The 144,179-nt window shown below is 39.9% G+C and overlaps 3 protein-coding genes, 2 long non-coding RNA genes and 1 pseudogene across 6 annotated transcripts; 4 read left to right on the top strand and 2 right to left on the bottom strand.

The window, feature by feature from the left end:
- The first annotated feature begins 14,722 nt into the window (after positions 1-14,722).
- Positions 14,723-31,516, top strand: rnf126.S (ring finger protein 126 S homeolog). Of its 2 annotated transcripts, none has more exons than XM_018236158.2 (9): positions 14,723-14,915; positions 20,141-20,196; positions 21,837-21,897; positions 21,988-22,226; positions 26,909-26,977; positions 28,553-28,622; positions 28,960-29,053; positions 30,135-30,250; positions 30,926-31,516. In XM_018236158.2, exons 1-9 carry the CDS (start codon positions 14,841-14,843, stop codon positions 31,079-31,081), a joined length of 936 nt encoding a protein of 311 aa, XP_018091647.1. In that variant the 5' UTR covers positions 14,723-14,840; the 3' UTR covers positions 31,082-31,516.
- Positions 31,517-34,653: 3,137 nt separating this feature from the next.
- On the bottom strand, positions 34,654-36,646 carry LOC108706900. Its single transcript, XR_005964982.1, has 3 exons — positions 36,564-36,646; positions 35,485-35,592; positions 34,654-35,272 (listed from the first exon to the last, which is right to left on the bottom strand). It is a non-coding gene; the product is annotated as an uncharacterized LOC108706900 (long non-coding RNA).
- Positions 36,647-44,309: 7,663 nt separating this feature from the next.
- LOC108704770 lies at positions 44,310-57,849 on the top strand (annotated as a pseudogene).
- An 861-nt stretch (positions 57,850-58,710) lies between these two features.
- LOC121393103 (DNA-directed RNA polymerase, mitochondrial-like) lies at positions 58,711-61,524 on the top strand. The gene is made up of 3 exons (XM_041578393.1): positions 58,711-59,736; positions 61,166-61,252; positions 61,342-61,524. The coding sequence occupies exons 1-3, from the start codon at positions 59,689-59,691 to the stop codon at positions 61,522-61,524; spliced, it is 318 nt and encodes a 105-aa protein (XP_041434327.1). The 5' UTR covers positions 58,711-59,688.
- A 1,051-nt stretch (positions 61,525-62,575) lies between these two features.
- LOC121393107 lies at positions 62,576-67,438 on the top strand. The gene is made up of 4 exons (XR_005964981.1): positions 62,576-63,378; positions 65,001-65,046; positions 65,891-65,984; positions 67,133-67,438. It is a non-coding gene; the product is annotated as an uncharacterized LOC121393107 (long non-coding RNA).
- A 293-nt stretch (positions 67,439-67,731) lies between these two features.
- LOC108706899 (potassium/sodium hyperpolarization-activated cyclic nucleotide-gated channel 2) lies at positions 67,732-117,478 on the bottom strand. Its single transcript, XM_018243695.2, has 8 exons — positions 116,869-117,478; positions 101,817-102,240; positions 91,180-91,341; positions 89,375-89,593; positions 87,513-87,659; positions 86,878-87,118; positions 71,861-72,025; positions 67,732-70,372 (listed from the first exon to the last, which is right to left on the bottom strand). The coding sequence occupies exons 1-8, from the start codon at positions 117,318-117,320 to the stop codon at positions 69,474-69,476; spliced, it is 2,709 nt and encodes a 902-aa protein (XP_018099184.1). The 5' UTR covers positions 117,321-117,478; the 3' UTR covers positions 67,732-69,473.
- Between the last annotated feature and the right edge of the window lie 26,701 nt (positions 117,479-144,179).

The raw sequence follows: 144,179 nt of genomic DNA, 5'->3' as shown, positions 1-144,179 counted from the left end.
TCATTTTATCACAGAGCAGTTGACCAAACTTAACGAATAAGATAAAAATAATCCTGTAGACTCCCTATGGCTAAGACGCGACACAATTAAATTGACCTCTTAAATCTATAGACAAATCAGAACGACTTTAGATGTGGATAACTCCAAATTTAATTTTACGAAATGGACAACTATAATCCCACAAGCGGAAAACAAAGATATTCTTCAATTTCATACACGAACCATGAAAAACCTGCCAGCTAGCACATATCAAAAGATGACTATGACAAATATTACATCACACCTATCTAACACCACTAAAAAGATTCCATATTGGTACTGCCATCTCAGACAGATGCCTAAAATGTGGAGAAGCTAGAGCAGACTTAATTCACTGCTTATGGTCGAGCCCACACATTCCACAATTCTGGGAGGAAATCGCCAGTTATTGGAAAATTGTATCTGGGAAAACGCTTATCACAGCTGTTTGGGCCATATTCAGCAAATTTCCGTCCGATACAAACATTTCCAAACCAGAAAAAGCCCTAGCTGAACGCTTAGCAGCAGCAGCAGCAGCAGCAGCAGCTAGAAAAGCCATACTTCATAAATGGTTATCTCAATCCCCACCACCTATACCTTTAGTTCTACAAAAGTTACAATATATCTTTCACATGGACTGGGTGGAAACCCTGACAGATAAAGAGAAGAACACAGAAAAATTCATTGACACCTGGTTAACATACATAAATACGTTACCATCTACCACGAGACAACTAACCATACAAACATTTCAGCATACCACATGGTATGAAACAGAATTATTACGTGGAACCGAACCTGTCCAGGAGGCTGAACAACCTGAACTTATGAGTCAACAAACTACAATAGAACCTCCCAGGAGTCATTACCTCAACAATCTGCTAATGTGCCAATCAATGCACCCATAACTGATCTAGTGATGCTACCTACAAAACACTAGGCCGATAAGGTTGTTTAAAACAGTTTTCTCTGGACTTAGAGATACTCTCGTATTACATGATGGCCACCTTGGTAATTGTCACGGTCGGCACCCTAAACCAGAACTAATGCCAAGCTCCCTGGTCTCGGCTCGGCTTCACCAGTAGTGTGACCGCCTTTGGCTTCGGGAGGAGCCCTCAGCGTACTCAGATGCCACCTGGACTTTTCGAGAGGAGCAAGGCGAGGAGTTCTGGAAAGCAAAGGGGCATGACAGTTAAAAGTTAGTTAGGCCGAAGGTCGCGGTACAACAGGATAAGGCAGAATCGTAGTCAGGCAGGCTGGGTCGAGGCAGGCAGAAAACTAGGATCGTCAGGCAGGCAAAGGGTCAAACCGGGTAATCAATCAGAATAGGATCAGGCAGAAGGAGTAGTCGACATACAGGCAGGGTCGGCGTACAGATATCAGGATGGTCAAAAACAGGCAGGGTCACAACAGGAGATCAATAACAAACAGGAATCAGATGCACAAGGCTCAAAAGGCACCAGGAAAACTAGTCCTATCACGGGCAAAGTATCCAAGGTAATGGCCCTTTAAATACACAGAGTGCTTCGCGACATTGCGCCTATAGGACGTCAGCGCGCCTGCGCCTATAAAAATAGCAGAGGCGCTACGCACGCCTCCTTAGTTCACGGCGTATCATGGAGAGAAGACCGGCCTAGCGGGTATCCCCGCCGATAGCACAGCGGGCGTCCCCACCAGCCCGCTAGACCACCAGGGTATGTAGTTATTATTACAGTCATATTCAGAAATGTTACTTATCATTTGTGATTTCATAACTATTTGACTTATCACTTGACAGTTATTTTGTTATTTTTAATTTACTTTATTTTTATTTCATTTTTCATTTATGTGTAAACCATAAAGAAATAAAAACATTTTGGAAAATAAAAAAAAAGTTTATTTATAGGTGACAAAAACATATTTTTAGCTCACATTTGCATTATTTTGCTATTTTATGCTAAATGAATGAGGCAATGTTAGCATTTTGAGTAAATATATATATTATAGATCTTTATTTAAAGGAGGCACTCTGGCAAATGTTAACTTTCAGTACCAGTACACAGCCCCTTCACTCATTATGGTCATAACTACAGTGCTGCCCAGCAGTGATGGCCCCACATTTAGCTGTGTCATATCCATCTTACTGATCAGTGAGAAGCAAATACATACTGGAAGCTAAACTTAGACACTAGCAGTGATTCACGCTCTATTGCCAGGCGAATTTACGCTCTGGCGAATGGAAATTACTCCACAAATTCACTAAGATGTTGATTTTACTGAACGTTACCTCTTTCGCCAGACTTGCCTTCGCCAGCCCAGAGCAGGCAAAGTGCACTGAAGTGCATAGATCTTCCTCATTCTTCGGTTACTTACATCATATTTTTTAGTGGAAAAAGTCCAAAAAATGCTGGCGTCTTTTCCTTTTTTCAGAGTGATAGCCTGCAAAAGTCCTTAAAATTTTTTAACATATGGAACATTAACTATACAGTGGGCTCATTATAACAACTCTGTTTTATTTATTACTGTTCCCTGGACTTGTGTAATGTAATGTATTTGATGCAACATATACGTCCTTCAACTTTAAATTTCCCAATGTATGCAAATTAACCTGAGCGAAGTCCTCTAATGAAGTTGCGCTAGGCAGAATTGAACACTAGCGCATCTTCGCTTTGATTTGCTTGCATTACAGAAGTAACGCTAGCAAAAATTCACCAGCGCCCTGGACGCAACTTTGCATTTTAGTAAATTAGCGTTGTCTGAGTGAATTTTTGCTTGGCGTCGTGTTGCAATAGCTGTGAAGCCCTCGATGGCGAATTTTGCCACTGAGTAAATTTACCCCATTGGATCCCAACACCCTACTACTCTGGAAATTTAAGCAGCTACTACAGCGGGAGTTAACAGCCACTGCGAAAAAGATCACAGTGAACTCACTCGACAAATACATGGGGGCGCGCACAGACTTAGAGGAAAGTAAAATAGACTATATGGTCATAGTACTAGATGAATGAGAAAAACTCTGGCACTCGAGGCAAGTGAAATGCAGGGTTTCCCCTTGCTTTTATTTCTTGTGCAGACGTGCAACGTTTCGGGGTGACCCCCTTTATCAAGCATAGCAAGGGGAAACCCTGCATTTCACTTGCCTCGAGTTCCAGAGTTTTTCTCATTCTACTATATATTGGGGGTTGCCGTACTCTCTACCCTGTGCACCAGGCGTTCTCTGTGAAGATATCAGAGTGTGCTCTGCTTCACCTTGTTCATAGTACTAGATGCCCATTCAGAAATTACAGCAGCAACTACATGACGCATTCCTCATGATCGATAATAGCGATAACAGATTGTGGTGCAACAGTGTCAGGAATTTACAGACCTGTTTATGGATCTACTACTACTAGCGGGAGCTTAATGCATGGCTCAAGTCTTGGTGTAGGAAGGAAGGGATTGGGTTCTTAGAACACTGGGCTGATTTTTCCTTGGGGTACAACCTATACAGTCATGACGCAGTGGCAGAACTACCGGGGGAGCAGGGGGTGCGAGCGGGCCAGGGCCCGCACCCCCTCAGGGCCCCCCCGACAGCCTGTGCGCCACTGACAAATGCACCTGTATGGAGGGGGCGGGGACCGGCTGTGCATCACGCACCAGGGCCCGCCCCCCTCTAGTGACGCTACTGTCGTGACGGATTGCACCTCAATGGAAGGGGGTTCACTGTGCTAGGGGAAAGAAAGAAGCTAAGCGGCTGGAGGAGTGTTTAAACTAGGCAAGGGAGGGGTGAGATAAAGAATTATTGGGAAGCTAGGGTAGACGGGGCAGTGGGATTAGTAAATGGTCATGGGGGAGGAGTGAGGGGGGGTATACAGTATACCAGCTAAGGAGGTCCCTCTGTTACAAGGAAAACAGACGAATACTAACTGAAGATATAATTCTCCACTAAGTAAAGCAAATTTAAAAAGAAAAAGTAGTGACCTCCGCTGTATGCTGGCAAATGCACGGAGTTTTCAGGTAAAATGGGAGATCTAGAATTAATTGCATGCTCTAAAAATGATAATATAATTGGTATCACTGAGACCTGGTGGGAAACGTGTGACTGGACCGTGAATTTAAATGGTTACACCCTTTTTAGGAGGGACAGAGAGATTTAAAAGGGTGGAGGAGTGTTTTGTATGTAAAGCCTGAATTAAAGCCATGCACTAAATAAATAACCATTGCTGGCACCGGTAAAGGTGTGGAATCCCTCTGGGTAGAGATTTTGACTGGGCAAAAGGTTACAAAGAAAATGATCATTGCTGTATGCTATAAACCACCTTGTATAAGTGACGAGTATGAAGCCCAGAACTGGCTAAAAGGTAGACTACAAAGAGTGGTGGTAAATGGAACATTTTCTAATTGGACCAGTGTTGTTAGTGGAGTACCACAGGGCTCTGTACTAGGTAATTTGCTTTTCAACTTGTTTATTAATGACCTGGAAGTGGGCATTGAAAGGTTCCATGCAGGATGTTGCCACTTTGCAGAGGGATTTGACTAAGTTGGAAAACTGGGCAGCAAACTGGAAAATGAGGTTCAATGTTGATAAGGTTAATAAAGGTTATGCAGTTTGTCAAAAAATATATAAATGCAAGTTATCCACTAAATGGCAGTGTGTTGGGAGTTACCTTAACTGAGAAGGATCTAGGTTTTTTTGTAGATAAGTTATCTAATTCTGGGCAGTGTCATTCTGTGGCCACTAAAGCAAATAACGTGCTGTCTTGTATAAAAAAAGAGCATTAACTCCATCCATTAAAATGGATGAAAACATAATTATGCCTATTTATAGGTCCCTGGTAAGGCCTCACCTGGAGTATGCAGTGCAGTTTTGGACTGCAGAGATATAAATGAGCTTGGAAAAAAGACACATGCGAGGGGAAATGATTACACTTTACAAGAATATACAAGGACATTATAGACAAATAGCAGGGGACCTTTTTACCCATAAAGAGGATCACCGTACCAGAGGCCACCCATTCAGACTTTAATTTGAAGCAATGTAGGTGGTTCTTCACAGTGAGGACAGTGAGGTTGTGGAATGCACTGCTGGATGATGTTGTGACGGCTGAATCTGTTAATGCTTTTTTTTTTGCACAATTAGGTCAAGTGAAAATCCAAAATGTCTCTTGGTCGGACCATTCTCCCATAACTCTTCAACTATTTGTATGTAGTCCAGTCAATAGAGGGTTCCAATGGAAACTTAATGACACACTATTAATGATTCTGGATATTGAGAAAGAAATAGACACAACTCTGACACAATATTTCAGTGGAAAATGGTGACACTGTATCTCACCAACCTTTTGGAGGCCCATAAGGCAGTTATTAGGGGCAGGTTTAGCTGGGAGCCCAACATAAGAAGCAACGTAACTTGTTAATTGATACCCTGACTCAGAAGTTGGATAAACTAATAGCCCAGCAGTCTAACAATTCTACGATATACTTAAGAAACTATATAGACCGAGTCCATTTAGACCTTGACTTAGCCCTTACTCATGAAGCAGTGGTCACAGCAATAACTTTATACCAACGCAAACAAATATAGCAAAATGTTTGCAAAACGATTGAAAAGTACACCTAACCCTACACCAGTACATCCCCTTAAACAAGCAAATGGAGGCCTAACAAACAACCCTCTAAAAATACCCCAGAAATTCGCTGAACTTTAGAAATCACTATACATGTTCATCCCAACGCTACCTCTGGCGCAATATGAAAAGCTCTTCCAAAATCTGCAACTCCTTAAACTTACAGAAACTCAAACTAAGACCATAGACAAGCAAATAACCACTGAGGAAGTCACTATAGCCATTAAAAATGTGAAATCTGGCAAGGTGCCAGGAACTGACGAGTTCTCATCCACCTACTATAAAAAATATACTAAGATATTAGCCCGTATCTGACAAACCTATTTAACTCATTCCTACAAGGTGCTCAATTTTTAAGCATTTCTCTATTGGCATAACTCTCAACAATCCATAAACTAGCCACGGATTTAACTAACCTCTACTAAACTCTACTAAACTCTACATAAATGGGGATTGGGCCCAAAGTTCCTAACCTGGGTGAAAGCACTATACCAGTGCCCTTCTGCTTACATTACCATAGTGGCTATAAATCAACAACGTTTAATCTACAACGTGCACCCACATTATTAGATTTGGCTATATAACCACTGGCAGCACTAATCAGACTCAAACATTTATGGGCTCAGGCTAAACAATACCCACCATAAAATCTCTCTATTTGCAGACATTGTCACACTGCTGGTATCATAACCGCTAACTTCCTTACGGAATATGTATAACTTATTAGGAAATTTCTGTGCAGTCTCAGGTCTATCTATAAACCACGATAAATCTGAAATACTTAACCTTACCCTCTCTCTGGAGACTGTGAACTTTAAATGGCAGACAGACCACATTTTAGTACTGGGGTAAACATCTCAGCACAATACTCTAATCTATATAGGTACAACCACCCCAAATTTTATGCTTCACTAACTAAGTTAATTGAAGAATGGAATAGATACCAAATTTCCTGGATAGGTTATGTGAACTCTGTAAAAATGACCCTACTGCCTAAGATTTTATTTGCTTTTAGAACTTGTCTTAGTTAACCTGTCAGACCTAAAAGTGTCCCAACATAGAATAATCAAGTACATATGAAACAACAACCCTCCAGGGTGAAAAAGAGAATGATTTATGCCTCGAAGACCCAAAGGGGGCCTCTAGGCCTTCCTAACTTAGCACAATATTATTATGCTGCTCAACTAACTGCCATCCCCATCCTTCATTCTGGTCAGGCAGGCCCTCAGTGGATACCCTTTGAAAATCACTTCTGTGCCCCCTTTACAGCAGAATCCTTGGTCTGTTCCTCTCCTATGAATCAACAATCAGCTACCAGTCCATGCCTTGATGCCACCCTAAAAATCTGGGATCGAATAAAATACTCCACTGGGTTGTTGACCCCTTGGGCCCCAGCAAATACCACTATTACTGAATCCAGATTTCCAGATCCACATCAATGTCAGAAGGGATTCCTTGACGGCCCTACGAAAATGTGCAGGTTTTACAAAATTACAACATAAGCTCCTCATTATAATCCTTTTAGCAGCACGGCAAACCATTGCCAAGGCAGGGAAGTCAAACTATATTATTCCCAGCCTTTAAACACAAAATAGACTGGATCATGACAAAAAAAAAGTTTTTTTTGACTAACATGTACGCCAAATTCCTACAAATCTTGCAACCATGGCTGGATTACAGACTGCATGATCCCACAACCAGATGGCTGCTATCTATTTGACCCACTGTGAGGTTTCCTCCTCTCTTTTCTTTAGAGTAGTTCTACTTGGTCACATTAACTGCTTCATCTCCCTGGAATCAGTCTATGCTTTAAACTTTGTGTGATAAATGGTGTACCCAGATTGTATTTTATTTTACTGTATTTCATCGTCCAGAATCAGATTACAAATGCTTTGTTTATTATGATGATTCATCGTTTCAGTATGTCATATAAAACCAGGGATCCCTAATCTTTTTTACCTGTGAGCCACATTCAAAAGTACAAAAAAAGTCAGAGAACAACACAAACATGAAAAAAGTCCCTGGGGTGCCAAATAAGGGCTGTGACTGACTATTGGTAGCCCCTATGTGTACTGGCAGCCTGCAGGAGGCACTGTTTGGCAATACAGCTGGTTTTTATGCTACCAAAATTTGCCTCCAAACCAGAAATTCAAAATAATCACCTGCTTTGAAGCCACTGGGAGCAGCATCTAAGGGGTTGGTGAGCAACATGTTAGTCCCGAGCCACTGGTTGGGGACCACTGTATTAAACTGAAGACTTTACATAAATGGTAAAGGCCTCAACATCGTCAGAAATATAATATAAAAAAATAATTTTTTTTTTAAAAAAAAGACAAATTCACAGAAGTGGAGATATGTTCATGTACACACAACTTTCAGATGAAGAAGAGGGAAAGATTCCAGAGATAAGTGTGAGAGCCAAAACACAGAGGTCATCAGAATGTTAAAGCACGTAAAAAGGCCAAGAAATGCCTTTTTGACTTGGGGAATGACCAAACACATACACTCTGCATCAACACTTAAATGATTTTGAACTTAAAATGTAACCTTAACGTCCTTGTTTGTTTTGGACCTTTTTAGTATACAACAAGGATTACATAATTATGAAATAACAGTTAACTGTGCCGTTAAATGTAGTAGCCACATTATGAGCACACCCCATTTCTTTGCAGTAGTAACAGGAAGCAGTGGGATATTGTTCAAGCATTACAAAACTCCAGAATATTTCCACACATTGGATTATAGTGCATTCATACTAGAGATCACAAAATTACTTGTAGCTTATTAGTGATAAACCAGTAACTCATGGGTAGTGAGGAAATATATAATGTGCCTCTTTATGAGTTAATGGTTTATGAATCCAACTTGTACACAGATCAGTAAATTTAAACTTAGTGTCCTGTAAGTAGGTTTGAAATATGGTTGTCAGCTAGACCTATCAGACAATAGGAGGGAGCAAATGATCTGCTCATGCACCATATTCGGGTCCACTGGGTACCAGAACTTTTAAGGCCCCTGCCCTGCAGCTCCCCTTCACATCTTGTATTTCTGATCATTTCCTGAATGAATGGAACAATGTAAAGTGTTCCATGCATGTATATGGCCACATATGTAGTCTGTCCGCACCACCCCTAGGCTATTTGGTTACATACTGGGCAGGATTGGGCAGTATATGTCCACCTTAGGCTTAACAGCAGTGTAGATTTTGGTAGACCACTGTGCGCTAATGTCTCTGTCCACCCTGGTCCCAGACCATATTTTACTCCCAGACATGGATGTGACTTCCAGGCAGGAAAGCTATTGGCATCAACAAATCATTTGTGACAAATTTGCACATGATAATGTACCTCTTCTGTGATTTATAGTGATATAAGGATCCTCTGGACATTTTAAGGGTGGTTTTACACAGGCCATTGACAACATCTGAATACTTGAAAAGTACATAACTACCTAAATTAGTAAAAACCGAAATTCGCATATTAAACCAGCATCTGATAGTTTAATTCCCATGAGGTTAAAAAGAAAACCCTCCTTTACAGATGTATTCAAGGCATCCCTGCTGATTTTGTGTACCGTACATTAAATAAATGTGCTCAATTTTATTTTATTTTTGGTTGGATTTTTGCTTCCTAGTATCCCAGATGTAATTTCTGGCTATATTAAAGGGTTATAATCAGCTTTGCGATTCTGGGAAAAGGCATGCAAGTATTTTTCAGTTTGAGAGAATATCTAAAGATTTACTTTTCTTGTAGACAGCAGTTTTCTTTACACACCCACATACATTGTTATTTTTAAATTAACTGTTCATAACCATTACTAACACTTTGATTAATAATTACATATAATTGACAAGATTATTATATATAAAATTGGCATTGCATTTTTCTTGGCATGTTTTTGGTGTTTTAGATGGAGCTAGCACTGTATTTATACTGCCATGTGTTCTGGGGGCACTCCATTGGAGGGAGCACTTGATTTAACTTGTCATTTGTTCTGGGGTATTATATGTGAAATTGGTAATGGTTTTGTCAGCATTATACATAGAATAGGCACTATATTTATCCTGGCATGTGCTCTGTTATAATTGAATTTGGTACAGTATTTCATACCTCCCAACTGTCCCGTTTTTCTCGGGACAGTCCTAGTTTTGACAGCTTGCAGTCCTGGATTTGTTACTGAAATATCCCTACGTTCTCTTTGATCTCCTTTACTGAACAGCCAATAAAAGATACAAAGGGGCAGATTCTCTAAAGGGCGAAGTGACTAACACTAGCGAAAATTCGCCAGTGTGACGTCATTTCGGAACTTTGCTGATTCCCTAACGGGAGCAGGCTTCACTTCGCTAGCGAAGGAGAGAGACGCTAGCGTTGCTTCGAACTCAAATTTTCATCGCTGGCGAATTTTCGGCCGGTTAGGGAATTTGCCCCAAAGTTTTTAACTTTATTGGCCCTAAATAGATACTCAGATACTTTTGTAACAGTTTAAGATAAGGAGGTCTCTTGGGAGAATTCACATCTTAAAGGGCAATTCACCTTCATTAGGAAAACTGTAATAACACCACAGAAATGTGTTCAAACTTTCAGAACCTGCCAAGTTTGTAAAATGAACATGATAATTAGGGAGTGGTCAAAAAAAATTGCAGAGCAGCAAATCTTTTTGTCCCTCTTTCTGTTTCCAAAATGTTAGTAGGTATGGTATTTATCTTGTCATCAGGGGCGATCCGCCAATGAGGCGTGCTGAGGCGTTTGCCTCAGGCGGCAGAGCCAGCTAGGTTTCCAGGGGCGGCAAAAAGCCGCTCTTGGTGCCTTTATGAGACAAATTTCCGTTTTTTAAACCAGAAATTCAACTTTACTAGGACGAGAGAGCGTAATTGGGCTCTCCGCACTAGCGTTGCTGCCTCCCCCCCATGGAAATGTAATTGGGCTGGGGGGCGGCATTACTGGAGCTGCCTCAGACGGCAATGTGAACAGGAACGGCGCTGCTTGTCATGTGTTATTAGGTATTATACAGGAAACACAACATTATCCAGATATGCGTTTTGAAGGCTATATACATGAATTTATAACTGCATTCATCCTGCAATGTGTTCTGAGGAACTATACATGGAATTGGCACTGAGATACTGAAAACTGGTTATTTAAATTGAGTTTAATTTAAAAAACTGGTTTGATGTGCACAATTTCGCTAGTAGGCAAAAATATGGTTTCTAAGGCAGTTTAAGGCTACCATTCACATCCACTGAATTCAGTCTGGCTTTTGTCACGATAGATATCACAATAGAAATGTATACCTCAGTTGTTTACTCTGCTACACATCAATACATAAAATGTACAAGAAAGAATACGATATATTTCACATAATTATAGTGCCCTCTACAGAGCACTTAAAAGAACTGCTGTTTTGAAAATACATCTGGTAGGTGTATAACTTCTTTGTTTCATACACTATACAGGATGGATTTCAGAGAAAGAAATTTTCTTGAAAACAACAGAGAAAGAAGAGTCAAAAGATTAAACAACCTTGACCATTCACAGTTTTTAAACAAATACTCAATAATACAGCAAGCACAAGCTTCAGTTATGGTAGCTGACTACTGCAAGTTTGCTTACATATGGTGCTCTATGGCAAACTGTGGGGCTTATCCTCAGGAGAGAACAGAGAAGTTAAAGGGAGGACCACTTGATAAAGAAGCCAGACAGGGTAAACATTTTGGGTGGCTCCATTTTAACTTTTAGTATGTTACATAATATCATATTCTTAGCAACATTGTAAGTGTTCTTCAATTTTTATTTGTTATAGTTTTTTATTTATTTATCTTTCTGTTCTGCATCTTTCCAGCTTTCAAAAGAGGGTCACAGTTTTATTGTTATTGTTACTTTTGGTTACTTGTTTACTTTTGGTTACTTGGCTAATGTAAACTGGACCCTACCAACCAGATAACTGCTAAAATGCCAAACTGTAAAAGCTGCTGAACAAAAGTAAAAAAAAAATGAAGAACAAATGCTAATTTTCTCAGAATATCAAGGTCTACATCATACCATAAAAATGAAGTACCCCTTTAAGGGAATGCCCAACCAAATGTTTGGGTCTGAAGATTCTGTGAGATGTAATGCAGTGAATGGCTATCACAAGGGAAATTTGCTTTCTTATTAGAAGAAGCGTTTCTAAGATCTTGAAAAGTCATATAACAGCTATGGTTGTTCTTGAATGCAATAGCAATTGCTGACAGAGTACTATCGAATGTTCAATATACATCTGTGTTCAACATGTGTGCAAAAGGGGTTGTGCGTCTGCAACTAAAAAAGTAGTTTCATTTTACACTTGATCCCACATACTTGGTTCTTCATAGCGATTGTCGGAGGAGGAGACAATATTAAATTATACTGCCTATTTAATGACTCATTAGGGCTTACTTGCAAATAGATACTAAATAGCAGAAGCGCAATTGAAAATACCACCAATAGTACTGCTAAAACAACACTCGAGTGGTTTAAGGGGAAACATTTAAATGTGTTGGAATGGCCTAGTCAAAGTCCAAACCTCAATCCAATCGAGACTTGAAGATTGCTGTTCACAAGCGGAAACCATCTGGAGCAGTTTTGCCTCGAGGAATGGGAAAAATCCCAGTGGCAAGATGTAGCAAGCTCATACAGACTTATCTAAAGCAACTTGCAGCTTTAATTGCCGCAAAAGGTGGCTCTACAAAGTACTGACTTTAGGGGGGGTGAACAGTAAATTGTCATTTTAATGTAGTATGGAAGAACTTAAGACATGTCCAAATGAAAAAATTATAATAAAAATGTTTTCGTCAATCTGTCTGTTTTAGTAAATTTGGGGTAAATGTTAAATTTTTGTACTAGGGCTGCTCCTGCCATAAAGTGCCAGCCTCTCTTAACTTTAAGAGCTAAATTTCAATTTCTTAAAGGAAAACTATACCCTCAAACAATGTAGGCTCTATAAAAATATATTGCATAAAACTGCTCATATGTAAAATGCTGCTTCATGTAAATAAACCATTTTCATAAAAATATACTTTTTTTATTAATATGTGCCATTGGGTAATAATGAAAACTGACATTTTAAAAAATAAGGGCAGCCCCCTGGGATTGTATGATTCACAGTGCACACAAACATACCAACAAACTATACGTTAGGTCATATGAGCCAATTAACAGACAGTTCTTTTTTTTTGCTTCCACACTTCTTCCTCTTACAGCTGTAGTATTTCTAGTAAGGTGATCTCTAAGGCAGCACAGAGACCATCATGAAATGGGCAAGATATGTAAAAGGGCAATATTTACCTATCTATCTATCTATCTATCTATCTAGTATGAAAAGATTCTTTAATATGCCACTTAATTTGATATATCTGTTGCTTAAGTATTTGTTTTGGGGGTATAGTATTCCTTTAAGCACTGGAAGGCATAGCCAACAATTATTAAACTGGGGAGTTACACTTTCTCCTTCATTACAAATCATGTATTCAGGGCCGGACTGTAACCTCCAAAGTCTAGCCCTGGCGCATGCTGCGGCGCAGAAGTGGGTATATATGGGGAGCAGGTCTGGGCTAGCGGGGGCCCATGAGGACTGGGCGCACTGGGTTTTTTCCTGGTGTCCCGCCAGCCAACAGGAACATAAAGGCTGGGCCAACTGGTTTTTTTTCCCATTGTCCCGCCAGCCGACAGGAACAGTATAACATCTAATTATTAATTCAAAGGAAAGAAAAAGAATGACCCATACAGGTGCGCCCCCTCCACACTTTCTAAGTCAGAGGTTCCCACCGTGTGAACGTATTTAAAACATTACCTTTAATCATAACTAATTAAAAATATGCCCAAAAATTAACAAGGTTAAAATAATGGTTAGGAGAGGAAGCTAATTCGACTCAAGGTCACTAGCTGATGGAAGGATTTGTAGGATTGTACATGAATAACTTAACCTCAGTTAGTAAATCCTTCAGTTAACCAGTGCTGCTGGGCTGACAATATGGTTATGGGTACAGCACAAAATATAGGAACAGGACCACCAAACTAATGTATAAGTTTAGTGCTTAGATCGGAGCAAAGAACAAAAGACAGTGGGTTTCAACCTGCCTGGTAAATCTAAGAAGCAGTATGCAATTTAGCTCAAACTGCTAAATGAGATGGCCTTACAAACGTCTGAGATCTAACCCACACCGCTCCTTTGATAGCCGCAATCAGTTGCGCATACCGTTTGCCAAAGGTTGCTACGTCCTGCCTGAGATTCTTTCCACCCAGTTCTACCAATAAGGCGCAGAACCCAACCGCTCCCGCCCTTCCACCACAGCAATTAACCAGGTAAATTATTGTCGCCCTGTCTAATAAGTTAAAAAAAAGAGAGAAAGTGCCTCTAGTAACATCTAGTTATACCACTGAGACTATGCTTTTCTGTGATGAATTGTTCCACTGTAGAAAAACTAGTAACTGTTGTATAGAAAAGGTTTTTTTTTAGGTAAGTTGTACCTTGTTAAATATAAAGCGCCTCTAGTGACATCTAGTTATGAGACTATGCTTTTCTGTGATTAAGGTTGCCACCTGGCCAGTAAAAATTATGGTGGATCCCAATGTTATTAATAGGTAAAAAAGATAAATATATAGGAAGGCCGGTATTTTTTTCCAAAAAAGGTGGCAACCCTATCTGTGATGTATTGTTCCACTGTAGAAAAACTAGTTACTGCTGTATAGAAAAGTTTGTTTGTTTTTTTGCTTTTTTTAATTAAGTTGTACCTTGTTAAATATAAACACAAAAAAAAAAAAGAAAAACTAATTCTGTATATCAAAAATGTGAGGTTACATAGCTGAAGGTGAAAAAGGACAGACATATCAGTCAAGCTCAACCATTTCTACAAGTGAAATCTCCAAAATTCTCTGTTGATCCAGAACATATAAAAAAAAAGCTATGTAAAAAAGTGTAGGAGGCTCCAGGCGAACACAGGTTCCCTCCCATAACTGTACAAGGGATTTGACATCCCTGTATATACATTTGTTTTGAATCCTCTAACAATAACGCGGTCACAGGACATGTTTTTTTTCTGACAAATAATCCTCAGCCTCAGTTGTCAGAGAGCAACTTCTAGCACGTTCTCATTGCCTGTAGTAGGGCCGTGACCGAGTCACACTCTGCGCTAACAACGCTGCGCGATTTGACTCCTCTCTCTTTCCTTCGCTTGGTCGCAGCGTGCTGACGTCACGGACGTCGTCTCCAGGGCAGCGCAAAATGGCGGAGGCTTTACCGGAGGCCGGGAGGTATTTCTGTCACAGCTGTACGGCCGAGATTACTCCGCGGCTCCCGGTGAGTGAATGACATTTCGAGTCGCTGGACGGGCAAACAGAGGTTTCTGTATAGAGACCAAAGCAAATTGCACCAGACCGGAGACACTACTCCACTCTCTCATCATATAGCTGGGCAGCTTGGGCTTAGAACTGAATGTAGGGAATCTCCATATGACTTGAGGAAAGGTGTGTTGCAGAACAGACATTTTAGCAATTCATTCACTATTATACAGTGCACTCGCAAGCTCACCGCCTGCCATAAATACCTGGGTTTCAAAGCCAATTATGTTCGTTTGAAGCCATTATAGTATATTAGAAAGTTGCTTTTATTAGGCACAGTGTTATTTTGGGGTTTACATTCCCTCTAAATGGCTAATAATGTTCAATTTTTTTTCTTTCTGTGGTAAAGTAACAGTATATAGTGTGTTGTATCTAAGTGGAGCTTTGTTTATGTAGTGAATTAAGTACCCCTTATTGTAAAATATAGGGATATTATAAGTTACAGAGGTGTTCCATGACCATATAAAATTATACAGGCCATGGAACTCCAAGGTTACTTCTCATATATAACAAGGGGTACTTTAGTTATTATAATACACTAGTTTTAGTGAGTCATGTGACAGAAATGACATCACTAAGAGCTGTATCTTAGGATAAAATTTACAGGATAATCATGGCTGTTGTGTATTATATAGTGAATAAAGTACCCCCTCTTGTAAAATATAAGGCCAAGTGTTTTTATACAGGTCATGGAACTCCGAGGTGACTTCTAATATCCTCATATTTTGCAACTGGTGGTACTTTATTTATTATAATACACAAGTTTCAGTGAGTCATCTGACAGAAATGACATCAGAAGTCACCGTTTATAGCTGATGACATCAGAACTCACCGTTTTTAAGGATATCATTTACAAGATATTCATGGCTTTTGTGTATTATATTGTAGTATTTTACGTAAACATTTTATAAACTGGAGTATCTTGTTTTGGGTTGCTTGTGGACATAGCTTTCTAGGTTAAGCAGTTTTAAAACTTCCACTCCTTTGAAAACAAATATGCACAGAAGACGGAATATCTTTGGGAAAATTTGATGAACATTAAATCCTTATCTATATAGTTTTGTCTTATTCCATGTGTATGTAGGAATGTAACTCCTGCCGTGTTCTTTATAATGCCAACACATTGTTACATTACCAAGTACTGAGGTCACAGTGCCAGACTACCTGCAATTGGAAATCTAGCTTTGTGTACTGTGTTTGGTTTTGCGTGTTTCACAGTGGACACATCAAACTTGTGGGATTTTTTAGCTGCACACTGTTCCTGCTGGCTTATACTGTTTTCTGGCTTTGCCCCACCTCTAAAATTATATTATTACACCTATGTAATGAGTTTTACATAAAGTGAGTTTCAGTTCAAAATCTAAATAAATATATCCTAAAACTTGGCTTTATTAGTCATGTAAAACTAACACTGAAGGCCTTCCACATAAAGTAGAAAGCAAGGCAACAATAACTGGGGGTGCACTGTGCCAAAATTAGGCCCCCAGTGACTGAACTCATTGACTGAGCGATTCTCTACCTGCTTCTTGTTTCATCATGCAGGTGTGCATTAGAATTAGAAGCCAGAAAAAAAAGTCAGCCTTTTCACTTTACTGTTCCATGGTGCCCAATGAAAAGAATCCTGGGCCCAGGCAGTTTTCTGCTAAAAGGAACACGGGCTTGGGGTATCTGGTATCAGTCATTGCCAGGGCCGGATTTACATAGCCGGCGCCCCTAGGCCCATTGCCATTCACCGGCCTTGTCCCTTCCCCTTTATTCATGCAAATTTACCGGAGCAATGGGGATTGGCGCACGGGAAATTTAAAAAGCGATTGTATCTCCTGCGCATCCCCAGTGTTTTTTAACCAATTTGGGTGTGGTTGGGCAGCATGCCACCCCTAAAATCCTGCCAGCCTTGGTGGCCTTTCCACAAATCCAGGCCTGGTCATTGCAGTCACTTGTGGATGCCTACCTGGCACCCCAAGTGATTGTGACTTTACTCCTCCTTTAAGATCACATAGTTGCTTCCACAAACTTTATGTGGCTTTCTGAGACTAACATTATTATTCCAACCCATTATTATTTTTTTAAATTCCATTTCCTTTCTCCTCTTCCTCCCTTGTTTGCCCAGCAAATATGTTACATTTAAGCCCTTTAAAAAGAACTGTGCAGAAGAATGCATGTTGAGGTTTTCATTAAAGGGGATGAGAACCCCAAAATATAATTCTGCCAAACAAAAGAAATGCAAGGCTGACTTCTGCTACAATTTTTTCAGGGGACATATATTTGTGTGAAATTTAGGTACATTTAAGGTTGGCCAGTTTCACCTTTACAGTTTTTCTGGCCTTTCTTGAGTTGCACATGGGAAAGACCACATGTTATTCAATGCGAGTTTGAAAGGAATGCCAGGTCTGGTTCTAGTATTGGAGTGCTGAGTTTATTCAAGTGTTCATTGGCTGTAGCCATGGGGTATGTGTATGGGATGCACAAAGTCCCATTAAGCCCCTTGAAATATGTGCAGGCATGCTTAATTACATGTGGGATATAACCTTGAAATATCATTGTTATACTCTTATTGTGGCCTCTAAGGGTTTGTTAGCCTTACAACACTGTTTTTAAGTTGAGTTGTTTTCAGTTAGTTCAATAAAGACTTTCTTCAGTTACTTTTTATTTTCTATTTGTGACCATTTTTCTAATATTGAAGTTGAAAGTTTTTCTGAAGCAGCTCGTGGGGAGCACACGAGGGAGGAAACATTAAACTTAAAATTTTTTTTAAAAAAATGAAATGCAGTTGAAAAAAGTATGTATTTCCGGTGAACAATATGAAAACAGTTGAACTGAAAAGGAGTGTTTGGAAGTTAAACAACCCCTTTAACAGTGATATTTGGGTGGCTTTTCCCTCCAGTAGTGAATTGCTAATGGAATCAGCATGGCCTTATTACCCTCCTCCTATTTCTATGTCTGTCCTTACATGTTACATGCCACTTCTATTTCTGTAGAGTTCAGTAAATATCAGTAAGGAGTATGATCTACATGGAACACCCTGAGTATCGGTACTAATTGGAACATACGATAAAGTGTCTCAGGAAAAGTGCTGAGTACTGTATGTCACACAGTGTACCATATGATGTCTCAGGCCTTTATAGAGCAATTCCTACCAAAAGCTATTTTTCCTTCATGTTTCAATTTAAGTATCACTTTAATCTGCACTAGGTAATTGCTACCACAGTGTGTTACAATGTTTATGATATGGCTACATTTTGGATTCATTGCCTGTGGTCATTCTGTGCCACATTTAAAGTCTTTCAACAACTTTGGACTTTGATTGTTATGAACTATGGGCTAAGGAAAACAGAAATATGGACTCTGTGAACTTTGACCCTGGGGGCGGGGTGAGAGGCGGGACTGTACTTCTCTTTCACTATATTCGTTAGTATACATCAAAAAATAAACACCAAGAAAAATAAAACTTTAAAATAGCAAAGCCTTTATTAAGAAATAACTTACTGAAACTCCACTTCCTGTCCTCTACAGAAAATGCAACACGTCGACCATCCATTGTGCGGCACTTGATTTCTCCTCCTTGGCTCTGTCTCATGTTGTATTGACAGCATGTGAAGTGGCTACTGCATCAGGGAGCGTGGTTTCCATGACTGCGGATTGCTGGCTCACCGGCGCGTCTGTAGAGTCCCTGCGGCGGGGGAGCTGTTCAGAGTGAAGCTGGGCCACATTGTGGATGTTTGCAGTTGCAGGCAGCAGGCCGATCAGAGTTCCCATTCACTGGCACGTAGCCATTCTCGCCATGCGCTGCTTTACATGCTAGAGAGTGCTCCTTACCGACACAAATTCCCCCAGCACCACCTACAGTATCTCAGCTACTTGCACTGGCGCAAGATTAGCCCCGCAGCCCTGCTCTTACCTCCTGCTCACAAATGCCAGCCGGAGGGGCGATAATCACAGAGGTCTCCTGCTCTCCTGTCATTGTGGAGAGGATGAGCACCGACACCCGTCCCCAAACCCTGGCTTCCTTTCCCTGCCCCGGGCTGTTCCTGCTGTTTCTACCCAACACAACGTCAGTTTGGAAGTGAGAGAAAGTGATCCTCCCAGGCTGGGAATAAGCTCGCCTTTCCCCACTCACTTCTTTCTGACTTTGCGCTCTGTCCTTAGCGCTCAACCTGACATCGCCGCTCCAGCAGCTGCTGCAACTCTGGGACGTGACCCCGGGGCTTTGGCTGGGTCGGCAGCGGGAGAAGGCTTGGACAATTGTCACTGCATCGTTTTCTCATACTTGGAAGCGCTGCCATTTGTATGCAACTAAACTGCACCGAGTGTACCTGTTCAGGGCAGATGCAGAAATATTTTTTTGTGAGCAGGAGGTAAGAGCTGGGCTGCGGGGTTAATCTTGCGGCGGTGCAAGTAGCTGATGCTGGGGGAATTCGGGTTGGTTAGAAGCGCTCTCTAGAACGGAAAGCAGCGCATGGCGAGAGTGGCTACGTGCCAGTGACTGGGAACTCCAATCGGCCTGCTGCCTGCAACTGCAAACATCCATGATGTGGCCCAGCTCCACTCTGAACAGCTCCCCCACCGCAGGGACTCTACAGACGCACCGATGAGCCAGCAATCTGCAGTCATGGAAACCACGCTCCCTGATGCAGCAGCCGCTTCACATGCTGTCAATACAACATGAGACAGAGCCAAGGAGGAGAAATCCAGCGCCGCACAATGGATGGTCGCCGTGTCACCTTTTTTGTAGAGGACAGGAAGTGGATTTCAGTAAGTTATTTCTTAATAAAGGCTTTGCTATTTTAAAGTTTTATTTGTCTTAGTGTTTATTTTTTTATGTATACTTACGAATTTTTAAAAAAATTATTTGATGTTACTGTTCCTTTAACAGTACATGTATCCCTTAAAACAAAATAAATGAATGTATATTGCAAAATTTATTAGAATAACCCCCTCATCCATTTACGTTCAGTTATTTTAAAGGTTTACGTATCCTGTAAGAAAAATCATACAGAAAGAATAAACTAAAAAACATTTTCTATATGTTCCATAGGTATAGACTCTTTTCTGTATATTCCACAATTTTCCTCCTGCATGCTGTTTATTTATTTCTAAATCCCTTAATCACAAACTTTTAGTTGTTTTACGTTGTACTAATGTCCTATATAGGATTCTAACCCCTTCCCATGATTGTCTCCTCAGGAATATACCTGCCCTAGATGTGATTCAGGATTCATAGAGGAGCTCCCTGAAACAAGGTAAATCAATCTGGGTTTTAGACAGTCTAGAAAAATATGAGCTAATTAATGTGCACTGGTTTTCAAACACTTCATTAATTTCTACGAGTGTGCTGATCCATTACTATTGTGTGTGTATATGTATGTGTGTGTATATATATATATATATATATATATATATATATATATATATATATATATATATATATATATATATATATATATATATATATATATATATATATATATATATATATATATATATATATATATATATATATATATATATATATATACACATACAAATTCCTTAGGTTTAAGCACTCCCATGCGAATATCCATCAGACCCAGGTGCTATTCCTCGCCAGTTGTATAGAATTGTTTGACTATAGGAATGCACACTGGGATTTAAATAAAATCTTCCTTATTTATTCCAACATTAAAAAAGAAACAGGTCTATATATATATATATATATATATATATATATATATATATATATATATATATATATATATATATATATATATATATATATATATATATATATATATAATTTTTTTTTTTTTTTTAACATTTTTCAGGGCACCAGAAAAAAATGTAAATTTAAAATATCTATATTAAATTTAAAATATGAATTTGATTCACATTGTCACTAGATGGTTCAGCAAGTGGTTATGACATATATTTATTTTTATTACATCGGTTGAAACCACCTGAGCACAAGTTAATATGAATTACATTTGGGTTATGAGTTTTTATCATGTCTTGATTTTAATTAATTGGAATATTGAGGTTGTTCACATCTATACATAGGGTTGCCACCTGTCCGGTTTTGACCCGGACTGGCCGGTATTTTGAAGGGCTGCCCGTGTCAAAACTTCCCCATGATTGAAACGGCGATCGGCCTTGTCATAGCCACGCCCCTCGATGCCACGGCACACCCCTCTGCATCACACCCCTATACGTCACGGCCCGACCCCCGCCGCGTCACGGCCCCATCTCCTGCCCGATCTTTACTGGGGAAAAGGTGGCAACCCTATCTGTACAGTACGACTTTAATGGTGTTTTATATTAAGAGATGTTTGTGTATTAAATTACAAAATCAACACACGTATGAATATGTGGGTGGTAGTTCTATGAGAACACGCAGGTTATACGTCATAATGGGTTCGCGCCAAACAATGTTTTTAAGTTGGTGTTCTAGTGATTATTTGTACTTTGATAAAGGCTGATGTCACAGCCGAAACATTAGGATTCTTTATAATAAAAGCTAATATTTTATCGTAAGATTTGTGAGTGCGATCATTACCAACGATTTGCATTTGAATTACTATATGGACTGCACCCAGGCGCCATTGTACACCCAACATGTAGATGAGAGGTAAATGCTGATTTGCCCAATAGAGTGTACTGTACATTATAGACCTAGTTTGTTTGGTTGCTTTGAGATAGGACTGCAGTAGCAACTGTTGCTAGTGTTGGTTGTAAACAGTGTTTTTTTTCCCAGATTTAAAATAGATCTATTTACATATGAACTTCTTTTGCTTCAGTTGAGAAATTGGCTACAAATGCTTGATGGATCCTCCTGGACTAATAATTGAGTTTTACTCTCCTTTCTGTTTGTGGTAACAAATCTATTATTGTATGTTTTTTCTAGTAGAAATTCAGAAAGCAATAGCAGCAACAATTCCGGAACAGATCAAAACAGACCTTCATTTGAGGTAAGTGGCATTCTGGATGGGTGAGGTTTCCTACTTTACTGTGCCTGTACCTTTCCTAAAAAATTGGTTTCTTCCTGCTTCTTCCTTCAGAACATAGAGTCTGCTCAGTTCACACTTCCTTCTGGGTATGGCCAGGTCACATTTGGAATCTTTAATGAAGGCCTGGACTTTCCCATGTTTGGTACTAGTGGTCCTGTTGAAGAGACACGTGATGGAGAAAGCAGGCGGGAGCATCAGTCACGACAGAGATATGGTGCTAGACAGCCCCGTGCCAGGATGAGCACAAGAAGGGGTGCAGGAAGGAATGAGGGAGTACCTACATTAGAAGGGTAAGAAAAATATAATAATAAGGCAGAGTGATAAAACTTCGATTTTGGATTACAGTTGAATATGTTTCCTTCAGTAAAGTGTACAGATATATTCCTGCATCCCTGTCTATCATCCAGCAGTATTTTTTTTTTATTAAGGAAGGTATTGCCTTGTCCTGGCAAAATTCTCTCTCAATTGACCTTTTGAAACTGAAACTGTTTAGTTTCGAAAGGTCTATGTTGTTTCTTTGACAGTTGGTTAAGAGTTTACCTCTTAGTCTGTCCCATTCCTATCTGATGTAAACATAAACACTGGAAATAGCAGTACTGTTATTACTGTATAAGTAGAATTTATAGGCTTCTTCCATGTGCATCTATGGAAGTCTGCTAAGATATTTTCTACTGTGCATGCACTCACTCAAGGAAGTACAGGGAATGCCGGGAAACTGGAAGAACATGGTAGAGCAAGTCCTAGACTTAAACTGCCTCTGACTGGTGTTTTTTTATTTTTTAAAGAAGGGAAGCGCTGGCCCAGGTTAAGAAATGGCTAGCATCACTGGGGTGATTGTATGCCCCCCAATTCTTCTTTTCATTCTCCATTAAAGCAGGGGGGACATATATGCAAACCCACTATTGTAGCAACATAACCACAAAGTAGGATTTCAGCTCTGATAAGAAAACAGGTAAGTTTTTTAGGAAAATGCAATTCCAGTGACCGTAACGTAACTAGGGGGGGGGGGCCGGGCCCTGGTGCGGGACGCGCAGCCAGGCCTCCCCCTCCATACGTGATTTGCCTATCGGAATCAGAGGTGCGCAAGCTGCCGGGGTGCGGGCCCTGGCCCAAACGCACCCGGTGCTCCCGTGGTAGTTCTGCCACTGTCCAGTGACTGGTATGGTGAAGGAGAATGGTATAACAGAAGGTCATAGATGCTGGAGTAAAGGATAAACATATGTAGAGATAAGGGCTCTTACAGATAAATCTCATAGTGCCATGGGAAAAACATTTTATTTCAAAATGAATCTGTTAATAGTGCTGCTCCAGCAGAATTCTGCACTGAAATCCATTTCTCAAAAGAGCAAACAGATTTTTTTATATTGAATTTTGAAATCTGACATGGGGCTAGACATATTTACAATTTCCCAGCTCCCAGCTGCCCCAAGTCATGTGACTTGTGCTCTGATAAACTTCAATCACTCTTTACTGCTGTACTGCAAGTTGGAGTGATAACACCCCCCTCCCTTTTCCCCCTGAGCAGCCAAACAAAAGAACAATGGGAAGGTAACCAGATAACTGCTCCCTAACACAAGATAACAGCTGCCTGGTAGATCTAAGAACAACACTCAATAGTAAAAACCCATGTCTCACTGAGACACATTCAGTTACATTGAGAAGGAAAAACAGCAGCCTGCCAGAAAGCATTTCTCTCCTAAAGTGCAGGCACAAGTCACATGATCAGGGGCAGCTGGGAAATTGACAAAATGTCTAGCCCCATGTCAGATTTCAAAATTGAATATAAAAAAATCTGTTTGCTCTTTTGAGAAATGGATTTTAGTGCAGAAGTCTGCTGGAGTAGCACTATTAACTGATGGGTTTTGAAAAAAATATGTTTTTCGATGACAGGATCCCTTTAAAGTGAAGCATGGACTGTATAGGTGTTGTAAGCAACGTTGTTGGGTGGTATGCACTGTGCCTGGGATCTTTGCCAGGCTTGGGCAAAAGTACAATATAGCTTTGTGCATAGAAGGTGGCAGGACCTGGCATTGTATAATATTTAAGTATCTTTCATAGTTTAAGAACTATTACTTTGTGGAATTGTTTGTGCATTTCAACAGGGAGGCTCTTTACCCAAGGGGCACACTTCTATGGCCTCAGTAACCTCTAATATTGAGATATCCTTGTCTACAAGGATGGCCTGATCTCTTGATAGGGTAGGTAAATTGCATTAGTGAGCTGAGGGTTTCTTCCTAATGGTGGCAGTAGATGTTACAATCTTTTCCTGCAACCATTGGAGCTAAATAGTCAGATATACAAGTAGAAACAATAAAATTCTACCTGTATCTGACGATTCAGCAGGCCAATGTTCAGTCGCCCAATCAAAATTTTCCAACCTGCCCGTTGGACAAGCTGACCGAAATCCTTGGCTTCTACTAATATCAGTCCGCTTGTCTGCTGTCAGCTTTGTTTTATTTGTGCGCCTATGGCTACCTTTACTCTCGAGTTCTAGCTCGGTATGGTAGGGAAGTTTTCAGTGTGTTTTCAGGGTGTTGTGCAAATCAGCCTCTAAAGCCTCAGGAAGTTCAACTTAGGCATTGTTTAGAGAGAAGTAATCATTGTTAATTATTTCAAACCAGACAGGATTAAAGGACCATGGTCTTCTATTTTGAGACATTTGTAGCATTATGACCTCTGCATCAAGTTTCATTACATGAACAAGGAAAACTTTGTAGTATCAGGCATTGTGTGATGTGTACGAATAGTGATACAAAAACTAGAAATAGATGGCACTTCTGGGCTTGTTTTATTGTAGCAGGTAGCTGTACAAAACCATCTATTTCTAGTTTTTGTGTGCATTACAGTGGGGACACTGAAGACTGAGCACCTGACAGAGGGAGAAGGTAGCGGTGAGCTTGAGAGTTCTCCATTTTTGTGTGGTTTTTTTACTAAGAATAGTGATACATATGGGTGAACAGTATGAGCCAATTAAGCTGGAGAAGTATACTGATGCATGGTAATAGTGATATGAAGAGGTATACTAATGCGTGATAATGGTGATATGGAGAGGTATACTGATGCGTGATAATAGTGATATGGAGAGGTATACTGATGCGTGATAATAGAGCTACGACCTGAGAAACATTCAAACTTTTAACCAGTTTAGGGTTAGTCCACACAGGGCGTTTTGGGGAGATTTGGTCGCCTAGTGACTAATCGTCTCATTTTTTCGGCGACCAATCTCCCCAAATGCCTTCCCTGACTCTGTGCCAGCTAAAATGAAAAACCGTTGCGGCTAATCACACGCGGCGATTCGTTTTCTGAAGTCGCCCGAAGTTTTCCACTTTGGGCGACTTCGGAAAATGAACCGCTGCGTTTGATTAGCGCGGACAGTTTTTCATTTTTGCCGGCGCAGAGTCAGGGAAGGCGTTTGGGGAGATTGGTCGCCGCAAAAACGAGGCGATTAGTCGTCAGGCGACCAAATGTCCCCAAAATGCCCTGTGTGGCCTGACCCTTAAACCCAGTCCCCTTACATAGTTGTAGAGGTTCCCACCTTTTCTGCCTGGTGCTAACGTAGGCAGAGTTTGTCCCTTAAACAGTGAACTATTTAACATAATAGTGGAGTGTGTTAAATCCGCTCAGAGCCGTGCCTGCCTTTAACCAATGGTTAAGAAAAGTATAATGGGCATGAGCTGCTGGTCCCATTACAATAGAATAGGTGTGAGCTGGATCAATATGATATATTAATATAGTAATGTGTTATGGGGAGGTAAATAACAGATCATTGCCACAAGGAGCCATAGTTATAATTAGGGGTACCTTTTAAGGTGGAGATTGGTATTAGGCACATCAGCTTTAGGCCCCTAGAGGTTTAGTGACATTGGGTCCTGTACTAGTGTATTAGCATTTCATTTTCATGCAACAGCAAGAGAGCTTTTTGAGAACCATACAATACAATATGGGAGCAAAATAGTAGCTAGCAACATTTAAACAAGTTTGCTAACAAATATGTGTTTCCGGAGAGGGTGCAAAGTTCAGTAATGGAGACACAGATCTACCACATGGTTATCCTGAAAGGTGAGAGGTAGCAATAAACGGAAGTGGACTTTACTTACGTCTAAAGAGCCATATTGTCCAGCCATATAGAAGCTTCTTGTGGAGAGGATAAAAAGTGGATGTTGCCATTTCCTTAAAATACTAATTTAGCTGAGTATTATTATTTTCTTGTCCCCTGGGGCATTTCTTGACATCCTGGAAACAAGATTTTTGGCATTGTATTTCCAGAGAGAAGGTTAATTGCATTTTGTTCCATGGCATCTGAAGCAAGGACTCTCTATCTTTGGCATTTAGCAGCCTGGCTACCAGTGGCCTCAGTGGTACACCTGGAATTGGGGTGGGCAACTGCTCTATGGTAAGGGCAGCAGATAAAAGGGTAGCATTGAAGGAGTATTTTAGCCAGTGCTCAAAGAACTTCTATGGATTAATTGGCTGCTTCTTTTTCTGGAAAGCCCATAAATCTTATCTTGTTGAGGGGAAGACTAATTATCAAGGTCGCAACACTCTTACGAGCAGTACAAGAGTGGTGGTCCAGAAAGATTCCGGGTCTCAAACAAGACAATTAGGAGGATGCAATAGATAATATTTACATGTGTCTTATTTTGCTTAAGGATAGGCTAATACAATACAAGACCCTACACCATCTCTCTGTAACTCCCATCCAACTTAAGCAAATGGGTCGAATTCCTGAAGACTTCTACCCTAGGTGCCAGGAACCAGCAGCTGCCTTGTTTAATTTGATGTGGGAATGCCTGCAAATCCTTAACTTATAAAATACCTAGTTTTGTTTTGCATGTTTAAAAACAATAACATTTACCTAAAATAAAAAATGCAACAGTGTGGTGAAACCACTTTTTGCCAGCTGTTCCCATTTTCTTTTCAGTCATGGCCATGCAGTGGCACTATATGTATCCCCTTTTTTTATTTCCAACAGGATTATTCAGCAGTTGGTTAATGGGATCATCGCACCTACAGCAATGTCAAACCTGGGGGTGGGACCATGGTGAGTCTGTGTCTGTACTGTAAATATGGGCAGTTGGGGGTTGCATTTAACTAGTTGCATTTAGGTGTGGAAGCTTTGCCAAGAATATGTGATGTGTGCATATATGTTTCAGAAGTTTACAGGTTATCTGATACATGTAAAGTAGTGACTGTTCTCAAAGCGTTTCAGGCAGGGCATGTACAAACTCAAATTCATAATCTGCACATGTTTTGTTTGATGTACAAAATTTGTTGCTTTAATAAAAAAATGTTAAGGGATCATTTACAGTAAATGAATAGTGTCTTCTCACTGGAGGTAAATCCTAACCTATGTTAAAGGTATAGTAACCCCAAAAAATTAAAGTATTTTAAAACAAAGCTATACCGACAGGTTCCTATAAAAATCATAGGAACTTGTCAGTATTAAGTATGTGTTGCACCCACAACAGTTACCCTCAAAGTCTCCCCCCAGCCCTGCGAACCTTGGTGTAGCAGATCGGCTGACACCACTAACAGATCTTCTGTATTGCTTCAGTGATGCTGGGCTTGGGGAGAGTAATCCTTCCATAGGCTGAAGTCCTGTTTTCATTTGTAATTAGCCTATTGAAGGATCGCGCTGCCCCCAGCCCAGCATCACTGAAACAGCACCTAAAATCTTTTAGCAGTGTCACTGAAACAGCACCTAAAATCTTTTAGCAGTGTCGGAGGGTCTGTGCATGCGGGTTTGCGGGGCTTGGAGAGGCTTTGAGGGGAACTATTGCGGGTGCAGCACATACTTGATACTGGTATCACTTTAATGACAATATAATGTACTGTTGCCCTATACTGGTAAAATGTGTGTGTTTGCTATAGAATTTCTGAAGAATCCCATTGTGTACTACAGAGCTTATCCATTATCACCTTTGTATCCTGTGCCTTTTCTTCTTTTTCCAGCTTGAATGGCTGCCTCCATGGCTACACAGTAGCTTGTTTATATAAACTATAGTAGCACTTCTGAAGCAAACACACCTATTTTACCTGTGCAGCTCAACAGTATATTATATTTTCATTACTTAAAACACTTTAATTTTTTTTTAATGTTACTGTTCCTTTAAGGTCATTGAGCAACATAAAAAAGGGATAGAAGCTGGGTGCCCCATACGTCCTCAGATTCAGTAAAGACCCTAGTAAGATGTAAGCTTTTAACTAGGAAAATAGTTATTGGTTAGTTTCTTTTAACATTTAATCAATGGGGAGGGGGCCATAGACTTCTGTTTTTTAATAAAAGTAACCATGGCAGCTCCCATTCAATGTACAGTGCAAATTGTACAACTTTTTATCTCAGCAGCTAGATGTCCATCCACAGCAATCCCTTTATTCTTTGTTACAATGCTGGAAAAACAGTATTTTGTGCTGATGGTTCATTTTGTTGTAGAGCTTCCTAATTTGTCTCTTGGTTGAATATCAAGTTGGGCAGGCAGGTTATAAACCACTGTTAACACTTCCTATATGTCCCCTTTTTGCTCAATACTTAATAGTAGGAAGAGAAAGACATGGAAACTTGATTGAGTGGCCTACTGCTCTAACTAATGTTTCCCTTCTCTTCCTCTCTGAACAGGGGTGTTCTGCATTCCAACCCCATGGATTATGCATGGGGTGCAAATGGCCTAGATACAATAATCACACAGGTAACCAACTTTTTCATCATATGTTGCATGCAACTATTAAATGCAATCCATAAACTAATTTTTGTAATATGTGAAGAGGTCCATATACATTTACCCAAAGGGAGAAATGGACTTGCTGCAAGCATAATTAATACTTTACTGGGGTATAACAAACCCTAGTTAGCTCTGAAACCTTAATGTTTGAATAAAGTTGCTCATTCAATAAGTCCCCAGGTAGCAGTAGTTTTATGTGCATATGTGCTAATTACCTATCTTCCTTTACACAATCCTTTTGGCCATTTTAGTATTTTAGTCAGACCAACATAAATCCTTTTCTCTGGTTTCCTTCTACCTCCAGTTACTCAACCAATTTGAAAACACAGGCCCTCCACCTGCGGACACTGATAAAATTCAAGCCCTTCCTACCATCCAGATAACAGAAGAGCATGTGGGTAAGTGGGAAGCGTACTTACTGCTGTCCTGTACAGTGACAGCCATGAGCTTCATCCAGCAAAACTGGAATCAGATGTATCCCAGGACAAAGTATGTATCTGCACTGGGAAAGGAAATTAATGAAGCCACTTGTCGTTGGTTGATAAATTCTAAATCCATTCCACATTGTTGTAATAGAGTGTAGTCTTATAGTAATAGAATGTGCTTTTGCTTAAAGGGGAAGGAAACCTAGTTGGCGTAAAAACCCTCCCTCCCCCCCCCCGGCCTACCCGTCCCGCTGGGCAAATGCCCCTAACTTGTTACTTACCCTTCTGTGCAGGTCCTGTCCAGGGAATTCACAGACGACATCTTCTTCCACGCGATGTTCTTCCTGCTTTGAACGGCGTTTTGACGCATGCGCAGTAGGAGCATTTCGCCAGTACGGATCTACTGCGCATGCACCAAAAGTCGCAGTAGATCGTACCGGCGAAATGCTCCTACTGCGCATGCGCCGGTCAAAGCAGGAAGAAGATCGCGTGGAAGAAGATGTCGTCTGGGAACTCCCTGGATTGGACCTGCGCAGAAGGGTAAGTAACAAGTTAGGGGCATTTGCCCAGCGGGACGGGTAGGCCTAGGGGGAGGAGGGAGGGTGGGCAACACACGGGAGGGGGGAGGGTTTTTGCGCCAACTAGGTTTCCTTCCCCTTTAAAGGCATTCAGCTCCGGATTAGGGTATACCTAATGAGCACTGGTCATTTTATGCTTAGGGATTAATTATATTTTCCCATTCACTGTATACCTGTGGAAGACTGTAGGCTCAGCTACATTTAGGGGCATATTTATACATTTATTTATATAACACTGGAGACAGACATCACCAGTGATGTTGTCCATAGCAACCAAGCAGATCTCAGATTTGAACAGTCACCTACAAGAAAAAAACAAAAGCAAATTGGCTGCTGTGGGCAACATCACTGTTGCTGTTTATCTCCCAATGTTAATAAGTACTCCCATTGGTATATCATAGTATAGCTGTAGATCTTGTGGATGAAGCTTTTTTTTCTGTTCGGGATGCCTGACATTTTTTTTTTAATTTGCATAGGTTTTGGTCTGGAGTGTCCCGTGTGTAAAGAGGATTATACAGTTGGTGAAAGTGTGCGGCAACTTCCTTGCAATCACTTATTTCACAATGACTGCATCATCCCTTGGTTAGAACAGGTCAGTTTGTTGACATTACTAACTTGTTTTTTTTTTTTCTCACATGCTTAGCTCATGTAACAATCCAGAGCAATTATGTCCATGTGGTGATAATGTAATAGGACAGAAGTGTCAAGAATGATTTGCTTTCAATGAAACCAGCAACCTTCGCTTAAACCATAGAAGAACGCTTTAGACTATTATTAGTATTCACCAAATGTTGCCATCAGCATTATGCATTCAGACAGGCAGTGTTCTTTCATCTGACAAATCCAGACTTTTCCTTTAGACTAAAGTGATAAATGGCATTTCCACTGCTTCAGAGTCCATTAGTGTATAACCTTTACACCTTACACAGTTGTTTCCAGAGACCATTTGAAACTTGGCAGTTTCAAATGTTTTCAAATATAAAGGTGGTTATCATGACTGAGGGTTCGGTTATGCTTTTCATGTTCAGATCAGGAGCATGTACGCTTGATAAATGTTGTACTATAAATGTTAAAATGGTGAAAATACAGATATTAGCCACAGTGACTGCACCGCATACGTTTGAACCACATTAGCAATTGATGTTGGAAGGAGGGTACTTTTTACTAGAGACAACTGTAATTTTGCTCTTGTGTTCTAGGTAGTTGGGACAATGCCATGTTGATTATTGTCTGATTGTGTGTGTTGTTTCCATTTTTTCCCCTTTAGCATGATACATGTCCTGTTTGCCGAAAAAGTCTTAGCGGCCAGAACACAGCAACAAATCCCCCTGGACTAACGGACATGACTTTCTCCTCCTCTTCAACCTCATCTTCCTCCTCCACCTCCCCTACTGATGAAAATAATACTGCCAACAATTCTTGAGCCCTGGTGATGAACTATTGGATCAACTGCATACTGCTCCCTTATTATGTGGCCCCTGTACTGTTCTCTCACCTTTACAGCAGAAGCTTTACATTTGGGGCCTCACTTCAGGACACTTAATGGACCTAGGGTATGAGTCTCCTCCTGCTGGTGGGAGGCAAATGAAAACTAAACGTATTCCTTTTTCCCCCTTTAGGCTTTGCAAACTATATAGGTGGAAAGAGACTGAAAAGGTGCAAGCTGAGCCTTTTTTTCTTTTTGATAGGAGGAGGATATTTCCCAACTTTTAAAAAAACAAAACAAAAAAAAAGCAGAAAACCGTTTGTGAGGTGACTCATTTATTAATATTTTTTTTAATGTTTTGACATTTTAAATCTTTAAATTAAAAGTTTATGGCTGAGTCTGCTCCTGGAGCGAGCAGCTACTGCACAATAACCGTTAACAGAGCCGGTTTTATTGCTTTACAAGGGTATTGTGTGGAATATCCAACCTGCTCTGGCTGTGGTGAAAGCTGAGAGATGTAGTTAAGTTAACTGAATGGCAAACATATATATGTCCTTGATAAAGTATGCCTGTGCAATTTATCTCTCCTAGATATTAGAGAAGTGAAGGAGAAAGAAGATTTTGCATCAATAGTTGAGGATCCATCTCTTTACTACAGTTTCTCTTTAAAGGAGAAGGAAAGGCTGAAACTAAGTAAGCTTTATCAGAAAGGTCTACATAAATACATCAGTAAATCCTCAGTAATTCTGCTCTGAGTCCTCTGTCAAAAGAAACAGCATTTCTTTCCTTCTATTGTGTACACATGGACTTCTGTATCAGACTTCCTGTTTTCAGCATAAACCTCCAGGGCTAGGGCTTGAGCATGCTCAGTTTGCTCCTCTCTCCCTCCTATTTACCCCTCCCTCCTCCTCTCCCTGCTGTAATCTGAGCCCAGAGCTATGAGTGAGCAGGGAGAGACGCAGGTAGGAAGTTATTTCACAACAATCTAATATGGCAGCTGCTATCCTAAACAAACAGAGAGAGCTTCTAGAGCTGGTTACTCAGGTATGGTAAAGCACACTGCAGAATAAATATAGTGTTACAGCTTGCACTATTGTCGCTTATCTATTGGCAACAAACTGCTTCGGTAGCTTTCCTTCTCCTTTAAAGACAAATGTTTCATGACTGGTTTTAATCACTTTAGTTTAATTAATCTTCTTTTTCTTGAGCCTAGAATAATTATTTGGGTACCTTTCCTGATGGCAGCAGAGTTGGTTTTCCAGTGTCCATCACCTGGGAGGTCTATCGGTGACCTGTAAGGTTACATACACTTGTGTTCAGAATAATGGCAGTGTGTTTTAAAAGTGAATAATTTTATAAAAGCTTTTATTTCCATGCATGCAAATGTATTGGGAACACTGCACATTCTATTTCAAATCAAAACATGAAGAAAAATGTATCAGATTTGTGTTACAGAAATTGAAGAAAAGGGAATATTAGGCTGTTCCAAAAAATAGCAGTGTCTGCATTCTTCTCTACAAACTCAAACACTCACTGTATAAACTGACAAATGTTTCACAATTTTGCTTTCCTTTGAATCACTGAACTACTATTTAGTTGTATAACCAGTGTTTCTGAGAACTGCTGCACATCTGTGTTACATGGAGTCCACCAACTTCTGGCACCTGTTACATTCCACAATTCTTCTGCATTTCTTGGTTTTGCCTCAGAAACAGCATTTTTTATGTCACCCACAAGTTTTCTATTGGAAGGTCTGAGAATTGGGTTGCCAACTCCATAATGTCAATCTTGTTGGACTGAAGCCAAGATGTTGCTCGTTTACTGGTGTATTTGGGTCGTTGTCCTGTTGAAACTTCCATTTCAAGGGCATTTCTTCTTCATCATAAGGCAACATGGCCTCCAAGTATTTTGATGTATTGAGACTGATCCATGATCCCTGGTATGTGATAAATAGGCCCAACACCACAGGGGATTCTTGTCCATAGCTTGGCTTTACACCGGAGTCTTCTAATTGTAACAGTACTCACAGATATCTTTACACCTTCTTTGATCTTCCTGGAGCTGATCATTTCTGAGTCTTTTGCCATTTTACAGAATGCTTGGGACCTAGGGTTTTCCGGGATAATGGATCTTTCCATAATTTGGATCTTCATTCCTTAAGTCTACTAGAAAATTATATAAACATTCGTTAAACCCAATAGGCTGGTTTTGCTTCCAATAAGGATTAATTATATGTTAGTTTGGATCAAGTACAAGGTACTGTTTTATTATTACAAAGAAAAAGGAAATAATTTTTTAAAATTCCGATTATTTGGATAAAATGGAGTCTATGGGAGCCTTTCCGTATTTCGGCACTTTCTGGATAACAGATCCCATACCTGTAGTAATTAGGAATTATACTCGGTATAACAGTTTTTGGCATAATAAAAGAACATGTTATTCTAAGCAACATTTTAATGTACATTAATAGAATTCAGTGGCTTTAAAGTTACTTGTAACTTAAATGAAAGAAGTATTTATTAAGCTGTTTCTGACGTTTTGCACAATATAGCAGAAGTAAGTTGTCCTTCAGGTCAGTTAATCAGCTGTCTAGACAAGGCTGAGTGCATAAGTAGCATTGCATAAATAAACATATACATACAAAAATATACAATCCATAGCTAGAAGTGCAGGGAGTATGAATAGCCAGAAAGCTGCTACGCATGTATATGGTGACTTTGCTTAGAATTCATTTTTCTTTTATTATGCAAAAAACAAAGGGGAACTTCACAAAAACATAACAAGCTTTTTGAAAAGTAAACATAATTTCAAGCAACTTTGCATTATACATCAATTAAAAAATATGCAGACTTTTCATGATTTTTAATGGTTTGGAACAGTTCCCTAAGCCTAGCCCCTGCTTTTCTACTACTTTTTACCACTACTTTGCTGAGCTGCCTGACTACTGTTAATCAACAGTATAAGAAAATTCTCACTACCGCACTCCTGTGTATTAACTCCTCTGCTTCCAGTGGTGCTGGGTCTTCGTGAACCCGGCAAGGTCCCTTATAGACGAATAAAGAAAATTACGGATCCGCACACACTTTATCTTCAAGCAGATGGGGGTTAACCCAAGTTTATTGTGCCACCACTAAGATCAACGTTTCGGGGGGGTTTACCCACGGGGGGGTTACCCACCCTTCATCAGGAACCCCCCCGAAACGATGATCTTAGTGGTGGCACAATAAACTTGGGTTAACCCCCATCTGCTTGAAGATAAAGTGTGTGCGGATCCGTAATTTTCTTTACTGTTAATCAACAGCCATCTGTCCTCAGCCTGCATCCTCCAAACCCCACAATTCCCTGCACACATGATTTCAATAAGGAAAGGAACATCCCAGTGCAATGCATTGTGGGTTATGTAGTTCCTGCATACTGTCTGTAAGCTGTGGAGGATTTGTTACAATTTGTAACATCAGTGTTTAGTCCCTCCTTCCCTGCCAGGATTTCAAATGATGCAGAAAGAGAAGAACTGTTAACCAGCTGGATTTCAGCATAGAAAATGGCATTTATTCATACTTTTTGAAGAAGCCAATAACTGTGATGGGTTTATTAGGGGTTTCTGTGTTATGTGGGCCTCTTTATCAGATTTTGGTTTAGAAGCCAGAGTTCCCCTTTAAATATTTTTTCAAGGTCAGTAAGAGTAGCCATGTTCCATCCAGGCTCCTATTTGCTTTCGCAATTCCACAGAGAAACCTTTTTTTTACAATTTCAGATTTACTGTAAACCTATTGCCTGAAACCTTGGACACATCTAAAACACTACAAATACAAGGATCGAAATAAGTAAACATATGTTTCCACACTTTATGTGTAATTTACAGTTTGTTGGATATATGATCAAAATTGGCATTCATGAACAGAAAATGCTGCACTTTCAGCATGGCCTGCAGCCTCGGCACATAAACATGATTCATGTGGGTAATCTGTATTTTTGCAGGATTATCCAGGTGTATTTCAGCAACTTGATTGACGTATCATCCAATACATTCCCTTTGCATTGGCTTTCTGTAGGATCACATGGGAAAAGGTAAAAAGTGTGTTTAGTCCTTCCTCCTTTTTTTACCCGTCCATTTCCTCTCAATGCCACATACATAAGCCGCTTCCATCTCTCAGAAGAGTATGATTTATGGTTTGGACCATAATCTTCCTGTTGAAGCAAACCTTTTATTAGGAATTTCAAAACAGCTGGTTGATTATTGTTATTCTTTACTTAATCATCCATAATCTACACGAACCAGATACTTTCACACTGAATATTTAGAAATGTGTTCCTTTGATGTAAAGGAGATGGAAAGGTTCAATGATTCGGGGGTGCCTAGGCACCCTTCCCCCCCCCCCCCCGTGATTAAAATCACTTACCTGATACCCGATGCTGGTGCTCTTGTTAGCAGAAACCTGTCCCAGCCCTGTGTACTTTGGGAGTGATTGTCTTCCACTTCTTCACTCTTCAATGGCCACAGCAAGCACCTGCACAAGGAATTAAGAATCAGGAGAAGTATTCTGGTGCAGTTTCCTGCTAATAGGCTCAGGTAAGTGATCATACTATCACTGGTAGGTGCCTAACATTTGGCACCTGCCAGTGTTTTAACCTTTTCCTTTAAAGTGCATTTTTGGTTCTAAACAGTCTTTTGGGTTCCCAGTCTGCCTAATCAAATGAATAAATACTGCTTTTATAGGGGCTCCCTCTCTTATTTTGCATGGTGGCATTACTGGTGTTTTAAATACTAACGGTTGCAATGCTAATGGAGTAGTGGCAAAAGCAAGACAGCATGTGTGTGAACACCTATTTTTCTTGCTCCTCCTACAGGTTGTGTGCATGCAACGTCCATAAACGTAGTCCAAAATACAAATAACAGTTATGAGCAAATGGAGCTTCCTTTATTAATGCACTACCAGGATGCTGAGCTCATTTATGACTTGCAAGTACAGTTGTGCTCCCTCAAAAATAATTGCAGTCGTACAAATTGACAGCATGAAGGGTGTTTTGAATGCCATGATTCTACCGGAGAGATAAATGTGGCATGTGCCCCAACATGAATATTCCCTTGATGAAGCATTATACTGTAGCTGTGAATCTGAATTTTAAAGGTTACTGTTTATTTTAAACTCATACTTGATACATAACCGTGGCCTACACAATCCAGTCTATTGATGATTTAGACCCTCGGGTAAGCTGCCAATATTGTGCTCCAATTAACCTTTACATCATGAAATACTCTGTACTATAGTTAGATGCTCTCTATTTTGTTCAAAATAACCCCCATTTTGGCAGGAACCAAGATAATATGCTACTTCTCTTTTATTCATGATGCTGTGATAGTGATCTACAGATTTAATATGTGTAAGTTCTCTATAGTTCCAAATATTAAATCCACCTCCCTGCCTGTAACATTCATTCCAATGAGTTTAGTTGCCAGTTTACCTCCCCATATACCTACCTTACCATGGCTAAATACAGACCACTGCCAGCTAAATGTATTGCCACCACTTCCACACTCACTGAGTAAACTTAGAATATACCTGGAAGAAAGAGGGATGTAGATCAAAATGTATTTATTTCAGAGTAAAGAATGGAAATAAGAACATTTTAGAGTATTCTAGCAAGCTACTGAAATCACATATAAAAAAGGGACTTTATCTCTGTAGCCTGGCCTTTTGCTGAGGTAAACAAGGCAAATACTTTCTAATGCAATTGCTACTCATACAGCTCAGCTTGGAGTTCTGAAGTTGCTTATTTACCAACCTAATGCAGCTGTTGAGTACTTATGTACAATGCCACGGTAAGGTAATTTGCTTTATGCCCTGAAAGAGGTTTTTTATTGTAAATACTCTACAAGGTACAGCAATCTGATTACAGTTAAGTTACTCACAAAGTAATTTACAATACAGTGACATGTGAAAGGCCCACTTGTACATTTAATTAGACCAAATAACTGGGTCACAGGGGGACGCACAAGAAGTGCATTTCCTCTGTATGCCAAAGGGACTCACTCATTATGCAGCAGGCTGTTCAGTCCTGAGCTAATGCCTCTAATTAGATCACGTATACCAAGATCTTCACAACCAATAAATAAAAGTTTAAAGGGATACTGTCATGGGAAAAAAACATTTTTTCAAAATGAATCAGTTAATAGTGCTGCTCCAGCAGAATTCTGCACTGAAATCCATTTCTCAAAAGAGCAAACAGATTTTTTTATATTCATTTTTGAAATCTGACATGGGGCTAGACATTTTGTCAATTTCCCAGCTGCCCCTGGTCATGTGACTTGTGCCTGCACTTCAGGAGAGAAATGCTTTCTGGCAGGCTGCTGTTTTTCCTTCTCAATGTAACTGAATGTGTCTCAGTGGGACATGGGTTTTTACTATTGAGTGTTGTTCTTAGATCTACCAAGCAGCTGTTATCTTGTGTTAGGGAGCTGTTATCTGGTTACCATCCCATTGTTCTTTTATTTGGCTGCTGGGGGGTAAAAGGGAGGGGGTGATAATCACTCCAACTTGCAGTACAGCAGTAAAGAGTGATTGAAGTTTATCAGAGCACAAGTCACATGACATGGGGCAGCTGGGAAATTGACAAAATGTCTAGCCCCATGTCAGATTTCAAAATTGAATATAAAAAAATCTGTTTGCTCTTTTGAGAAATGGATTTCAGTGCAGAATTCTGCTGGAGCAGCACTATTAACTGATTCATTTTGAAAATTTTTTTTTTTCCCATGACAGTATCCCTTTAATGTCCAATTAGTGAAATGCAGTCTCCTGTATCATCCAGGAGTCTTAAATCAGAAATAGAAGTAGTTGAACTACATGGAAGCACACATCAAATAAAAACTATAAAGTGTAGTATTTTATACAGAAATATATAAATAAGGGATCAGCACACTCCTTTTTTTAATATTATTATTATTAACATGTATTTATGTAGCGCCAACATATTGCGTAGCACTGTAAAGTAAATGTGATTATACAACTACATCACATGAATTACATACATAGAATATATGGAGTAACAAACATCACAATCAATACAGGTACAAAAAGGTGAGGAAGGCCCTATGCATAGGCATACAGTCTAAAGGGAAGGGAGTAATACACAAGGTGTGGAAGTGGGCAAGATCGAATTAAGTGGGTGAGAAATGTGGTATTGTATGTGGTGTTGCGTTTGGTAGTTAAGCAGAGTGAGGGTAGGCTTCTCGAAAGAAGTGCGTTTTCAGAGATTTCTTGAAAGCAGAAAGGTTGGGAGAAAGTCAGACAGACCGTGGGAGAGAGTTCCAGAGGAGGGGTGCAGCCCTTGCAAAGTCTTGAATGCGAGCATGTGAGGAGGTAATGAGAGAAGAGTTGAGTAGCAGGTCAGTAGAGGAGCGTAGTAAGCGAGTGGGTGAGTATATAGAGATGAGTTCAGAGATGTAGGGTGGGGCAGAGTTATGAAGTGCTTTGAAATTCAGTGTCATTAATTTGAATTTGATTCTGAAAGGTAATGGAAGCCAGTGCAGGGATTGACAGAATGGCGAGGCAGAGGAGGATGGGTTGCTGAGGTGTATGAGCCTCGCAGCAGTTTTCATTATGGACTGGAGAGGTGGCAGTCTCTGGAGGGGGAGGCCAATTAAAAGAGAGTTACAGTAGTCTAGACACGATATGATAAGAGAGTGAATAAGAATTTTGGCAGCGTCTTGGGTGATAAATGATCGTATTTTGGATATGTTCCTTAGGTGGAAGTGACATGATTTAATAAGTGACTGGATATGAGGAGTGAGTGACAGGGCAGAATCTATTCTAGGATAACCCCAAGGCACCGGGCCTGGGGAGAGGGGGTGATAGTGGAATTGTTAACTATGATGGATACTTCGGGGATGCTACTGGTGTTAGTTGGAGGAAAGAGAACCATTTCAGTTTTAGAGAGGTTTAATTTAAGGTAGCGTTGCGACATCCAGGTAGAGATAGCGGATAGGCAGGAGGAGACGCGAGTTAGGAGTTCTGGGTTGAGATCAGGAGATGAGAGATAGATCTGAGTATCGTCAGCATAGAGGTGGTAGTGGAAACCATACGAATTTATTAATTTGCCAAGGGAGGAAGTATAGAGAAAGAATAGTAATGGTCCCAGGACAGAGCCTTGAGGAACTCCAACAGAAAGAGGTAGGGGAGAAGATGATACTCCATTGTAGGAGACACTGAAGGAACGATTGGTGATGTAAGAAGAGAACCAGGACAGGGCTGTGTCACGAAGGCCAATTGACTGGAGGAGGAGAGGGTGGTCTACAGTGTCAAATGCGGCTGAGAGATCAAGCAGTATTAGTAATGAGAAGTGATTGTTGGCTTTAGCGGTTAAAAGGTCATTAGTTAGTCGAGTCAGGGCAGTTTCCGTGGAGTGTTGTGGCTTAAAACCAGATTGTAGGGGGTCCAGCAGGTTATGAGGTTAGTCGGTTGTAGACTAGGCGCTCAAGTAGTTTAGAGATGAAAGGTAGCAGAGAGATAGGTCGGAGGTTGTCAAGATTGGAGGGATCAAGAGAGGGTTTTTTCAGAAGTGACAAGAGCATGTTTTAGTTGAGAAGGAAACAGTCCAGTTGAGAGCGAAAGATTAAATAGGTGAGTTAAGGCTTTGATTAGACAGGGAGTGGTATTGCGGAGAAGTTTTGAGGGAATTGGATCAAGCGGGCAGGTGGTAATGTGAGAAGAGGCCAGAAGCTTTTGAGACTTCCTCATCAGTGACAGGGGTGAAGGAGCACAGGAGAGACTGGAGAGTGTGGAGGGAGGGTGGTGGAAGTCTAGGGGGGTTGAGTAGTGTAATGTCCCTTCTGAAAGTGCTCAGCAATATCTTGAGCAGAGACAGATGTGCATGGAGGGGGTGGAGAAGGGGAAAGGAGAGTGTTAAAGGTGGAGAAAAGTTGTGCGGGTTTTTTAGAAAGGGAGTTAATGAGTGAAGTAAAGTATGTTTGTTTGGCTTGGAAGAGGCTGGTGTTAAAGGAGCGCAGGGCAGATTTGTAGCTCCAAAAGTCTGATTCTGAACGGGATTTGCGCCAGCGACGCTCAAGTGCACGTGAGTGTCTTTGGAGCACTTTTGTATGAGCAGTATGCCAAGGTTGAAGTGGTTTGGGTCTAGAACGTTTAGTTTTTATAGGAGCAAGCTCATTTAGGGCAGTGGTGAGAGTACTATAGTAGACAGAGGTAGCCACATTAGGACATGAGATGGCTGAGATATTAGAGTGAAGAGAGTCAAAGGAAGAGGAGAGTTGCAAGTCACGGTAAGTACGTGTTTGGGGAATAGCAGGGGGGAGGAGGGAGTTAGTGAGAGTTGAAATGTGAGCATATTGTGATCAGAGAGGGGAAATGGTGAGTTAGTAAAATTGGTGGTTGAACAGAGTCTGGTAAATATGAGATCCAGAGCATTACCATTGGAGTGAGAGGGGGAGTCTGAGCACAAAGATAAGCCTAGGGAGGAGGTTAGTGAAAGAAGTTTAGAGACAGAAGAGTTGTTAATGTTGTTAACGGGTATATTAAAGTCACCTAATATGATGGATGGGATGTTAGATGAAATTTCGAAAGTAAGGAAGCCAGGCAGCAAAGTTTTCCAGAAATTGTGCAGTTGGTCCTGGTGGTCGTTATATAACAACAATGCAGAGTGAAACAGGAGAAAAGAGCCTAATGCAGTGAGCCTCAAATGAGGAGAATGATAAAGAAGTAACAGGTGGAAGAACTTTAAAAGTACAGCGGGGAGAGAGAAGCAAACCTACCCCACCTTACCAGGTCTGGGAGTATGAGTAAGGTGTAGGCCCCCATAGGACAGGGCAGCAGGTGAGGCGGTGTCAGTAGGAGAAAGCCAGGTTTCAGTAAGTGCGAGTAGGTTAAAGGAATTTGCAATGAAATGGTCATGTATAGCGGTGAGTTTGTTGCAGACAGATCTGGCATTCCAGAGAGCACATGAAAGATTAACTGGGTTTTTGGGTATAGGAGTAAGTGTTCTGTACTGTTTGAATTTGCTCTGGAGAGAAGGAGCTTGTGGCCATGTTATAACTGGGATGGGGTAAGGGCCAGGGTTTGTGGAAATGTCCCCAGCTGCCAGCAATAGGAAGGAAAGACAGACTAAGTGTGAGTGGGATTTATAAGTCCTTAGTTTGTATGAAAAAGAGGAGTTTTGTGGAATAGCTAAACAGAGTACTTTATAAACTTCATGTGTGGAGAGGGAAGGAGAGGAGAGAAGAGAGGCTGAGATTTGTATAGAACATGAAAAACCTGATGAAAGATGTATGTTTTTTTAAAGCTTGCATTCCTACATATTAGTTAACTAATAAATGCTATCTTTAGATATAAGGAATTATGTACCCCTGTTGTACAATGGGGATATTAAACGTCACCAACATGTTCCATAGCAATATAAAGGCACCAAGCCTCAGATCAAATGCTCTTATAAAGGTCGTGGAACTCAGAAGTGACTTTCAATAGCCTTATCTTTGACAGTACGGCATATACTGTAATATTTTTTATAATACACAAGTTTTAATAAATCATGTGACACAAGTGACATTACTAAGCACCGTTATTCTATCTACTGGCATCACTTTTACAGTTACAAGGATGTATTTAAGGCTATTCATGACTGTATTATAGTACATAGTCTGTATTGTGTACTGTACCCAAGAATACAAAATAGTGCCTGTCAATAGCATTTGAATTTGGTAGTGTTAACCCAAAGAAAGCAAGTTGCAGTCAAACTCTTTTACTCTTGTATTAAATGATAGTATAACATATGAATTATGATTGATATGGATATACCATCTACTCTATGATGTCGACATATTTTATTTTTAATAACACATTTAAGTTGATAAATGGCAACATAACAAAGATGAACCAGGTATACAAATGGGGCCAACAAAAATATAATTAATTCCTGCCAACCCCACCACTCAGCTTGGCTTAGATGAAGATGACCTACTGCCAATTCTATAGATTTTTATAGCCAAAGTTGCACTTTTAAAAAATGAAGTTGGTGTGCTGTGCCACCTTGATAAACGAGCCCCACTACATCCTTTTTCTCATTACATGCTAGTATATTGTCATAGATACAGCACACACTATACCCAATTTATACTGTTACACATGCAAACGCTTGGTGTACCCATGGTGTATACTATGCTATACATATTCTCAAACATAGAAAAAAACAAGGACATATTGGTATCTCATGCAACAATACAGAGAAGGAAACATCCCCTAGCTTTCAGCAACTTAATATACATATTACTTTGCTGATGTAACCCTTTCGACACCCCTTTGTCGATGTAACACTCCACGTGTGCCGCTTAGCTGATGGCACGGGACAAACCTGAGCCACTCCACAGTGGTATGGGGAGAGACTGGGTACCTGGTACTTACTAGCGCAGTGCCTCCACCTAGTGGGATCCGGGAATGCACCTACGGGTGGCCCCACTAAGAATACAGTAATAACACACACAGTATTGTTTAAACGGAATAATGGTTTATCATAAAATAAATGGACAACTAGTACATGCAGCACTCCTAACCAGTGGCAATAGGGCCTCACTAACTAACTGGCTAGCACAAAGCTGTCTAATTACCTAAAAAGGCGAAGTCCTTTAATGTCCTTTCAATAACAGTATCTTTGTATCTTCAGCGCTCTTTGTGGTACTGTCCCTTTAAACAGGATACTCACACAAATCCTCTTCAGATACTATAGAGCTCTCTTCAAGTGAGTCCAGCACATTCAGTCATACAGTGCGATTACCAGCCCCTTTCAATGCTCAGATAGGAATCTCCTGCTGGTTGTTCCTCCAGTCTGTATTCCTTTCACACTCTCTATCTATCCTGGCACAGTATGTGGCTTCCCTGTGCCAGCCCGATCCAAATGAATGCTTTTTGGTGCAGCCTCTCAGCTCTCTGGGCCCACCAGCAGCTCTGTGGCCTCTTTTTCTGTTCATCATGCAGCTCTCTATGCCAGGCTTTCTTCTTTTGCCAGTCTCTGTGACTTCCTTTACCTGCCAGTCACTCACTAGCTGCTGTGTCACTTCCTACTGCACTGAACAGCTGGTTTCTAGGTAACAGCTTACAGCACACAGACACGGGCTCTGTGCTTCTACCCTTACAGGGAAAAGAGCAAAGGGTTTGCACAAATTCCCTACACTGATATCTCACCTGTTTGGGGCATCATACAGTTCCTGCAGCAAAATACTGGAAAACTTACTGGGAAGTGGAAGCCACAGTGACCAAGTGAAGGATGAATAGATGGACCTGACATGCCATATTCCTCCTACAAAAAATGTTAATTATATCACAGCCCAAGTCAGCAGGCACTAGTGCTGGGCAATACAGGCTGAGCGCCCCAGGCAACCCTGCCAGCCACGTCGCGCCACCAGTGCATCTGTGCGCAAGTGAGGACGCGTGTGCATCGTATAATGATTCAAATATCACATTATTCAATTGGTTTTTTGGGCTTTTCCACACAAACATTAATTCATGGATGTGTTTCCTATCAGGGTATTTGCTTTCCCCTGCCTCCCTGTGTTTTCCATTAGTTTGTACTTACTGTGGTGCAGGCAATTGCTAAAAGCAGATGGAACACAAGTTACAATCTAGCAGCTAGGTGGACATGACATGGGCATGAACTCCAGTTTATCTTTCCCTCTGGGAAAGCAAAGCTGTGCAAATGGTAACCTACCAGCACAGCAAGAGGGATCGGCACCCTCCAAATTCACCAGGACAAAAGAAAAAATTACAGACACATAGGGCTGGAACTAGTGGTAGACAGAAGAGGCACCTGCCTAGGGCGCAACAATAAGGGGGCGCTTGACAGGTACCTATTATCTTTGCTCACTATAGCTCTCCCCTCTATACCCTCTCCTTCACCCGCCCCACCGTCCTCCCCCCTGCTTCCCCTTACCCTCCCCTTCTTTACTGCCGATCTGCGTGTGTTTGGGCGCGCACAATGAGTAGCGGGATGGCTGGCCTACAAAGTGCTTAGGAAGAAAGCTCTTACAAAGTTACCTGCATTTAACGAACCAGTAACGATAGCAAGTTAAAATATTTTATATTTAATCTATTTCTTTACAACAAATGTTTTATATGAGAGATTTCCAGTCTATACTTCTGTAGAGTCATTGACCTTTTTAAGTCCTGTATTAGAACTAAATTAGTTGTTTTCTACAAATCTACTGCCTGCCATAAGAATCACTTCAGACATGAGGCAAGGTAAGAGTATTTAAAATCTATTTTTTTTAATGGAAATTTGTCTCTTCTAGTGCAGAGAGCACTTTTTTTCCTAACCAGAGCAGGCCAACAGCACATCATGTTTAAATGCATAATAAAATTTCCAGGTCTAATTTGTTGCTACAACTGCAACATATGTAAAGTCAAAACCAGGTACATTTAGAGGGTGAAAATTTTCCAGGGGCAGAGAAACAAACATATTAGATTCCCCCTGGAATTTAGGGATAGCAGTAATCTTGCTGTGATTACAAGTTCTTCTATTAACGAGCGCTGAGGGAATATTTTAACAAGTGCGCACTGCCAGTAGTTTTCCCTACTACTTCACTGTTTGATTGCTTGCGAATCGTAGTTCATCCACTGTCATATGTCATTCACTTGTCAAACAATTGGACTCCATTTCCCAAAATGCTTTGCCCGGAAAAACAAATGCGATTCCAGCAAGGTTGCAATGGTGGCACGCTAGGCTGGACACGGGAGATTTTGACATTGGAGCGACCCAACTGTCCCATTTTTAGAGGGACAGTGCCTCTTTTGACAGCTCAACCCACAGTCCCTGATTTGTACTGGAAAGACCCGTTTTTCCTTTGCACTGAACAGCCAGAAAAAGAAACAATGTTTCTAACTTAATTAATAGCCAATTAACTTTTCTATTGGGTTTCACTTTTTTATATAGTTTTTGAATTGTTTCCTTCCTCTTCTGCCTCTTCCCAGCTTCCCAGTGGTGGGCACTGACCTTAGCAGACAAAACCTATTGCACTGTGAGGCAACAATTGTATTGTTATTGTTACTTTTTTTCTGTTCCTCTCTAATTCATATTCTAATCTCTCATTGAAACCACTGCCTGCTTGCTTGGATAAATTGAACCCTAGCAACTAAACAGCTACAAACTATCTTATAATAATTAATTAAAAGGTAGATTACCTCTGTAAGGGCAGTCAGTGTATTCTTAATAGGCTTTTCTTATTTGCTTTGACTTAATTTATTTTGCTACAAACTTCAGGCCAGATTATGGTGCAACTTGATTCCTGTCAGAAAAGAATGTTGGCATCACTTCTTGCTGCTGCTCCTGACCTATGCTTCATTCATAATAATAGTGGATGAGGATGGGATGTCACCATCACAGCAAATAACAAACTTAAGTACTTCAACTACTTCAACTACTTCAAGTACTCTCTCCTCTTCTAAGAGTTACAAAGTCCCATTGACCTGACCATGTTCCAGTGGGGTAGCATATATACAACTCTACCCATCTTATGAAATGTATTTATTAATTAAGGCCAGAGTCAAAACTTTTTGAGAATGTCCTCATGTAGCTCCATTTCACTTAATTATATATATATATATATATATAAACATAGGAATATTGGCACTCACGAAAAACAAGGTCCATTGGCGCCTGGGTGCCCGTTTCGAAAAAATACAAATAGTATAACCAAAGAAAACCGCACTGCACAGGACTTATATCAATTGAATAAAAAAAAAAATTTATTGGCACATACTGACATTTTAAGATGTAGAGAGGGGGGTGAAGGTCCGCGCTTGCTGGGTGTCTAAGGGGTTAAGCTGCACCAGAAAAAAGAGTGTATCCACGTATCCACATGAGAATAATTTATAAAGCAGAGGTAGGTGCGCTTTGCTGGATTAACTGGTATTTGCCTAGAAAAGAGAAGAGAGGGACCCGATGGTGTATTATCCTCTTTTATAAAAGGGGTAGCGTGTGCTACGGAACTACACACAGGGGATCGATGGATTAATTCGCAAAGAAGACTGCTCTTGGCTTCAGTCAGGCTGATCGTCGTGGTAGCCTATCGGAAGAGAAACTTACATAGCGCAGAAAAGCCGGTTTACTGGTGCGGGGGGAACAATTTATGTACGCTTACCGGACATTGGTGTTATTTTTAGCACTAGCACTACTTTGCGAATTAATCCATCGATCCCCTGTGAGTAGTTCCGTAGCACACGCTACCCCTTTTATAAAAGAGGATAATACACCATCGGGTCCCTCTCTTCTCTTTTCTAGGCAAATACCAGTTAATCCAGCAAAGCGCACCTACCTCTGCTTTATAAACATACTGACGTTTTGGCTGCTGCTGCAGCCTTTTTCAATGCACAAAAAATGAATACATCCACCAAGATAAATACACAATGTTGGCGCAAACCTCCAGTGACATCACCAACGTGACCTGACGTATAAAAGGTGTTAACCCCCGACCAATAATTAAAACACCCGTGATAAAACTAATCGTGTACCCATTATGGAGCTCATTCAACTCCCATCCACTAGTACACGTGACTCATGTGTATGTGACCTCCTGTGTCATGCAATGGATTATAGATCATATCCAGTGTCTTAAATTAACATCGTCTCAAAGATTTTGAATTAATTAAATTCAATATCCCAGTGCTGTGAGCTCCGTGTTTCAGTGTATAGTGCTGTGACACATCCTTCCCAATAGCGCAACAAAATAACACTTCTATATCCAACAACAATGTAACTAAATATCCACCTGTGTCAATGTATACAACAAATCAGCAGCATATATATATATATATATATATATATATATATATATATATGTGTGTGTGTGTGTATATAGAAGAATAACACCCTCCTCCCGTGCCGTGACTCTATGCCCCTTTTAATACAGCTTAAGACCTTATTTGCCCTTGATGCTGCTGACTGACATTGCTTGCTACAGCCAAGTTTATTATCTACAAGGACTCCAAGGTCCTTTCCCATAATGGATTTGCCTAGTGCAGTCCCATTAAGGGTATAATTGACTTGCATATTCTTTACATTTATTGATATTGAATCCCATCTGCCACTTAGCTGCCCAGATTGCCAGTTTTTTATGATCCCATTGCAAGGATGCCGCAAACTGGATGGAATTAATTGGGCTGGATAGTTTTGTGTGATCTGCAAACACTGATACATTGCTTACAGTACCCTTCACTAAGTCATTAATGAACAAGTTAAATAAAACCACCCTCTGTACTCAATCCTGTAGTCAATTTACTATCCATGTGCAAACTTCTTCAATTTGCCCAACAGTCCTAAGTATTTGTTACAATTTCTGTTAATGAGAGAAATGGGGTTGTATGAGTTACACAGGCTTGGTTCTAGCTACCTCTACTAGAGTTGGAGGGGGTCATTTCCTGGTCAATAACAGATACCACTCAGGGGTAGACCATTTGGTTTGGACAGGATTTTTTTTTCAACAGAACTAGGTAATTGCTTAGCCCAAAAAAGTAAAGTTACAACTGTTGTATGATGGAGACTATGGAGTAGATGTTCGAATAGTTTGACCCACATTCTTTTGTCATTCTTGAAATTGAGTGGGGAGAAAAGGAAGGAAAATGGTTAGCATATCTGCCCAAATCAGATAGCCCCAATTCTAGAGTCTAGTTTAGAGGCATGCAACAGTTTATTCTCTTGTAATCCATACCAGTTTGCCCCCTACCAAGTTGTGGTGTGTATCAGTATACCATAGCAAAAGGGAGAGTTGTGATCACCTAACATAAGTTGGGATGCTGGAAAATGGATTTGGCCACTGCTCCTGTATAAACTATAGCTAAATGGAAAGTTGTGCTCCTTACTAAACAAATTATTAAAGTGGACCTGACACCTACACATAAAAAGCTGCATAATGAAAGACCTTTGCAAATTAAACATGGAACACAAATTATTTTTTGCATTAAAAAATCCATACCAGTTATAAAGGTGTTTAAATAGCTGAGCAGTTAATCAAATATTGTCTGCCCGCCTCTATGCCTGAGGTATAAAGGTGAGGCAGTCAATTACTTTCACTTTCCATTCAGCAATTCACTGCACTCCTAACATTTCCCCTTCTCTACTTAGGCTCTATAATTGTGTAGGGCACTGTGCATGGGAATTAGGTCCCTCGTTTTGGTGCATACACAAGATTTTAAGGTGATACACAATTTGTCTTAGTAATTTTAAACAAAATTTAAATAAGAAATATAGTGTAAGTAAAGTTCATTTTGCTCACCTAACATGACAGTAAAGTATTTGGAATTATTTCTTAGGGTGACAGGTCCCCTTTAAATGGGGGTCCAATGAGGCTGTGACCTCATACACACAAAGACAAGATATCCCCTGCACTTTACATCTCAATATATTTAGGACATTAAAGCATTTTGTGCATATAGCTTCTGTCTGGTGATCACTGAGATATTTAATAAAAGCCAAACATTTGGGATTCACCTTGGAAAGTGAATTGCAGCTAAAATTTAGTCACTACTAACATTGCCTAAAGAAATACTAAAATGCTCAATGAATCAGATAAAACTAACTGGTAGGACTGGCCAGAAAAGGCATGACTAGCCCAGTTGTCCAGCTTTAATATTTTGCAGCATATATGTTCTCCCCTGTATTATGCTTCTTCACCAACTGGATCTGGTACTGACTGTCATTTCTAGCTTCTATCCTGTCTATGATTTTTTTATTTTGTAATTACTCTAGTCTCCTTTCAAGTAACATTTTTGAAATATTTCATAGTCATTGAAATTTTGTTGTTCCACTAGTACAGTCATATGAAAAGGTTTGGGAACTCCTCTTAATTCTTTGGAGTTTTGTTTATCATTGGCTGAGCTTTCAAAGTAGCAACATCCTTTTAATATATAACATGCCTTATGGAAACAGTAGTATTTCAACAGTGACATAAAGTTTATTGGATTAACAGAAAATATGCAATATGCATCATAACAAAATTAGACAGGTGCATAAATTTGGGCACCCCAACAGAGATATCACAACAATACTTAGTTGAGCCTCCTTTTGCAAATGTAACAGCCTCCAGGCGCCTCCTGTAGCCTTTGATGTGTGTCTGGATTCATCCATACAAAATCTCTCCAGTTCAGTTAAATTTGATGGCTGCTGAGCATGGACAGCCTGCTTCAAATCATCCCATAGATTTTCGATGATATTCAAGTCGGGGGACTGTGACGGCCATTCCAGAATATTGTACTTCTCCCTCTGCATAAATGCCTTTGTAGATTTCCAAGTGTGTTTAGGGTCATTGTCTTGTTGGAATATCCAACCCCTGCGTAACTTCAACTTTGTGACTGATGCTTGAACATTATCCTAAAGAATTTGTTGATATCGGGTTGAATTCATCCGACTCTCGACTTTAACAAGGGCCCCATTCCCTGAACTAGCCACACAGCCCCACAGCATGATGGAACCTCCACCAAATTTGACAGTAGGTAGCAGGTGTTTTTCTCGGAATGCGGTGTTCTTCTTCCGTCATGCAAAGGGCTTTTTGGTCAATTTTTGTCTCATCAGTCCAAAGCACTTTGTTCCAAAATGACTGTGGCTTGTCTAAATGAGCTTTTGCATACAACAAGCGACTCTGTTTGTGGTGTGAGTGCAGAAAGGGCTTCTTTCTCATCACCCTGCCATACAGATGTTCTTTGTGCAAATTGAGCTGAATTGTATAACGTTGTACAGATACACCATCTGCAGCAAGATGTTCTTGTAGGTCTTTGGAGGTGATCTTTGGGTTGTCTGTAACCATTCTCATAATCCTCCGCATATGCCGCTCCTGTATTTTTCTTGGCCTGCCAGACCTGGGTTTTACAGCAACTGTGCCTGTGGCCTTCCATTTCCTGATTACATTCCTTACTGTTGAAACTGACAGTTTAAACCTCTGACTTAGCTTTTTGTAGCCTTCCCCTAAACCATGATACTGAACAATCTTTGTTTTCAGATCTTTTGAGAGTTGCTTTGAGGATCCCATGCTGTCACTCTTCAGAGGAGAGTCAAACAGAGCACAACTTGCAATTGGCCACCTTAAATACCCTTTCTCATGATTGGACACACCTGCCTATGAAGTTCAAGGCTTTACGAGCTAATCCAGCCAATTTGTTGTTGCCAGTAATCAGTATTGAGCAGTTCCATGCATTCAAATTAGCAAAATTACAAGGGTACCCAAAGTTTTGGCCAGTTTTTCATATTTGACTTAATTTCATACAACTGAATACTGCTTCAGTAAAAATCTTTGTTTAGAAAACACCCCAGTACTCAGATGTTCCTGGGAAATGAAATACATACCACTGTTATCTTTTTTATTGAAAGTGAAGTAAATTATTATGCAGGCTGAGAGGGGTTCAGACACTTTTTCATAATATGTCAAAGCCTGAAGTTTTTGGCCTATATAGTGAACAAATGTTTACTATATAGGCCAAAAACTTCAGGCTTTGACATATTAAAGAAGTCCCATATTTCCAAGAAAAGAACTGTTTGTGATAATGTTTGATGTGTAGCTTAATGGCAGAAGAGTACTCTTTACTCAGCAGTAACTTCCACCACCCAATCTTAAACCTGTTATATTGGTCCATTTGGCCTTGTTGGGGTTTGCCTATTCAGTTAAGTCCCCAAAAAAGGAGTGACAGTTTTCTGAAGTGTTATATCTAATTCTTTAGGAGTGAATGTGATGTTGCGATCATATTAAACTTATAATTTCGATTTTTAGTGAAATAAAGTGTCTTTCCCCTTTTTGTTGAGTTCTAGAGACAACAGTACAACAGCTGGAGGCAGAGGAGAACCTTCCAGTTCTGGACCACAAGAAAAAAAAAGACATCTACTCTGTGTGAGGAGAAAAAAAGATTACCTCAAGCACCCAAGCGCTGGATGGAAAAGTTACAAAATGAGAAGTTGGTATGGCATCAGAGACAAGGCTGTCTGGAAAAGAATGGGATCATACTCAAATCCACATCTGATATATCTCTGGAAAAGATAAACTCAGTCAAACAAAAGGAAACCCTGGCCTGAACTTAAAATGAACTCCATCAATCCCAAAGAAATGTCTTATGTACCTGCAGTTGAAAAGCTGACAAAGCTAAATCCAAAAGCCCAAAGAAAGAACAGTCAAGGAAAAATGTTAGAAGGACAGTGAATGAGGCTGTCCTCTGGAAAGGACAAAGAGAACACTTGTTAGAGGATAAGAAGGGAAACTGCTATGGTGGACACCAACTACGCATTTTATGTTACTTGGAGATCTGTGTGTTTCTGAAAGACTTAGAAAGAGCACAGATGTGTCTGAAATTCTATCACCACAGGAGTTCACGGAGGAGCTTGCTTAACATTGCTATGTATAACCTGCTGATGAAAGCTTGGGCTAAAAGGTAAAGTGGTTTATTCTCTCAAGAATTGTTGACATTCCACACACTCAGTAAGAAAAATATGTAGCAGGTTAGCTGGTAGTGTACATATATTTAAGCCATTGCGGGTATGTGGATAAATGTAAGTATGTATTTTGGCAGACTGCTCAAGTATGTTATTAAGTATTTTTTAAGTTGCCATTTAATTCAAAAAACAGTAATTAGAAATTAATGTTTCTAAAACAGCAGTTGACTGCAAATATGTTCTTTCATAATGCTAATCAAATACAGACAAGGTAACAACAGTGAAAACGTAAAGGAACAGTAACACAAAAGTGGTTTAAAGGAATGACAATATAATGTACTGTTGCCCTGCACTGGTACTGGTGTGTTTACCAGGTCAACCGTATTTTATAGTTTCATTATTTTAAAAGACAAATTTTTTTTGTGATACTGTTCCTTTCATTTATAGAAAGTATATATCCCAAGTCTAGAGTTGTATATAAGATAAAACAACAGGTGTGTGCTTGTTAACATTTATAGAACAAAAGTGAAATGTGATCCTTTTTTCCCATAAATAATATGGAGCACTGTGTGTGTATGAGCATTATCTATTATCTTTTTCGAGAGGGGAACCTTTGATTGCATTTTTATTTTTTGACTTGAGTTGCACATGTTTCTCAGGGTAATTTTCATTATAAAAAGGTTTCTTCGTGCCTAACCATGATGGTATTTAGATGTGAATAATGTATGTATATATGTATGTATAACTTTATTTGTAAAGCGCTGTTAAGGAGCCGCAGCACTGTACAGTGCATAAAAGTATATCTATCTATATATATATATATATATATATATATATATATATATATATACCGTATATATATATATATATATATATATATATATATATATATATATATATAAGTTTATACATATATATAAGTATACACAGGGAAGACAAATCACATAATAAATATATACAGAATCATATCAGGACAAAGAGCTTAAGTGCTATGTGGTAAGAGACGAGATATAGTGGGAAGGAGGTCCCTGCCCCGTAGAGCTTACAGTCTAAGTGAATGGGAGGCTAACATACAGACACAAATTGGAGATGAAAAAGTGCACAAGGTAAGGCATAGTCAGTAGGCACAGGACTAGGCTAATGTTCTAGTGGTCCAAAAGGTAGGCCCATAGTTATTTCTTGAAGAGATTAAAAAAGGATTCCTTAAGGTGGAATTCAGAGATGGAATTCCAGAGGTAAGGAACAGCAAGATAGAAGGGTTTGAGACGAGAGCTGGCAGTGGATATGGATGGTGTGAAGAGAAGGTGGCTCTGAGAAGAGCGGAGAAGACAACCAGGAACATATAGTGAGACAAGAGAAGAAATCATGTGATTCTCTTATTGTAGGGCTCTGTGACTAACATTGGGCATTTGTTTGTGATGCTGGAGGAAGCAGGGCTCAAGCTAAATCTTGGGTCTTACGCAGCAGCACTGTAGTGCATGGGTCGACGTAATACAGCCATCAAATCCATTGAAATGTAAGAATCAATCTATTCTTAAACCCTCAGTTCTGCTTTTTTTTTCATTATTTTGCGGTAGGAAAAGTTTCTGATGGTCTATTGATGCACATGGTCTTTATATGATATGTCTGGTATACAGTTACCCCAATGCAAATGCTAGGAATGCAAATTGTAGCACCTTAGTGCTCATCAACATACACGTGTCTGAGATCTTCAGTGCACTTGACTTGGTGCATTGAATAGTCTTCAACTATAACATCCCTCCATACCAGATATAAATGCAGATACTATAGTGGCAAAACACCCACCATCTTCCATTAAGAAATTATTGCTGTTAGAAGTATGTTCTACTCCCCTTTATGTAATTAAAGGAATTCTAAAGTGCAGTAACCTTTAGGGCTGGTTAATATTACATCACTTCAGTAATTAACAGTTATTTATTATGTTGTTTGTATTTGTGCCACAGGGCATTTTTTTAACTGCAGGTGGCGATCAAGTTCCATCTCTTTTAACAGGAATACTTTATATCAGGCATGTAAAATATATCAGTTGTACTTCATTTGAAAGTGTACTCCGATGCTATGGGGCCTATTTACTAACATTCACATTTTTTTCACAAATCTCTAAAGTGATGTTCTTAAAAACTCAAAAATTTTGAGATTTATTAACCACAAAAAACTCTAATACAAAAATTCACTGAGTGAAAGTTGTCGAGGTCCTATAGAAGTCAGTGGGAGCTGCGCTTATCCTATTGGACCTTTTCTAACCAATTCAGGCTTTTAGACGTTTTCTCATTTTACCCTGGTAATTGCCAGAAAAACTTGAATTTATTGAGGTCTTCATATTTTATTTTCAGATAGTTCAGAGTTTATTTTTTTCATTTGTGTGCGTTTTAAATTAAAATCTTTTAATTATTATCACGACATTCGTGGTTTTAGAGAATGTGAGTTTAGTCATGCTTTCAAAAACCACTAAAATGAGAATGTTGATAAATAGGCCTCCACATTTATCTTTTTGAGATATCAATAGTCTCAAAAATACACAGGTTCTTTATGTTTAATTACAAACTAAGCTTCACTTGCTGGAGAGATGTATAGATTCTTCCATTACAGTATTTCCACTTTGCAGTTGTCTTTAAAAAATAAAAAAAAAATTCTGGTCTTTAATATGGCAAGCAATTCAGAACCTCGATGAACAATGTTTATCAGAAAGCTTGTATTTTCTCAGTTGCTGTATAAGCCTTTTGTATATTTGCATATGTTGATTTTGCAACTTCTTTTCTTTAAAACAAGGACTCTTTCTTTGCTGCTGCCCCCCCCCCACCCCTGGAAATTCGCTCTTAAAGTACCAGGAGCAGCATTTTTGCTGCCCCTGGTACTAGCGGGGCGCTGCCGCCTGAGGCGACAGCCTCAACTCGCCTCATTGGCGAAGCACCCCTGCCTATACATTACCATTTTTTTACCCCACCCCCTTCATCCATCATCCCTCAGTGAGCGCATATATAACTCCATTTAGCCTTCAGCAAGGGCTTACATTTGGGAACAATCACTACACTGGGTACATTGAAATATAAAAGATAAAGTTCTGTGTCTTTAGGTGCATGAGTCAGATGGAAGAGAATGGGCTGTTAATTGATCAGTTGTTCCAGGAATTTCCATATCAGGACTGGAGGATGAGAGATATTATTTTGAAGGCTGTGCATAAAGTCCACCAAACTACCAGCTTCCCTTCCAACCAAAAATTGTGTGCACTTCTCCACTGGTCAAAGACTTTTATAGCAAAGTGAGTATAAATAAGCTTTGACTTTCTATTCTCCAACACTGATCTGTTACACAGAGTTTTACATAAAATCCTCGGTCATTGACATCAATCCCTAATCCAGTTTATTCCCTACCACATACATGTAGGTCAGTTTTTGGGTTGTTAGAGGAAAAAGACAAAAACTGGGAGAGAATTTCATGGACAGCTTGCCAATAAATTATTAAAAACTTTTCTTAGGTAAGGTTTCTTTAGATTATTATTTACATTCGAGCTGAACCTTATAGGAAATGTATATATGTTTTAGGCTGATGGCACAACCCACCCCTGCTGCCTCCGATTCACTTTCAAAGGAATTCCATGAACTAATATTTAGTGACAGTTTTGGGGCTGAAAAGCTTCAATACTGTTGATGTTGTTAGTCAAGTGATGTTGTTAGTCAACGCTTAGCATTGTTGTATGTATAAAATTAGCTTAGTCGGGAACCGTGTTCCTATCTTATTTTTCTGATTGAATGGAGAATACTAGCAGTAAGCCCAACCAGCTGTAGACATTTAGGGCATAGATTATCTCCAGTCATATTATTGGGCCTATCTGCACTGAGACAACAATCCATAGCATGCAGGCACCCAAAGCCTAATAACTAAGGTTGTTTCAGTGCAGACAAGTTTAATTATATGATTGCAGATAGTTGATGCCCCAAGTGTTTACAGCTGGTTGAGGTTACTGCTAGTGCTCTCTATTCAATCAGAAAAAATTCTAGTTTTCTTTGCCATTTATGTCTGTTTGGAGGCTACCCATTCATTTTTCCTTTAATTCTCATACTTACATTTTACTCCTGCAGTCTCTTACAAGTATTCTTCCCACTGGTGAATCGTTTCTTGTAATGTCTCGTGACATGGGCACTAAAATCAACAATCGATACTCCACACACAAGAAACTAATGGCCATGTGAATTAAATCAAGGTTCTGTAAAGAGATTATTGCCAGCTACTGGCCAAAAACGGAAAGGTATGTTGGACAACACTTAACCTGATGTGTTACTTTGGCACCTGCACATTGCATATTATATCATCATATCATGTCCCTTCCACCCAGGTTTCTGGATTTTAGCGTCGAGAAATGTGGGAGCTGCTTGAGCAGAAAAAGTATGGAGGACCTTCCTTGATGAATGCAGATACAATCTGGCGCAACTCCTTGTTAGTGCAGTTGGGGACTCACCTGGTGGATCTTATGGTACAAGAGATAAAGGTTCCAAATGACCTGCTGAGTTCTCGGGATGACTCAAAACTGATCCCAGTTCTTTACCACATGTATAGCTTTCGCAGCACCAAACAGGTTGGCATCTTATGTCCGTTTTTATGTATTAAAAGAGAACTAAAGCCTAACTAAAAAAGTAGCTATAAATGTTGTACATTATATTTTGGTCTTCTGTACCAGCCCAAGGCAGCCACAGACCTTTATCAGTAAAGATCTGTATCTCCAAAGATTTCTCAGTAGCTCCCCATCTTCTTTTCCACTGATTCACTGCACATGCTCTGTGCTGCTGTCACTTACTGAGCTTAGGGACCCACTCACAATATACAGTACACATTGAATATAAATGTCACAATATAAGGCTGATTAGTAATTAATACAGATAATTACTACATGGCAGCACAAAAACCAGTGCAATTAGCATCAGAATGTAATAATCAGCCCTGTAGCATCATCTTATATTACAGACCAACCTAATTTTCTGCTTGATAATTTGCAATGACCCCTAAGCTTAGCTTCTCAACAGCTGCTCAGAGCCCACTGAACATTTGAGTGTCGCAGGCACTTTCCAAGATGGTGACCCCCTGTAAAATGTTTGAAGTCCTGGATCATTGCTGCTATTGCGAAGCTGGAATTTTAGTTTGGTGCAATAAGTTCAATATATAAAATATGGCATTTTTAGCCATTGAAAAGCATTGTCTGTAGTATTTGGAAAGCTTGCATGTTGTAGTTCAGTAACAGATGGAGTCTGACAGGTTACATGCCATAAAATGGACCTGCAAAGCATTTCTTCTTTTATTCCTAAAAGGGATTTTTTTTGGATTAATTTCCTTGACCATCTGTACAAAGTCTCTATTTCTTTTCTTTTTTCCAATCACATTTTAAGCTTTTTCCACTCTCCTCCTTATCATTATTGATGCCCTATACTTTCTTATACAGATGAGCCTCATCAAACCACATCCAATCTTCAGCCAAATCCAGTCAGATGCAGGTGAATGTATGTTGCCTTTCTTTTGAGTCGTTTGTGATGCCCATGCTGTGTCCACCTGTACCTTGGATGTCACCACGATTTGGGGCTAATCTGCTCAGCCCTGCCAAGCTAATGTGCTGCATGGAGGGAGAAGTGCAGCATCAATTGCTATTGGAGAAAAGCCCCCCAGGACAACTTTACCCAGTGTTGGACTTGGACTCTCTTAACCAGCTTGGTATGTGTGACTGGCGCATCAACCAGCCAATTCTGGATATCATTGTCTCTATTTTTAATGACAAGGGCAATGAGAAGTTGGATATTTCACCACCTTTATCAGAAGCCCCTAAGCTGCCAGAGCAGCCTCACGGAGATGTGAACTCAAAGGACATGCTGATGCACCAACGAGAGCTGGCGTGGTGCTGAAAGAAATCATCAGAGATGCATAGCCTTAGGATGAATGTTCTTTATAAACTCTCTATTGCCGGTCATCTGTGTGACAAAATATTTTGGTTTCCACATAACATGGATTTCTGCGGGCGCTCTTATCCATGCCCTCCTTATTTCAACCATCTAGGGAGTGATGTGACATGGGCACTGTTGCTGTTTGCAGAAGGTAGACCCCTGGGTCCTAAAGGCCTAGAGTGACATCTCATCAATATTATGGGGCTCAAAAAGAGAAACTCCTTAAAGGAAAGGAAGGAGTATGCAGATGCAATTATGGATGATATACTCAACTCTGCTGACAATCCACTCACAGTAAGTGTGGATTTCCATGCCTCTATGAATATCAGAACTCACCAAGCAGAAGCTAACATTTCACTTTGCTTCTTTAAATAATTAACAAATCACAATGTCGCCAGGTTCCAATGCCAGAATGTTAAGGTGGCCATAGACGCAAAGATCCGCTCATTTGGCGACATCGCCAAACGAGCGGATCTTTCCCCGATATGCCATTAACGAGCATGGCTATATCGGGGGGTAATCTGATTGTTCGGCCGTATGGCCAAACGATCCGATTACGATGTGCAATGGGCTCCGGCGGGATCGGTCAGGTCAAAATCAAACCTGACCGATCGACCAAACGACCGATCTCCGTCGGACGAAAGCTGTCGGCACTCTCCACACACGATCCGAAAATCGAACGAAACCACCAGGATCTAATAAGTTGTTTTTATGAGCTTTTAATAAAGGAACAATACTGTATTACTGTCCTGCATTATGGATTTTAAGTATTATTCCCACTTATTAACTGCAAACCAATTGTTCTTCTTCCAAACACTTTTTTCAGTTCAGTTGTTCAGATTGTTTACCAGAAACAGACATTTCAATTACTTGACATTTTAATTTTTTTTACCGTTTTCCCAAACTTTAAAGTTTAAAGTTTAATGTTCGTGTCTCTAGTGTTTCAGTCTGGCAGCTCAGTGATCCAGGAACATCTGAATTTTTACAATTTGCTACATTTAGTTGATACAATTCGTTGATACATTTCTCAGCAGCATCTCTGGAGTATTAGCAACTATTGTATCAATTCTAACAGCTGCCTGTAATGAAACTCAGGGATTCTGCTCAGCAGGGACAAAGATAAGAAATGTATCAACGAATGTATCAATTTAGAAGTTATAGAGTCGGCGACCCCCCTATACACTTCAATATTAGAAGAACGGTTACACATAGAAAATAGAAAGTAGCTGGAAAAAGTCTTTATTTCTGTTGAACCTGAAATATTATTTCTGAAACCAACTAAATTGTAAAAAATGTTGGTGAACAAGCCGTTTAATGTAGTTGCATTTTTCTTATTGTTTCACTATGTAATCCTTAGCCTTGTTTCTATTCCATACTGATTTTACCATTATTGCTGTGCAGGGCAAGAGGTGGTGCATGGAAGCAGATGAACCCTGGCAAGCCCTTGTCTGCTGCATGGAATTTGCAAAGGCTTCAGACCCTACAAAATAAATCTCTCATTTTCCAGTTCATCAGGTATGGCTACTAAGAGGGGCAAACGGTGCTGGGTCTCATTCAGCTGGCTCAGCATTGGCTTATTCTTCTTTAGATCTGCTGTACTATAGGGACATATACCAAGTGTACTGAAAGCTACACATTGTTAGTGTTCCTTAAAACTATGCAAAGTAATATTGGCAGAGCTGAGAACTTAAGACTGAGGCCTCCAGCAGGGTACAGATATTTATGTTTCTTTTTTTAGTGCTATGCTATGCATTTTTATAAGAGCCTTGACTGAAATGCTCTTGGCATGTGTATATTGGTAGCTTAGGTAACAGGTGGAATGACGCAGGGAGCTCATGGTGTTATGGAGTTAGATTTTTTTATAGTTTAAAATAGAAGGGGAAACTAGTGACAAAGGGTATGTGTCCATATACACAAAACCATTGCCCCGTTATTATCATCTGTCTACATAAAAGAACTTCCTGGATCATTTGAGAAGGAACTTTATTCAAGGAAGAATGTTTCCCCAGGGTGTAAATTATTTTTTAAGATTCTGAGAATTCTAATTTGCTTAATATTAGATGTACTTCTCCCCAGGAAGCAATTTTGATACAGATTGCTTTCAACATACATATAATAGTAAAAATATTGATTTGTTGTGGCATTAGGGTCACATCTGCCACTTAACCTACCTTTTTAACATAGGATGGTTCCTGCAATGGACTGCAACATTATGCTGCCTTGGGTCCAGATGAAATAGGAGCTAAGGCAGTGAATTTGATGCCCTGTGATATCCCCCAAGATGTGTACAGTGGTGTTGCTCAGCAGGTGAGTTCCCGGCTATTAAACTTTAAATCTACAACTACAATGATATTTAGCTTATTTTCCAAAGGACTGTTTGATGGTGGGTGATTAAGACAGAATATAAAATATGCTTAATGAATTACTTCTGCCAAGGAAAAGAAACATGCATTTTTTTCATGGAGTTTTACCTGCAACTTACTAGCTGCTTTCAAAGTAAAACTTCCAAACTTGGCTGTTTGGGAGTTTTACTTTGAAAGCAGCTTATAAATTGAAGGCAGGGCAGCCATCAGGGGGGACAGGGGGGAGAGTTGTAGGGGGCCCTGAGGGTAAGGGGGGCCCGGCCACGCCGTACTTACTTGATTAGCCGGGCCCCCCATCTTTCTGAGAGCTGCTGACTTCGGGAAGGCATGGACGTTTAAGGGGCCCTGGCCACCAATTTTCTCATAATATGGGGGGGGGTATTCACAAAATCTCTCTGTCTTAAATATATTGATAATGGGTTGAGTGCAGAGGACTCTTGTATTTGTCTACCCCCTCCTAATGGTTTTAAAAATTAGTGGTGAGCACAACTTTCCCTTGTTTGTTATAATGATACAGTGAAGCCACACCTGTCCATTGGCATTGAGTTAAATGTTCAAGCTGTTTCAAGGACTTTTACCTTTTGCACACTGTCAGTTTGTTTTGGATATAAACTGATCCCTATATCTCACCTCACCCTGAGTCTGATCTGGTTATGTTGTCACATAGAATTTCTTGGCTTGTAGCTTCTTTCTCTGTATTCAGCATTCTGGACAGCTCAATAATGGAAACTTTAAGCAGTTGTAAAATGTGTGGAAAATATTGGGCTTTAACGCCCAAAAGTGCACCCAAACGAAAATAAACAGGCAGATTACAAAACAGTGGCTGGTAGTATGGCATAGGAGTGATGTTGGGATTAGTGGTTTTTAAAGGAACAGTAACGTCAAAAAATAAAAGTGTTTTAAAGTAATGAAAATACAATGCAGTGTTGCCCTGCACTGTTTAAACTGGTGTGTTTGCTTAAGAAACGCTACTATTGTTTATATAAATAAGCTGCTGTCTAGCAATGGGGGCAGCCATTCAAAGGAGAAAAGGCTCAGGTTACACAGCAGATAAAAGATAAGCTCTGTCTGTCTAATGGTGTTATCTGTTATGCATTAGTTAACCTGTGCCATATAGCCGTTTTTCAATTTCCGCCATTGCTACACAGCAGCTTTTTTTATATGAACTATTGTAGTGTTTCTGAAGCAAACAGATCAGTTTTACCAGTGCAGGGCAACACTACATGATAATATTTTCATTACTTTAAAACACTTACATTTTTTGGTGTTACTGTTCCTTTAAGGAGGAATTTACCTCCTTTCCATTTCATTGAAAGGCAATGGATGCCTCTAGTGAGCTCCTTCTGTCACAGTGTTCATTTTCCCTCTAACAGGAGTATGTGTGGGAGGCCTCACATTACCTGGTTCAGCAAGTGTTCAGCAGTCTGAAGGAAATGTTCTCAGGAACTAGAGAAATGCAGGTGAGTTTGTAACTTCAGGATCCTCACTTTAACCTGCCTTTTCCTTACTGTCCCCTATTTAATATAACTCTACTTTCTACTCTTCTCAGCTTTGGCTGACAGAGAGCGCTCGCATGATCTCCAAGTCTGGAAACACTGTGGAGTGGCAGACACCCTTAGGTCTACCGATCATGCAGCCATACCACTGCGCCAAGCCTTTCTTTGTAAGTAATGCGCTGCTAAACACTATGGGGCAAATTTATTTATGTTCGGATATCGACTGTCGAAGTTAAATCCTTCGACTTCGAATATCGAAGTCGAAGGATTTAACGCAATTCGTTGGATCGAACAAAAAATCTATTCGATTTGAAGGATCTTAATCCATCAATCGAACGATTTTTCTTCGACCCAAAAAAGATTGCAAAGCCTATGGGGACCTTCCCTATAGGCTAACATTGACTTCGGTAGGTTTTAGGTGGCGAACTTGGGGGTCGAAGTTCAAGGTAGCCCATTCGATGGTCAAAGTAGCCAAAAAAAAAATCGAAATTCAAAGTTTTTTTTTTTCTATTCCTTCACTCGAGCTAAGTAAATGGGCCCCTATGTGTGCATCTACCAGTTTGCCCTTACTTAGAATAAAGTACTAAATTACAATTTAGGGGCATATTTACTAACATTGGAGATAAATATCTGGGGGGATTTATGGAGAAGTTGCCTATGGCAACCAATCAGCAATTAGATTTAAATAGCCACATATAAGTTAGGAAAGAAAAGCAAAGATCGGATTGGTTGCTATGGGCAACATCTCCAGAAATCTCTCCAGATATTTATCTCCAATATTAGTAAACATGCCCATTAATCTGGTATGTTCCTGCAGAGAATTATTCTGCCCTGCCTGCTTGTTGTCACTTTTTCTTGTCTTTATCTTACAAATAACAAATCCCTGCAAATCTATAGATGCACATTTTGGCCAAAAAAATACTTTGAAGGGGTTGTTAACCTTTGAGTTAACTTTAAGTATGATGTAGAGAGTGATATTCTGAGAATATTTGTGGTTGGTTTTCATTTTTTTTTCATCTGTGGTTTTTGAATCAGTTAGCATTTTATTCAAATTGGGTCCAAATCACCCTAGCAACCATGCACTGATTTGAATAACAGACTGGAATATGAATAGGAGAGGCCTGAAAATTAGCAATAGCAATACATGTAGCCTTTCAGAGCATTTGTTTTTTAGATGGGGTCAGTGACCCCCATTTGAAGCTGAAGAGATTCAGAAGAAAAAAAAGGCAAATAATGAAATAAATGTAAAAAAATAAATAACGAAGACCAATTGAAAAGTTGCTTAGAACTGGCCACTTTATAACATACTAAATCTTAACTTAAAGGTGAACCACCCATTTTAATAGTTGTTCCTTGCATCTGCCAGTCTTATTTTCCTTCAGTTCTTTATGTCCCTTATCTTTTATTTCATCGTGTTTAAGGAATCTTTTCCTTTTCAGTTTCACAGCAACTTGCAGGTGGTTAACTTGCAGAGCAGCCACAATGTCAATGAGTAAGTGTTCTATGTGTGCATTTGGTGTCTCCTTCAACACCTAGGTCCAAAAATCATTTAGGGGCAAACTTTCGAAAATTCTAATGTCTGTGAGGTAATAAGAAAAAAAAATGTAAAAATTCGGTTTTTTTATCCGGTTTTTGAGGCATAAATTCGATCGATTTGAGTTTTTTCGGGACATGAACTCGATCGTTACGTTTTTTTTTCCCTGTCATTTTTCATGCACGTTTTTGACATTTCGATACTGTATTTCCATAGACACGCAAACGTTTGAAATTCGAGTTTACCCGAGGTTCAAAAACCCTCACATAACTCACAAATTAGATTCTTGATAAATATGCCCCCTAAAGTGCTTCACCTTCACTTTCCCTTCCTCCCAGTGTCCTTCCTTAGTTTTCCATTCACTTTCCAGCCACAGTTCATTTCCAGCTGTCTTCTTTTTCTGTAGACGTCCAGACACCATGAAACAGAAAAATGCCTTTTCTGCCAAATTTCATCCATTCGTTGGACTCCACACACATGATGCTTACTGCATTGATACTGCATGATGCTTACTGCATTGATACTGCATGATGCTTACTGCATTGCACTGTTACAGGTAAATTCTTTTAGTAATGCCCTTTCTCATGCCTCGTACTTCTTATAGCATCAAAATGTGTAAAACCACAGTGGATCACTAAATAGTAGAGATGAACCGAATACAGGATTTGGTTTGGGATTTGGCCAGGATGTGGCCTTTTTTAGCAGGATTCAGATTTACCGAAAGCCTTCTGCCCGGCTGAACCGAATCCTAATTTGCATATGCAAAGTAGGGGCAGGGAAGGGAAATCGAAAAACAAGGAAGTAAAAAATGTCTTCCTCTTCCCACTCCTAATTCGCCAAATCTTTTGAGAAGGAATTGGGGGTTCGGCCAAATCCAAAATAGTGAATTTGGTGCATCCCTACTAAATAGTCAGCAAGAAGCACATGTGATATACCAAGTAAGATAGACAGAAGCATGCAATCACTACATCTGTGACATACTTATAATATGGAAAGCTGTTTACAGTTAGCAATGAAACAGAAAAATATTTACTCAGAATCCTAGAGGGACCAACATTTTAGATTTTTGCATCTGGGATATAACACGTTTTGTGAATCTCCTGATTTTAGAAAAGAGCCTTATTTATGGTGTTGACTTTTTTCATTACATATGGTCATGTTGTCTCATTAAGATCTTTTGGGATAGTATTCAGGAATTTATAAGAAGGGTAACTAATCTTAAAATGTAATTGACCCCTCAATTTGCACTCCTTGACCCTATTGGCTATCTTCGGGAATCAGATAAAGATTCGCTTCCTGGTGTTTTTGATGATGTATTTTCTGTTTCTTGGTTGTTTAAAGATTAAATACACTGTTCCTAGTTTTGGAAAATGTTCATTATATTTACAGTCTATGTTTACAAGACGCTGTTGGATATAGAATAGGAGACCTTCAGTTAAGAAAACAAAGTGGTCTGTTTATTTAGAGACATTAGAAGTAACAAAAAAAAAGCTATTTATTTTTGACTTCATGGGGGAAAAAAGTTGAGATTCAATAAGGTATTGTTACCTGTAAAGATTGTATATGAAATTCTTTTGTGTATCTAAAATTATAGTTGATACAAATTTTTTTTTTTTTGGCCACATGGTAGTTATGTTAGTTATTTTATTTCATTTTTAATTACTACTAATAGTTACTAGTATTTATTAGTCTTGCTTTGAATTCTTTATTTCATTACTCATTCCAAAATCTTTTCAATTTACCGCATGAAATTGTTTATTGCTGGATTATTATAAAAATTCAATAAAAAGGAATTGAAAAGAAAGAAAGCAATGGCACTTGATAAAGGTCCACATAGTGTAGTCACTGCAATATAAACACTGCTGTTTTAACCAATGCTACATTTGCCTGTCAAACTTTTGTTTGTTTTCCATTTGGACCATACTCATATGTTCACTATTTACTATATGGAAAAGTTGTAGTGGTCAATATGTAGCTTAGTTTCCATTTGTCCCATTACAGTAACATTACATAAGACTGTACACATTTAAGTTGGTATCTTTAAATACCACCACTATTAATAATGATCATGTCTCCAATCTGATACTCAGATTTAGGCTTTTATATTTACTGGTGACATCAGGTATTCTGCCTTTACATTTAGAAAGTAAACTTACTTGTAACCATTGTTTCCAGCAGTCTCTGCTTCTGGACCCACCCAGACACTGTTGATGTCATGAACAAGGTAGGATTGTTATGCCCTGCCTGCTTGTTAGCTGATTATTGGCTTCATTAGCTACATCTACATATGAGGAACACAGAATGCACGTTTCCGTAAACTATATGTATGATAATAGTTCCAGAAAGAGGGTGATTGGGAAGGATAAACCATTAAAAATCACTTTGTTTGTCACTTCCTTTACGTTTCACATCTGTTTGCCAGACACTGCCATTAGTTTTGGTTTGTACTGTACACAAAAAAGCAGTTGGGTGAAATGGAATGAAATCATTCCTGCATTCATTGTTCAAGCTGTGGTGCAAGTTGTTGAGGCCCAAGTTTTATTCCAGGAGAAATGGGTTATTATACTTATCTATATAGCAAAGCCTAAAATATATCCCTTGCAAAGGTAATTGAAACAACGTTCCACAGATTTCTTGGCTAGGTATTAAACTAAAATTCCAAAAAAACTCCTGCTAAATATATCAGTCGGAATTTTATGTAAAAGGAAAAGCTGTTGTTTTTCTGTATTGTGGAATGTTGCTTTAATGTATCCAGGTTTATACCCAGTGCTTGTGATAAAAGCGGATCACTGCAACTAATTATTAAACCGACCATTTTTTTTTTTAAATAAATGTTGAATTTGGCCCTCACATTTGTAAGTAACCTAGCACTGTACATACTGACTAATCCTGTTTAAGGCAATGCTTTGCATCTGTTTCAGCCTGCTTTCAAAATATTGACAAATGTATCCAAATACACTTATGAAAAATAAAAGTTGTATGTGAATGTTTTTTTCCCTTTTTTGAAATATACAAGTTATATGTGAATGTTTCTCAAGATTTCACTTGTTATTGTGATTGTTCTTTAGGTTTGTCGGGAGCAGTTTGTTGCCCTGCACAGTCAGCCAATCTTACAACACCTCTATCACAGTTCTTATTGCAGAAATACTGCCATACCATCAGGTAAAGGATTCATTGGGTGATGTTACTACTGATTTTAAGTGCCTCTTTCCCACTGGATTTCTTCCAGCGCCGACATCAAGGCTAAATGGTCTCCAGAAAACCTCCAAATGGCACAACACTTCAGCAATGTGTCAGAGACTGATAAAGACGCAAAGCCATAGACGCAAAGATCCGATCGTACGAATCGAGGATTCGTATGATTTTCGGACCGTGTGTGGAGAGCCCATTTTTTCGTCATGCGGAGATTCAATAGAACAGGTTAAAAGATTTCTGACAGCTGCCGATAATATCTCTGCATGTATTGCCGATCGTACTATTTTCAGTAAGAGACTGTCACCAGCTTTGTCGGAAATAACATTCGTACAATTGCTGTCAGGGGCAGAACATTGGCTGATCTGTTCTTTTACTACTTTATTTGATCTTAATGGTTAGTGCAGGAGTAGGCAACCTGAGGCTCCGGAGCCTCATGCGGCTCTTCATCCTGCTTGCTGCGGCTCAGTCTTGTCAGGTCGGCTATACAGCCCTCGCACCTGCTGGCAGCTGCTTGAGTGTGTGACCGGGGTAAGTTAACGGTTAGCTTACCGCAGTCGCACACTTAGGAAGCCGCCAGCAGGTGCGAGGGCTGTATAGACGTCCCAGAAGTGACAGGGAAGACCGAGCCGCAGCAAGATGATTCATCATGGTCCTTACCGCGGTCACAAACTCAAGACAATAGAGGGAAGATCAGCATTGAACTTCAGAAACAAAATTTACATTTAATAGGGCTTATTCAGTGTTTCATTTATTTCAAAGTAGGCCTACACATACACACTGCCCTTCTGTTTGTTGTATTCTGTTGTTGTAACAGTTAATATTGTAAAAAAAGGTTAAAACTTTTAAAAGTTTAACTGTTTTATTTTTTGTGGCTCCAGACTATTTTTCTTTAGGGAAAGAGGGGGCAAAATAGCTCTTTTGATAGTAAAGGTTGCTGACCCCTGGGTTAGTGGCAGGTCGGGAGATGGGGAAGTCCAATCGTTCGAGGATTTGAACGATCGGATCTTTGCATCTATGGCCAGCTTAAGTAGAGGGTAGAGTTGGGCAACTGAAAACCAATATTCTCCTGTGTATGTGGCACCCCATGGTAAACTTATTTCTCTTTTTTATTGTAGGAAACTTTGACTTAAAGCAAGTGATAAAGTCTACCTATTTCTTCAGCTGATTAGACTTTGATGTGCTTTTGGTTCCTGCTCCAGTTAATGGCAATCTGTTCTTCCTGTGGAAGCTTTTGTATTGAATAGGCCTGACTTTAGCAGGCTCTGCTGTACCTTCTATGAGGTGTATTAGGGTTTGAGATTTAAATGAAAAATGGTTGTAAATAAACCACATGACTAATTTTATCTGCTTTGTACACTGGGGTGTTTTTTCTGCTTGAAGGTCAAGAAGAAAATGACGTAATTGACATATAATAAACTATATAAGCAACACGCTCCCTTGGGTTTGATTGGTAATATGCTTTTACACTTCTTGAGCTTTGTCTTTCACCTGTCCTTTAGCTAAGACATTTTCTATCTGCTTGTGCCACATCCTTTCCAGGGATGTCCTTGGAATAACCTTGATCCATCAACAGCTCATTAGCAATGCACCAAGGCTGCTCAGTGCAGGGCTGAAAGACCAATGTTCTGTACACACCCTATGCACAAAGGGCTGCAGAAGAAAAGACAAGCATGAAAGAACAGAGACAATTCCTGTGTCAGTCAGCCACACGCAGTCCAGAAATAATCTGTTTATTGCACACACAGAGAAGCTGGAATCATTTGCGTGGTAAAAGTGCAGCTTCTGAAAAGAAAAGCCCCTCCAGACAAGCCCAGAACCTCCATATCCCCAAAATACATTCAGTAGTGGCACTACCATTTCTGAGGCAGTGGCACTGGCATCAGGGCGGAGGAGAAAGGGCAGCAATTATCATGTAGGAGAATGGGGCGGGTCTCCAACACCTAATTACTAGCAATTGCTTTATATTTTACTAATCCTAGTAGTCCCATTTACAGATAATAAATGGGAGATGTATATACTTCTAAACCAAAACTTTCATGACATAAATGTAAATTGGGGGGGGGGCATTGGGAATGGTTTTCCTGCCTTTGTAACTGAACCAAAAGCTTCTGATTAGTAAATGGCAAATGTTGGCACTATTATTGCAACAAGCTAAATGGCAGCATAGTGTTGAAACCTCCCAACAACATATCCTTGCTACTGAAAAAAAAAATAGGTAACTTCTCAGATGAGACTACCCTCTATATGAAATTAATTAAAGCTGCACCCTACAACAAAGCATAGACAAAAATGTGCTTTGCATTAGTGTGCAAGTTCCATTTCGGTGTAGTCCAGAAATCCATCTATTGGACAGCTGTTCACACACCCACCCCCTTACCTGCATTATAGCAAGATGTATTGTACAGATTATACAGATATACATATATAATATACAGCTGTGTGATATACACAATATGGCTTTCTAAAATACAATCCATGGGATGGTAAATAAATGTAAAAAAAAAAGCAAAACTGATGGCAGCTGAAGTTCTGCTAACGGAAAATACTTGTTTGCTTTCCTAGGAATGCAGCATCTAGGTCACCTCCAGTCTTGTTTTATGCAGGTGTTGTGATGCATCCAATCCTTGCCTTTTCACAATCCAATTGGAGCCACATGTTGGTACATTCGCATAAATACGAGAAAAGATTTATAGTGACTGTTAAAGGATTCCTGGGAAGCTGCTGTAAAACCAGGGAATCTAAGCGGCTATTTCTTGCAGACACTGAATACCACTACACTCTTAAAGCAACAGAATTATAAATTAACCTTAAATAATTGATTTAAAAATAGATGTGGCTGATAGGAGACATAGAGTTTACTGAGTTACAACATCTAAATTACGGATACTGGTTCATCCTAGTCCAGGAGAACTAAACTCTAGCAAACCGCCAGCAGTTTGCATATGCAGACACTAGCTATAACACGGTTTGGGCAAGGCAGCACTTTTTTTTTAGCAAAAATTTGCACATCTTTTAACTGCCCCTTTAGATGGGGGGGAGGGGCTATAAAGCCACAAAACAAGCTTATTAATAGGTAATAGCCATCATGGTCTGCACAATGATATGGCCCCTGTAGTTACCAGCTTATATCAGTGGCAGGGAGTCCTAGGTATGGGCCTGTGTTTGCAGCACTGTTTCTGAATGTTTTTTAATACACACAACTGTCTGCTGATAATCTTTGGAGAAGCATGCGTTGTGGATTTATTCAAAACAAAATTGTTAATTGCACATGTAAGCCCCTTCCCTGCCACTAAAGACTACTTCGCATTACCCTGATCCAGCAGTGGAAAGGTTAATGAGGCACAGGTATGGAGGTGGGTGGGTACATCTTAGTTGCACTACTGCCTCCTCTTCTAAAAACCCACCACCAGCTGACTGCACCCGCAGTTTAGGGATAGGTTACTCTTTAGCATTGTGTCACAAGTTAGCAGACAGCCGCCCCCTAATAGGATCAGTATCCGGGGCACTCACCACTGAATCCTTCCTGCCTCCTAGTGAAGCTCCACCTACAGAGTCCGAAACGCCACCAACTGAACTAGAAGAGGACAACTGATGAGAAAGGGCCAGTCGTGCTGGGACAGAGACCCTTGGCCCAGATTGAGAACCAGGCACTGCCTTGCCCATTTGGCCGGTTAAGCCTCCAGCAACTAAAGGAGGTGCTGGTGGACTACGCAGCTGTGATGCACCCTGCGGGAGCGATGGCTGTGAGGCAGAGAGTGGACGAGACTCACGGGTAAGAGTAGCAGAGTGCAGAGAATGTGTACTCTTATGGACAGAAAGCCTATGTGGAGAAGGGGAAGCAGAGGCCCCAGAATGGGTGAGGGACAGCTGGGAGCCTGTTTGACCTTTTGCTGGGTAGGCAAAGTTCTGGGACACCCGTGGGGACTGTGATGGTGGACTGGGCACAACAGAGGAAGGTTGTCTGGAAACCTGTTGTGGGGGAGGGTGATGTTGCATCTGCTGCAGTGACGGTTGGAAAAGGGCTGGAGACAAAGAGAAAGCACTGGGTCCTCCTTGGGCATACTGAAAGCGTCTCATGATGCGGGGTGATCCCACTAATGGGCTGGCCATTGGGGGACAGAAGCTCATAGCCACAGCCTGTTGTAGAGTGGCTATGGCAGAGGTGACCTGTGGCTGGGGAGAGGGTGGATTGCATGTGGCATACATTCCTCCGGCAAGTGGGTTCAGTTCCGCTTGATGCACCATCTCCCGATCATACTTCACTATTTCCTGGATAATTTCATTCTCCTTATTGTTAAAGACACCGGAGTTCAAGTCGTGCTGAACCTTGTGCATTAGGATAGAATTTTTCTTTCCTGCAAAGCAAAACAGAAGTTCAATATAAATACATCTGTATAATACTTGACACAGCAACCCCTAATCTCCATATATCCTACATTCATGGCATTGAGCAGGGTGCAAATATGGGCCACTGGCCAGTACAGTAAGGAGATTAGGTGAAGATGGTGGCAGTAACACTTCATATACAGTAAAAGTAACCTAACCTTTCACTGTTGTTGAAGTACTCTGAGATGACAGAAATTTTAGGTTACAGAGCCAGGATTAAGGATCAATTGGCACGATTTTTTTAACAAAGTCCAGAGAAAGGGGGTATAAACACATTATGGTTTATGTGGGTAATATACTTTTCATATGCTCGGTGCCATTCATGTTAGATTTCTGTCTCGAAAAGCCCCAGTGAAAAGCCATTGAGAATTCTCCTTGAACTACCTAACCTTGTTGATGACCTGGAGCATGTGCATTGAAAGAATTGCTACACATCTCCATGCTAATGGATACTCTATATGCAATAAAATCCAAAAGATTTAACAACTCTAAATGAAAGTGCCCAAAGCTGAAATGAGAGGGACAGTGTGCATTAGTGATGTATGGGCTGGCCAAAAACCTGCGGGACCCACGTGTCGGGCAGGTTCGGGCCAGCTCAAAATCTTCAGGTTGAGGGTCCAGGTTGAGCTCTTCTCCTGCCCTCCCCGCCAGAGACCTAGCACTGCCAGCTTCTGGCGCCTAAATTTAGGCGTGGGTTTATAAATAGAGGGGGGATAGGGCTGATAAGGGCCGGATGCATATCAAGAATTTCTCGACCCACACCACACACCACTAGTGTGCATGCTTGTACAGCCGCACAAACAAAAGAAACATTCCCCCCTTACCAATTACTTATATACAGGGGCTTTTCTGCCATGAGGCAAGATGAGCACCTTGACTCATGCGGCAGTTCCCCAGCAGTTTCCAGGGGTGGTAAACTTTATTAAACCGGAAATTTGGCTTTTCTAGAGTGCTATTTCCTTCTCTGCGTTCGCAATGCAACCCTGCTGCCGGTGATGTTATTCCCATTCCCTTCCCATTATTCTGTTGTTAGGCTGCTGGGGGGAAGGGAGGGGAGTGATATCACTCCAACTTGCAGTACAGCAGTAAAGAGTGACTGAAGTTTTCAAAGCACAAGTCACATGACTGGGGGCAGCTGGGAAACTGGCAATATGACTAGCCCCATGTCAGATTTCAAAATTAAATATAAAAACATATGTTTGCTTTTTTAAGTAATAGATTGAGGAATTCTGCTAGAGCAGCACTATTAACTGATGTGGTTTTTAAAACTGATGTGGTTTTTAAAAAATAAATAAATATTTCCCATGACAGTATCCCTTTTAGGTAAGCGCAAGGGGCTATCATTTTAAACGCCGCCTCATACAGCTTTAATGCCTGAAACGCCCCTGCTCGTACACCTTGACTGAATCCTGGAAATTTAGGAATAAGTTATAGGGATCAGCTAATACCATCCTTACCAATCCTATCTAGTCGGTCTATGGCCACTGTCTCGAATGCACGTCTCATCATGGGATATTCCTCCAGCACCTCATTAAAGTTATCCACAGAAAGCGAATAAAGGCGACAATACGTGTCAGCGCGCACGCTTGCTGTCCTTCGGCCTCGTGTCAGCAGACAGATCTCTGGCAGAATAAAAATGAGGTGATTTAACAAAAAAATCTAAAAAAAAACAATAAGAGTCGGAAGATGGCAAATAATTTAAAAACTAGAAGAAAAAATTAAGTTGCATTGAATTAGCCATTCTATAACATACTAAGAGTATCATAAAGGAAGCTCCCTTTTAGGAAGGTGCCTTTTTAATATTCATGGAGTATTTTAAATTATTTGCAGTCTGATTTTCTATGTTGTCATTTTAACCAAGTGACAGCAGGAGAAAAAAAATGTGTACAAAATTGTGATTAAGGAATAGCTGGTATATCACTGCACCAATACAAATATTCTTTTAATCATATTTTCTACCCATATATAGCCTCAAACTCATTTTCGCCCTAGTAAATTACAGAGAGCAGTAAAACACTATCAATACTGTTCCTGTAGAACTAGTATAATGTAGGCTTTTTGAGGAGCTCAAGCTAATTGCCAACATGGCCACCGAGCCGCTCACTCATGCTGTGACTCCCAGACCCATTAATGTGGCATGAACTGCCAATTTGCAATTTCTGAATGCCAAACAGCATGACTGAGTCATTCACAGCTGGAAATGGAAACAGGAAGTACATTAATAACCTGTGAATAAGAATAAAAACAATATTATTGACATATTTTAAAATCCACTACAATTTGTGCCATGTTTATGGTTAGTACAGTTCCCTAATAGCAAACAATGCTCAGAAGTTATCCCTGATAGAGATATGGCATAAATATAAAAAGACATACAAACTAATAAATTCTTTCCCAACCTTACAGACACTTTTATTAAACACTGAGTTCCTTCCAAGTATGGACCCTAGAGCATTTATCAGATGGAGAAAATATAAAGACAGAGACAATGGATTATCAGATTTCTATAAAAAGGGTAGGATCTTTAGCATGGCTGCAATCCAAAAAAAAATGGGGAAGTCATCCATGCGATCTATGGTGTTATAACCAATTACATCATTTCCTGTACAAGGTTTATAATAAGCAGGTTCCAACGCAACCTACTATATGGGAAAGCTTCCTAGACTTACAATTACCAACACCTCTCTCCCAAACTTACAAATTATTACAAAAAAATAGAACCTTGACTAGTCTCAAATTTCTTGATCTATGGGAGGAAGAACTGGACATCACACTACCTGGTAGTATCAGAAATAGAATATTGGGAAACATTCATAAAACTTCGAGGACCTCTAGAATTAGGGAGATGACATATAAAATCATTACTAGATGGTACTATGTACCCGAAAAGTTGCACCGTATTTTCCCATCTACATCGGATAAATGTTGGCGCTGTGGCAAAGATACAGGGTCATTCAAACACATTTGGTTCTCTTGTTCAGCAATTACTAAATATTGGGAGCAAATACTATAAACCATATAACTGGTAGCAAGTATATGCATACAGATTTTATTTCATTTTGATAGTAAAAATAACATGGTAGTGAAGGACAAGTTAACTCTACATCTTTTAAGTGCAGCTATAGCTATGATTCCAAAAAAGTGGAAATTAAAAGAAAGTCGACTAATACCGGAATGGATTAACCTAGTAGAAGAGGTTAGGAAACTTGAGGAAATCACACGTTTGATTCACAATACATTAGACCAATTCAACTTGATATGGAAACCATGGTTAAGGAAATTTGGATTGTTATGAAACAGGTCTGCTGAGAAGTAAAGAAATGATCGAAATGAGAGTGAACCTAACTATACCATTTCAATAGTGATGTTACTGATGTATAAATGTATATAGAAATGTCTTGTTGTAATGTCTTGTTGTAAACCCAGAAGCTGTTTTTTCTGATATGGTATAATGGTAATTACTTTGTTTTCCCTATCCCCTTCCTCTTTTCCTTCTGTGTCCCTCCCTCCCCTCTTTAATAAAAAGTTATCTCAGAGGTTTAAATTGTCATGAATGTAATGGAAGGCCACAGGCACAGTTGCTGTAAACCCCAGGTCTGGCAGGCCAAGAAAAATACTGGAGCGGCATATGCGGAGGATTGTGAGAATGGTTACAGACAACCCAAAGATCACCTCCAAAGACCTGCAAGAACATCTCGCTGCAGATGGTGTATCTGTACATCGTTCTACAATTCAGCACAATTTGCACAAAGAAGAAGAAGAACACTGCACTCCAAGAATAACATCTGCTACCTACTGTCAAATTTGGTGGAGGTTCCATCATGTTGTGGGGCTGTGTGGCTAGTTCAGGGACTGGGACCCTTGTTAAAAATTCGAGGGTTGGGTGAATTCAACCCATTATCAACAAATTCTTCAGGATAATGTTCAAGCATCCGTCACAAATTTGAAGTTATGCAGGGGTTGGATATTCCAACAAGACAATGACCCTAAACACACTACGAAATCTAAAAAGGCATTTATGCAGAGGGAGAAGTACAATATTCTGGAATGGCCGTCACAGTCCCCTGACTTGAATATCATTGAAAATATATGGGATGACAAATAAAGTGGAGAGATTTTGTATGGACGAATGGTCAAAAATATCGCCATCCTGAATCCAGACACTCATCAAAGGCTATACGTGGCGTCTAGAGGCTGTTACATTTGCAAAAGGAGGCTCAACTAAGTATTGATGTAATATCTCTGTTGGGCTGCCCAAATTTATGCACTTGTCTAAATTTGTTATGATGCATATTGGATATGTTCTGTAAATCCAATAAACTTTATGTCACTGCTGAAATACTACTGTTTCTATAAGGCATGTTATATATTAAAAGGAAGTTGCTACTTTGAAAGCTCAGCCAATGATAAACAAAACTCCAATGAATTAAGAGGAGTTCCCAAACTTTTTCATATGACTGTATGTGTACAGTAAAACACAGAAGTATTGCTTATCAACAGAATGAAAAATGTATATAAGGCAATTAGCCTTAAGGGCAATAGACTTTCATAATAAAAACAATAATACAGATTTTGTATAAGAAGAAACTTGCTCAGAGCCCAATTTGGAGCAATAATCTGCAAAGCAATTAAATCACTTAAAATAACACATTAAAACTGGTAGATGGTAACTAATTTTTAATTGATTGTGTTTAGAAAGTTTCTGTGAAATGAGGCTTATATTGATTTTTTTCCTTGTTATCATCATAGTTTCTATTTAATGATCTATGACAGATACAGGAGGCTGCACAAAGTAAGCTTGGCCAAACCCTATAGCAGAAACAGCGATGCCATTTTTAATTTTTACAGCTAACCAGATCATTGAAGTTCAATGTTTGTTTTGCTGTGGGTTTTAATGACAACTCCTTAGCTAACACAAGCAATTTGGCAGCTCCAACAGATTTACTGTGGATTTTTGAACATTCTAGCAACTCTTGTTTTATACAATTTTAAGAGAGATGAAAGGAAACTTTAAATGAACATATTTTGATTTAACTATGGTTTATGGGACATGCATTTATTTTTACTGGAGATGTGTTACTGTTACTCATTGATGAATTGGGAATAAGCTATTGAGACTAATCTACATATAAAAAAAAATAATAATAATAGGGTAGGAGCTACATAAATGGTTTGCTAATCAGCCGGCTAAGAAAAGCATTTCTCTACAGATCCTCTTCTGCTCTTAATTCACCTTACATGGGTAGGAATAAAGCAATACAAATAAGCTGCACACAAGGCAACTATTTAGTAGTAATGTAGTAATGTTTTTTTAGTGTTACACAACAAAGCAAATCTGAGCATCTGTAGTGTAGCTGCAGGAGGGTATTGTTTCTATTTTCACGTCTCACTTCCTCCTATATATGTACATATTTATCTATAACTATTTCTATAGCACTACTATGTTGCTAATAATGACTAGACTATTTGCCAGTTACCGTTGGTCTGGCCCAGATTAGCACTAAAGAGGCATTTTAAGTGTGAAAAATGAGCCCTAACAAATGTGGTGGCAGGATTGTAGTCAGCTGGGTACAGCAGGAGGTAGTGTCAAGAGTGCATAATAGCAAAATTCTGCAACAAACACATATGGAAGCAGCAACCCAAATCCATGGTAGTTTGGTGCAGGGTTCTGCTAGTATTGCCAACCTAATCAGTACCTATAATACTCGCAAGAGTCATGTTTTTTTGTAAGCGTAATTGCTATTACATTGCCTGGATGTTTACATTCCATGCACTCCTGTTTCTGACTCCTGAAACAATGTATCAAACTAAGATAACAAAACTAGAGGAGAACAGATGGCTTGTGCATGACCCTCATTCCTCCCTAATATAACTTCCTCCCTCTCTCTTTACTCCTTCTAACATGGTTTATATCATGTACAGCTCTTCTGGGGCCCACCATGTTGCTCTACCATGGCTGCAACTGCCACAATCAATATGTCACCTGTCACTCTCTTCCCTAATTCCTTTAGACAGGCATAGCTGAACCTCAGCTCTCTTGCTCCCTGTTCTCCCGCAGAACTGAAAACGATGTTGGGGTTTTATAAATAAACTATCGTAATAATTCTAAAAGCCCTTGGCAAAAAGCATGGTTTGCAGCTGAGCAGCATCTGGAGAACAGCAGGTATGCAGAGCCCTTTAATTGTTGCTTTCACGTCCCACCCAGCACAAATACGTTCTGTTTTAATCTGTGCTGTCCCATTAAGCACAGGGATTTATGGAGATTGCATGTGTTCTATATCAGGTGATAGCATCTGCACTAAAACTGCCCTACAGTATTGTGTTTTATGCATGATAAGCTGGCAGCTATGAGGGTTACCATCTGGCAAAAGGGCAGCAGTTGCCTACATGCTTCGCTAAACAACAGGTTAAGAAAGGCATTTCTATATAGATTCTCTGTATTGTAGCAGCTGCTGGGTAACTGTTTTGCTTATCTTCATTTCCTTCTATGTATGTACAACTTTAGTTCTATAATGCTACTATGTTAATACTATTTATTCATTGAATAGGGATAGTGTATGGAAATTTTGCTGAGCTGCTACAAAGGCTGACAATGTGCTGTCCCTGGTAGCACGAAAGAGCCATCCAAGAGAAAATGAGCCCTAGCATATACTTTGTTAATTCTGCATAGCGGTGCGGTCATTGTCACTCCAGTACTGGGAGACATTTCCTATTCCAGTCAGACAGCAGGAGTTGACTTAATGGGCAAAATACTGCAACAAACACACATGGAAGCAACATCCATATGCATTAGGCACAAATGCAGAAGTCTGCTTGGATTGCCCATCTGATCAGTTCTTATACTCTTGTCAAGAGTGATTGCTAGTCACAAGCTTTACTAAAGGATAAGGATGGTTGCACAGACTTGGTATAGGTGCTTAATGCAAGGCTCCTGAGAAAAAGAAGGGGGTTCATCTGGAAGACGCTGTGGTTGTTGCTTAGTTCAACTGAACAAGCATATTGGTCACATTACACTTGGCATGTGTGGCTTCCAGGAGTATCCCTCCCATCGGTCCCATGCGTGGAGAAAAAAAAACTATATTATATTTGTACTGTTACATCTAAGGGTTCAGCAAACTCCAGATATTTTATCAATATTTAGCAAATTTGCATTTTAATCCAAAAATGTTTTCTGTAGGCAAATTAGGATTCAGTATAAGTTTAGCATGTATGTATGTATGTATGTATGTATGTATGTATGTATGTATATATATGCTAAACTTATACAGTACATAAGTAGCACTGCAGATTAATGCAAAAAGGGTTTACTGGCATTTTAATTTTCCCCTTTTCTTGAGCCCAGTGATTACATAGGAAGTGCTTCTATTATTTTCTAATAAAGCCCATCTAGCTCACAATTCTCCTATTACTATGGCTTTTCACTGTATGTATGTATGTATGTATGTATATATATATATATATATATATATATATATATATATATATATATATATATATATGCTAAACTTATACAGTACATAAGTAGCAGTGCAGATTAATGCAAAAAGGGTTTACTGGCATTTTAATTTTCCCCTTTTCTTGAGCCCAGTGATTACATAGGAAGTGCTTCTATTATTTTCTAATAAAGCCCATCTAGCTCACAATTCTCCTATTACTATGGCTTTTCACTGTATGTATGTATGTATGTATGTATGTATGTATGTATGTATGTATGGATAGCTCAGGAGAACTAACACTCTATATAAACATTTGCTTTCTCTGACTGTAAACAGGTATATGTTATTATATGCATCGAACATTCCATCTCTGCATATTTGCAATACAGAGTGGGAGCTGTCATATTCCCTCCCTCACTGGAAACATTCTCCACATACCAAAATAGAACAAAACTATCAACTGATCATTAATGCATAGTGCTCTTCTGTTGCCTTGAGAATACCTCAGCAGTAGCTAAAATGATACTGTAGTTCCCTCTTGTGTAGATATGCAATACCTTGAGACAGCAACACATTATTTTAAAGGTTTATTGTCAACTTTTTTGCAAAACTTCTGCCTTCAACAAATGATCCCCGCAAAGTATGTGTTGGCATGTTTCCACAGTTATTTACAGAGCCTAAGATTAGCAGGCCTGCGCAGGTAATCTGTGAGTTCTGGCAAATACCAGAGGGGCTACTGTAACATGCAACAGACAGTCACTACTTAGTGGGCCTGTGTGAGACCCTTCAGGCATCCGTGTACTTAAAATGCCACCAGGGCTTATTTTGAATCCCAGTGCACACCTGCATGAAAGTATCTTTGTATTATATGACATTTATTAAAAAGTGTTCTCAATAATGTGGTGCAAGCCAGTTAAATGAGAAGGAAAGTTGTCAAGTTGGCTTGACTTTAAAGGAGAAGGAAAGTTTCTTTTTATACTTGGGGCGTACCAAAAGTTAGGCTCCCCCGAATGTGATCTCATTTACTTACCTGACACCCTGGTGCAGTTTTCTGTTGATAGGAGCACCGGCCCAGGGTTCTACCAGCGAGCAGCACAGAACAATCTTCACTTCTTCAATTCTCAAATGTCCCGAGGCAGATGTATGCTCAGTAGAACGGAATAGCTGTTTTTTTTTGTTAAAGTTCGGCTTTTCGCCCAACTGTGCATACGCAACCACGCGAAGAAAGAAGAAGCAGGAATGGATCGATCCATCGGAAGGACCCCGGGCGCTGCACCTGACACGGGATGCCTGAAGGGTATTAAAAAAACAACTCTTTCCTTCTCCTTTAGTCAAGCCATAGAGGTCTATGGCTGTTTTTGGTGTATCATAGCCATATACTAAAGTTGTACATTGAACCCCAATTTAAAACAAAAACTTCAGTTTTTCTTAAACAAACCCCCCCTCCCAATTCAAATATATTTGCTTATTATTCTCCACAGGCATACATGATTCCTCAGCTTTAAAAGGAAACCATGATAGTCTGCCTCTAACTTGTAGGGAGCATTTCTCATCCACGCTGCCTTGAGCTGACAGAGTAATTAAACCCCTACATCAATTTATTTCATACTGAAGTGAATTATTCTGGCACTTGAAATCTCACTTCTTTCCAGAATCTGTACACTGCTCACCATGTAAAGAATATGGACTTTAAGCCCCAGAATCCATCACATCCATCCATCCATCAATATGGTGCACTAATTTTTACATAAACCAAACAATGACCTTAGATCAGTTTTCCCTTTAAAGTCTCTACTCTAAAGACTGAAGGAGCCTTTAGGGTGAATTCACTTACCGTATATACTCGCGTATAAGCCGAGTTTTTCAGCACCCAAAATGTGCTGAAAAACTCAAACTCGGCTTATACGCGGGTCATACCTCCTTCCGCGGCCCCAGCAGGACTGTCTGTGACTGACTGTGTCGCCGCCCGGAGCAGGTCCAGGAGCTCCGGGCGGCGCGTCCTTCCCTGCCGGCGTTCGCTCCCAAAATGGCGGCGCCCATGGCCGCCACGTGGGTAGCGGCCGGCGCCGCTACCCACGTGGCGGCCATGGGCGCCGCCATTTTGGGAGCGAACGCCGGCAGGGAAGGACGCGCCGCCCGGAGCTCCTGGACCTGCTCCGGGCGGCGACACAGTCAGTCACAGACAGGCAGGGAAGGACGCGCCCATCACTAATAGCAAACTGTGTGAGACTTTCCAGTGACAGAGGGATCATTAATTACGGTAATTAGTGAGAAGTAGATGCCCACAGTTTTGAAATTGCATCAGTTGTCGCTGTTTTGCTAATCATGACATTTTTGCCAATTTTGTGTCACTCAAGCTAGATCTGCTTTTAGCATGATTTGCTGGCAAACTGGCCTGATTTGCACATCCGAAATCAATATAATCACAGGCTATTCACACATTCCTAGCAATACCCAAAAGTGATTTCCAGTTTCATTATTTCATTTAATTGCTGATCATCATTATAGCTAAGTAAGTGGCTGTAAGATATAAAGCACCCACTTTGCAGTTTAATGACAAAGTCATTGATAATGATATTTGAACTGAAATTAATAATGGTTTAGTTCTAATAGCTTTTCCATTATTACTATTTGAAAGAGCAAACAAAAAAGTAATAACAATGACAATCTCACCAGGCTTAAATGACCTAGGCTTATACACGAGTCAATACATTTTTCCAGTTTTCTTAGGTAAATTAGGTACCTCGGCTTATACACGGGTCGGCTTATACACGAGTATATACGGTACTCTGCCGCAGTGTGCAAAGTGCAATCACAATGTTTTTTTCCCCACAAAGCAGCTTCACCCCCCTTTCCAGAATTCTAGTTATAGAATGCAATTGCACCTGATTCACCAAGACAGATGCAACTGCACGTATGCCTAGTCATAAATTGAGTGCAGTTGCGCCAGTGTGCAAGTGAGTCTCCACCATATTCTTTAGCCACAACTCTGCTGCAGCATGCACAGCTCCCCGAGAACCCTGTGTCAATAGGCACAGTAGCACTTGATTTGGAACAGGAAGGTACAGCACAACTACACAGAAGTACAACGAGCACATTGGGATCACAGAAAGTGGTTTTAGTCATAACTCAAGGCAAAATGCAATGAACTATACTTGGGAACGAAGTGACCCTACTGTGTTTGCTGTATATTTTGTTATGATTTTAAGCTCTAATGAGCAGGGCCATATTTACGTCAGTTAATCTGCATGCTTGATATATACACCCTTCTACTGTACAACGTTGTCAAATATGTTGGTGGTTGATGAATACATGAAGATAACAATAATAATATTCTTACTATAAAGGCAGAGTTGTCTCTCTCTCTCTCTGCTAAGGCAGAAAGCAGATTTTTCCATAACGACATGGCAGCAGCACTAACTATGCACTGTCAGGTTTTACCTGGTCAACCACAATTTCACTGCGCAAGAAGAGAAACAGGCACAAAGCAGCGTGACCCCGTAACAAAGAACATTATATTCCAGGTCATACTTGCTTTCTTTTCTTTTTTTTCTTTTTGCAGAGAAAGAAAACTATAGTTCACTTGATTATAGCTTATAAAAGGCAAATAATCCACATTGTTTATAACAGTGCCTGCCAAAGGTATAATACATTTGCAGTGGGAGAAATAAGACTTATACTAGATCTATTTCTTTTGGTTCACCTACTGTTGTGATGACAAATACAAGACTCTAAACTACATCTTCCAGCATCCAAAAACACACTTCATAAATTGTAGTTCTCAGAAGCTGCGGTGTGTATAACATATCTGCCTTAAAGCACTGGCTCCTCATATTATTCCCAAAAGGACCACACTACCCTTCTTCTGACCATCTGAAGCATTCTTAAAGGGATTCTCTAATCCACAATGACAAATGGTAGCAGATGATTTGTAAATACGTGTCATAAACAACTTAATTATATCATTCCTATGATTCTTGACATAATGAATATTTTATTAGTGTGCTATTAGTTTAGTTCTGTGAGTCCCAGACTGACAGCACAATACTTTACTTTACCAGGGTAACTGTTGAATATAATATTTATAAACAGATTACCAAATTGCCAAAATAAGCATGGAACAAAACACCATTTTGCATAGTAATATTCTTTAGTTTAATACATTTCAAATTGTAAATGCTTATAGCACAAACACATAGCTTGTTAAGGAAGAGGTTTTATTATATAAACTGGTAAAGGAGACCATTTATGATTGCCCGAGCTTTTGTGCTCAGGCATATAGGAAACCCTGAGTGAGTTTATTAATAACGCAGCGCTTCATACCCAGAAAAGCTTATCAATCTTTTTAAATTTGGAACAAAGAAAAACGTTGGCACCTAAAAGCTGAATCTAAATCAGAACTATGCAGAGTAGAACATTGACTGGACACACAGCATAAAAAAGGGTTAAGTATACACAAAGGAAACACTGCCTGCAAAGAGTGATGCACAAATGTGTCTATGACTGATTTTCATTACACAGTTATCAGATGCATAATGTTGGAAGATGAAGATCAACAGCAGGATGATCTGCTGAAAAGTGCCCCCCGTTCCCCAGCCAGAAGTGATACATGCACAATCTGCCTTCTGCAAAATACTTGTTTCCATTTCGTGGTTAATAAAAAAAAAAACTCTAACAGATGTCATGTTGAGTCGCCCCTTTCTTTGTAAAAGCGACTGCATCTCCATATAGGACTCCATTAGGCCATCGCTGATGAGAGGCAGCTTCCCAGTTTAGCAAAGGTTATGCGGTTTATTTACTTTTTAACTTATCCGCTCATTTTTCCCACTCCATATAAATGTAAGAGGGAGGTAGCAGGCTTACAATAAACTCTACTCGTGTGCGGCTGTTATTGTACAACATATTTTATCACAGACGAGATCTTAAAATCTGCTCTGGATATCGTCACACATTTGCACCAGACTGAGGGAAATTATGTGCGTAGAAATGATAGCCAGGCCTTCCTATATGTTTCATTTAGAAGAAATAGGACCTTGAACGTCTTCACTGTGTAGGTGATTTGCAGCTGCTAGGGTAATAGTGTCTCTGAAGCAAAGCATTTATGCACCAATAAAATCAAAATGGATACTAAGCACTCTGCAGTTACAACCAAAATGGAGGCATACTGTCAAGCTTTGTGGACCAATTTTTTTTTTTTTTTTAAAAAAAAAAAAAGGGAAACTGCTGGATAAGCAGGGTCCTAAATTGCACTTAGTTTAAAGGTTCTGTCACTGATGTGCTTCATAAATGTTTGGGAAAAAAATGGGTATTAGCAATTTGCTTGATGTGCACTTTCTAAAAACCTTAGCTACTATAGCAAGGGCATATTCTAAAATGTGTACTTTCTGTTGCTCCTCCTTAAACAACACTGGGAAACCTCACCTATATCTACTAATGAAAAAAAGATGCTTACCAGGAAATTTTCTGCTACTCAGACATTTTGCCCCAGATTTAACTTAGTTAGTTAATTGTTAGTCGAACATGCAGTCTCTTGGACTTCCCCATCTGCACCTTTTTAATACTATAATAAAAAAAAAAACTTTAATAAAATTGGAAAGCCAAGCTGGGTGCTAAGTCAGTAAATAATGCAGAGCACCAGTTAATTAACTGTAGGTGAAGGAATCTCAGGTATAGGTTATAACATTATGCTCCCAATAGTTTGTAACTTGACATAAGTAAAACAATCAGTCCAGGCATAACATACTATTGGTTAGTTAAGGAGAGTCTGAAAAGCTGAGCAACATTGTAACATTGCTTACATACACTAAGTGCAGGGATATCAGCTTTGCTCCCTTGCTGATAATTGAGAACGCCATCGTAGACGCCGTTGTAAAAGTTATATACGCCTATTATATGATTTAATGGCATGACATCCATTCATGAATGACTCCAATTATAGCCATTTATTAAGCTTGGCTAATTTGAATTGGGAAATAGCTTGCATTCTGGTACAACCTGGAGATCAATAACCATTAACAGTTTCATATTCCCTAGCTAAGGAATTAATAGTGTCCCAGTGGATGAACGTGCCACTCTCACATGAGCCAAAAATTTATCAATATTGATAATGACCTGTCAATGCTTCTGAAAAGTAAATCAGAACCATATATTATTTAATTATAGGTACTGGTTCTGCAGCAATGTGTTAGAATTTAGTGCAGAGCCAGTATATCAAGCAGCTTAAGTCAGTGTTAGCCTGCTTATACCCCCTCCAGCCACTCATCACCATAGAAGCATATTCCTCCAACTCATTTACATCTTCCAACTAGAAAAGAGAATTCTTAAGGTGGCCATAGACGTTAAGATTTTTTAAAGATCTTTTTGGTTATCATAACAACAAGCTTATCTTTAAATGATAGTTAAAATGTGAAAAGTGATATTGTCTAATTGAAGCTGTGAAAACTGTGGGCAGCTGCCTACTTGGTCCTGCAAACCATTGGACAATGGATAAATTTCACTTTGAACAATGAAAGTTTTCTAACCCAACTGATCTATTTTCTGACCACTAACCTCACTATAATCTGATGAATTTGTCGGATCTTACTAAAATTGGTAGTTATGGAGAGAACAATCTTAACGTCTATGGCCACCCTTTAAATACTCAATACATAGTTGGTTTTATGTAGTATCTCATAGCTATCAATATTATTGTAGTTAAAGCAGACGATCCTATAAGAATATGCAGTGATGGAACACAGCAGGCAAAAAGTGGAGAAAAACATGTTTTGCTTTTACAATCATGTCTGATTTAGGTAGATGGAAAACAACAGCAGCATTCATATCTAACATGGAATGATGTGTTACCAAGAGGGATGCTTGCACTAGAAAATTGGGTCTCACTGCCATGTTTGAGTCCTAAAAGTTTTTGTAGGCAAACAGTGATGCAAGCTGGCTATACATATTAGGCCAAGATCCAGAATGCTGACTTTGAGGTAAGCAGTCACATCCCTAGGGAACTGTGAGGATACTGGTTAGATGTAAATGCATTTCTACATCAATCACTGCTTGCTGGAAAATATAAGAAGTCACAAGGCTACATCAGAAATCAGTTGATAAATCTGTAATTAAGCAACTAAACACAACAACATGTGTCATGTATTGTGATATACACAACACCCCTGTGAACATTTTTGGCCATTATTACTTCATAATGCATGAAACGCCGACATAAAAAAATAAACCAGACACCTTGGCACAATGGATACATGGGTGCAGAACATGCCAGTATTCTTCCAAATTATTGCTTGCCTTCAACCAGCTCTCAGCAGGAGAGTTAAATAAAAGAGAAGAATTCCTTTCAGTAGATGGACTAACATTTTCTTCAGAAACACAAGGCCTAATTTAAGACTTATTTCTCACCAGTGCCTGCTCACAGTGGTGTTACTCTTTGTCCCAGGGGGTGCTTATTGAAGGCCTATGCTCCATTAGCCATAAATAGCTGGGACCTTGAAAGTAGTACTTGGCCCATTTTTTAAAAGTCCCTTAGCAAGGTCCATAATCATTGATTTTAAGAAACACTAATTAGGAGCAGTATTTCTAAACCAAGAGTTGAAAATAATATGCACTGAAAGAAATCAGACTGGATTATATTAGTAATATGTCAAAAAATGAAAGCATTGTACCAGTGGAAACCCAGGTTTTACATTTACATATGGTGTGAAATATGGAGCCAGAGCAAAGACTAATTTGTAATTACATAAGAAATAGATCTTTAATTAAAAAATCGATCTACAGAATTGTGGCACCATTTTAAGGCCTGAAACGTTGCTGTGATGCCCCTATGGACAAATAAAGGCTTTTAAGAAATAAGAAAAGTATGGTGGTGTGGTTTCAAAATCTTATACCCATGATGATTCCAATGGAAAGTGGCCATTGAAGTTATGTGCACTGCCTTTATAGAGGTTGATAATCGTTGTGCTGACTACTTGCTACTACACCATTTTAAGGACAGACAGAAAATGTCTATAATATAGAAGACTTCATAGAGATTTCATAGAACAAAACTCCTGAACAGGTATTTTGTGGTGTTGTGGTTATTAGTCTGGATCCTCTAACAGTTTGATAATGTTTAAGAAATTGTTTTACTATAACAAGATTGTGTGTTCTGCGTCCCGAGTACACAACACAATGATTGCCATTTTACCCCTAATATGGACTAATTTCTAGGGATACACCAAATCCAGGATTCAGTTCGGAATTCAGCCAGGATTCGGCCTTTTTCAGCAAGATTCGGATTCGGGCGAACCGAATCCAAATCCTAATTTGCATATGCAAATTGTAGGCGGGAAGGAAACCACATGACTTTTTGTCACAAAACAAGGAAGTAAAAAATGTTTTCCCCCTTCCCACCCATAATTTGCATATGCAAATTAGGATTCGGTTCGGTATTTGGCCAAATCTTTTGTGAAGGATTCCGGGGTTCGGCTGAATCCAAAATAGTGGATTCGGTGTATCCCTACTAATTCCTGCATAAGCATGGAGTAATACGATTAGGTTCAACATAAAAGAAGCAAATCAAACACAGATTGATTAGTTCATGACTGGACTAGCTGCTTACTGACCGTTGTACATGGTCAGAAACACGGGCTTCCAACTCAGATATTTGATTGGGCTCAGTCAAAAGTTGAGAAGGCTGAAAAACCAAAGAGCCCTCCTTACAAGGTATGTTTGTAGTAGATGTAGTCAGAGTACCCAAAATTTCCACAGACATCTTTCTTTGGCATCATTGTTTTATAATCTGTATCTGTCCCATGGCAAAGTGAGTTAGTTTGGCTGTACCTTGTACACCTTTAACAGAAGTACAGAGCAACTGTGGACAGTTTATTCATAGAGATGATAATGTCAGATAAATCATGCTGCTACTACTTTATACTTGTTTATAAAAGTCCACCTGTTAATCGTATTTAGTATGTCCTCACCCTGCTAATCATTCCTTTGAAAATTGAAAACTTAAATAATGATCACGTACTTTAAATGTAATAATAATTGCAATATCTCACCTCCAAAGTAGGAGCCATCTGAGAGCTTCACCTCCTTGTTGCCCTTGGTGAGGACGCTGACCACCCCATGTTGGATGAAATACATCTTTTTGCCAATGGTCCCCTCACGAACAATGTAATCTGTGGGCTGAAAGACCTCAAACTTCAACTTGGTCAGCATGGCAGTCACGAAAGAAGGGTCAGCATTGGCAAACAGTGGCATGGATGCAACCAGTTTCCGGCAGTTAAAGTTGACTATCTCCTAATCACAGGAATTATGGGACAGAGATGAGCAATGTAGGAATGTGATAAAAGAAATATGGGGCATTTGAAAATAAGAGTGAGGAGATGTGAAACAATAGGGAAAATAAGGAAGGAAAGAGGTAAAAAAACATGGAGATAAAAGAGAGAGAGAGAGAGAGAGAGAGAGAGAGAGAGAGAGAGAGAGAGAGAGAGAGAGAGAGAGAGAGAGGTAATTAGTTTTGTACACTCCTCAAAAAAAATGTTTTTTTATCATCCACCCCACCATATACACCTTTTGTCAGTCATTTCAAGGAATCTTCCTGCCCACCAACAAATGCTAGCTAAAAAAACCAAAACCAAAACACGCAAGTATGTTAAGGTCTTCTGCACACTGACCCTCATGTTCCCCTTACCTCGAGTAGGGGCTCATTCAGCTCTCCCAGGATACTGTCCTCATCAAACATCTTGCCTTGGTAACGATGCTCATAATAATCATGAATCCTTTGGCGAAAGTCAGCAGGAAGCTTGTGAAAGGACATGTACTGCTCCACCTGCTTGTACTGCAAAGAGAAATAAGAACTCCTTTCCAGTAGCAATCCTTACTTAAATAAGTGGTACCAATCTAACTATAAAGAAAAAGGGCATAGAAGCATTGCTAAAAACAAAGCAGTTACTATACAATGATAATAACAGCCCCTTTGTGTATGAGTGCACCAAAGTGCATAGTGTTAAAGTGGACCCGTCACCCAGACATAAAAATCTGTATAATAAAAGTCCTTTTTAAATTAAATATGAAATCCAATTTCTTTTTGCATTCATAGCTGTTGTAAACTCATTTAAAAATATCAGCTGTCAATCAAATATTGCCTACCTCACCTCTATGCCTAGGCATAGAGGCGGGGCAAACAATTACATACACTTTCCATTCAGCACTTCCTAGATGTCACTGCTCTCCCTGCATTCCCCCAGCTAATTGTGTAACCAGGGCATGGGGATGGACATTGGGTCCCTGCCCCCTGAACAAGATTCTGAGATGATACAAGGCTTGTCTTAATAACAGTGTCGACAAAATGGCTCCTTCCTGGTTGCTATAATTATGAGTTCCCAGACTGATGGAAACAATATTCAAATAATTTATACAGTGTAATTAAAGTTCATTTTGCTTGACTAACATGATAAAATAGGATTTGGAATAATTTTGTTTGGGTGACGGGTCCCCTTTAAAAAATTAAATTCCATTCTGGTTGTACTCACAAGCATTCAGATGTATCTTTACAAAGCTGTGTTTTACTGTATTTCTTAAAATAACATGCTGCATTTTAATGTGTTTCTAGCAAGTTCAAACCACAATGATAAAAATAAATGCACACTGAATAAGCAGTGAATAAATGCATACTTGCATTTAAAAATGCATAAAAGCATTGTATGCATTTTTATACATTCAATGTGCATTTAAATAGAAGCACATCTGAAATACCTGTTTACAAAAGCCCAAATGCTACACACAAATAGAAAACGTCTGGCAATATACAAGGCCAAAATACTTTGTGTCATGGAATATAGCACTGAAATGAAAATGTCCTCTTCCCCATTAAATTTGTGCATGGAATGAACAAGAATATCAGTGACAAAGAAGGAATTATACACATGTCAAGTTTTGTCAATTACTATGTTATTCTAAGCAGCCTCTGCTTCAAACTTGTAGTATCAACAGAACTTACATACAAAGCATAAAAGCTTCTGTACATTTACTGCCATGGCGTATGTAGTCAGAAATTGTTAGAACTGGTCCTGCTTATACAAAACCTCTTTTGTATATACATGTAAGTAACTGGCATAATCCAAGGGTATCTTTCATCCTCTGCAATATCTGTCAGTTCCTGAACTTCAATACTCAGCATTACTACTTCTTTTAGCTTTGCATTCACAAAAAAAGCATTTTTTAATGAAATCAGCTCTTCCAGGTGATCTATGTAATCATAAAAGCTTTTAATTAATATGCTGGTTGGCGAAAATGTGTAATATTTCCAAAGAGAACTGTTATATAAGCAGAGTACCTGGAGAGAGAAGTGCAACCACACTGCACAGTCATAGAGAGAACAGAATGTGCCATAGAGGATAAATTGTACTGTTAAGAGTGAACATTGAAAAAAAAAATAAAGACAGAAAGACAAAAAAGTCAATGCTATTACTGAGGAAATATCATAAACGAAAAAAAGCAGGCATACCAGATTCACAGATTTTAGTAAATCTGAAAGTTTGACCCGGTTCTTACCTTTTCCTGATATTGCCTTCGTGAGGAGTCCAGAGATTGGATGAGAGCTGTAGCATGACCTATAAACACAGCATAGCATGTTGCTCCTACAATCATACTTAGCATCGTAAGCCAAATATCTGACATGCTTTCGGGAGCTTGGCGCCCATAGCCAATACATAGCATGTGGCTCATGGCTTTGAAGACTGCAAAGGAGTAAAGTTCACTCCATGAATCATTCTGAGGAAGAGAAAAGGAAAGGCTCACCACCCATAGCAGTGACTAACTGTCCAGTCTCCTGGAGAAACAGCTTCTTCTTATATAGCAAGTACCCAGGGCACATACATTCCCATGGCTCTGCAAACATGTAGCTAGGAGGAAACTGCATTAAAATATGCCGTCTTCTATGTTGTGCACATCAACACTGGCTCACATTTTTATTGCAGCAACGGTTTACGTAAAGATAAACTTAAGTGTAAACCAAGCAAAAGAAAGGAGAAGTGCTGCTCCACCATGGTGTAAACCACCGTGTACCCTGGACTATTTCACATAAAGGACTTTGTCTAAAGTAAAAGAACAGTCAAATTAGTAAACTCACCAGATTTGACCAGTGACCTGGGTGAACCTTGGTTCCTGTTCAATGGGTAAACACTTTTGTGATATTCTGCATACAAAATGGAACACACTAACCAATTTTCATTGGTGGCCCAGATGCATCGCCCCAAACCAGTAGCAAGGGAGGAAAACCAAAATAACATGCAAGCAGCAGCCAGTCATGATCAAAGATAAAACTAGCATTTATTTCCTGCAATTAAACCATGAAAGTTTGACGCATTTGTCTAGAGATGCATAATCATAGGCTTAAGCTTGCTGGAGGGCTTGTTCATCTTGCATGTTGTTGAGGTTTGAAAGACTGACAACATGGAGATAAGCTTGAGAAATGAAAGGAAAATGTGGACAAACTGGGACAAGGCCACTGAAAGGGGAAGGAGGGGGTACGGAAAGGAACAAAAAAGCAGCCAATGAAAACAAGAAAATAAACTGGAGACAAAAGAGGCAAAGAGAAGAGAGAAAATAAAACAAAGATGTAGAGTAAGATAAATGGGACAGGACAAAAGTGCACCACATACAAAGAGGGAAACAGGCAGAGAACATATTGGAAAGGTGGATATTAGCCTATGATCGGAATGTAAAAAAAAAAAAAGAAAAAAGCATCGGGGGGGGAGAAGGGAAGAACAATATAATATGGATTGCATTAAAATAAGAAAATATTTTGATCATGAAGAGGTTGTATGGAAATAAAGAGAAGGTAAAAGCAACAAAATGTAGACAAAAATATGCTGAAAAAAATAGAAGATGGTGAAAATGGACATAACCAAGAGATGAAGAGAAGAATCGCTGAGAGGAGGAGGCAGAAAATCTATAATTACTCCTGTGCTGAGATACACAATTCTGCTGACACACACACACCAGGACACTGATCCCTCTCTCCTGGGCACTACCAGACCCCTCTGCGGCTTCTCATGTGCCAATGTACAGCTTCCAGGCACCAGCTATTCTTTCCAGCCAAGTCGCTATAACCCTTCAAGGACTTAACCCTAGCATCACTTAAATAATTCTAAAGGCTTCTTCGACCCATAAAGTGTGAGAAGTGTGTGGCTATTGACAGTGCAATGCTTGTTAGCAGCATATAATATTAAGCAACCAGCTTTAGCAATTTATTTCCTAAAAACTTTCAAAAACATACTACCCAACCCTGTTGTCAGCAGAAAACAGATAATAATAAATAAGGTTGAAATAAAACAAGCGTTATACCATGTACTTACCACCATCTTGTTAATAGACACCCAACAGTTAGTTGGGAAATCTTGGAGCATGGGAACAAGGAACTGTAGGCAGCCATCCCAATGGCAAAGCAACAACATCATGGCAATCAAGTTAAAGATCCGCATAACTGCACTGGCAAGGTCATAGGTCATGTGGAAAATCTGGATGGAGACAAAAAGTGGGGTTATATTATATGAGGTGGTGTCAAAATGAATAGTGGCATAGACAATTGTAAGCTCAAAAGAAAAATATATGAAAGGCCAACCCCATCCCCCAAAAAAGTCTAAGGGGATCCAAATTGAAGAAAAACAATGAATCCAGTAAAATATGAGATAGAACCAAGAAAAGGATTAAAAAAAAAAAAAAAAAAAAAGGTACATGATTTCACAACAAACTGGACCGATATAATAAACTGCACAACAAATTCAATGTCCAAAACTCTAGAAATAAGCACAATACCAGAAAATATATAAATGCTTCACACATAAGGAAAAAGAAATCATAACCTGTAATCCAGGAATGTAAGGATGTTCACACTAGAAAAGGAGTAGAAAGTAGAAGTAGGTATCAAAAATGTATGATACTTATCAGCTACACATTCCTTGTTCCTTACTTCCGTTCATGAATCTCTTTATTTCCGTTACAGTGGATAACAGGTAAAAATGTTGCTGCTTTTCATTAGCATATGTTTGTGCAGTATTTTGTTTTATGTGAATGGGCACCAATACACAGAGCTGCATTCTACAATTTAAATAAACTTAACCGATCATTCCTAGATCAAAAGCATCAATCACAATTCACTCTGCCACAGAAAAAGGCAGCTAGTGTTAAAACTCCTATTCCCATTTGTAAGAATATATAGCCAGTCAAGCAAGCATACTTGTTCACGGCTTACAGTGAGATTTATAAAAGGCCAAATTTGTATGCAAATTGAAAATGATATGGTGATTCGACTTGTTCTCACCAGAATCAATGAATATAAATCCTTAGATGTGTGCATAGTAAATCAGGAACAAGTGGGCAATCTATAGGCATATCATAGTCACCTGGCCCTTTCCTATTTATTAAAGGCAGATATAAAGACATATGTAATTTCGAGCATTCACTTGCCAGGGTAATTGAAAACAGCAACCTGAAATTTATATTTTCTAGCTTTATCAAAGATGGGCACAGATGTGGAATTCATATCACAGATTAATTTGGTACCTAAACGTAAAAAGCTCTACCATTTCAACTCAATATATGAAACAAATGTAATCTACAGAAATGCATAGGAAATTGCATTGTTAGTAACTGTGCACAATATCAAAAAATTACTTGTTAGTAAAAAACACCATTAATTAGTAATCAGCCAATCAGCATTTATTCCAATCAAAATGGTCAGGCAGAGGACACCCATGAAGATTAGACAGTGATGCAAATCAATTTGAATTGATGTAATTATCATTATTGTCAACTGAATACGACCACAGACAGGTCAAAGCAGAACTTCCATCTAAACAGACCAATGGTGCAGCATGCTCCATATTCTCCAGTCCAATAGAAACCTCTTCTCTGAACAACCCCTGATAACTACATTATAGAATACTGGTTACTATTAGTACGCTACAGTGCCTGGATACTACATTCGAAATATGCTCCATATGCTACTGTACACTTGGTAATATATTATTTACAGACATATTGTTTTCATCTTGCCATGATAACTTTATTATAGATAGGGGATCTGGCATTACAGGCTTGGGAAGTGGGATTTTCCAGATAATGGCTAGGTATTGTAAAGCAACAGGTCATATAGCTACTTTAAAAATGTATTTACCTTTAAAATAGTTTTTAATTCATGCTGATTTAGTTATTGTTGAGCATGAAAGGTACTCATTATTATAGTGTCATAGAAAACCAGTCAAAAAGAAACAACTGTTTTCTTCCAACAGCACAGCCAGATTTATAAAGGCTCTTTAAAACTGGTTTCCATATATAGTAGAACGAGTATTATATTTTATTTTATACCTGAGGCAAACCTATAAATGACTTATGGCTCTAGGTGATTAAAAAACAGGAGATGAGGGAGAATTCGTTTTTGGTTTCTGGTAAACCTGCCCCTTGTATTTAGAACAAGTTGGCTGGAGCCAATATACAGTATCATGCAGTAGAGGATCATATTTGGAAACATATTCAAGGAGCTTAAAAAAAAAGTTGGTTGTGCTTGTACTGATTTTGTTTCTATGACCAGACAGTCATCTGCTGCCAGGCAGGTAGGGATGGTGGGAGCTATAGTTCAAGAAAACTGGTTACTAATTCACAATGTAATTCATGAGCAGACTTTCATACCTTGTTCTAAAGAATAAGAACATATAGCAGAATATCTAGGGTACTATGGGGCCTGGTTCCACAAACTGGTGCCTGGATATTTAACAACAGTGACATACAAGGACACGTCATATATTGTATGTGTATGTATACTCAATACTACATCCCTCACCTTGACAACTTCTGATCTTGCTTAATTACACAAATTAAGGGCCATTTATCAACATTCTGATTTTAGTGGTATGAGAAACCACAAAAAACCCGCTTACAAAACAGTCTACAAGTATGGGATCCATTATCCGGAAACCTGTAAAGCTATAAATTACCAGAAGGCCATCTCCCTTAGAGTCCATCTCAATCAAATAATTTATATTTTTTAAAATCATTTTCTTTTTCTCTGTAATAATAAAACAGTAAGTTGTACTTGATCCCAGCAAAGATCTAATTAATCCTTATTGGAAGCAAAACAATCCTGTTGGGTAATGATTAAATTAATTTTAGTAGATATAAGGTATGAAGTTCCAATTACAGAAAAACTCCTTATCAGGAAAACACCAAGTCCCTCACATTCTGGATAACAGGTCCAGTACCCATTATATAAAAAGCATGATTTTGTGGCTGAAATTCAGGGTTAAGGCTTTAATAGCATAAAATGAAGGCATACAGTTGAAAAAGAAGCAATGATAAGGCAACTGGTCTCTGAACCATTAGAAAAAATTAGTGTTGACTCCAGCACACTAATGCAAATCATGAGATTTAATCCAAGCATCTGCATGGCTAACAAGACACTAAACCATCAATATCCATACATAAATTGTGCTAATGTAATAAACGATTGTATGATCAGTTAGGTGAACTGTGGCCTCCAAACCCATCCAATATCCATGTGCTGTGGATTTGATCAATTTGAAATCAGAACTGGAAAATTTCCATATACCGCATTGGCCAGTTCATGGTGCATCCAGAGATGAGGAAGTGAATCCTACTGTTCATGCTCTGGTATGTACCAGAGTGTTATATAATGAAACAAAAGAAATACATTGTTTTTTATCTAATTTTGTCTTAATTTTGGAAGATGTGTCAATGATATAGTTCTATAAATTAACATTTGACCTGTTTATTTATCTATATAAAGAACAAATATCATTGCATGCTACAAAGGTTATCAGTTATCTGCTGTGCAAATATGTGCCTTTTTGACCTATTCAGTTTCAATGGCTGCCCCCATGGCTACATAACAGCTTATTTATATAAACAGTTGCAATGTTTCTGGAGCAAACATACATTTTTTACTGGCCCCTTACAGAGAACCTTGGCTATAAAAGAGTTTTGACATTCACTTATCTAAAGAACAACTGTAATCTATTGCAGACTCTTCTGTTGCTTAGCAAGGTTCATTTGGCAATGCTGGAATCAGTCTTCCCAAGCACATCTGCCCATCATCAGAAGCACCTGACAAAAATGCCTGCTAGATATGTCAAAGTCAAGACTGAGATGTTTAAGTATACAATAGAGGTCAATAAATAGTGACTATGACATCTTATAACATGTCATTTTACAGCACAGTTGTCTTTAAATTTTGTAAGGTCGCCTTCTTACTGCGAACATGTAAATGTTTTAAACTTTGCAAACTTAGACAGAAGACATGTTCAGGTGTGTGCAAAAAAATCGTAAAGTATTAAACTGAAGAATGTATGTTGATAAACATTACATATTAGTTATTTACGGTGAAATGTTGATACAAACATTTTAGCATAGTCCCATTATTAAATCAACCACCTTCATTATAAAGTTTCCCTCTAAGCTGGCTGCCCTGGAGCATTTTAATAAGCTAGAGCATGCCTATAGAATAATATAATGTTTATTACGGCAGAGACACACGCTGCTATTTCGGGAGATTAGTCGCCCAGCGACAAATTGCTTCTTCTTTGGGCGACTAATCTCCCCAAACTGTTACATTCTAACCGGCGGGATGACACTCGAACGCTTCATTTAACGAAGTCGCCTCACAAGGAGAAGTGTAAAAACCATGAAAAACTCTAATACAAAATTTCAGGTAAAAGCTGTCAAGGTCCTATTAGGCAATGGGCACTGAACTGATCCACCTGGACCATTTTTAATCAATCCTGACTTTTAGAGGTTCTCATCTTTTTTCGCTAGGAATTGTTTGTGAAACTAAATTTTTTAGAGGTTTTAGAAGTATTTGCATTTTTTCCCCGACCGTTCAGCGCTTTTTTTTTATTTGTGCTTTATAAATTCGGGCCTTTTAATAAATTTTATGACAATTGTGGTTTTAGAGAAAGTGAGCTTAGCCGAGGTTTCCAAAACCTCTAAATGAGACTGTTAATAAATAGGCCTCCGCGTGTTTAGAATTCAGTTTAGTGTAATGCATTAACATAGCATGCGTATGAGAATTCAAGTTTTACTTGCTTTCTTTGGTAGCAAAACTAAATGAAATCATTTAATGCCATTGCGAACTGTGCAATTATATCTTGTTTACAGGTACAAATAAAAACTATTTATTTTATTACAGTATTCCTTTAATAAACATACATTGTATCAGCTACTTGTTATTCACTAGCAAAAACTGAAATCCCACACCAAACCAGAACATAAAATGATAAATGGACCTTTTCAGTCAACTGCATCTTTTCAGATCTAGGCCACCCTTTGAGATTTAAAAGCTTGAGCAAGAAAGGAGAAGAAATAAGCAATAATTTATAACTGGTACAGACTAAAGGCTGCATTGAGGCAGAAATTAATATAGTCACTGCCTGGACTTGCTTTTTCATGTGATCCTTATAAATGGCCTCTCAAGTTATGACTTGTTGCAGCTCAGCTGTAAAACTAAAATAATACTGACAGCTTAAGCATTCGTCCACGACATTTTTATTTCCATGTGGTACTACATTTGTATATGATGCTACCACACCTTTAAAGGGGACCCCTCACCCAAAAAAATTATTCAAATCCTATTTTATACTGTTAGTCAAGCAAGATGAACTTTAATTACACTAAAAAATTATTCAAATCTTGTTTCCTTCCATCTGGGAATTCATAATTACAGCAAGCAGGCAGAAGACATTTTGTGGACACTGTTATTAAGACAAGCCTTGCATCATCTCAAAATCTTGTTTATGCACCAGAATAGGGGACCTGATGTCCATTCCCCATGCCCTGGCTACACAATTAAATGGTGAAGAGAACTGGGGGAATGTGGGGAGAGCAGTGACAACTAGGAAGTGCTGAATGGAAAGTCAAAGTAATTGCCTGCCCTGCCTCTATGCCTAAAGGTGGCCATAGAAACACAGATCCGATCGTACGAATCGAGGATTCGTATGATTTTCGGATCGTGTGTGGCGACATCTTTCGTCCGGCGGAGATCGGTCGTTTGGTCGATCGGTCAGGTTTGATTTTGACCCAACCGATCCCGCCGGAGCCCACGGTACATCGTAATCTGATCGTTCGGCCATACGGCCGAACAATCAGATTACCCCCGATATAGCCATGCCTGTTGATGGCATATCGGGGAAAGATCCGCTCGTTTGGCAACATCGCCAAACGAGCGGATCTTTGCATTTATGGCCACCTTAAGGCATAGAGAAGGGGCAGCCAATATTTGATTGACAGCTGAATTTTTTTAAAGTTTTAAAGTTTACAACAGCTATAAATGCTTAAATAAAAAAAGAATTTGGATTTCATGTTTAATTTGAAAAGGACTTTTATTATGCAGCTTTTTATGTCTGGGTGACAGGTCCACTTGGAAAATATAAGACCTATTTTCAGACAAGAAAAGAGTATTGGCCAGACTGGAGTCTATTCTCAGATACCGAAGCAGCCCATGACAAGAGAGAGTCAATGTGAATCAGCTTCTTAGAGGCAGATTCAGCCTTAACTTCTTTTTTTCTTTACTTCCAAGTGATTGCTAAAATATACCTCAGCAGCTTTTAGATGGTGAGATTTGGCTATGTTGCCCCTACCCCAATAAAAAAATATGGTACATGATTATCTACAAACAACAAAGAACCTACTTAGCTTATTTTAGGATTGTACGTATACACAATGTGTCTGTCTCCCTACACTTCTGCTATATTTAGGGCATGTACATCTGTAGACACAATTTGAGAATAATGTGTCACGTTTGAGAAAACACAATATAATGTGTGAAAAACAACGCACTTGTGAGCACAACCTCAAAGATTAAGTATACTAATGTCATACTTAAGATCACATACGTACAATCCTAAATATGGGGGGGGGGAAACAAAGCCTCTACCGACCTCTGTGCACCCCATGTCAGAAAAAGCCACACCACATGAGCTAGTAAATAAAGGGAAATTACATCCCTGGATATTTAAAGGTCTCTATAAAAATATAATTGATAAAACAGCCCATATGTAAAAACCACTGTGACATAAAAAAACATATACAGTAAAATATACTTCTCTGATAGTATGTACCACTGGATAATTCTAAATAGAAAAAGTGCTAGTCACCCGCAGATCATCTCTGAAGGACCACACAGACCATCAAAAAACATTGTGGTTCAATCTAAAACATGTGAAAGAGCAATATTTGCTTTTAAAGGTTTGTTATAATTCTTTAACGGTTGCTTATTGTGACATAAATTATCTGTCAGTTAGGCATTCATTTTAAAGGTATAGATTTATCTTTAAAGGAACAGTAGCACCAACATTTCCAGTAAAACCTGGACTTTAAGGGCTCTCACAGACGAGCGTTTGAAGCTGCGCTCCCCTGCGTTGTGTTTTGATGCTTTCAGCCGCAGGTGAGCGCAGGTTGAGACGAATGCTGCATTTTTCCTGCATTTGGCGCCTACATGCGCCTGTGTGAGTACAGCCCCATTGAAAAAATGAATGCGTCTTCTCCTGCGCTCCCCTGCAGCTGATGCATAAAAACGGAACGCAGGGGAGTGCAGCTTCAAACGTTAGTCTGTAAGAGCCCTAAAGCAGGCTAATTTCCTGATAACTGAATGTAGGATTGAATTAATGTCTTGATGTTGCTAGAATAGTAAAACTGTTGCCAATGGTAAGAGCATCAATTACTTAACACTACAAATACTGACCAGGAAAAGCTCATGGGTCCACCCTGTAATATCATCCCAGTTAAGTGTACCTTTTAATCATTTTACATTTCCCCACACCAAAGATTTTGCTAAATAAAGGCCTTCTAGAGCGATCTGATGCTATATGGCAGTATGTTGTTTACATTTCCCTTCATCGTGCTAAAAAGCAATACTGTTATTTTAAAAAGTTTTATTAGATTGTGGAATGGGATACAAGCAGTAAATAAGTCCTAGTACTCCCAAATCCACACGACAAAACTTTGGCACAACAGATATGAGGTATTTACTGGCGCCCGGCCGTGTTACAAACACTTCACTCTCCACAACGAGAGCACAAAAGAACCCTGCTCTCAATAATTGCTGCCAAAAAAGAAAAAAATACAATGCAGTCTTAAAATTATGAAACAGAAGACAAGTATCTGCCAGAATGTCTGGGACCTGTGGTTTTCTGCATATGTGGTCTTTCAATTATTTGGATCACAATTCTCTGAAATGTTTAATCATAAGGTTGTTTTGCCACCAGCATGGATTTACACTATCTTAGTAACTCAAATACAAGGTACTGTTTAATTATTGCAGAAGAAAAAGCAAATCAATCCAAATTCCTGTATTTTGGAGATTTCTGAATAATGGGGTTCTAACTATCCCATATCTGTACTGTAAAAAAAAAGTTTTTCTATTAGATATATATAATTTCATAGACACAAAGGGGGAAGGTATCGATTTAGAGCCATTTAAATCAGTTCACCTTCAAAACACTTTTTTCAGTTCAGTTTTCAGATAATTTACCACAAATTAAGAATTTTTTTCAGTTACTTTCCATTTTTTTTTATTTATTTTTTTATAGTTTTTCCAAAATTGAAGTTTAAAATGAATGTTCCTGATTGGTGTTTCAGTCTGGCAGTAATCCAGGTGCAGATTCTGTTACAATGTAATACATTTAGGGGCCTATTTATCAAGTCTCGAATTTTTCTGGTTGAGTTTTAAAGGGCAAAAAAAATCCAAATTTTTAGACTTTAAGATTTATTATGCTCCTGAGCTGCTAAAAATCCAAATCTGAAAATACTCCAACTAAAACCTGTAGAATCATGTAGAAGTCAATGGCAGATGGGCCCTTAAATAATTGTAACATGTTTACATTCAGGATTCTCGATAGTTTTGGGCTGTGTGAGTCGGTTTTCGTTTGCTAATCTGATAAATTTGAGTTTTTCGGGTGACACAATTTGAATTGATGCTCAATTTTGTCATGAATTTTTGTTGCACAAATCTTATCAAGAATAATTATTGGTAAATTAAGGGCATTCGAGTTTTTTTTGTTGTTTTTTTTCTAAATAAAGTGAGAAAAGTAAAGTTTTAGAAAATAACCCCCTAGTGCTATATTTAGCATTTAGTTGATACATTTCTCAGCATAATCTTTGGAATATTGGTAAATATTGTATTTCTAATTCTAATACAGTGGAACCTCAATTTTACATCCACTGATTTTCCCTCATTTTACATTGTTGTTTTGTGGTCCCACCCATACTAATACATTTTCTTGATTTAAAATTTTCCGGGATTTTACACCATTTTTTTCTGGTCCCCTGAAAATGTAAAATGGGGGTTCTACTGTACTTGCCTTTAATAAAACTGATGAACCATAATGGAAATGATTCCGCTCAGTAGGGGCAAAGATAATAAATGCATCATCTAAATGTATCAAGAAAAAGAAAGACAGAAGAAGGTGAAAAATGAAACTTTAAGCTTCAATTTTAGAAAAATGGTCACAAATAGAAAATATATAAAGTCACTGAAATCAGTCGTGAACTATCTAAACCAAATGAACTGAAAAAAGTGTTGGAATGTAAACTCCTTTAAAATCATTAATGCAACAAAGATGTCGATACGTTTTAGTTATAATTTTCGGTATACAAATTAGGGCTAAAAAATTTATTTTTCAACTGAAATGCAATGTTAGATGCTCCATTCACTTTAAAAAAAAATCTTTGACAACATTTATAATTGGATAAACAGAGCTGATACCTTCCCCATACTCAGGAAGTTGCCTTTAAGTTTCCATGTTTAGTGGCAGCAAACTGTATATACACAGCATGCTGCGAGCTTTCATTAATTTCAGTATATTTAAGGTGTGAAGTTGGGGGATGACAGAGTAATGCTACATGGCTGATCTCTCCTCCCGCCCGCACTGAATTATGACTTCAGATTGTATTACAATAAACAAAATAAATCTTGCCAGAAAACTCCCCCCCTTGCACTTCAAAGACACTTCTTATGAGCAGTGAATAACCCTACAGTAAAACAAATGCTACTGCATGAGAAAGGAAAATATACCAATGATTACTAAATAAGAAAAAACATAATCAAGACATTTTTTAACCAAAAAGACACCAAGCACATTTTCACTAAGGGTAATGGCACATAGGGCGATTTTCGAGGTTTTGTCAGCAGGGGGATTTCTATGTTAAAGGTCAGGAAACAAAACACTCTAAATCAATTTGCAATCAGTCTTTTCAAGGTCAACAGATAAACTACCATCCAGGACCAAGCCAGCCATGGATCATATTACTGTTGTCATGGGACAAGTGATCTATTGCTTGATCTATTAAGAATGACCGAAAAAGAAAAAAAGATATAAATATTTCAGAAGGAAAAAGGAAAGGGAGTAGAGAATACAAAATATAGAGATGAATCGGAGAATGGGGTTTGGAGCGTGAAGGAGGAGGAAAAAGTAACTATCCTTACAATAATAAGTGCTGCACAACCACACTTGGAGATGGATTATCAAACCCTGAACATAGCCCTTTAGAAGTGTTTGGTCACCTGCAGTGACAGAATCCAGGAAACAATCCATTTGTAGCATCATCTTTTAAAGCTATTTTATTATACAGCTGCTTGTTACTTTATTTCTACAATAATAATAATATATTTAATAACTATTTATATGCTCCCATAAACGCCAAGCATGATACCACACACTGCTAAATAATTCTACCCACATTTTCTACAGGCTTGAGCTTCCCTAAATAGAAAACACAACTATTCTTCATCTGATGCTTAACATGCATGTCCCTTACTACAACATATTAAAGTGCATACAACTAATTTGTGATATATCACTTCCTTGTCTGTCCCTGGAATTTTCAGGCCTCTAATTCTCTAATATCCTTCTCTTCCTGCTGATGGATCTTTACAATGTCTTCCTGCTTTTTGTAGTAGTATATCTAATGGCAAACCAATACTCACCTCTTCCCACTGATGTATATATCGAATGAGTCTCGAGAGACGAAGCAACCTCAACAGACTAAGTATTTTGGTGAATCTCACAATTCTTAATGCTCTTGCTGTCTTATATACTTCTGAGTCAATACCCTTCTCTACAATGAGGAAGATGTAATCCACAGGAATTGAAGATACAAAGTCCACCACAAACCATGTCCGCAGATACTTGCGCTTAATCTTCTGTGGGTCCAGTACGATCTCGGTGTTGTCCTCAATCACAATGCCTGTTCGGAAATTTAGAACCAGGTCCATAAGGAAGAAGGTGTCCGACACCACATTAAACACGATCCATGGAGTTGTAGTCTCTTCTTTAAAGAAAGTGATGCCCACAGGAATGATGATAAGATTGCCCACCATGAAAAGTAGCATTGTGAAGTCCCAATAGAATCTGGAGAGTAGAACATACAATCAGCACAAGAAAAAAAGACCTATAAACAGCAGCAATGTCATTTAATGATGCCCTTCCAATAAGCAGACAGGGTATCCTACTATTCAAGCAATAAAATTTGAATTCATTTAAAAACAATACTCTTCCAGTAAGAAAGAATGCTATAGAGCTGAGCTGTGACGAGTAACAAATCTTTCCGGCTGCTGAGTTTCACACATATAAAATATTCATTATCAGCTCAAATGGGACACATCCCAAAGGTGCAAGTCTTTAAAACCACACGAAGAGAGAGACACTGAGCCAAGTGTGATATCCCTCCTCTATTAAAAAGGGCTGACTTGCATTATTATTAGGTACAGCTTCCTCCAATTAACAAAAAGAAAACTTGATAGGCTAAAGTGGAGTATTGTATACAAAAACAGATATATAAATGTAAAAATGGGTGTTTGGATATGTTTGTATGGAATCCCAAAAACCTTTATTATCTAGAAGTGGCAATTGTTTCTGTTACAAAGTAACATATCTGACAGAGAACAAAATCACAGGGGAAATGCCATTAAAAAAATCATAAAGGAGAAAAAAAAAACATAATGTCAAAGTTTTGCATCGCATTCTTCATGAAATTTTTCTTACACTATGAATTTTAACTAACCATAGGATATTATCGGATTTGTTTAAAGGCAGCATTGGTTTGGAAAACTTGCTTTCAGAAAGGAAAAATATTCTAAAATATGCTAAACTTTAAAGAAAACCCAGAAGAATTTAACATAATAACAAAAGCAAGATTAAATAAACGCTGGAAAAAGATTTACAGAGTGATTTAAAAAAGTACCATTGTTTATAAGTGAATACCAAAAATACTGAAACTTTCAAAGCAAAGTAAATTAAATTCACCCAAAGTGTGATACTTTTGGAGTGGATTCCTCTAGTAATGGATGTCATGCCATCTTTCCCACAATAACTGATCATCTCTGCTTTCCTTCTTTAACCAGGTTTTAATGTCTATTTAGGAGGGGACTCTAGGGGCAAGCTTTTTAATTGAGCATAATCTCATCGCTTCAGTATCATTAAAAGTTTCTTTATGCTCTGCTGTTTTTTTATGCATTTCCTCTACCCATTATCTGACTTCATGGCATAGTAGGCTCTATAGACAGATAAACTAGGAACCAATAACAAATAATAACACTTAAATGTTCAATCATTTTACAGTGCTCAAGTAACAACTCTGTTTGCTTCTAAAGCTATTTCACAGTTTATATAAAAAATGACTACATAGCCATAGTACATACGCCCCCCTGTATGTACAGTGAAAAATAACAATTTTCAAATGAAATTGTAATTCTAACAACTATTCGAAATGAATGTATTACAAACTTTTCAGTGGTTTAAAGTAATTGTAAACATGAGAGGAATTGATCAATGCACAATCTCTGGTTTTAGTTACAAAGTTATGACTATAAAATGTATAAGGTACCAAACCAAGTTTAGGTAAACCTTATATGGTAATGCTAATTATTTACTTCTGATCAGAATTTTGATAGGCTAGCATCTCCCTGTGTAGTAGCATTTCTCGGTATAAGCGTTTCATAACAAAGAGGCATTGGACTCACAGGGCTTGATTCTCTCCCATGCATTTAGCTTTTATAGAGTAGTGGTTGCCAAGACCAAAACAATTGTTTCACATGTTTATTACTTCCTCCCCCACTACTTCCATTGTATTTGTATTATTTACTTAGTCTTGGAGTGCTCACACAACACTAGGGATTCCACCTTTTCAATTCACTGAAAAGATGCAGGAGCGGTGTGGATGATTTTGGGGGCAGGCAGATGACGTCACGGGTGGGTCGGTGCTGTGTGGGGGGGGGGTGGATGACGTCAGGGGCAGGCCCGATGATGTGACGATCCGCTGATCCCCATGTCATTATTTTCAATGTCCTGTCCGGATTTCCTAATTTTGAAATCCCAAAAGGCACTTTTTACCCGGGCAGCTCTTCTGAATACCAGAATGTCTGGGTGAAATCCCAACAGGTGGCTCCTTTTTATGTATGTCTGTATTTAAGCAGTGTTTATAGGTGCCAGCCTATGAAAAATTTGACCAGAGATAAATAGTTAGGACCACCATATGGGGTTTACCTTGATGTGGTACGGACAACTTAAATAGGGTGGTTCACTTGTAGACAAGTATATCTACAAGATATACCCATCTCAAATATTCTGAGAATTTGCAATTGATCTTTATTTAAATTTTTTAGTGGTATTTGGAATTATGGAGAGCTCTGCGGTATGGAATTTCAGTAGGTTCAATTTACCCTAGCAATCAGGGAGTGGCTTGAATGAGAGACTGACAGATGAATAGGAGAGGATCTGAATAGAAGGATAAGTAATACAAAGTAAAAATAACAATAAAAGTGCAGCTCAACATAGCAATAGCATTTTGGCTGCCAGGGTCATTGACCCCCATTTGAAAGCTGAGAAAGGCAGAGGTGGAAGGAAAATAATTGAAGTGTAACAAATAAAAAATAAAGATCAAGTAAAAAGTTGCTAGGAATAGACCATAAGAGTAAAGGTGAACTAACTCTTTAAATTGGAACAATAGCCCCCCAAAAAAATACAACCGAGTTAATAAGGCATTGTTGTGGTGTAGCCATGATACAATACGGCTTTCTTAGCAGCAATGCATATGGGTTCCATTAGCAGCAGGTCAGGTGCAGAACTCTGTCTCTGAACTCTTTCAAATACCTTTCTTAATTTCTATATTGCAGCCAGGATCCAACAAAACCATGGCATAGAAATTGTAGTAACTCAATGAGTTCTAAAATTAGAAATACTAAACTATTTGCAAGTAATTTTAAATTCAGTAAGTACCTATAAATATTCCTTCAATGTCTATCTGCATAATGCTGCTGGCCATGAGCATCACTCAGCAACCCCATGCCCTCTAGAGTAAGAAGACGTGTAAGAGCTTCAATTGTTCTTTAAGATATGCCACTCTCCAACCCTGATGCTACCGCCTATTTTTTGTAAGATGTATACAAAACATGCTTTGCCCAACATTGAATAGATCTGTAATTTAAAAACAGTTTCAAGGTGCAAAAATGGATTGCAAATCTCAATTTTTTAACCAAAATGTAGCAACTTGGTGCTATGGTGCTATGCCAGTTTGGGAACAAATTAGCATCTATTTTGGGAATGGGCTGGGCGGCAATTGGTGCAAGCCAATGATGGCAGGCTCGATGACCTGACGGCCTAGGGGCGCCATATAAGGAAATCCTGGCCTGCCTGGGGGTATTTGTGTATAATAAATTTGGCTGTAGCAAGCAATGGTGGGCAGCATCTGCAAGAGAATACAAGATTTTGAGCTACATAAACAGGATATAGATTTACAGGAAAAGAGGGTCATCCTTCCCCTTTACAGAGCACTGGTAAAGCCTACAATATGCAGTGGTGTTTTGTCTCCAATGCTTAAACAGGATATTACTGAATTAGAGATTCTATATAACATAGTAAGCGCCTTGCAAAAGTCTTCCCCTCCCTTAGCATTTTTCATGTTTTGTTGCCTCAACAACCTGGAATTAAAATGGATGGATTGCGAGTTTGCACCATTTCATTTACAGAACATACCTACAACTTTGAAGATGTTTTTTTTGTGAAGTAAGTCAGTACTTTGTAGAGACACCTTTTGCAGCAATTACAGCTGCAAGTCGCTTTGGATAAGTCTCTATGAGCTTGCCATTGGGATTTTTGCCCATTCCTCAAGGCAAAACTGCTCCAGCTCCTTCATGTTGGATGGTTTTCGCTTGTGAACAGCAATCAACAAGTCTGACCACAGATTCTCAATTGGATTGAGGTCTGGACTTTGACTAGGCATTCCAACAGATTTAAATGTTTCCTCTTAAACCACTCGATTATGCTGTATGCTTTGGGTCATTGTCCTGCTAGAAGGTGAACCTCCCTCTCAGTCTCAAATCACAGGCAGACTGACACAGGTTTTGCTCAAGAATATCCCTGTATTTAGCACCATCCATCTTTCCCTCGACTCAGACCAGTTCCCCAGTCCCTGTTGCTGAAAAACATCCCCACAGCATGATGCTGCCACCACCATGTTTCACTGTGGCGATGTGGTTCTTGGGGTGATGGGTTGTGTTGGGTTTGCGCCATTTTAGTTTAATCTCACCTGAGCACCTTCCTCCATACATTTGGGGAGTCGCCACAAGCCTCTTGGCAATTTAAAATGTGCCTTCTTATTTTTAACTTTAAGTAATGGCTTTTTTCTGGCCATTCTTCCATAAAGCTCAGCTCTATGGAGTATACGGCTTATTGTGGTCCTATGGACAGATACTCCAGTCTCTGCAACTCCTTCAGGGTTACCTTTGGTCTCTGTGCTGCCTCTCTGATTAATGCCCTCCTTGCCCGGTCTGTGAGTTTTGGTGGTGGCCCTCTCTTGGCAGGTTTGTTGTGGTACCATTTTTGTGTAGTGGTACCATTGTTGTGGTACCATGTCAGAAAAGGTGTGTTTATACTGACAGATCATGTGACACTTAGATTGCACACAGGTGGACTTCATTTCACTAATTATGTGATTTTTGAAGGTAATTGGTTGCACCAAGATTTTTTAGGGGCTTCATGGCAAAGGGGGTGAATACATATGCATATGGCAATTTTCAGTTTTTTATATATAATTTTGTCCATTTCCCTGCACCAACTTAGCCTATTTTGTGCAGATCCATCACATAAAATATGATTTAGCAACATTTAAATAAAAGGTTGGAATGTAACAAAATAGGTAAAAAGTCAAGGGGGTTAATACTTTTTCAAGGCAGTGTAGGTTGAAAAAAGATACACGTCCATCAAGTTCATCCAGACTTAGATTAGTTATAAACAAAACTGGCCAAGTTGGGGTTGCTTAGGCTGAAGAAGAGGCACTCTAGAGGCGATGTGATAAATATGAACTTATGTACTCGCATTTTGCAAGTATTTAGCTGCACCAACAAAATACTTTTTTCCAGAATCCGTCGCTCTTCATGCTGCTCATGAAGCAGTGACAGATTTTGCCATGGGAAACACTGACAAAATAAACAGTGTTTTTACCTACAAAACAAGGAAAAGTAAGGAAGGGCTTCTCCGTCACATAATAAAGTCTGGGGGAAAGAGTTTCCTTGTCCTTCATGTCATATTCAAAAAGGTGTTTTTTTCACAGGTAGCTGTGAAGTTTTCTCACTGAAATAGTTGTACGGTCAGATAATATTAGATATTTAAGGGGTTAGATGGCTAATTAGAAAGTGATAAAAGGTTACTAAGTATAGCTCTTAATACAAAGTCTATCAATGGACTGGTAAGTTTGCCCTTTGAGTCAAGAAGGAATTTCTTCCCTGAGACAAACTGGTTCATGTAGGCTTCCTCTAGATCAGCATGCAGTTATGTACGTTTCATTTATGAACCTAATGGACATCTGTCTTTTTCCAGCCTAAGGTGCTATGTTACCACTAGGTTCAAATTGCAGAGTTACCTTGCATCAATATGCACAACTCTGCGCCATTCATCAGGAAAGGCTATAAGGAAGCTTCAAATACCAGACCGGACCACATTATTACACTGTGTTCTTTCTTACTGGCTGTCATGTCACATAAGCCTACTGCGCTCTAATCAGTAATTGTGCACCGTTTATAAACTGAACAACACTGAATTATATCCTTCAGTCAGCACCGATAAACTAACATTGTGGTGTGTGCACTTTATGTCAAAGAGTGCCTTGGGAATAAGGGGAACCATGGGCAGGGTTTCTCACCTCATTGCTCTGACACTTGCTATTAATCACATGACCCATCAAAATGCTATCACCAATAGAGATATGTGGACTGGCCTGAAACCTGCAGGATGGGTAGGTTCAAGAAAAACACATTTTTCTTATTTTATTTATTTTCAAGCAGTAATGCAAATATACAGCATCCAGTGTTATCAGTTTCTAAAATTATTTAACCTTCAAGGGGATGTTAGTATGTGTGTTCAAAAAATTACAAGATTGTAAATGTCATGCCAGTACAGCAGTTGATTGTACCAGATATTGCAATAGTTGTTCCTACTAATCTCATATAGTTTTATTATACCAATTCCAGGGTGTCCAAATTTCTATATGTTTGTCTACTTTATCTGCCAATAAAGCTGTCAAATATAAAATATTTTGTGTCAGACTGATTCTTTCAGTTATTCCATGAATAACAATAGATGTTTGTAACCATCACTTTGCTAGATTGTTTCTCACCACAGCTAAAATTTGTTCCAAAAGTTTATTTTGGATCTTAATGAGCTCTGTAGAAGGAATGGCTAATAATGCTACACGAGCATCAAATTTAATGTGTTTGTTAAAAACCTTTTCTATCATCCGAAAAATGTCCTTCCAATATGCAACCACTATAGGTCATGTCCACCAGATATGTTTATAATCTCCGATATCTGTACACCCCCGAAAACAAGTCCTGAAAGCAGACAGGTCATATCTATTTTTCCTTGCTGGGGTTATGTGCCAATGCATCATAACCTTATATGCGGATTCTTTTATAGCAGTATTTGGGGACATTTTTGAAACAGCATCCCAGAATAAATTCCATTCTTGTTGGGAAATTGATTGTTCTATGTCGGCTTCCCAGCCTGTCATGTATTTCAAGGGGTCAACAGTATCTAAAGACATAATTTGCTTATATAAGATGGAAATAATTCCCTTAAATTTTCCTGCTTGTTGACAAAAAAGAAACGTCAATTGACTTGATAAAAGGTGAATGAGTTGGGAATATCTATGTCTCCTTCACAGGCAAATTTTGTGTGAATTGCATGTACAATTTGATTTAATGCCAGTGGATAAAAGCATGTCTTGCACCCTGTTAATTGAGTTGCTTAATCAGGAAGAAAAAGTGGGTAATTATGTATTGGTATAAGGGTACTCTATCTCAGCCAGGTGGAATTTCTGTAAAATATCATGCCATGTATATGTGGTGTGTTTTAAAACCGAACCAGAGTTCAGGAAGGATTTTACCAGATTTTTATCCACTCATAAATAAGACGACTAATCAGTGGGGTGCGCCAGCAGAGATTCGAGTTGTAGCCATCGATTCTCGAGATGTGGTAAATGCCATTGCGTGTTCTGGGAAAGTTGCACGGCTTTGTTAGACCAGATAAATTTATTTATTCTGTATTGAATAAAAGAAAACCAATATTTTTAGTGCTGACCTTCCCTGGTTGCGTAAGAAATCTATACAACATTTTGACTGCATGAATTTTCCCATACTATGAGATAGCATAGCGTGACCATTCTTCCAAATCCTTAACCAGCTTCCTAATAAGCTTAGGGTAGCTGGCTCTATAAAGTGTAGGGTGGTGTGATGTTAACCCCAAGATATTATACAGGAATGCTTACGGATAAAAGGATAATTGAGCTTCAGAATTTTAACAACATGCTTAGAGGGATTTAACAGCATCGCCTGAGACTAAAGCTGGCCATAGACGCAAAGATCCGATCGTACGAATCGAGGATTCGTATGATTTTCGGACCGTGTGTGGAGAGTCCCAACACAGGGGCAGAACATCAGCTGATCGATTCTTTTACTTCTTTATTTGATCTGAATGGTTAGTGGCAGGTCGGGAGAACGATCTAATCTTTGCATCTATGGCCAGCTTTAGAGATATTTACTGCTAGGCCAGATATGTGAGAAGCCTGCCTGCCCCTTTTGGTGATGTCTTAGATGGACAGGGTAGGCACAAGTGTATAAATAACAATGGCTTGCTGGTTTGAAAAAGGACAGGTTAGGGTGAGGTGCAGGTTGGCTTTTTGTCAACCATGGAATCACTAAACCCCAATCTGCCAAAACACTACCCCTAAACAACCAAAACTCTTCCCCCAACGCAAATTTCTTCACAGTTTAAAGCAATCAGAGACCCTCCATATTGATGGGGCCCTTGACAGCAGCCATGCTACTAGGCAAAATGGGAGAGAGTAGTGGACAGAAATATAAACAGTCAGTTAAGATATAGTCAAGTTATAGTAGCAAGGAGAAAAAGAAAATCGAAAAGGATTTTTTGGATTCGGTCGAACCTCCCAATCTTTCGCAAAAGATTCAGCTGAATACCAAACTGAATCCTAATTTGCATATGCCAATTAGGGGTGGGAAGGGATTTTACTTCCTTGTTTTCACGCAATTTCCCTCCCATCCCTAATTTGCATAAGCAAATTCAGATTCCGTTCGACCAGAAGGATTCGGTCGAATCAGAATCCTGCTGAAAAAGGCAGAATCCTGGCCGAATCCCGAACCGAATCCTGGATTCGGTGCACACTTACACACGAAGCCAGTACTGCCAACAGTTCTGCTATGACGTAGCAGCACATTACAGCACAAGATACTGGAATGAAAGGGGTTGGCAACCCTCTCTCTCTGTGTGGAGAGCTGGTACTTGTAGTACCTAATGATCTGCAACTGGAAATGTATATATGTAAATTAAAAAAAATGTTTCATAGGAGGAGATTGTTATTTTGATCATGATTTAGCCTGTGCCAAATTATAACAGAAAAAATGCATGTAGGCATTGAACACACAATGATATTTAGAGACTCTATACTAAAATATTTTGCAGGAGAATCTAATAGCTGCTCTAGTTCCAATCTCATGCAGTTGCCATAAGACAAACATGTTGGCTAAGTAGGGCTTATCTCGTATTGACTGGGAGGGAATAGCTTATAGCGAGCAAAATATTTACCATATTGTTTGTCTGGGCTGCAGTATTCTCAGCAGAAAAAACAGCAATCATGTAGCTATGTTCTTTTTTCTGTTTAAGGAGAAATTCATGGAAAATAAATCCTTCATTTTGCCTGATAATAAATGCATGTGGTAAATCAGTTATTTAGGGCTTATATACTAAAGTTCATTTTTTCTGTTCGGAGTTTTGAAGGGGAAAACACCATTTTTTTGTGGGAGAAAAAAATCTGAATTTTTCAAGATTTGTTAAACTCAGAGGCTACTAAAAGTCAGAATAAAAAAGTACTCCCATCTCAAACCTGCCGCGGTCATGTAGAAGTCAATGGTCCCTATTACAATTGGAAGATATTATGATCTGTGCTGGGTTTCGTACGAGAATCTGAAAAAATTTGTGGTGTTTGGGCAATAATCTGAAAAAGTTGGAGTTTTTGGTCATTAAATCAGAAAAAATTGTATGATTCGGACACAATTTTATTGAGTCTTGCGATGCACCAAATTTTTTCGAGTTAAAATTGTGGATAAGAGTATGGTCGAACTGGTTTTACTAAAATAATGAGAATTTTTTGGAATTTATTAAATAATTCCCTTTCTATTTTACAGGTACAGGTATGGGACCCATTATCCAGAAACCCGTTATCCAGAATGCTCTAAATTACGGAAAGGTCATCTCCCATAGACTCCATTTTATTCAAAATTTAAAAAAGTATTTTTTTTTCTCTGTAATAATAAAACAGTATATTATACTTGATTCCAACTAAAATATAATTTATCTTTATTGGGGCAAAATCAGCTTATTTGATTTATTAAATCTTTAAATTTTTTCTAGTATGAAGATCCAAATTACAGAAAGATCCATTACCCGGAAAGCCCCAGGTCCCAAGCATTTTGGATAACAGATCCCATACCTGTTTGTGTTGCCAATCACCTAATTGTAGCTTTGCTTTTCTCAGAGCAAAAGTCCTTTTCCGTCTGAGGGTCAAGGGCTTCTGGGAGATTTTTTTTTTTTTTCAAACATCACACCATTTTATTTCTTGTGTTGTCTGGAATATAATGATGTACAGCTCGCTGGCTCTTGCACTGTTTTGTTGCAGTCTATGGAAAAGAGCAACTTCAAAGCAGACTGGTGTAAAGGGATAGTGCAAGTTACTGTAAGAAACATGACTATCAAATCTGCTTTATATGTGGAGTGCTTTTTGGATACGGTAAATAATTTCCCAAAGGTGTCAGACCCTTTGTTCTACTTTAAAACATGTATGCTTGGTATGACAGACATGTATTCTGTTCATAATAAACCCATTGAAATCCTTCACACTGTACTTCTAATGTTAAACAATTATCAAGGCAACAGTGTAATTAAAATGATATACGGTACTAAGAGCAATGGGAACATTCATCTAAATTAAACTTTTTTTGAGTTTTCTAACTTTTTATGTATTTCATCTGCTTTGTAGCTTTTGTGTGTACAAGCTAACAACACAGGAAGACACTGAAAATGGTGCAGTCGTACACTTAAAGCAGGTTCCTTTTTCCCCTAATTATATTTTGGAGCAATTCTTAATTAGTCTTGTATTACTTAGATATGTAAGTTAATTGGGAAGATTTCCTGTAAAAAAATCTTACTGAACACCGTACATACTGATCTATTCATCTACTGTCTATTTGCACAGTTTACAGAAGGAATACTGCACACACATACCAAGCATGCAAATTATCTCCATTAATCTAGTGTTGCTAGAAAGATCAACCAATTCAGAAGATGTGCCGAGATGTTCATAAGCCTAATTGTGCAGGTCTTGGTCACAGACTACTCAGGCCGTCATTGCAAAGCTAATGATTATCACTGATCCATTATTTGCACTGTAAATGTGACAAAGGAGGGAACATATCCTGACTGTACAATCATTATCCTCACAGGTCTGTACTGGAAATGTGAACTCTTACATGGAGTTTTATTAGATAAACAATTAGTTGTGTGTATATATATCTATATATCTATCTATCTATCTATCTATATATATATATATATATAATCACAATGAATTTTAAATGAAACAACTCAGATGCAGTTGAACTGTAGACTTTCAGCTTTAATTCAGTGGGTTGAACAAAAAGATTGAATAAAAATGTGAGCAACTTAAGCCTTTTTTAACACAATCACTTCATTTCAGGGCCTAAAAAGTAATTGGACCATTGACTCAAATGCTATTTCATGGACAGGTGTGGGCAATTCATTCGTTATGTCAATAAGTAGACAAGAGCCCTGGAGTTGATTTGAGGGAGGGGGGTGCTTGTATGTGGATGACTTTGCTGTGAACAAACAACATGTGGTCAAAGGAGCTGTCCATGCAGGAGAAACGAGCCATCCTTAAGCTTCAAAAACAGAAAAAAAACATCTGAGAAATTGCTACAATATTAGGAGTGGCAAAATCTACAGTTTGGTAAAACCTGAGAAAGAAAAAAAAAAGCACTGGTGAACTCAGCAACGCACAAAGACCTGGACATCCACTGAAGACAACAGTGTTAGATGATGGCAGAATCATTTCCATGGTGAAGAGAAACCCCTTCACAACATTCAAACAAGCGTACAACACTCTCCAGGAGGTAGGCATATCGATGGCAAGATATAAAACCTATCAATTGCTTGGAGTGTTGTCACCCTGCTACAATGAAAAATGTTCAGCACAAAGGCTGCAGAGAGATCCATGCTTCACCCAAGCCCTACAGCTCTAAGCAGTAAGTAGAGATATTTACAAACATGCACAGGGGCTTTTAATAATATGTTTAGAGGACAAGAAAGGACTAATAACAGACATAAATGTATAGAAACTAGACAGTTTAATAGCAATTAAGATAACCCATTACTACACAATTATGAAAAAAGGTATAGTGTACACAGGGCAGATGAAAACAGATCAGTACACTATCCAGGCAAATTTAAGCACACATTAAAAATACAATTGTTCTTTCAGCAGTCTCTTTTTAAACCAATGAACAAGCACACATTTTGTCACACTATGATGCCTTCTGACACATGTAAATGACAAAATGACAAATGTAATATTCTTCTTTCTGCTAGTTTGAAATATCCTTTGGGAATCCACATGAAAAATGAATTATTTTCATGCACTGCTTCAACAAACAGATTCTTGCCATGCTGATCCTCAAAATTCATTACTACATAAGCTTCTCTGTGTACAAGAAACTGTGTCATTGCCTGATAAAAGTGAGTGAGGAAATAATAACATATGATGACGATTATGAGATCATCAGCCATTCTGTATTAAACATACCCCGCAGGGAGACAAAACAAACTTTCCGCAGCTACCTGTTTGCATGGCACAAGGTGATAGGAACTGACCGCAGTGGTAGTGAAAAGGTGTTCTCCAGGGTTAATCCTCCTGATGAGCTCTGAACAGCAACCTCTTTTAATACACCATGCTGTGTGAGCATGTCATAACTTGCAAAGTTTCCTCTAATAGAGGAAAACTAGCAGTGGCAGAAAAAAATATTATATGAACAATACTCACACACCTTGGTGTCACAATACTAGTATTACTGCTACACGACATTGCATATGGACTTAAAATTGGTCAATTAATTTAAAGCATGTCAATGCTAGTTCCACTGCCTTGAATGGATCAATAGACATGCACTCCAATGGCTACTACACAAGGTGACCTCAGGAAATACAACACCAATTTCAGTCATTTAAATGAAAACATTTGAAATATGACATCTATGCATTTATAATAAGGATTTTCGAACCAAAAATGGTATACAGACAAAGCAACACAAGGAAATGGTTTGACATTGAAAACAATTAAATTACAGGCACAGAGTGTGTTCGGAATCTACAAGTGAATAAGCAAAAGGGTAATCATTATGCTACAGAGTTCCCATGTGATCAGTAGCCTTGCTTGAATATTTCTCACAATGACAGCATCCGCTGCCCTGTCCACCCCCACTGCTAGCTTCTGTTTTAATAACAAAAGACAGGACACAGTAAGGATGGGGCTGTCAGATGGCCAGCCTCTCATAAACCAAAGTGGGAGGGGAGTAATTCGGAAGTGAAGGAGGGACGAGACAGAGCGGTCCCCTTCAGCACCAAGGACAGAGAATTCCAATATTGTGACACCATTGGCAACTGTTACCCATGGTCTAAGGTCAGAATCACTTGGCCAGCTAATAACATGTTTACAAGTCACCTTATATGTGCAAATAAAAGGCATTCACACACATTCTGTATACCACAGACCTACAAAAGGTTACAGTCTTTTGTTTAATGCAGCTCTTTTTGTACTGCTTTTGTATGGAAGTGTGCAAAAGTATTAGATACAACATAAAGCACAGATGATTGCAAATAGAAGGTCACGTCTCCTCATTACCCTAGGATATGCCAAAAGACAAAGATATCATTGCAGGGCATTTAAATAATATGCAACCCCTATTATGCCCCATTAAATCAAGGTCAGGAACTCACCAAAAACAAAATTATAAAAATATTGCTTTTTTTAACCTCATAGGTGCCACAATGGAAATGTACCAAAGAGGATTCCAAAATGACATCAGTTGCATAAGCCTGTTGATATAGAATTTGCAGCAGTATTACTGGCTGGGCCAAAATATGCTAAACATGCTCCAAGAATTCTTAATCAACAGCAGCCATGGCAACGTTTAAATATTTTAAAGGCTCCAATACTGTTTTTAAGAGTAGCATATCTTAGAAAACTATGCATGGAAATAGAAGCTGACAAGCTCAGCAGTAATGGCAGAAGATGCATACACTGTAAATAAATGGAACAGGTAACCATTTGAGGAAAAGAAAATGTATAATTGCATGAAATCTTATGAAGTTATACATTCCCTTTACAATTAAATACGCCTGTAGATAGGAGCTGGCTGACAGGGGGGAAACAGCCTATGCCTGGCATTAACTTGGATATATACCCAAAAAGAATTCCAAGCAAAGTAAATGCACTAACATGATTTTAATGAAAAGGGCTCATAGAAAAAGGTTCTACACATAGAAATAATAGGAAATACATTTGCAGATAGTCACTGTATGTCTCAGAGGGGTTCTGTATGAGCATCTTGGATATATTCCCTACAATAAGAGCATATTACCCTGCAATTTTTAGTAGTATTCTCCAGGGAAAGATCTAGCAGATAAATGAAAAAGGGTGTCATCCATCCTGCCTGTTAGGCTGCAAGATGGTACTCCAGGTGATGCATGGCTGGAGCCCACATACATATCAAGAGCATTGCAACCTTGAAATAAATCGGCTATGGGCGGAGAGAGAAAGGCTAACCCATTCAGTGCCAAGACGACCTGTGGAGAAGGCCTCATCTGATGCAGAGGATTGCCATACACAACATGGGAAATTCAGCCTTCCCGAGATGAGCCGATTACAAATAGCTGTTGCATGCATTCTCATTAAAGGACACGCAGCATCGACTGTTTCAGAACTACGTTTCCCAGCATCCCCTGACAGCTGTGTTAACACAGTCATTTTGTGTACTTGTGTGAGCTACAGTCCAGAGAGCTGAGCCTTAGCAGGTCAACTTCTGTAGCTGCTCAATAAAGATAGAAATCTGTCATGATCTGTGACCTTCGACTGACCCTCCTGTTGATGCCATCTCCAAATGAAACCCAATCTGGGCGAGCTGTTCCTTCCCTCAATAATAGCCCACGGACTATGGCCACTGGGGCATTAACTGAACGATTGTACTTTAAGGATGTATTGGCCATTTTCTGAGACCCCTAAAACTTGCCCTTTAAAAATGGTCCGCGCCCCTTTTGTTGCTGCTTCTCTCCATCCTTGCCCCTAATCTGCCTACAACCCTAATACTACGGACTGCCGTCCTGCCCAAAGAAGGGGTGGGGTACCTGAAGTCGCTGTAGGGGTGTATGATCCAAGCCCCCGCGGATTTCACCCTCTCCTGCTCCCTTTCCACTGCTTTTTGGCTGCCGAACATCCGCAGGGAGAACTTGTTGACCCCGGGCTGGAGCATAGCGGAAAGCTGGCGCTGCATAAACCCAGAACGGGCTTCATCCTCCCCGATATCCCCATCTTCAGGCTCCTTGCCGGGTGAGGACCCCCGTGGGGGCTCGATAGAAAAGGACACCTTGTGCTCCCGGGGCGGCGTCTCGGAAAGCTCCCTCCTGCACTCCCCATTGGGACTGCCCTTGCCAGTGCCCGGCGTCCCTGCTGAGCTACACGGGCTCCGGGTCCCACGTCTCCCCACACCCCGGGGCTGTTGTTCTTCCGCAGCCGCCGCCGCTGCCTCCACTCCCCGCATCCCCGCAGCGCTGCAGCCGCCGCCTCCCCGCCCGTCCATGGCAGCGGGGACCTGCGGAGTAAAGAGAGGGAGGGACCGCAGGGCGGGGACACACGGGCAGGCGTGAACCGTCACCAGCAAACTCCAATACTCACTGAGGGGAGGAAATGGCAAAGTAAACCCAATGAGAAGGGATGGGTCGGCCCTTATTATAGTTACACCAATTCTGAACAAGTAAGGGAAAAGCGGGATATTTACATTGGCCGAACGTAGTTTTGTAGGAGCCAATGAAAAACGGCGTCGCTCTGTTTATAGGGCAAGGCGCAGCGCTGGGATAAAGGGGCGTGGCTAAAGTAAAGCAACCAGCCAGCGTGACACTGAGAATTTTGAGCTTTTATTTAGTGACATCGAGCAAGAAGGCGCGGCTCAAAGGGAGTAGGCGGGGTTGACGGCTAGTAGGCGTTTTCACTGTCATTAAGACAGGTAGAGGGTGGAAAGAAGCTTGTACGCATTTGGGGGTCAGACTAGACTTGCGGTAACTGGGAAACAAAGAGCGACGTGAGGTACTGTGCGACAGACAGTTTTGTATGGAAACGCAATAAGAATGTGTTTGTTGTCTAAAAAAACAGTAAAGTAAAATAAGCTACAGAGCATGTTACTGGGCCCCACAGCAAAATAAATTTAGGGCCCCCACAATATCCAGAGGTTGTCCTTTTTTACCGATATTTATTAAAATTAATCATTAATTTGGGCCTCGTGGGCACCCATACCACCTGGGCCCCTCTGCAGCCACAGGGTCTGCTTCCTCTGTAGTTACACCCCTGCTCTCAGAGCCCAATTACAATAACTTATTCTATCAAAATAACCTGCTCTGCAACTGTACTAAAAGCAGGTAAGAGCTGCCTTCTTCGGCATATTGGGTTTGGTTCAGCTTGTGGTTACATTCCTTGGTACCCCCTCTTCTGCTTAAAATGATAAGCACAGTAGGGGAGCTGGGGTTTTCCAGATAAAAGATTTTTCCATAATTTGGATCTTCATACCCTAAGCCTAAGGGCAAGATCACACGGGGCTTTTTACAGTCGATTGTAAATACACCAATGAAACCGCATGAACACGATAATGTGCGTTTTTCAACCAGTAGTTTTATTTTTCCAACATGCATTTCTGTTTTTTTCTCATTCCCCACAATTCAGCTCAGAAGGGTTTTGTTAAACTTCTGTGAAAAAAAGTTAAGCGGACAAGCAATTTACGGGCAAAATGTAGCCGGACTGATGGTCAATACGCAGTGTAATTACATCACCAGCTGACAACGCCACAAATACATATATACTCAATCCATTTCATAAGTGTTTGGCCGCCATATTGAAAATATGCTGCGTATTTCAGAGAAATGTATTTTCAAACCTGCGGATCCCATAGAGCTCAATAATATGCGGTTTCCTTGGCATATTGGCGTTTCTCCTAATAAACATAAATGCTGGCGTGTCATGGCGGATGTTGGTTCGCAAACGTCCAGTGGGAATTGCTATAGTGCGTATTCCATTATTTTCAGTAGGGCTTCATTTCATGTGTATTTGTGCAAGTAAATAAAAACGCAATGTAAAAACGCCCCATGTGACCTGCCCTAAGTCTGCCAGAAATCATGAAACATTAAATAATAGCCATAGGCAGATTTTGCTTCCAATAAGGATTAATTGTATCTTAGTTTGGCTGAAGTACAAGGTACTGTTTTATAACAGAAAAAAAGGAAATCAATTAAAAAAAATTGAATTAATTAGATAAAATGCAGTCTATGGGAGACGGCCTTTCCATAATTTGGAGATTTTCAGCTAATGGGTTTCCAGTAACGGATCCCATTACACTGAAATGCCATATGGCCTGTGTTCAAATGTAGAACATATAGTTTGTTTTCATTTTCCTAATCTACTTTGTACATAAACCCAAACTGCCTTTGTTACTAAATTATAAGTAGAAATAGAAGTTTAACTTGTCCCTAACAATTCCAAAATGTTGGCAACTGTGACGTTTGAGGCCCAGTCTGGGTCAGCCAGAACATAATAAAATTTATACTTAAATAAAGCCTTTTGGGTCTTGTAAGGAGTGGCGTATGCCTATATACACCTTTACACTATTTAAGATAAGCAAAGATACAATTGTAACTAAGCAAGTCTCTTGGAGAAACTGAGGCTCACAGCTTAAAGGGCAATTTCAGCCTCATTAGCAAAACTGTTATAACACGTAAAACCTTGCCCTAAAACTCCCAGAAATGTGTTCATACTTTCATAACCTGCCAAATTTTGTAAATTGGACATGGCAATTAGGGAGTGTGGCCATAAAACGGGCAGGGTCAGAAAAATGTCAGCAGATCTTTTTGTCCCTCCTTCCGTTTTTCAAATGTTGGGAGAAATTAAATGTGCTTAAACTTTGAACTATTTTAATGCAGTGAAGAATCAGTAAGTTGCTGCATCTGTCACACACAGAACAGTGTTACACAGAAAGCTCTGAGGGACAATTAACCAACACATTTGAATATCCGTCTTTTGTGTTGGTAGGAACACTAGACAGTTGCATGTCATGAGCACGATTCACTTGTAAGCCTCATTTGAAGCATATCTTTAGTGACACTTCCCATGTAAACTACACAGACACAGGCCTAACAGTTCCAGGTAGATGATTAGCTACTTGTAATTAATTTGGCAGCAGTGAGTCAATATAATCCTTTTCACAATGACAGGGGCGATTCTTCACCCTGGTCAGTCTCAAAGCCTGTACCTTGCAGCAACTGTATAGCAGCAAATTAATTCTTACAATACTCAGCAGGTAAAAGCATTAGTATTACTAACTTTGTTATGAACCAGGATTTATAAAGCATCAACATATCCACCAGTGCTGCACAACTGAAAATTGCATACAGCTTACATACTGTGCATATATGGAATTATACAGGCGGTGAAGAGAAAGTAAAGAGAGTCTTATAGCTTACAATTCCTACACTGCTGATAAAAACACATTGCAGTTTGTTAAAGGAGAAGGAAAAGTCTTTCTCTAGTCGGCCCTCCTGTCACTGTAAATGTGTGGGTTATGTTTATCTTCACCTCTGGAGGCAGGACAGAAGAATAAAAAAAACTCTTGACCCCTCCTCTAGTCTGGAACCACCTCCTATCCCCAGTTCTTTGTCCTGCCTCTGAGGTTTAGGACAGAAAAGAGTTGTTTCATAATTTTTCCTTTTGTTTTTTTCTCACCCTTAACTATTTTCTCCCTGTAGGGAACATAGGATTGGAGGCATGCAGAGCTGTCTCCCAACGAGATGTGTCTTTCCCTCTTTGCTGGCAGATTGCAGCAAATGGAAGCACCAGAACTGAATCAACAGAGAGATCGACTTTGTGGGGTAAGCACTTAGTACCTTGGTAGGTGCTGGAGACTATGGGAGAGTAGACAGAACCCTCCCCCCTCCTTCTCTGGCGAGTGCGGTCATTGGCACCAAAGTACAGGCGCACAACAGTCAGGCGCATTCACTATAGGCACCCATCTTGGCTCAAAAACGTGCCTACGTCATTACGTTCCGTAGCGCGAATTACATCATATCAGACTCCTCAGAACCTGAGGATTCCTTTCCCGAGGAGGGGACGGCACCACCAAGTGTATCTGAACGGCAGACATCAGATCACCAAAATTCAGACTCTGCCATGTTTCTGAAACTAAACATTCAAATACTTTTGCCAGACCAGAGGTCTCAACCAAACTTTTTGAGTCTGTAGCAATGTCTAAAGCTGATAAATTGGTAGGGGTCCACCAGAGAAAGACACAATCCTTTCCGGTGTTCAAAGCTATCTCCCAAGCCATTGAAGCTGAATGGTCGCAACACAACCGCCGACTTTAACTTCGACTTTAAACAAGCGATTTTATAACACTTATCCCGTTCCAGTAGAACAATGCAAAATATGGGATAAACCCCCAAGAGTGGACTCAGCAGTGGCACTACTCTACCCACAGAAGAGGCAGCTTTTAAGGACCCAATGGACAAAAAATTAGAGTCTGCTCTAAAAAGAGCATATTCTCAATCCACAGCAATCCTGCGTCCAGCAGCAGCAGGACTAGCACGCACAGCAAAAAATTGGGCTCAGGAGCTACTGTATCAACCACCTTCATCATAACAACAATTGGCTTTCGGAAGTAGACAAGCTACACACTACTGTAGCATTCTTAGCAGATTCAGCCTTAGAGATAGTAAGGCTAGTAGCAAAAGCCACAGCTAGTACTGTTGTCGCCAGAAGGGCTCTATGGTTACGTCACTGGACAGGCGACCGCATCCAAGAACAAACTACTCAATCTCAAATATGCAGGAGATTCCCTGTTTGGCCCTGTGTTGAAACAGATAATTACAGACGTTACAGGAGGTAAGAGTACCTTCCTTTCCATGGGAAAAAAAGGGCGACCAGATCATGCACACAGGTTCTCCAATAATAGAATGTGGTAATCCCAGAACAAGAATTTTCGCTCCTTTCGGTCTTCTTCATTCAGAAGCACCAACTCAAACCAGGGCACACAGAAGACCAGACCACAATGGCAACATCCAGCTAGACAATCTAGGAAGCCAGCTTCCCAGAAGCCAATATCCTCATGACTACACTCCGTCTCGAGTGGGAGGTTAACTAAGCCACTTCCACTCTACCTGGGAGACACATGTCACAGATCAATGGGTCCTCCAGATCATTCAAAATGGATACAAGATTCCCTTCTCATCACGTCCACCAAAGCGATTTGCCTCATCAGTGGTCCCCCCAAAAAAACAGCTGGCACTGGACGAAGCAGTATCCTCCCTCCTACTGGATGGAGTAATTACACCAGTCCCAGATTCGCAAAAATTCAGAGGCTTCTATTCCAACCTCTTTCTAGTACCAAAGAAGGAGGACTCCTTCAGACCAGTCCTCCATTTAAAACAGTTAAACGACTTTGTCTACAACCACAAATTCAAAATGGAATCAGTACGTTCCGCCATAGTCTTCATGGAGCCAACAATTATACGGTCTCGATCGACCTCAAGGATGCGTACTTGCATGTGCCAGTCCATCCAAAGTCACAACCATTCCTGCAGTTCGCAGTCAAAGACCAACATTTTCAATTCACGGCTCTACCCTTCGGATTCTGTACAGCACCAAAGCTATTTACAAATCTTAGCGCCAATAATGGCATACCTGAGACGTGGAGGAATTCACATTTTACCTTACCTAGACGACCTGCTTCTCAAAGCTCAGTCAGCAACACAAATTGCAACAGACACAAATGTTTGCATATGAGTATTACAACAGCATGGCTGGCTCATAAACCGGCACAAAAGCTGTCTCATACCGGCACAACGGATTCAGTTCCTAGGCCTGCTGTTCGATTCCACGAACCAAACAGTCCAACTGACAGACGAAAAGATTCAGACATTGATTACCAGCACTCAGTGTCCGCATGGGATTGCCTTCAGCTACTTGGCTATATGGTGGCAGCATTGGAGGCCATACCGTATGACAGATTCCACATGAGGGCCCTACAACGTAATTCTCCAACACTGGAACAAGAACCATCAGGAACTGCAACAGACAATTCCTATATCGAAATAACCAGAACAAGTCTACTTTGGTCCGTACACATCTGACTGCAGGCAGAAGCTGGGCCCAGCCAGACTGGGAGGTGGTCACAACAGACACCAGCAAGTTTGGGTGGGGTGCAGTATACCGCATACTTACCCTGCAGGATCGGTAGACACAACAGGAATCGCAACTCTCAATCAACATTTTGAAACTGAGGGCAATTGTCCTAGTGCTACACGGCTGGTCAGACCAGCTCCGATCGCATCCAGTCCGGGTGCAATCGGACAATGCTACAGCAGTAGCATATGTCAACAAGCAAGGAGGGACATGGAGCAACCTGGCAATGCAGGAAGTAGCAAAGGTGTTGACATGGGCAGAAAAGACAGTCCCAGTCATATCTGCAATATTCATTCCTGGAGTTCTGAACTGGGAAGCGGACTTCCTCAGCAGACAGACGATAGCCCAGGGAGAGTGGGCCTTGCAACGACAAAGTATTCTCACAGTTGATGGAATGGTGTGGAGTAGCAGACATAGACATTTTAGCATCCAGACAAAATTTCAAACTTCCATGTTATTGCTCCAGGACCAGGGACACCGGAGCAGCATTTATGGATGCGCTAGTGATTCCATGGAACTTCTACAAAGTGTATGCCTTCCCTCCACTAGCAATTCTGCCCAGAATAATTGCCAAAATAAAGCAGGAACAGACCACAAACATTCTCATTGCACCAGATTGGCCAAACAGACTGTGGTACTCGGACCTAATCAATATGTCAGTAGCCAGACCATGGCGGCTACCTCTATGGTCGGATCTTCTAATACAAGGTCCAGCCAGACACCACAACTTAAACATGCTCAGTTTAACGGACTGTCTCTTGAGACCCAGCTATGGGCACAGAAAGGGTTCATTCCAGCGACTATAAAGATACTACTTCAGGCCAGACAACCTTCTACAGCAAAGCTTACCACAAGGTATGGAGTACTTTTCTTAAATGGTGTTCAGCCAGACAGTTAATCTGGACTGACAGTACCACACAAGTGATCACTGAATTTCTCACGGATGGTTTTACAAAAGGTCTTGCACTCAACACACTAAGATCACAGATTTCGGCCCTCTCAGCACGATCTAATGTTAGGTGGGCAGAGGATCCTACCATTCAGAGATTCCTTCAGGGAGTTCTACATGCTAGACCCCATTCAAAGACCCTACTCCCTCTTGGGACCTACCTTTAGTACTTTCAGTACTACAAAAAAACCCTTTTGTGCCCATCACTTCATGTGAGCTAAAGTGGTTGTTCCTGAAGGTGGCATTTCTTATTACGATTACATTGGCAAAGAGAGTGTCAGAAATGGCAGCATTATCTTGCAAAGAACCATGGCTGATTCTCCATCAGGATAAAGTGGTTCTCAGAACAGTACCAGAATTGCTACCAGAGGTAGTTTCAAGTTTTCATATTAATCAAAAACTGATTTTACCATTGTTTTGTCCTAACCCAGCTAATGACAAGGAGTCAGAGCTGCACAAGTTAGATGTTGTGAGAGCAATTAAAACGTATTTACACAGAACTGCGGCTTTTCGGAAATCCGACTCCCTGTTAATTTCCTATTCCACAGCACGCAAGGGGTTCGGAATTTCCAAACGAACCATTGCCAGATGGCTAGAAGAAACAATTAACAGCAACCAAAACCGTTCAGGGTCAAAGCACATTCTACTAGGTCACAGAGTACTTCTTGGGCTCTTCAGAATTTGGCTACATCTGAACAGATATGCAAGGCAGCCACTTGGGCGTCACCAAATACTTTCATTAAGTTTTATAAACTGCATGTTTTTGCTTCAAATTCGGCTGTGTTTGGCCACAACAGTAAAGACATGATATTCATAGACATACTTCCTGAACTTTATAGTTAATAATGACACAGTAAAGGTTTTTCATCGTTTTATTGATAATGAGTTAATGATAACACAATAGATGTTTTCATGGTTTATTCATACAAGATGAATGATGATTCAGTAAATGTTTTCATTATTTTATCAATACAAGTTTGAGCATTACACAACACATGGGTTTGGTATTTAATGATTTCAGAGTAAAGGGTTATAGCTATATTGAACTGTTTTCTTGCCCGCCCTAAATATTATGGGACAGCTTTGGGACGTCCCCACACGTTTGCACTGACAGGAGGGCCAACTAGAGAAAGGAAGATTTTGTACTTACCGTAAAATCCTTTTTTTAGTAGGCCCGAACTGTCAGTGCAATAAGTCCCTCCCAGGCTGATTTTAGTATGGGTCTGTGGACAATACATTCTTCTATCTTTATTTCATAACTACCTCTTGATCTGGGTTTCCTCCTCTTCGTTCTGAGATATTCCACCTCATTGAGCTTTATAAACGAACTGGGGATGAGAGGTGGTTCCAGACTAGATATACTAGAGGAGGGGTCAAGTGTTTTTTTATTCTTCTGTCTTGCCTCCAGAGGTGGATAGACATAACCCACACGTTTGCACTGACAGTTCGGATTTTACAGTAAGTACAAACCCCAGGCTGGTGCTCCTATTAAGAGAAAACTGCACCGATCACTTGGGGGTGCCTAACTTTTGGCACCCCAATAAAAAGACCTTTCCTTTTCCTTCAACACAGGTATGGGATCTCTTATCCAGAAACCCAATATACAGAAAGCTCCAAATTATGGAAATGCCATCTCCCATAAACTCCAAATTACCCAAAGTTTTAAAATGTATTTCCTTTTTCTCTGTAATAATAAAACAGTACATCGTACTTGATCCAAACTAAGATATTATGAATCATTATTGGAAGCAAAACCAGCCTATTGGGTTTATTTAATGTTTACACGACTTTCTACTAGACTTCAGTTATGAAGATCCAAAGATCCGTTATACGGAAAACCTCCGGTCCCAAGCATTCTGGATAGAAGGTCCTATACCTGTACTACCTGGAGATGTCCCTCAATTTTGAAAGTGGTTAATAATAAAACAGTATCGTATATTTTAACCTTAATAAGCTGCATAGATCCATATAGTGCCTATTGGGTTTATGTATTGCTTAAATGATTTTTAGCAGACCTGAAGGAATGGTTATCCATAAAGATCACTTATACAGAAAGCGTTCAATGTCCCAAGCATTCCAGATAATGGATCTTATACCTGAGTGTTGCTCTCTAGTCTCAGAAATGGCTAGAGGGCTACACCCTGGATATTCTTGCTTTATAGAAATCATTTTGGGCATATTATAAGTAGAGTCTGTAAAATACATACTGTATTATCCACTGTTTTAATAGTAGATGCTTTTTGTCTTTGTATATTTTCTGGAAAACACTTAACATAACATTTGTTATACATTGTGCTGAAGCAGAAATGTATTCTTGCCTTAGAGAACTACATTTCACATAATGCAATCACTTTGAAGGATGAAATTCTGATACTGTTATAGCTGAAGGTGCTTCCTCTGAATCCCTGGCAGACATGCTAATTTTTGTCTTGTAATCTCGTTATTCAGTTACCACACACAGAGCATGCCATCCGAATCCTCTTATAATTGGATTTCTTGGGAGACTAAAAGGATACAGCAATGGTATATCTTGCAGGAATACTTAAGATCCTGTAGGAGGCGTTAATCCCATAAGTTTATTTACTATGGCCTGTTTCAAGAACTATTTATATTCCTGATCACATAACTAAGCAAATCCACCACATCTACAGAAGGATTTCAATCCTGACAGCTAAAAACCACTAATGAGCTCATTAGCCTGATGCTTGTTTACTATCCATTCTATTAATTGTTCTGCTGAAGACAGCACAAGGGGCAATACCACACATTCCTGTGTGTCCCTGGCAGTTTGCTACTTGCATGATTAATTTCCAGATGTAGTGTAACCCTTTGTGATTTACCCCTCCCAGCATACTTAGCAAGGCAGTGGTTGACACACAAGTCTGCATGGCTGTTGCTATTAAACCAAAGACGTGTCCCCTAAATCAGCATTTATACTGTTAGTGTTATTTTGTTATTCTTTCGACACACATAGGATATGCTGTGTGAGTCATAAGGTGGCTGGCTGAAGGCAACATGACTAGTTCACAACATTTCTGGTGTTTTAAAAAAGAGACAGTGCTGCATTCAACAGTCAAATGACATCAATAAAACAGCAAAATCCCATTTCAAATGAAAAGTTTAAATTCACAATATTCTGAGAGACAGGGGTATCATTTTTTTAATCTTCTTTACCCTCTGTGAAAGCTTAAAATGGGTAGTTCACCCTCAAAAAATTACTTTTAGTATTTAGTTGTATTTAGTAATTAGTTAAGTGGTATTGTAACAAATTGTTCCCAGTATCTTTTTTTGTGCTTTGTAGTACATGCCAGTGTGTTCCAACAAATGGCAGTGAGTGGAATCCATCATATAGCAAAACTGTTTCTTTCATCCTAGGTGCAGACTAATACTTCAGTTGGGGAAAATAATATTTTTGCCAGAAAATGCATCTCTCAAACAACATGCCGGCCACAGTGGGAGGGAGCTTGGCCGGCTCATTATTTATACTTGTGACATACAAACTGGGAAACTGTGGTGAAGATGATCAGTCCTAAATTACTGAGTTGGGTCATTTTCTGACAAAAATTGTATTGTTTCCCACAACTAGACTGTAGTCTCTATTAGCCCACACCCTTAGTGGGTATAGCATTTGTGCCCTTGTTAGATGCCTTTTAAAGAATACTGGCACAGGGAAATTTGCATAAAATTGCATCATGGCAGAAAATTAGCAGTGATTTATTTTTATGCTACTGTTAACGATGACCTAACAACCCTGCCACTTAAAAGAGAGAAAGAAACAAAAAACAATAAAGGCTGATGCATCCATTGACCAATAGGATTTTATTTAAGAAGCAAAAGCTATCTGGCACAAATAGAACTGCCAAAACAAATGGATCCATGAATTAAAAGTGATTGCAGGTATGGGATCTGTTATTCAAAATGATTGGAACCTGGGATTTTCTGGATAACTGATCTTTCTGTAATTTGGATCTCCATTCCCTAAATCTACTAGAAAATAATGTAAACATTAAATAAACCCAATAGGGTGGTTTTGCTTCCAATAAGGATTAATTGTTTCTTATTTTGGATTAAGTAGAAGGTACTGTTTTACTATTACAGAGAAAAGGAATTATATGGATGAAAAGGAGTCTATGATAGATGGTCTTCCCGTAATTTGGAGCTTTCTGGATAACAGGTTTCCGGATAATGGACCCCACACCTGTATTTTTTGTTCTCACAAAAACAAAATAACTTTACATATTTTATGTCCCATCTGGCGCTATAGGTAATGGGATATCCTGCCCAGCCCAATCAATATCTAAATATGCCCTGAGCAGAATTCAGTGAGCCTATACCTAGGTCAAAATACAGCTGTCTTTTTCAAGAGTGGCCCCATTGATAGCTAATGACTTGCCCATGTTTGGACACTTTAAAGTGGATGTAAAGGCAAAAAAAAATAAAATCCCATTTTTAATTTCTTTAATGAAAAATAAATCTATCTCCAATATACTTTATTTAAAAAATGTGTACCTTTTTTATAATAAACCTGACTGTATGCAGTGAAATTCCCCCTTCATTTACTTGCTCTGACTGCTGAGGATAGAAAACTTCAGGTCCCTAGCTGCTCTGCAGGGAAACAATCATACTTTCAAACGGCAGGGGGGATCTCCCCACCTTACTTCCCAGAACTTGAGCAGCTTTGTATGTTTCCCTGTAGAGCAGCCTGCAACTCTGTAGAGATTTGTATCCGCAGACCCAGTGCAGTCTGTATATTCTGATTATTAATTAGTTTTGCTGTATCGGCTAGTATGGCAGAAAATATTTGACTTGTGCCGTCTTGATACTTTATGACGACCCCTAAGCTTAACCGCCCAACTGAAGCCCAGACCACACTGAGCATGTGCAGGGTCTTCATCTTGCAAATATGTTTAACAAAGTAACAAGATGATGACCCCCTGCGGCCAACTTTGAAAATATAAATCATTTGTTTAATTAGGCTTCTGGTGCAGTAAGTTCATGTTTATGTTTATTATACAAAATACAGCTTTTCTAGCATTATTCTATTTTCCCCCTTTTTTTTTAAATAATTTTTATTGTTTTCAACAAACATGTCAAATACAGAAATAAAAAGCAATAAAAAAAAAAAAATTACATATCAAGCAGTCGTGGGTAATAACAAGAAGCATTAAAATGCCTCCCAACAGTCTGACAAGCACAGAAATCACAACACTACAAATTCAAGCAGTAGAAGGTTGCAAAGGACAAGTTACAGTTTAGCCGGTTCAGGGGTTACAATTCTTGTACATGGGAGAGTCCAACCAGGGTTGCCATACAAGTTCAAATTTGCCCAGGTTTTCCCTCTGCATGTACACCAGTTGAGCCAATGTGAGATGTTCCTGTACCAAATTTGTCCACATTGCTATAAGAGGGGGTTCCCCTGCAAGCCATTTTAGAGCAATACATTTTCGGGCAAGAAACAGTGTTTCCCGTAAAAGAGTAAGCATAGAATGTGACTTAGTGAGATGTGATACTATTCCCAGCAAGCATAATCGAGGTGTGGCAGTAACCTGCAGCTCAGTGATTTGGGTGAGAATTTCACAAACACGAACCCAGAATAGTGTTACAGTAGGACAAGCCCACAGCAAGTGAAAAAAATTTGCACCAGGCAATTGACATTTCGGACAGCAATCATCCGGTCTTAATTTCGCTTTATACAGGCGAGTAGGGGTAATGTATGCCTGATGTAGGATAAGTATTTGTGAGAATCTACTCCTAACATTAAATGACACTAGGCTAGGGGCTTCCAGTGCCTCCTCCCACTGCTCATCTTCCAAATCAGGAACAGTACTTTCCCATTTAGACCTAGCATTACTGGGCGTGTGCTTCTTATTCTTAAGTAGAACGGAATAAATCCAAGCCAAAGGATGAGTTCTACATATAGTGACCAGGTAGTCCAATATATTTTCAACCGGTGATTTAACAATGTTAACAGGTGAGACTGGCCATTGCGCCTTGATCGCATGGTTAAGCTGGTAGTATTGCAACCATGCCTTAGATGTAACCCCATAATCAGCCTGCATTTGTGGAAAGGATTTGAATACTCCCTCAATAAACAAATCATCTATTATTTGGAGACCTTGCGGGTGCCAGTATTCCTGTAATGTGGAAGTGTTCAGATGGGGAAGCCGCTCATTTTCCCACAGAGAGGTATTGGGTGAAATCCCTTGGTACTGTATAAGTGTATGTGACACCTGCCATATTTTAAGGAGTGTTTTAATAATTGGGAGCAGGAGGGCAAAATTGTTTGCTGCTTCTAGAAAAATCAGTAGAGGTACTGCCTCGTTACCCCAGCAAGTGCGTAATATTTTATTGGAAGCATCCGTCAGATCCCCCCTGATCCAAGGCAAAAAATGTTGTAATTGCGAGGCCAGATAGTAGGACCTCCACTCAGGTAGAGCTAGGCCTCCCTCCATAGTGGGGAGTTGCAGTACAGTGTATGCTAGCCTACTATGCTTGCCTGCCCAAATAAAAGCTTTAGTCTCAGAATCTAGGCGGGCAAAAATCTTTTTGGGTATATAAATTGGGGAGTTCGCGAAGATGTACAAAAGTTGGGGAAGGAAAATCATTTTACAAATGGCTATCCTGCCCGGTGGTGACAGAGGAAGGGATCTCCATGCCTTCATTTGACTACCAATTCTGGAAAGCACCGGTTCTAGGTTATCTTTTAAGTAGTGGGTTTGTTTTTTCGCAAAGCGAATGCCTAAATACTAAAAGCTGTCTACCCATTGCAAGGGTTGATTGGATATTTGGTGATGAGGGGCAGAGGCATCCAATGGAAATATGTGGGACTTACTCCAATTAATCAACAAACCAGAAAAAGTGCCATAGGTGTTGATGACATGCAACAACTGCGCCAGTGAATCTGCTGGGTCGGCTAAAAACAACAACATATCATCAGCATAGAGTGAAATTTTCTCTTCTATGCCATTATACTTGCAGCCCACAATGTTTGCGTCTGTCCTGATTATAATAGCCAACACCTCTATAGCTAGGGCAAACAGACCCGGGGACATTGGACAACCCTGCCTCGTGCCCCTTTCAAGCAGGAAGGGTTCTGAAACTCGGTTATTCGTGCATACCCTAGCTTTTGGGCTGTTATAGAGCAATTGCACCCAGGATATAAACTGCTTCCCAAAGCCAAATCTATTAAGAGTCTCCCACAAAAATTCCCAATCAATCGAATCGAATGCCTTTGCAGCATCCAAAGACAGGACAACTCTTTTTCCAGCATTCACGTGATGCATTTGTAAATTTGCGTAAAGTCTTCGGATATTTATAGTGGTTGCCCTGCCCGGCATGAACCCTGTCTGGTCCCCATGTACTAATGTAAGAATAACCTTATTAAGTCTGAGGGCCAGAATTTTTGCCAATATTTTTATATCACAGTTTAACAGAGATATCGGACGATAAGATTCACATTGTGTGAGGTCCTTCCCTTTTTTAGGAATTAATATTATAAGGGCCTCCATCATGGATTGAGGCAAGGAGGTGGTAGACAAAGCATAATCATAACAACCTTTCAGTCTAGCAATCATAGTTTCTTTATATTGCTTATATACCTCTATGGGGATCCCATCAGTACCCGGTGCTTTACCAGAAGGGAATGTACCTATCGCATCTTCAATTTCCTGTTCAGTTATTGCACTGTCCAGAAGGTCTCTATCCGTAGCCAACAAAGTGGGGAAGCACACCCCGTCCAAATAAGTGTGAAGTTCTGATTCCGAATATGCTACCTTGGACGCATAGGCATCCGAGAAATAAGTTCGAAATGTGTCGTTTATTTCCTGAGTATCAGTCACCTGGACACCATCCCGTTTACAAATACTCAAAATTGCTGTAGATGGGGAAATCTCCCTGCACAGCAATGCCAAAAGGTGTCCAGTTTTGTCCCCAAACTGAGCAACTTTACTTTATGTTTAGTGTATAATATACTTTTATGTGCTTGCTGTCTCAAACACTCCTGATATTCCCGAGTTTTAAGTAACCAAATGTCCCGATTCTCATTGGTGGGGTGTTGAGTATATAGTGATTCAGCAGCGGCCAAACTTGTTTCGAGAGCAGAGATCTTTTCTACCCTTTTCTTTGCTATTTTCCCCTTTAACTACACTAGATCAAAAATTATGGCTGATTGTTTTGGACCTTCACCACCATATTTTTCCAAGTATGTAATGTTGCACAGATGTTTAGCACATGGTAATTGGTAAGCTCATTGTACAGTAATACTTCTGACATGCACCTAATGCAGTTTTTCCACTTTCCCATTCCCATTAGAATCAAGGTTATGGATAACTTACATGATGCAATAAAGGACCCTTATCATAAATAACTCTTTCTAGTTTTAGAGCAATGGCACACAAGGAGATTAGTCACCCGAGAAGCAATTTAGGGTGACTTTGGTGCCGCATATGTTTTACCACTTTGTAGGAGATTAATCGCCCCCAAAGAAGAGGAGATTTATCGCACTCGTGCCATTGCCCTTAGCAACAGGTTTGCTGTTTAAATGGAAATAGTAATGTTGGCTTCACAACAGTATTTTGGTTGACCATGGCTTAAGATGAGTAACGTTTTATTCTGAGTATCAGTAGAAAATATGTTACCTCTTATAAGTTGTAGCTGTCAGTGGGGGCCTGCGGCACCCACACGGGGGTGTAGTAAGGATCAAGGAGGAAGTCCTTTTCCAGTGAGTCCAGGCAAAGTACAATTCAAGGGAAATCCAATAGAGAGGTCTAGTCCAGGCAAGGGTTCGAGATGGCAGGCAGCAAGGTTCAAATGTCAGGAAACAGGCAGAAGATCAATAACAGGTAAAACAGGCAAGCAGGGAGACCCAGGAACACAATATAATATTGAGCTATACTCGGGCATCGAACCCGGGTTTCCGGCGTCCTTTTAAGTTTGAATTTGGCGCCACAGCGCGTGACGTCACCGTTCCGGCGCCAGCGTCCTTGCGCCCACATGTAGTCCTGGGCGCCGCCATCTTGGATCCGCCGCGCCGGGAGTAAGGTAGGGAGCGCCGAGCGCTCATCGTGATAGTACCCCCTACCCCACGGGGGCCACCGGACCACCAGGACGAGGCTTCTGGGGAAACAGACTATGAAAGATATTCACAAGGCGGGGAGCATGCACATCCGATTCCTTCTCCCAGGAGCATTCCTCAGGACCAAAGCCCTTCCATTGGATGAGGTACTGGAGAGATCCCCTAGTACGTCTAGAATCCAGAATCTTCTCAACTTCGTACTCTTGCTGACCGTCCACGAGGATGGCAGAAGGAGGGGACTGACCAGAGGAGAAGTGATTGGACACTACAGGTTTCAACAAGGAAACATGGAATACGCTGGGAATCCGCATCTCAGGAGGTAGTTGCAGACGGACAGCCACAGGATTGATCACCTCAGAGATGGAGAAAGGACCCACGAATTTAGGACCCAATTTAGGAGATGGAACCTTCAGGCGGATATTCCTAGAAGAAAGCCAGACTTTATCACCAACCTTGTATGGAGGGGAACGCTTTCTCCTACGATCAGCAAAGGTCTTGTGCACCAGGGAGCTCTTCTCCAAATTAGACTTAGTGGCAGTCCAGATGGCAGACATGTGAGCTGCATGATCTTCAGCAGCGGGAACGTCGGAGAGAAGAAAGTCCTGAGGAAAGGCTAGAGGATGCTGACCGTATACAGACAGGAAAGGAGATCTTCCAGTAGAAGAGTGATTGGCATTGTTGTGAGCGAATTCCGCCCACGGGAGTAGATCTGACCAGTCGTCTTGGCAGAGGGAAACATGGTTTCTCAGAAATTGTTCAAGAGCTTGATTCACTCGCTCCGCTGCCCCATTAGTCTGAGGGTGATAGGCAGAGGAGAACTGAAGAGAAACCCCCAAAGACTTACATAGGGAACGCCAAAATCTGGAGACAAACTGGGATCCCCTATCGGAGACAATTTCCACAGGGAAGCCATGTAGACGGAATATATGCTGTATGAAGAGAAGAGACAGTTCCACAGCAGAGGGGAGTTTCTTTAAGGAAATGAAGTGTGCCATCTTGCTGAAGCGGTCTATTACCACCCAAATGACAGTGTTCCCACAATGAAGTCCATACCCAAATGAGTCCATGGACGAGAGGGTACTGGTAGTGGTTGTAGAAGACCGCAGGGTCGAGAGTGGCTAGCCTTAGTGGTGGCACAAACAGTACAAGCTGCGACAAAGTCTCTGACATCCTTGCGGATGGTCAGCCACCAAACTAGGCGCCGAAGGAGCTCAAGAGTCTTTTCTGAACCTGGGTGACCGGCTTGTTTGGAGCTATGAGTCTGCTGGAGGATGGGAAGGCGTAACTCAGGGGACACAAACGCCATTCCAATGGGGGTATCTGGAGGAGCGGCAGACTGGCAAGACATGATTTGTTCAGCGAATTGGGGTAATACAGCAGCGATGATCCTGGATGGAGGGATGATAGGATCTTGCTCTAGAGGAAGGCGGTCCTCTGGGGAGAAACTTCGAGACAGGGCGTCTGCCTTCCGGTTCTTGGTCCCAGGACGATACGTCAGGACAAAATTGAAACGAGAGAAGAAGAGAGACCATCTCGCCTGACGGGGGTTTAGTCTCTTGAGGGATTGTATAAACACTAAGTTCTTATGGTCAGTGTAAATCGTGACCGGATGAGGTGCACCCTCCAAGAGATGACACCATTCCACGAGGGCGTGTTTGATAGCCAGAAGCTCATGATTCCCAATGTCGTAATTCTGCCCGGCGGAGGAAAACTTCTTGGAGAAGTATGCACACGGATGGAGCTTACCATCTGCAGCATGTCTCTGGGAAAGGATAGCTGTTTGAATCAGGCTGCTGACAGGTTTAAAGCAACTTAAAGCAAACAAATCATCTGAAAAGGATAAGTATTTCTTAACTGCTTTTTTATATTAAGGTTTATATTTAACTACTGTGGTTTAATTTTTTTTTAAAAGGTTTTTTTTTTTTTTTTTTTTTCTGTCTTGGGTGCTAAACAGCAAAGTTTGGTGTGCTAGTGTGCTTACAGCAAGTTTGTCACAACCTGCTTTACTTTGCAGTTTTCCCTCCGTTTGAGGGGGTGGGGTTTGATTAGTTGCACCTGAACAGACTGTATAAATAGAACCCCTGGGACTCCAGTGAGTCTGTTTGAATCAGGCTGCTGACAGGTTTAAAGCAACTTAAAGCAAACAAATCATCTGAAAAGGATAAGTATTTCTTAACTGCTTTTTTATATTAAGGTTTATATTTAACTACTGTGGTTTAATTTTTTTTTAAAAGGTTTTTTTTTTTTTTTTTTTCTGTCTTGGGTGCTAAACAGCAAAGTTTGGTGTGCTAGTGTGCTTACAGCAAGTTTGTCACAACCTGCTTTACTTTGCAGTTTTCCCTCCGTTTGAGGGGGTGGGGTTTGATTAGTTGCACCTGAACAGACTGTATAAATAGAACCCCTGGGACTCCAGTGGAGCTTGCTCTAGTGTTAGCTTCTCTTAAGTGTTTGCTCGTTAAGTGGGTGATCTGTAAGTGGAGTTATAAACACCGGAGTTAAGTGGGTGATCTGTAAGTGGAGTTATAAACACCGGAGTTAAGTGGGGGATCTGTAAGTGGAGTTACAAACACCGGAGTTGAAAACTAAAGGAGGTTCAAACTACTGTAGGTCAAAAGTTTGTTCTAAACCCTCATTTTTTTTCTATATATTTATTTATATTTTTTCCTGTTTTGATCTGTAACTGGGATAATGAGTGCTAGCAAGATTGAAGGTCTGACTCAGTGCACAGTCTGTCATATGTATGCAGATTTGGAACAAGAGATCCAAAATGCTTACCTCTGTGGTGGATGTGAGCAAATTGCCACTTTGGAGGCTCAAGTTAGAGCACTAGAGCAACAAATTGCAACACTGCGGTCGATTGACAATCTTGAAAGGAGTCTTTTGCTCACTGAGCAGGACCTAGCGGGGTCAGATAGTTTGGGGGGAACAGAACAGCAGCAGGATGTTGAGGCAGCTAGCTGGGTGACAGTTAGAAAATCTAAGGTGGGCAAAAGGAAAATGGAGGCTGATCCGGAGATTATACATCGCAACAAATTTGCCAGATTGTGTGAAGATGATGGGAGTATGAACTCTGGATTGGCAATTCTAGATGGGGCTGATCTCTCTAACAGCCGGGAGACCAGTTTCTCTAGTAGTGGTGGGGGGGAGAGTAGAGTCAGGCCTAAGCAGATTGTGGTTGTAGGGGACTCAATTATTAGGAAAGTGGATAGGGTAATTTGTCGTCCGGATCGCTACAACCGAACAGTTTGCTGTCTACCTGGTGCCAGGGTTCGGCATGTGGTTGATCGGATAGACAAATTATTGGGTGGGGCTGGGCACAACCCAGCTGTCTTAGTGCATATCGGTACTAATGACAAAATAAATGGTAGATGGAAGACCTTAAAGAATGATTTCAGGGATCTAGGCTCTAAGATCAAGGAAAGGTCTTCCAATGTAATCTTTTCTGAAATTTTGCCTGTGCCACGTGCAAGTTTAGGAAAACAGCGGGAGATTAGGGAGCTTAATGCGTGGCTCAAGTCTTGGTGCAGGAAGGAAGGGTTTGGGTTCCTAGAGCATTGGGCTGACTTTTCGTTGGGGTACAACCTATATAGCCGTGACGGTTTGCACCTCAATGGAAGGGGGTCCGCGGTGCTAGGGGAAAGAATGGCTAAGAGGTTGGAGGAGTGTTTAAACTAGGCAAGAGGGGGGTGGGTGAGATAAAGGATTATGGGGAAGCTAGTGTAGACGGGGTAGTGGGGTTAGTAAGGGGTCATGGGGGAGGAGTGAGGGGGGCATACAGTTTACCAGCTAAGGAGGTCCCTCTGTTACAAGGAAAACAGAATAATACTAACTTAACGTATAATTCTTCACTAAGTAATGCACATTTCAAAAGTAAAAGTAGTAACCTCCGCTGTATGCTGGCAAATGCACGGAGTTTGTCAGGTAAAATGGGAGACCTAGAATTAATTGCATGCTCTAAAAATTATGATATAATTGGTATCACTGAGACCTGGTGGGATGAAACATGTGACTGGATTGTGAATTTAAATGGTTACACCCTTTTTAGGAGGGACAGAGGGATTAAAAAGGGTGGAGGAGTGGGTTTGTATGTAAAGCCTGAATTAAAGCCATGCGCTAAAGAAATAAAAATAGCTGGCACTGGTGAGGGTGTAGAATCACTCTGGGTAGAGATTTCGACTGGGCAAAAGGTATCAAAAAGAATTATCATTGGTGTATGCTATAAACCACCTCGTATAAGTGTCGAGTATGAAGCCCAGCTACTCTTGCAGATACAAGCGGCTTCACAGCTGGGTCAAGTTGTTGCTATGGGTGACTTCAATTATCCAGACATTGACTGGGGTAATGGGGTTGCTAAGACAGAAAAAGCTAGTAGGTTTGTAAATATGCTGAATGACAACTTTTTATTCCAGCTCGTTCAAGAACCTACTAGGAATAACTCTCTTTTGGACCTTGTAATAACTAACAATACTGAACTCATCTCTAACATTTGTGTGGGTGAGCATTTAGGGAATAGTGATCATAACATGGTCTCCTTTGAGATTCTGTTGCAGAAGCAATTCTATAAGGGAGTAACTAAAACACTAAATTTCAGACGTGCAAACTTTGACAGTATAAGGGCATCTCTGCAACATATTAAGTGGGAAATGCTTTTCACAGGGTTAAACACAGAACAAAAATGGGAAGTCTTTAAAATGCTGCTTAATAAATATACTTGTCAGTATATTCCACTTGTAAGCAAGGAACGTCGTTGCAAAGCAAAACCTTTTTGGTTCAATAGAAGCGTTGGTGTTGAGGTGGGTAAGAAAAGACGTGCTTTTAAGGCTTTCAAGTTAGCTGGTACAGCCGAAACATTTATAAGGTACAAGGAGGCCAATAAATCATGCAAAGAAGCTATAAGGCAAGCTAAAATTGCTATAGAAAAGGATATTGCAGCAAGCAGTAAAAAAAATCCCAAATTATTTTTTAAATATGTCAATAGTAAAAAAATGAAGCAGGAAGGGGTGGGACCCTTACTATCAGAGGGGGATCAGCTGGTTGATGAAAACAAAATAAAAGCGCAGATTCTGAACTCGTATTTTTCATCTGTTTACACAAATGAAGAACCAGTAAGTGAAGGTTTCCTTCTTAACACTCCCAATTCTAGTAATACAACTAATGATGCATGGTTCACACAAGAAGAAATTCAAAAGAGACTTGAACAGGTTAAGATTAACAAAGGTCCAGGGCCAGATGGTATTCATCCCAGGGTAATTAGCGAGCTTAGCTCTGTGATTGCCAAACCTCTTTACTTAATTTTTCAGGATTCATTGAGATCTGGTATTGTGCCAAGAGACTGGCGAATTGCTAATGTGGTGCCTCTATTCAAAAAAGGATCCCGTTCTCAGCCTCAAAACTATAGGCCAGTTAGTCTGACGTCAGTATTAGGAAAGCTTTTCGAAGGGTTAATAAAGGATAAGATACTGGACTTCATAGCAAATCATAATACTATGAGTTTGTGCCAGCATGGTTTTATGCGTAATAGATCTTGCCAGACTAACTTAATTTCTTTTTACGAGAATGTAAGTAGAGACCTCGATTCTGGGATGGCAGTGGATGTGATTTACTTAGACTTTGCTAAAGCATTTGATACAGTGCCACACAAAAGGTTACTGGTTAAATTAAGGAATGTTGGCCTGGAACATAGTATTTGTACCTGGATAGCGAACTGGCTAAAAGATAGACTACAAAGAGTGGTGGTAAATGGAACATTTTCTAATTGGACCAGTGTTGTTAGTGGAGTACCGCAGGGCTCTGTACTAGGTCCCTTGCTTTTCAACTTGTTTATTAATGACCTGGAGGTGGGCATTGAAAGTACTGTTTCTATTTTTGCAGATGATACTAAATTGTGCAGAACTATAGGTTCCATGCAGGATGCTGCCACTTTGCAAAGTGATCTGTCTAAACTGGAAAACTGGGCAGCAAACTGGAAAATGAGGTTCAATGTTGATAAATGCAAGGTTATGCACTTTGGCAAAAATAATATAAATGCAAGTTATACACTAAATGGCAATGTGTTGGGAGTTTCCTTAAATGAAAAGGATCTAGGGGTCTTTGTAGATAACACGTTGTCTAATTCTGGGCAGTGTCATTCTGTGGCTACTAAAGCAAATAAAGTTCTGTCTTGCATAAAAAAGGGCATTAACTCAAGGGATGAAAACATAATTATGCCTCTTTATAGGTCCCTGGTAAGGCCTCATCTGGAGTATGCAGTTCAGTTTTGGACTCCAGTCCTTAAGAGGGATATAAATGAGCTGGAGAGAGTGCAGAGACGTGCAACTAAATTGGTTAGAGGGACGGAAGACTTAAATTATGAGGGTAGACTGTCAAGGTTGGGGTTGTTTTCTCTGGAAAAAAGGCGCTTGCGAGGGGACATGATTACACTTTACAAGTACATTAGAGGACATTATAGACAAATGGCAGGGGACCTTTTTACCCATAAAGTGGATCACCGTACCAGAGGCCACCCCTTTAGACTAGAAGAAAAGAACTTTCATTTGAAGCAACGTAGAGGGTTCTTCACAGTCAGGACAGTGAGGTTGTGGAATGCACTGCCGGGTGATGTTGTGATGGCTGATTCAGTTAATGCCTTTAAGAATGGCTTGGATGATTTTTTGGACAGACATAATATTAAAGGCTATTGTGATACTAAACTCTATAGTTAATATAGGTATGGGTATATAGAATTTTAATTAAAAGTAGGGAGGGGTGTGTGTATGGATGCTGGGTTTTCATTTGGAGGGGTTGAACTTGATGGACTTTGTCTTTTTTCAACCCAATTTAACTATGTAACTATGTAACCTGCCCCGACATCAGAAGCGTCAACTTCAATGAAGAAGGGTAGGTGAGGCTCAGGGTGTCGAAGAACAGAGGCAGAAATGAAGGCATCCTTCAGGGACTGAAAGGCTTCAAGGGCCACAGGAGGCCAACAATTGGGCTTCCCTCCTTTGCGGATGAGGAAGAGGATAGGAGCAATGCGGGAAGAAAAGCCTTTAATGAATTGGCGGTAATAATTCGCAAAGCCTATGAACCTCTGGATCGCCTTGGTACTCTGGGGGACTGGCCATTTTTGGATAGCTGATACCTTGGCAGGATCCATCTCGAAGAAGAAACCAGCTCCGGCTGGGGATGTGGAAGGACGAATGAAACCTCGCTGGAGATTCTCTGAGATATACTCCTTCATGGCAGTAGTCTCCACAGGAGACAAAGGGTAAGTCCGCCCACGGGGAGGCATGGTTCCAGGAAGGAGGTCAATGGGGCAGTCATACTGCCGATGCGGGGGAAGGAATTCTGCTGACTTTTTGCAGAAAACATCGGAGTAGTCCCTGTAGACAGAGGGCAAGGAGGATAAGTTCGTTGAAGAAATTGTAACCCGTTGGATGGGCTGAGAAATTAAACAATGTCCTTGGCAATGTAGACTCCAATGGGAGATTTGGCCGGAGGACCAGTCAATGGAAGGGTTATGTAGTCGTAACCATGGTAAACCCAGCACGGCCGGAGTGGAGGGACAAGGGATGATCAGGAAGGACATCTTCTCCCGATGTAGTACTCCAGTCTGAACAGATAATTCACCAGTAGACAGAGTGATGGTGTCAGTGGAGAGGGGTCTGCCATCAATGGCGAAAACTCGTATGGGAGGAGACACGGAGGATAGAGGAACACCAATCTTTTTAGCAAAAGCCAAGTCCATAAGTTTCCTGCAGCTCCGGAGTCAAGGAAGGCCGAAACAGGAATTGACTTGGAGGTTAGCAGGATCTGCAAAGGAACACGAAACTGATGAGAGTTTTCAGAGGACTTGGAACAAACACCACTGATAAAAGAAATTCCAGTAGGAACATTCTTCAACTTTACAGGACAGTAGACAGCTAAGTGGGATTGCCCACCACAGTAGAGACAAAGTCCAGCCGTACGTCTACGGAGCCTTTTTTGTTCAGAGAGACGAGCCCTTCCAACTTGCATCGGTTCCTCCGGAGGAGAAGTAGAAGCTTGAGTAGCTGGAGTGTACAAGAGAGGCCTTTGGAAGCGGGGTGTCAACAAGGGTTGAAATCTTTTACAATGCTCCTTCTCTACTTGATGCTCTCTGAGACGAGTGTCCACCTTAATGGATAGTGCAATCAGATCTTCCAGCAGGTCAGGGAACTCCCTGGAGACAAGATCATCTTTAATGCGAATAGACAGACCTTGATAGAATATGGCCTTATAGGCATCGTCTATAAGGCCGTATTAGTGACCCGACCCAGGGCATCAAACACAGTACGAAATGCTTGAAGAAAAGCCTTAGTGTCAAAAGTCAGTGGAGAATTCTTCTCCCAAAGAGATGTTGCCCACTCAAGCGGTTTGCCCATCAAACGAGACATTACATAGCCCACTTTGGAACGTTCATTGGGGAAGTGCGAGGGTTGAAACTCGACCTGGATCTGGCACTGTGTAGCGAAACCTCTGCATTCCTGTGGGTCCCCACTGAAGCGAGGAGGAGGTGGAATACGAGGCTCACCAGACGAGAAACCTGCGTTGGACGAGGTGACCGCCATGGGAGGATTTACAGCAGCTTGGGAAGCAGGGGTCGCTGGAGGCACACGAGAGAGAAGGGTATCGAGTGCCTGCCCTATGCGGTACTGCTGGGCTTCATATTCCTCCATGCGGGATGCCAGTCCGCGGAGCGCACGTCCGACATCAGGCGTAGCTTCCTCAGTAGGATCCATGGCCCGAGTATAATGTCAGCGGGGGCCTGCGGCACCCACAGGGGGGTGTAGTAAGGATCAAGGAGAAGTCCTTTTCCAGTGAGTCCAGGCAAAGTACAATTCAAGGGAAATCCAATAGAGAGGTCTAGTCCAGGCAAGGGTTCGAGATGGCAGGCAGCAAGGTTCAAATGTCAGGAAACAGGCAGAAGATCAATAACAGGTAAAACAGGCAAGCAGGGAGACCCAGGAACACAATATAATATTGAGCTATACTCGGGCATCGAACCCGGGTTTCCGGCGTCCTTTTAAGTTTGAATTTGGCGCCACAGCATGTGACGTCACTGCGCCGGCTTCCTTGCGCCCACGTGTAGTCCTGGGCGCCGCCATCTTGGATCCGCCGCGCCAGGAGTAAGGTAGGGAGCGCCGAGCGCTCATCGTGACAGTAGCCTGATGCAGGATCAACCATATTAATATCTGTGACATACCAAACTCTTTAAATTCTGGTCTTAAAAGCTTTACAGATTATATTTTTAATAACATATTTTATTTTTTTACAACTTTTAAGTGGTACTAGGCAGATGAAAGCAATGTGTACTGTTAGAAGGCTTCGGCATATTATTAAAATTCAAATTTTACCTAAAATACTAAACTAAATCAAAATATATAGAAAACTATTTCACTTTGAGGAAGAGGATAATGTTAGGGGGCAGTGCCAGTAAATATCAAACACAATATAAAGGCTTCATGATAGAATAAAAGTGGCCATTTCTGTGCAGTATCTAAATAATTGACTTGTGAACTGAATGGACCAATAATGTATGAGGGGGTATACATAGTATAGACAACTTTTAAGTGTTCCAACTGTTTAGGTGATCAATTTTTTATTTGTGGAAATAAAAATAAAATTTGTTTTTGCATATCTAAGACCTGTGAGTGGGGTCTCTACAATCCCTGTACATTCCCAACGTAAAGGACTGCACCCAGGCGATTTTGAACACTTTTTCGTGAGTGCTGGTTTCCTCCATTTTCTATATATAAATGACCAGCAACACCAGGGTTTCAGTGAAAAAACAATTTATTCACGTGTGCATATGTAGCCAACGTGACGTTTCGGTCCTCTTAGGGACCTTTCTCAAGGCAAACACACCTCTCATTACAACAAGTTTAAATAGCCAATGGTGATTAACCAATTAGGGAAGTGACATCACCTGATCAAAGTGGTCAGTGCAATATAAATATTTTAAAAGCTATGCAAAGTCATATAAAATCCACACTTATTATTACTAATTGTCAAAGGTGATTAAGATACAGTTGTAATATCATGTAAAATTTTAGAAACCGAATACTAGTAAAGTATTGTGAATCCTGTGTATAAAAAGTGCAATGTGCAATAAAAATATAGAATAATATATACATCTGTATCTAGTCTAACATGGCTCAAGACCCCTCCTTAAGTTATGCTCATAATAATTAACCATATTATCCAGTATCCAACTACACGATTTCCATCAGACAAATCTATACTAAATGCATTTATCATACAAGAACGATATACTTGCCTTTATCTAAACGGCTACGCGTGCAACAGGATTACATGGACGGCTGGGTGTATCATTGGCGCCATGGAGGTCGAGCTGGGGGAATGCGACGCAGACTGATAATGCGGAAAGTGCAGCGACCATTAGGATACGTGTCCAGCAGTGCTGATTCAGAAGAGGAACGAAGCAACATCACACAGATGGCACGGCAGGATTTTTTTGATGCAAGGAATGTACCGGATGGAGGGGGCACACTAAACTCAGACGCGGTGGCCGCAAACACCCCAGGAGGAAAGCACGGGGGAGACCCCCGCGCCGGTTAGCGAAACGGGACAAGTAGTGAACATATCGAGCCACCAACTTTCAGCAGGTGAGATAAATGTTTTAACACGATGGTTGTCCTTTGTACCCTCAGCTAAAAGGCATAGGTTTTGGAATGTGGTGGACAACTATAAATTTACCCGCACTCTCAGATTGAGGGAGCATTTTAAAGCTAAGCCTGAACCTACGATAACTGAGGAATTATGCCCTGCCCTTAATATGAAAAGTGACTTTGACCCTGGCACAGTTAATACATCCTTACGTACGTTTTCTAGGATGTTGAACAAAACGGTCTGTCAATTTCCTAAACTCGCTGAACATAGGGGTAACTTGACAAAGGATGAACGGGCAATTTTGAAATCTTTACGGGAAAGGACTGACATTATATTAAAACCTGCTGATAAGGGTGGTGCCGTAGTGGTTCTAGATTACTCATATTATAGGAGTGAATTATTGTCGCAATTGTCTGACTCAAAACGCTACCAACGCTTAACTTTTGATCCTACTCTTAAATTTCAATCACAGCTGAATAAAATCCTGGAGGAAGGCTGCACTAGTGGCTGGATATCGGAAAAAATGAGGGATGCAATGTACGTGGAATATCTGGTTAGACCTGTTATGTACT

The sequence above is a fragment of the Xenopus laevis genome, chromosome 1S (genome assembly GCF_017654675.1).
Source record: "Xenopus laevis strain J_2021 chromosome 1S, Xenopus_laevis_v10.1, whole genome shotgun sequence".
NCBI classification, from domain to species: Eukaryota; Metazoa; Chordata; class Amphibia; order Anura; family Pipidae; genus Xenopus; species Xenopus laevis.
This window is presented reverse-complemented; position numbering and strand designations above follow the sequence as displayed.

Coding starts and splice junctions, on each gene's coding strand:
- rnf126.S (XM_018236158.2), top strand. CDS start 14,841: ATGGCGGAGGCTTTACCGGAGGCCGGGAGGTATTTCTGTCACAGCTGT. Junction 20,197..21,836: donor GAGGAGCTCCCTGAAACAAG/GTAAATCAATCT, acceptor TTTTTCTAGTAG/AAATTCAGAAAGCAATAGCA. Junction 28,623..28,959: donor TAGATACAATAATCACACAG/GTAACCAACTTT, acceptor TTCTACCTCCAG/TTACTCAACCAATTTGAAAA.
- LOC121393103 (XM_041578393.1), top strand. CDS start 59,689: ATGCCCTGTGATATCCCCCAAGATGTGTACAGTGGTGTTGCTCAGCAG. Junction 59,737..61,165: donor ACAGTGGTGTTGCTCAGCAG/GTGAGTTCCCGG, acceptor TCCCTCTAACAG/GAGTATGTGTGGGAGGCCTC. Junction 61,253..61,341: donor CAGGAACTAGAGAAATGCAG/GTGAGTTTGTAA, acceptor TACTCTTCTCAG/CTTTGGCTGACAGAGAGCGC.
- LOC108706899 (XM_018243695.2), bottom strand. CDS start 117,320: ATGGACGGGCGGGGAGGCGGCGGCTGCAGCGCTGCGGGGATGCGGGGA. Junction 102,241..116,868: donor CACCCCTACAGCGACTTCAG/GTACCCCACCCC, acceptor TCTACTCTCCAG/ATTCTATTGGGACTTCACAA. Junction 87,119..87,512: donor TGAATGAGCCCCTACTCGAG/GTAAGGGGAACA, acceptor TCCTGTGATTAG/GAGATAGTCAACTTTAACTG.